Source organism: Phascolarctos cinereus, unplaced genomic scaffold, assembly GCF_003287225.1.
Source record: "Phascolarctos cinereus isolate Bilbo 61053 unplaced genomic scaffold, phaCin_HiC Scaffold_726;HRSCAF=1367, whole genome shotgun sequence".
Classification (NCBI taxonomy): domain Eukaryota; kingdom Metazoa; phylum Chordata; class Mammalia; order Diprotodontia; family Phascolarctidae; genus Phascolarctos; species Phascolarctos cinereus.
This window is the reverse complement of record NW_027556098.1, coordinates 359630761-359757965: the sequence shown is the minus strand read 5'-3', so window position 1 is coordinate 359757965 and position 127205 is coordinate 359630761. Positions and strand designations below refer to the sequence as shown.

Here is a 127205-nt window from a genome sequence, read left to right as displayed (position 1 = left end):
GGATTTATGATTTTCATATCAATCAATAACTGTTTACATTTGTTGGAACTCTCCTATTTCCCACGGATCTGAGAGCCAATGTGCTGCAGCCTAAAGCCATCCATCACATCTCTTGACATGCTCACAATCCCTGTTTCCTGAAACAGCCAAATGAACTGAACCATAAAACTTCTAGAGAGGTGAGAAAACTGGAGAATAGGGTGGGCAGGGAACTTTTAGGAGGGGGTATTGATTAAGATTAGGGGGTGGGGTGAATAGATAAGGGAGGGACTTTGCATCAGTTCATATAGGTCTTGTTTTCCTAAAAACCTCTCTGCAGTGAAATTTCCTATAACAAAATAGTATTCCATCACAATCATATACAACACCCTTTTCAGCCATTCCTCAATTGAGGGCATCCCCTCAATTTCTAATTCTTTGCTATCACAAAAAGAGCTGCTATAAATATTTTTGTACATGTAGGTCCTTTTCCTTTTTCTTTGATCTCTTTGGAATACTGACCTAGTAGTGGCATTACTGGGTCAAAGGGCAAGCATAGTGTTATAGCCTTTTAGGCATACTTCCAAATTGTTCTCTAGAATGGTTGGACCAGTTAACTACCCCACCAACAATTCATTAGTGAACCTATTTTCCCCATTCCCTCTAACATTTGTCTTTCTGATAGATGTGAGGTGGTACCTCAAAGGTTTTTTTTTTTTAAATTTGCATTTCTCAATAGTGATTTAGAGCACTTTTTCCTAGACTATAGATAGCTTTGATTTCTTTTTCTACAAATTGTCTGTTTATATCTTTTGACCATTTATTAATTGGAGAATGGCTGTTTTATAAATTTGATTTAGTTCTATACTCAGTATATATTTGAGAAATAAGGCCTTTATCAGAGAAACTTGCTGTAAATTTTTTTTGATATTACTTTGTTGTCTAAGATACCTTTTAGCAAAAGTAGTTTCCCTGATTATCTCTTTAAATTAAATCTATTTTTGCTTTTGCTTTGTCTGAGATTATAATTGGTACCTCTGCCTTTTTTTTTTTTACTTCACCAAGGGCATATTAGATTCTGCTACAGCCCTTTATTTTAATTCTATGTGTCATTCTGTTGTTGGATTCTGGTTTCTAATCCATTCTGCTGTCTGCTTCTGTTTTATGGGTGAGCTCATCCCATTTACATTGACAGTTATGGTTACTAACTATGCATTTCCTTCTCTCCCATTATCTTCTTTTTTTCCCCTTTTCTCTCTTTTTATCCTGTCCCTCCTCAAAAGTCTATTTTGTTTCTAACCATTGTCTCCTTTAATCCATCCTCCCCTTTATCATTCTTCTTTCTCTTATCCCCTTCTCTTATTTCCCTATTGGGTAAGTGACAATTCTATAAACAGCTAAATGTGTGTGTGTGTATTCTTCTCTCTTTGACCAAATCCAGTGAGAATGAAGTTTAAGCATTGCCTGCCACTGTCCCCCCACAATTTTCCCTTCCATTGTAAAAACTCTTCTTTGCACACCTCTTTTATGTGAGAAAACTACCCTCCATTTTATCTCTCCCTTCTCCTTTTCCTAAGTGTCTCCCTCTTTCTCATCCCTTCATTTTTTTTGGACATCACTCCAACATAATTGACTCACACTCATGCCTTCTATCTATGTAAAGTCCTTTTAACTGTCCCAATAAAAATAAATTTCCTGGGAGTTACAGGCATCATGTTCCCACATAAGAATGTAAACAATTTCATTTTATTGAGTCCATTATGATTACTCTTTCGTGTTTACCTTTTTGTGCTTCTCTTGAGTCTTGTGTTCAAATGTCAATCTTTCTATTCAGCTCTGATCTTTTCAGCAGGAATGCTTGAAAATCCTCTATTTCATTAAATATCAATTTTTACTCCTAATGGATTACACTCAGTTTTGCAGTATAGGCTATTCTTGGTTGTAATCCCAGCTCCTTTGTCTTTCAGAATATAATATTCCAAGCCCTCTCCTCCTTTAATGTGGAAGCTGCTAAATCTTGTGTGATCCTGACTGTGGCTCCATGATATTTGAACTGCTTCTTTCTGGCTCCTTAAATTATTTTCTCTTTGACCAGGGAGCTCTGGAATTTGGTTATGTTATTCTGCAAGTTTTTATTTTGGGATCTCTTTCAGGTGATAAGCAATAGATTCTTTCATTTCTATTTTACCCTCTGTATCTAAGATACTGAGGCAGTTATTCTTAATAATTTCTTGAAATATGATGTCTAGGCTCTTTCTTTTATCATGGCTTTTACGTAATTCTTAAATTACATCTTCTTGATCTATTTTCCAGTTTTTCTGATTAGATATTTCACAATTTCTTCAGTTTTTTTCTGTTATTTTCATTATGTCATTTATTATGACTTCATTTTATTGTTTCTTGATGTCTATGGAATCATTAGTTTCCAGTTGCCCAATTCTAATTTTTAAAGACTTGTTTTCTTCAGTGAGATTTTGTACCTTTTTTCCCTTATTTGGCCAAATTTGCTTTTTAAGGAATTCTTTTTTTTCAGTGAATTTTTGTGTCTCTTTGACCACTAGGTCAATTTCATTTTTTAAGATATTATTTTCTTTAGTATATTTTTGTGTGTGCCTCTTTTACCAAGCCATTAATTCTCTTCTCAAAATTTTCTTGCATCACTCTCATTTCTTTTCCTAATTTTCCCTTTACCACTCTTATCTCTTCCTTTAACTCTTCTAGAAATTCTTATTGGACTTGACTGCAATTAGCATTTTTCTTTGAGGCGTTTTTTGGTAGCTGTTTTCATATCATTGTTATGTCTTAATCTTTCCTGCTACCAGAAAAGCCTTTTATGGTCAAATTCTTGTTGTTGTTGTTGTTGTTTGTTCATTTGCCAGCCTATTTCTTGACTTTGAACTTTATATTAAAGTGGAGATCTACTCATTTAGGGGTAGGGAAATACTGTCCCAAGCTTTATGCTTTTTGGTGCTGCCATTTTCAGAGCTAGTTCTTGTTGGGGGGAGGGGAATCCTGTAAGCTTTTGGTACTTTCAAGATAGTATGATACTGGGAGAGATAATGATCACTGCTCTCCTGGTCTGTGTTATGGTTTTTACCAAGGAAGGGCCCCTTGTCCCTGCTGCTACCTGTGCTAGCACTTCTTTTTGCCTTGGAACTCTGACTGGGGACCCTGCTCCCTTATGACTGACCCCCAGTGCCTCCCTCCACCCTGGAACTGCATATGGGCAATAGAGTTGCCAATCAACACCAGCTATACACAATGCCAGCAAATGGTCCTTTGTAATCTCTTTCTAACCAGTTGCCCAACTCCCTTATGGTCTCTGGGCTGAGAGCTCCACCCCATGTGAGGGCTCATGATAAGCATCCACTCTAGTGTCAAAGACTTTTCCTGATGACCTCTTAAGTTTTCTAGGCCAGAAGAATGTCTCACCCCCAACTTTTTGTTGGCTCTACTGCTCCAAAATTTAATTTGAGGTACTATTTTAAAGTTGTTTGGAGGGGAATGTTGGGAGGGTTCAGTTGAGTGGCTACCCCTAATCTGTCCTCTTGACTTTACCCTCAAAGCTCTTAAGTCTTTCAAGGTTGTCTTTACACTGCTATTACTATAAAAAATTATTACTGGTCTTGCTTTTTAAATTGTACATTAGTTCATATAAAACTTCCCATATTTTTCTAAAACCAGAGAGGATGAGGTGTTATAGTGGATATAAAACAATGGCCTGGAATAAGAAGGCTTGATTTCAAATCCCTCCTCAGAAACTTACTAGGTGTGTGACCCTGGGCAAATCATTTAACCTCTGTCTGCCTTAGTTTTCTCAACTGTAAAATGGGGATAATAATAGTACCTATCTCCCAGGATTGTTACAAGAATCAAATGAGATTATATTTTTAAAGCGCTAAGCACTGTTCCTGGTACATGACAGATGCTTAACAAATGCTTCTTTTCTTCCTTCCCTCTCTTTTGTAATTTTAAAAGGACAATAATATTCCATTACATTAATCTACCATAACACATTTGGTCATTCCTTTTTTTTTTCATTTAGTCATTTCTTGATGGACATCTCCCTAATTTACACTTCTTTGCTACAACAAAAAATGCTGCTATAAATGTTTTTGTACATATGAGTCTTTTCCTGCTTCCTTTTATCCCTTTGGCATATGTGCCTAGTAGTGGTGTTGCTAGGTCACAGGGTATGCATAGTTAAATGCCTTTAGGGATATAATTTCAAATAGTTTTCCAGAATGGATATACCAATTCACATCTCCACCAATACTGCATATTAATATGCCTGTTTTCCCATCACACTTTAAACAATTGTCATTTTGCATTTTTTGTCACCTCCAATTGGATGTACCTCTAAGATTTCACCTCACACACAATAAATTGGTAAAGAAATAGTCAATGTTGGAGGAATGAGACATGGTAAGTACATTAATACAGTGTTTGTGAAACTATGAACGGGTCCAATTGTCCTGGAAAGCAATTTTGAAAATTAAGTTAATAAAGGGACTAAAACGTCCGTACATTTTGATCCAGAGATTTTAGTCTAAAGTAAATACTCCAAAGAGGTAAATGACAAAAATAAAGGTTCCACATATATAAAAATATTTATGGTAGCACTTTTTGTTGTATCAAAGAACTGGAAACAAACAGGTGTTCATAAATTAGGCAATTTCTAGAAGAATATGGTATATGAATATAATGGAATATTATTGTGTTGAAAAAAAGACAATAAATGCAATGAATTCAAAGAATCATGAAAAGCCTTATACGATCTGATACAAAAAGAAGTAAGTGGAATCAGGGAAAAAAACACAATAACAATTTAAATGGAAAAAATAAAGAACAGAACAATTGAAACTAAAGCTGTAAAATTATGATGAACAAGTTTGGCCCCAAAGAAGAGATATGAAAAGACATCTCTCCCCTGCTACTTTACAGAAATGGAGGTCTATGGGTAAAGAATACTGCATATAATGTCAGCTTTTTATAATATATTTCTTCTAGTTTTGCAGAACTTTCTCTTCTTTCTTACTCTTTTTAAAGATTTTTTTTATTATTATAAAGGATGGTTTTTTGGACAGGATGGAAAGAAGAATAAAAATAGGAATAGGGATGGGACCTGTTATTTCAATCTTCTAGGGAATTCCCAGGAGAGGAAACTCCCTCCACCAATGCAGGTCAGCATCTTCTCTTCTTCCAATAAAGTTGCCTAGAGCATTAAAAGGAGAGGTGTTTGCTCCAGGTCACACAGCCAATATGGGTCATAAATGGAATTTGAACTCACGTTTCCTGTTTTTGAGCCGTATCTCTATCCACTAATGCCAGTGGAAATTGTAGGTGACATAAAAACAAAAGATATGGGGAGGGGGTTCAGGGAAGATGGGGGAATAGGTTAGAAAATTCCAAGCTCTTCAGATTTCCTCCACAAACAAGACAAAATAGTGCCTCAGGGTGAATGTAGAGAGGCAATAATAAATAAGAGTTGGGGCAGAGCAGTGGTCCTCCTGGGACAACTGGAGATCTGAGGAAAGACCCGAGGGATGGAGGTTTGGCCTGAGTGAAGTGCAAACACCACCAGGGTATCTCCACTGAAACAACAAACAGGAATCCCAGGGGCAGCTGAGTTGGGAGGTAACCTCAGTCACAACCACAGAAATTCTCACCTCACAGAGACTATGTGTGTGGGGGGCAGGTCAGACATCTGAGCAGGGGGAGATTGGAGGACCCTTTGCTGCTGAGGGATGCCAGGCCCAGCTGTGCTGCAAAGAAATGTCCTGGGCTGCAGCTGAAGGTGAGAAGGAACCAATACATGCCAGGTGAGTGCAGAAGCAGTGGGGTGGATGCTGCAGGCTGTGGGCACTTACAGGAGAGCTGAGTTACTGGTTTTGGTTCTAGGCCAGAGGGGAGAACTGAAGGTTATAGGCACTGGAGGGTCCTCAGGGAGCAAGAACATTTCTGGCATAGTGTGGCTGGAGAACCTAGCTTTGTCTTGGAGGGGGAAAGCAGTGCTGAGGTTGGGCCCTAGACAGAGCTCAGAAAATAGCAGTCAGAAGGACCTGAGGCCAGAGGCACCATCCCCCCACACCCTAGGACTAGAGATGACTATAATAACAAACTACTAAAAAAAAGTTTTAAAATCCAAAACAAAAATGAGTAAGCAAACCTGAAAGAACCCAACCATAGACAGCTACATTGTAGATAGAAAAGACCTGGGTTCATTTTCAGAGGAGGATACTGCAGCAAAAAAGCCTCTCCTAACCCAAAGAGTAATGTCAAATGGTCACATGCTCAAAAAGAGTTCTTTGGAAGAACTTAAAAAGGACTTTAAAAATCAAATAAGAGAGATTGAGGAAAAATTAGGAAAAAAAATAAGAACCATCCAAGAAAAACAAGAAAATTATAAAAAGAAAGTCAATAAATTAGAAAAAGAGATTCAGAATCTTAAGGAAGAAAACTCCTTGAAAACTAGAACTGGGCAAAGGGAAGCAAATGATGTAAGATACCAAGAAATAATAAAACAAAATAAAAAGAATTTTTAAAAAGAAGAAAACATGAAACGTCTCACAAGAAAAACAACCTATCTGGAGAATGGATCAAGAAGAGAAAACATAAGAATAATCAGACTACCTGAAAGCTATGATAAAAAAAGAATCTTGATACAATTTTACAATAAATAATTAAAGAAAATTGCCCCCAAAGTTTTAGAACAAGAGAGGAAAGTAGAAATAGAAAAAATCCACTGATCACCAGCTGAAAGAGATCCCAGGATGAAAACCCACAGGAATATCATAGCCAAATTCCAAAAACCCCAGGTTATGGAGAAAATTTTACAAGCAACAAGAAAAAAAAATAATTCAAATACTGCAGAACCACAGTTAGAATTACACAAAACCTAGCAGCTACTACACTAAAGGATCATGGTTCTTGGAACACCATATATCAAAGAGCAAAAGAACTGGAGTTAGAGCCAAAAATAACTTACCCCCCCAAATTAAATATAATCCTGAACAAAAAAAAGGATATTCAATGAACTGACAGACTTTCAAATTTTTGTCACAAAAAGACCAGTACTTAATAAAAAATTTGACATATAAGACCTAGGAGAAATATGAGGTAAACTCAAAGACCAATTACAAGGGATTCAATAAGGACAAACTGTTTACTTTTTATACACAGAAGTGTAAACTGCATTCTTAAGACTATCATTAGTAATTGGGTAGTTTAAAAGAAAGATTGGGGATGAGCTGAGTATGATGTAGTGATTCTAAAAAGCAAAATTGTGTAGGAAAAGGAAAAAAGAGCAATTACTTATACAAATGAGGTGTGAGAGGAAGAACTGATACAGAGGAATCAGGTGGAAGTGGAGGTGGAGGACTAGTAGTGTTGGAACCCTACTCTCATCAGATCTGGGTTGAAGAAGGAACAACATATATATCTAGGAGGCATAAAAGTCTTCTAAATTTATAAAGAAATAAGAGGTTGAGGGAACAGGATAAGGGTGTGGTTTAGAAGGGTGTGTAGATTAAGATTTAGGAGAGTGAGGGGAGAAGAAAAGGGAGGAACCCTTAGAGGAGAAGGTAGAACAAGGAAAAGGAGGGCTAGGGGAGAGGATAAGGGAGAGATTCTTTAGAAGGGTGTGGAATAGAGAGGTAGTGGTTAGAAGTAAACCAGAGGAGGGATAGGGTAAAAAGAGAGGCTGAGAAGGATACTAGTGAGGGAAAATAGGATGGAGGGAAATATACAAATAGTAATAGTAACTTTGAATGTGAATGGGATGAATTCACCCATAGAATATAAATGGATAGCAGAATGGACCACAAATCAGAATCCAACAATATGCTGCTTACAAGAAACACATTTAAAAATGAGAGATGCACACACAGTTAAACTAAAGGGCTGGAGTAGAATATATTATGCCTCAGCTGATGCAAAAAAAGCAGGGGTAGCAATGGTGATATTAAACAAAGTCAAAGCTAAAACAGATTTAATTAAAAGAGATAAACAGGGAAACTACATTATGATAAAAGGTACTATAGATAAAGAAGCAATATCAGTGCTAAACTTACATGCACCAAATACCATAGCATCTAAATTTTTAAAGGAAAAGTTAAATGAATTACAGATGGAAGTAGTACTATAATAGTGTGGGACTTTAATCTTCCCCTCTCTGAACTAAACAAATCTGACCAAAAAATAAATAAGAAAGAAGTTGAGGAAGTGAATAGAATTTGAGATAAACTAGATATGATAAATATCTCAGCAGTACATTTTACCTTTACAAAGACTGATGACACATTAGGGCACAAAATTTTATTGCTAAAAGCAGAAATATTAAGTGCTTCCTTTACAGATCACAATGAATAAAAAATTATGTTTAATAAGGGGCCATGGAAACATAGGAGGAAAACTAATTGGAAACTAAACAATCTAATCTTAAAGAATGTATGGGTTAAAAAACAAATAATAGAAAACAATCAGTAATTACACTAAATAAAATGACAATAATGAAACAACATCAAAACCTATGGGATACAGCAAAAGCAGTAATCAGAGGAAAATTTATATCTTTATGTGCTTGTACCAATAAAAAAAGAGAAAGAGCAGACCAATGAACTGGGTATGCAATTTAAAAAACTAGAAAAAGAACAAATTAGAAAACCCCAATTAAGCACAAAATTGAAAATGCTAAAAATTAAAGGTGAAATTAATAAAATTTAGTGTAAGAAAACCACTGAATTAGGAAATAAGGCTAGGAGTTGGTATTGTGAAAAAATCAATAAAATACGTAAATTATTGGTTAATATGATTTTTTTAAAAAGAGAGAAGTAAATCAAATCACTAAAATCAAAAATTAAAATGGTAAATATACCACTAAAGAAGATGAAATCAAAGTAATTATGAATTATTTTGTCCAATTATATGCCAATAAATTTAAGAACTTAAGTGAAATGGAAATATATTTATAAAATACAAATTGCCTAGGTTAGCAGAAGAGGAAATGGCGTATCTATATAGACCTATGTTAGAAAGAGAAATTAAACAGGCCATAAATGAGCTTCCTAAGAAAAAAGTACCAGGACCAGACACATTTACAAGTGAATTCTATCAAACATTTAGAGACCAACTAATTCCAATTTTAAATAAATTATTTGAAATAATAGGCAAAGAAAGAGTCCTACCAAACTCTTTTTATGAAACAAATATGATATTGATACCTAAAACAGGAAAAGTAAAAACAGAGAAAGAAAATTATAGACCAATTTCATTAATGAATATGGATGCAAAAATCCTAAATAAAATATTAGCTTAAAAAAGGGAAAAAAAGATTATCAACAAATTTGGTTTTTTTTAAGTTAGTTGAATTGAATTTTACAAAAGGAAAAAATAGTTCTAGAAAAGTAAGATGACTTGCTTGAGGTCTCAAGGCTAGTACTCAAGATTGACACAGATAATAGGACTCAAGCATTCTTTATGTTGTGTCAACAAACTTATTTTTAAAAATATTTTGATAACTGTTTTTGATGTAATTGGGTTTTTAAGCCTGTATGTTTTATTTTATTCATTTAAAATGTGATTTTGAGGAGGGAGCCATATTCTTCAGCAAGCTGTGAAAGGGATAGATGATACAAAAAATTTATAAACTCCTGTGCCAAAATTAAAAAAGGTTTTGCACAGACAAAACCAATGCAGCTGAAATTCAAATAGAGGCAGGTAAATGGGGGAAAAAACCCTTCACAGCAAGTTTCTCTGATAAGGGTCTCATTTGTAAAATATACAATTATCCCTTCTACATCATAGGGCTTAGGTGCACGGTATGGTGCTCCTGTGATCTGGAAAATCCGTATAAAATTTTTTTCTCTTTCTTTTGTACCAGAGAAGAAGTCTGAATTTTTCTTTTTCTCTTATGGGGTGTTTACAATATTTTATTGTAAAATTTGGGTTAAGTATTTAGTCATAGGCTCTGTGTCATCTGCTGGTTTTCAAGTGTTGTCTGCAGCTTCCACAAAACTCCTAAAAAAATTTCTATTTAATTTCTTATGCCAACCTATGATATGTTGAAACTGTGATGAGGAAAGTTGAGATGTGTAAGGGGTAACTGTATAGGAAATGGGACTTAAATTTATAAGAACAAGAACCATCCAAATGATATAAATAGTTTTTAGAAGAAGGAATCCAAGCTACACATAGCCATATGAAAAAAAATGCTCTAAATCATTAGTAATTGAAGAAATATAAATTAAAATGATTCCTAGGTACAACTTCACATTCTTCAGCTTGGCAAAGTTGACAAAAAAAAAAAAGGAAAATAATGAATTCTGGAGGGACTGTGGGAGAAGTTACATTAATGCATTGCTGGAACTGTGAATTAGTTCAGCCATTTCTGGAAGGCAATTTGGAACTATTAAACTGTGCACACACTTTTTTCAGTGATAGTGCTGCTAGACCTATACCTCAAAGAGATCAAAGCAAGAGGAAAAGGACATGTATGTACAAAAATATTTATAGCTGCTCTTTTTGTGGTGGCAAAGAATTAGAAACTGAGGGGGTACCCATTAATTGGGGAATGACTGAACAAGTTATAGTATATGGATGTGATAGAATATTATCACGCTAGGAGAAAGGATGAAGGGAAGATTTCAGAGAAATCTGGGCAAACTTGTGTGAAATACCCAAATTAACTATGAAGGAAGGTGCTATCTTCATCCAGAGAAAGAACTGATAAATAGAAGTATGTATATAGTATGGAGATTTTATATATATACATATATATGCATATGCACATATATATGCATATGTATGTGTGTGTATGTGGGTGTATTTGTGTCTAGTAGTAGCCATCTCTAAGGCGGGGGGGGGGTTGGGAGAAGGTAGGGAAAAAGAAGAAAGTTATATGATAGCTTTATTATATATTCAAAATGAAAAGCAAGTTGTACATAATACATTTGCAGTGACTAGTGCAAAAAAAAAAGACTTGTATGAGCTGATGCAGAGTGAATATAATAACAACAATATTGTAAATACAAACAACTCTGAAAGACTTAAGAACTCTGATCAACGCAATGACCAAATGTAATTTCAGAGGACCCATAATGAAACATGCTACCCACCTCCAGTTAGAAAGATAATGGATTCAAAGTACAGACTGAGACCTTTTCTGGTGGGGAAAAGGTGTGGGGACATGGTCAATTCAGGAATTTGCTTTCCTTAACTATAATGATACACATTTGTAATGGGTTTCTCAGTGGGGCTAGAGAGGAGCAGAAAGTGGAAAGTTGGAGGGAGAGAAAGCAGACCTGATAATAAAATAAAATAAAATAAAGGACTCCTGGATGAGATGCAGTGCTCTCTGCCACAGCAAAGAACCCTATGCCAGTTGTCACCATTCATAATATATGATGCCTTACCCTTCCCTTTCTACCTGTCTGAATTCTTTACTGGTCAAAGCTTACCTCTTATCCCATTTCTTCCATGAGGCCTAACCTGATTACTCTATCCCACAGAGATTTCACACTCCCCTGAAGTCTTTTATCCACAAGTGTGTTGGAGCCAGCTCGAGCCAGAGCTGAATGTGAAATGTGTAATGTGAACATTTACACTGCAGAATGGCATATGCTTCAAATCAGGGCTTGATTTATTGCTTTGTTCATCGTCCAGATTTAATAAAATGACAGAGAAAATGGTAATGACATAGATTAAACTTAAAAGTGTGGCCTGCATACATTTGCTGCCCCACCCCTATCTGTCGTTAAGCATTTACCAACATTTATCTGTTCAGTTTGTCTCCTTGATAAGCCCCACTAGCAGCATCCAGATTTCAACTAAAGCTTTTGAGAATTGTCCTTAAGGGGCTTTTCATTGATTCTAAGTGTTCATAAAACATAAGAGCTGGAAGGGAATTCAGAGATTTGCTTGATCTCAGATGAAGAAACTGAATCCCAGGGAAGTTAAATGACTTACCCAGGACTCTTTCCATAAAGCCTTGTTGCCTCCTTCACAGGTTTATATATGTGTATTGAATATATGTTTGTATGCAGATGTTGTGGTGTGAATATGTTCATGAAGTCTATGCCTTTTTTCTCTCTCTCTCTCTCTTCTCTCCCCTCCCATACCTGTTCTTCCCCTAACCCTGTGTACCCTAATTGGAAATTCCCACCTAGATTACAAGTTTCTTGTGGGCAAGAACCACCTGATACTGCTTTTTTATTCTTCATTCTAACACAACTAACATTTATCCAGTAATCAACACATATCTGTTGAGTAACATGTGCATTCACAGACATATAAACACTCACCGAGATATACCTTGTCACACTGATGCCAGGCTTTGTATTTTCCTATTCTCCAGGAAAATCTCTCTCTTTATTCAGTAACGTTTTTTATTATAATGAATCCACCGTTTCCACCCTACCTCCAGAATAACCCAATTAAAAACACTTTACTGAGAATTCCTGTTTGTTTTTTTTTTCTTGCAGAGTAATTAAACAACCACCAAGGGCTGGGACTGACTTTAATTAAAACACTGGTGAAGGGTTTTTAAGACATACAAGGCCGGGATTCACTCCTCTCCTGCTCAAAAATTCACTGCTAAACTGTTTGTCCCTCCAAACTGAAAGCAATCTTCTCTCCCTGCCTCCTCCCCTCCCGCGAAATGACACTCTGCCATACATTCCAAAGGATTCTTCTAGGGGGCCAAGTCGGGATTTGAGGTGTGACTCTAATTTCCCAGACTTCCAAGTAGTTTGTAGCAGAAGATGTCCACCTTCTCCACTATGAAGAAGAGAGTCACAGCCAGTGGAGAGCCCCCGCTGATCTCTCATCTCACAGCAGAACTTGGAAAAGACCCTTTCTACTTTAAAAAATTATTTTAAATAAATGTTATTGATATCTTTTCTTATATTCATCTCCAGCATTTCCCATGTATCTTTACCCCTGTTCCAGTAGTTTTTTCAATTAATAATTTTTAAAATGGGGAAAATATCAGCAGAACGAATCAACATCCAAAGATAGATATCATTTTCAGTGTTCCACATTCAGTGCCACCCCTACTTCTGCAAAAGAGCAGGGAGAGTTGGTTTTTCAAAATTCTTTGGAGTCAAGCTTGGTTATAATTTCACAGCACTCAGTTTCCATAGTTTTGGTTTTTTGATCCTTCTATTTTTATCGTAGTGATTGTGTATATTGTTTTTCTGGTTCTGTTTACTTCACCCTGAATCAGTTTTTATGTCTTCCCATGCTTTTCTGTATTCATTACCTTCACCATTTCTTAAAACACAGTGTGATGAGAGAATTTCTGGCTCAATTTTATTATTCCCATTTACTTAAGATGAGTAAGTCACATAACTAACTAGGGTCTGCAAAATCAAGCCGAAGTATTAACTTTAGCTCTGGTGTAAATGGTCAGTTTGCAAATTCTGGTATATCCCAAGTGATTAGCATCTTGTTTGACCTGATACAGATTTTCTCCTTCTGCCTTTGTTCCTCGTTATGTAAATCATTACCTTTACCTTCTGCTTTCTATAAAATTCCATTGTACCCATCCTGCTTATAATCTGTCTATAACCAAAATCTAGCTTAAAACTTCTGTTCAAGGCTCACTGATATAGGTATATAGGGAGTTGATGCTCTGAGCATATAATAAACTGTTTTCCCCTATATCTCTGCATCATTGATGGTTTTGATATTACATTATATTCATGGACTACAAATTATTTAGCCATTCACCACTGGATGGGCACCTGCTTTCTTTATAATTCTTTGCCAATACAAAAAGTGATGATATTTTGAGGTATAAGTTGCCTTTATTTTATCATTTAGCTCCCTGAAATATGTACCTAGGAGTGGGATCTCAGAAGGCATAGATGTTTTAGTCACTTTATTTAAATAATTCCATGCATTTCATGTTAGGCCAGTTCATGACACCAACAGTCCTTTAGTACACCCATTTTGGAAAGATACTTTTACCAAAAAAATTTAGTCAAATATTTACATTGTTGTTAAACCTTCCTTCTTTTTCTTTTCTTTCTTTCTTGTGAGGCAATTGGGGTTAAGTGTCTTGCCCAGGGTCACGCAGGTAGTGTCAAGCGTCTAAGGTTGGATTTGAACTCAGGTCCTCCTGACTCCAAGGCAGGAGCTATTTCCACTGCACCACCTAGCTGCCCCTCCTTTCCTTCTTTTTCAAAGAGGACCAGTGACATCACAGGTGACGTCTTGATTTTCTGTGAATTGGATTTAATCAAGGCAGAGTTGCACAAAGTCATTAGCCTCACTCTCTCTTCCTGAGTCATCGAAGTCCAGGGGCAAGAGAAGAGTCAAGATGACTAGCAATGGCCTGAGATGCGGGGATGACCTTGTCATCTTTAATGTCAGACCAAACTCTAAGCACTCCCATGAGACATTCTTTTCTCAGTTTCCTCATCTATAATATTAAGAAATGAAGCAGCCTTCCCCCGCATCATCAATTATCAATGGTATTCAATCTCTGCTCCCTATGGAAAATAAAGTTCCCCATGAGATTCCTTTGATCTTCCTATTTAATTCAGCTCAATTCAACAAGTATTTCAAAGTGCCTACTACGTGATTGGTGCTGGGATACACAGACAAAAACCAAACAGTACCTGCCCTCAAGGAGCTTACACTCTAAAGAGGGAGACAATACGTGCACAGAGAAGTAAAACAAATGTAAGGAAGAAAGTATTTGATTAGTGGTTAGACTAGGTGTCTCACATCTTCATCCAGCTTTAAATACATGATTTAGATTCAGAATCTCCCAAGTTCCTTGTATTCTCACTCACTAAAATTACCTTGTACTTACTTTGCATATATTTTGTATCTCTACATTGTTGTTGTTCCTCCTTTTTTGAAGACCAGTGACATCACAAATAAGTGAGGTCTTTACTTGTGAGTGAATTAGATTTAATTGATGCAGAGCTGTGCAAATTGTCAGCCTTACTCTCTCTTCCAGAGTCATTGAAGTCCAGGGGCAAGACAAAAGTCAGGACAATCACTTGGGATGCAGTGGATGACCTTGGCGTCTCTGATATTTCACCAAGTTCTAAGCCCTCCACAGCACTTGCTTCAGCCACCTTCGTGGTCACTGTGCACCTGTTGTTGACTAAGATCGACTGTAAGCACCTTGAGGGTGAGTACTGTTTTATTTTTATTTGTATCCCCAGAGCCTAGTACTGTGCCTGGCCCATAGTAGGCAGCATAGATATGGCAATAGGGTGTGCTCTATGTGTGTCCCACTCCTCGGGAGATAACAGATCTCAAAGCTGAGGCTCAGAGTTAGAAAGGTTTCCCAGTAATATGATGGGGTAAGGCCTCTAGTTCTTTCTAATTTTTTTTTTTTAGGCAATTGGGGTTGAGTGACTTGCCCAGGGTTACACAGCTAGTAAGTGTCAAGTGTTTGGTCTGAGGATGGATTTAAACTCAGGTCCTCCTGACTTCAGGGCCGGTGCTCTATCCACTGCACCACCTAGCTGCCCCTCTAGGTCTTTCTAGAAGAGCCTAGCAGTGCTACATAGCCAAAGATTTTCAAAAGATCGCAGATCTAAAGCTGGAAGGTGCTGTCAAGTCCAATTCCTTTGTCTTATATATGAGGACCAGAGTCTCAGATAAATGAAGTGACCTGCCCAAGGTCAACAACCAGGAAGTACATACTAAAGGGGGTGGTTGAACCCAGGTCTTCTGACCTGGAGGCAAAGTCTCTAACCACAATGCCATGGTCAACTTCAGCTGAAAGGCAGAAACTATGGTGAAACAGAAAGCAACCAGTCTACAGAGAGCAAGCCCAATGAGACCAAGGGAGCAACACTTTCCTGTGTGAGGAGCATCTCAGGAACATCAGGAGAAGGTCTCAGGGGTGCTGGAAGTTGCCCCTCCACTTAGGTTCCCCTCATAAGGGCCCCATTTCTATATATGCTTGCTCACCCCATTAATGGTGTATATTTTTATGGTAGATGCTCCCAAAGTTTATTGATGAGAAGAGGAATGCTGTACATTGAACAAGAATTGGCTTCATTAGTTAATTACAAGAATTTGATTGAAGAATTTAAAACTTAAACATCTGGTAAGGGATGTACTGTTCTCTAGGATAGGAAGATGAAGAAATTCTAATCTGGTTTGACCAATTTTGGTAAGTTCATTAATTGGTTAAAGATAAAGATCACGCAAATTGGCTGTATTTTTATGTATTCCTGGTTATCACTACAACTAAAATTTGGTATTTTTTGTCTTGTTTTATAAGTTTTTATTTTTAGGATAAAGTTGTGTTGTACATTTTTTAAATTTTAGTTAAATTTTATTTACTTTAGCTTTATAAATAAAAAGAATCTCCTTTATGATTGAGTATTCAATGAACATTTGCTTTTTAAATTAAAAAAAAATTGTTCCTGTGTGTGTACCTTAATGAAATGTTTTATGCAATATGGTAGGTCCTTTTGAAATTCTGGCTGAATGGTTTATAACCTCATTTTATGACTTCCCTGAATATATCATTTTGTGGAGTTAGTACTAGCCACTGGGGAAATCAGGAAGGACATTATGTAGCAGATGACACTTGAGCTGGGCTTGGAGGGAGATAAGGACTCCCAGAGGCTGCAATGAGGAGGTACAGTTTTCCAGATATGGGGTACCACCCACACAAAGTCATGGAGGCAGGAGATGGAATGCCCTATCATAATGTAAGCCAATTTGCCTGGAACCTAAAAGTTCATAGAACTCGAGAGTTATTTGAAATCTATCTGGGAAGGTAGGCTGGAGTCAGATTATGAAGGGCTTTAAATGCCGATAAAGGAGTTAGTATTTTATCCTAGAGGCAACAAGGAACAGAGCTTCTGAAGTTAAAGAACGGTTGAAGATATGTGAGAGGCTGGTGAATCAACTTTTCAGCATTGTAAAGGACAGGGATGAATCATTCTGGTACTTAAAGTATGGCAGAAGGTTATAGGAAAAGCAGTTTATATTCTAACAATGCTTCTAAGAGTATTTCCTTTTTTTTCCCCCTGGTCCCATTTCTCCATATTTCTCTATCTTTGTGTCCATTTGTCTCTCTGTCTCTCTTTCCTTCTGCTCTCTCTTTTCCTCTTCTCTTTCCTTCTGCTGTCTCTTTTCCCTTCTCATTTCCTCCCATTTTTCTTTCCCTTTTTTTCTGACTCTCCACCCTTCTCCATATTTTTTCTTACTTCCCTCTCATTCTCTGACCATCATATGAAATAAAATGGTTTAGTGGCAATGGCATCAGACTGGGAGTCAGGAATACTCAGGTTCAAATCCTGACTCAGGTGGTAATTATATGATAGTGAGCAGGTAACTTATCCTTTTAGTTCCTTAGTTTTCTCTTCTGTCAAATGAAGATGATAGCTTTTAAAATTCCTTCCAGCTCTAAATCTGCTACCCTTTATTTATTGAATAAAGATTTGTTTAACCCAGGTTTTCCTTTAAAAGCAGTTGTTGAAAAATGAGATGAAAAATATGCATTTCTTGCCCTCCTTTATATAAGTGGTTGACTATGGATATGGAGTGTTGCATATGCTACTGTTAGCTTTGGCTAATGGGTTGGTTCATTTTGCTGAGCTGATTTTTTTCCTCTCTCTTTTTCAAACTTTGTTACAAGGAATGGCTTCCTGGGGAGGGAAGTATATACTAAAAATGAAGGTGATGTAAAAACAAAAAGAGCAATCCAATTTTTAAAAATGAGAGCAGTGAAGTTGAGTGGCTTATATTTCTCTAAGTAAAAAATAGGAAAAATTTCTCTTTAGTCACTTTTAGGGGATTTCTTTCAGTGAGCTTGTTGCCTTGTTTACAAAAAAAAAAATCCCCTCTCCCACCATTGCTTTTAGAGTTCATCCTTCCCTGGTGGTGGGAGGTGGAGAAGGAAAGAGACAGAAATTCTCTTTTACTGCATGAGGCAGGGCCCCAATGCAGGGGCTTTGAAGTCAGCTTCTAGTTCTTACCCCTCCTCCACCTTCTGCCCTGGCTCAGCTCTGTATTATCTGCATGACATCTTAGCAAGCCTCTTCCATAGAGAAGCTGACCTTCTGTGTCAGGGCTCATCTGGATTTACTTTCTGCCTGAAGGAGCTGGAGAAAGGAGTGGGAAATCAATTTCTCTTCACCCAGAAGGGTTAGTTTTCAATAACTTTTAAAGGAGATAGATGGACAGACAGACAGAATGGTGATAGAAAGAGATAATCAGGAAGAAAGAGAGGTAGACAAAGAGGAAGAAAAAAGAGGGAGACAGAGGGAGAAACAGAGAGAAGAAAAGGAGAGCAGATTAAGAAGAGGAAGAGAAAAAAGGAAAGACAGACAGAACAGAAGTGGGAGAAAAGAAAGTCAGAGAGCAGACTAGGATGAAGACTGAAGGATAGAGGAGAGAGGGACGCAGACAGACAGGGGGCGGGGCAGCGGCGGGAAAGAGGCGCTGTCTTCTAGAAGGCTGAGGCACGTTCTTGTAGCTCAATCTACCAGCCTGGCTCTCCTATTCCTGCTCGCTCCCTCTTCTCTTTTCCAGGATGTGCGGAGGAGACTGCAATACGGGGTGGGGGTCGGGAAACGGCCGCCATGGTCAGACCCCCTTGTCAAGGCCATTGAGGTCTTCGACAACCCTCCTCACACACACCAAGCGCGCACACACAAACACACATACACAGCCCCCCATACACACACACACACACACGCACACACCTCCGTCCCTGCAGGCGGCTCGGGGCCAGCGGGGCAGCGCGGACATTCGGGAAAGGCCCGCCTCCGGGTCTGCACCTGGAGAAACGGTGGGTGCCAGGGGCGGGAGCCGGGAAGAGGTCCCTGGATCTATGGGATGGTGACCTGAGGGCGCCGGGCTCCAGGGAGGCCAGATGGTCGTCCCTTGCTGGCCCAGAGGGCCCAATTCTTTTTTGTAGTTTAGCGGATGGGCTGCGGCCGCAGATGGAACCCTGGAAGGCTACAGGTTCAGTTCTGCAGTGGACAGCACCTGGACAGAGCTTTTTCTGCCGGGGAAGGTGACTATCTCAGTTAGGCCCAAAGTAGGTTTGGCTACTTGAATTACCCGGATAATACCTGCCTGGCCACGTAGACTTACGCTCTGACCTAAGTCTGCCCCCTTAATTTGCTCATATTTTGCTCCAGAGCCTGGCCCTAGGGCTACTGCTGCTTGATCTGTGATAGCTCATTAGCACCAGGGCTCTAGCGCAGCTACGCCCAATTTGCATATATCTGCGTATATCTACATACACCTGCGTTTCTCCCCTTCTCGGTCCATTCACATTTTTTTCTCCTTGAATTTTTCTAAGAAAGTCAAATTCCTTGGAAAATCTCTCTCATCCCTACCCTCAGGTGTAGGGTTGGGCTGTGAGCCCCTTAATTCCCCTGCCCTACCCGGTTTAATACCCTGCACCTGATGGAAGGACCGACTAAGATCCCTCACATGCCAATTCTGTCTGGGTCTAGAGGTACCAAGACTAGGTCACTGGGGGCTATGGGTCGGGGGTCACTGTGAACTAGGGCTGCGGCGTGAGGCTTCAGCTGCTGTTTGAGGGGGGAGGGGGGACTGCTAAGGTAAAAGAGAGTTGGAATGAAGAGTAGAGGAGGAGTGGGGTTAGGAATAGGCTATTTCGGTAAAGTGGAACTGTTGGACGGGCCTCTTGAGGTATTCATTTTGGCAAACACTGATTAAGCACCTACTAAGTGCCAGCTAAAAGGCTCCCTTTACCAATTTCCCTAGGGCTGAAGGAAATGAGAGTGGGGAATGGAAGTGCGTAATCTTCCACAGAGTTATGAAGATGTGGAGGAGGGAGTCTGGGAGGAAGGTTGAAAGTTCAGACAATCAATCTCCAGCAACCTAAAAGAGGTTCCCAGGGCCTTGTTCTCCTCAGGGTCACTGCCCTTCCCAATATCCCCCTCTGCCTTCCCATTCAACTTCCAAGGGTAGAACCCAAAGAACTAATTCCATTCCTTATTCCTGGGCCTTCCCCCAGTTCTCTGAGGGTAATATTGAGTCAGGCCTCCTTAGGGATTTCCTCTTTGGCTTTCAGGCCTGGAGGTCCCTAGAGATCATCTTTAAAAAAAAAAAAAGCTAGTATTTATCTGTATCCCTGCCTCTGCCTAGGCTTCCTTTGGGAGATAGTTCTGCCCACCAGGGAACAACTCCCTCCTGATTTCCTTACTCTCCACCCCCAGCACACAGGGACACAACTTTATATGAGAAAACTGTCATGTACATCTGCTAGTACATAGTAGACCCACTTAGTTCCCCACACAAACACCACATAGATAAATTACTATTAGATTCTAAATTCTTTGAAGGGAAAACCCCACCAGATATTCCCTCCCTAGCTTCCTAATCCCATAGTGAGGATTAAGTAAATATTTGATGAATAAAATAAGATATGAACCAAGAGAGGCTGCCATAGCCTAGTAGGTAGAGAACTAACTGGCCAGATAGCCAGGAAGACCTGGCTACAGTCCTTCCTCTCCTTGACAGATACTGGCTGTGTGACCCTAGGCAAGTCATTTAACCTCTAAGTGTTCTAGGCAACTCTCCATGACTATAAATTGCAGATAGGGTACTTACCTTAGTAGAGGAACTTCCCATTGAAGTCACAGGTTCCATCTCTATTCCTACGTACCTAGAGATATGTACTTGAATAGACACAAATATATAGAGTGTGCATTAGGATAAGTACAATAGGAAACTTGTCAGGTCACAATGAGAGATGCTTTTTAAAAAATATTTTAATATATTTTGCTTTGACACAGATGATATATGCCAACAAATATTTGCTATACATAACACATGCCCTAAAACACTTGAACAAAGCTGCCTTAAAGAGTAACTCTTCCACCAAGTCACTTCCTAGTTCTGTAATTTGTTGTCCCCCCTTCCCCACACTTTTCAATAGAAAGAAAGGACTTGTACTTTAGCTTTAATAATTTGGCACCAACATTGAAGATGAGGAAACCTGTTCTTTTGAAAAAATATTTTATAGTTACAGAGCATGTCAGTTAGCTCATTTGATCTCTGTCATTGTCATATGGAAGTAAGTAGGACCTATATTATTACTGTCATCTTCCAAATGAGGAAAACAAGGCCCATACAGGTGCAGAGTTCTGTCCTTGACCACATGACTATGGTCTGTTTTTTTAAAAAAAATTATTATCTATTGTTTTTATAATATGGACTCTTTTTTTAATGACGGTTTAAAAAAAGTAGTGAGGTTTAAATATAGAAAATCCTCCCTACACTTTTTTTTTCTAATTAGTTAGGGCCTAATTTTGTAAGGTTAACCTCCTGGTGAAGGCTCCAGCAGACAGTCACAAACAGGGGGCGCAATTTCCAAACTTTGCCGAGTGTGTGCACTGGCTCTGCCGACGTTCCACACAAACACAATTCACAGGCATGCACACTGCCCCTTCTACATCCTCTAATTAGGGCTCCTGTGGCCTAGGTTGGGGAGAAGAATGGTTTGAAGCTTATCCTGTCCAAGATTTCCCCGTCCTCTCCGTTACACATCATACACGCCCGCACTGGGTTAATGCTGACCACATAGACAACCTTCGCTCAAGGTCAAGGACTGATTTTCTCTCTCTCTCTCTGTTTTGCTGCTTAACTGTAGAGCGAAAAGATACAAATAATTTCAGGCTCCCTCCACCAAATACAAACACAGCACCAGTCCCAGCCAGGCCAGCTAGTCCTCTCTCCCTCGGAAGGGCTTAGCTGATACAGGTTCCTGAACTCCCTTTAGAGAGGAGTCTGGTAAGAGCTGTAGCTGTTAAGGGAAATGAGAGGCGGGAGAGGGACAAGAATAAGAGAGAAGACGGATTCTCCACAGATTCTGCAGCCCCTGTGTCCTCCCCAGGTGGAGCTGTGACGCCAAGGCCTATGAAGAAAAACCAAATGTGGTGCGCCCCCCCCCCCACTCCGCCCCAATGAAACGGGCCGCGGCTACTATCGAGTCAGAGAAGAGGCTCAGAGCCCAAATGGGTTGGGGTCCAAATAGACCGCGGGTTACCAGTCACAGTTCAAATCTACAACACCTGGATGCACGCTAGAAAAGGCACTTTGAGAAAAGCCAAAGCCTCACGAGACTCTCTCCAGTTCCCTCCTTGATGATAACCTCGAGAGTGGACGAGAGGTCCGTAGCCCTGAGACAGGGAAAGTTTTACCCCGGGGTTCCGGGCACTCAGCACCCACGGAGGTCCTTCCAGGTCTGGGTCCCTGCTAGAGAGGTTTCCCTTGGGGTGGAAGATCTAAGCTTCCTCCTATTCCCCAGTATGGGCTTACGAGTGTGGGTCTGTCCCCCTCTCTGTAGATACCCCATCTTTGCATCTTCACCCCACGGGCTGTACCGGGTGCCTCACCCTGCTCGTTCAGGGGATCTCGGGTCCCTAAGAGGCGATTCTCCCACGCGTGAACACGTGCGGATCTTCGCTTCGTAGGACCACGCCCCCTGCGCCTACTGCTCCGCAGGGATTGGTGGGGAACCCTTCCCCCTCCCGCGGCCCTAGCCCCGCCTCATTCCCTCCAGAGCTCCACCTCCCAGAGAAGAAGCCCCGCCTTCCTTGGATGTAGATTGGCTGAGTCCCACGGACTGCGTTTGCTGTTTGGCCCCGGCAGGTGACGGTCTCAGATGCGTCCCCGCCCCCTGCCTGGGCCGGGGTCCGGAGAGCGGCTCCGTGGGGCGGGGGCCAGGACTGGGGCTAGGGATACGGCCGGGGCTGGGCCAGGGGCTGGAGCCAGGGCCAGGGCTGGAGCTGGGGTCCGGGCGGCCGCATTGACATCTCTGTCAGCTGGACCATGGAGATTGGCGCTTGCCCGAGCCCCCAGCGCCTGCTTATCTGCCTGCAGCCGCTCTTCCTCTCGCTCCTTTTGGGGCCCAGCCGGCCTGTCACCGCCGAGGAGGGTAAGTCTGGGACCCGAAGCCAGGGGGCTAGAGAGCTACAGGGGTCAGTGGTCGGCGTTGAGGAGCCAGGGCCCAGAGGGCTGGAGGGTCTGGAGCGGGGGGAGCCAGAGAGTCAGGAGAGGCTACGGAGATCGGGGGGTGTGCGTAGACAGGGCCAAAGACTAGTAAGGTAGAGAGACTGAGGGGAGGAGGGAAGTCCGAGAAACCAAAAAGGGATGGAGCCACGGGATGATAGGGCTAGTTGGGGGGGGGAGGGTGTATTGGGAGGCGGGGCATTTTGTGGTACTTGGAGAAAAGATGTTCCGAGACACTGAGGGAGGAGTGTCTGGAAGACTAGAGGGGGTTTCCAAGACTTGGGGAGATGTCCAAGAACTGCAGATGGGGAGGAATATTGGGGGTCCTGGATGCTGAAGAGAACTTCCAAAAGACTAGAGAGGTGTCTGAGAAAAGAGGATATTGCGGGATGTATAAGGGAGACCTTTGCGAGGGAGATAGAGGACAAGGAAGAGATAAGGATGGTGGGTAGATCTCAGATTGGCTAAGGGGCTGAGGAGATGGGAAAACGTGGGAAATGAGGAAGACCAGGAGTGGGTGAGATAGACCAAAAGGCCAGAAAATCAAGAAGACAAGCAAGAGCCCGAGTCGCTGTCCATGGTACTGCCAACCTCAGCCGATTCTCTGGTCAGAATAGGGCGGACCCAAGGGCTGGGCTCCTCCCTCTGTTGGCTGTAGCTGGGCCGAGACACACGTCTGGAAGCAAAGACTGTTCTGGGGGCCGCTCCCCACCCCTGGCTTTAGTTGGCTACCCTAGGGCAGCTGTCTGTCATAGTAACTCTGGCTCTGGGCGACTTCTCAGATGCTGCCTTATTAGCAGAGGGGCTGATCAATGTCCTCATACCTTCCCCAGGAGAAAGCCATCAGGTGTTTAAGAGGGCTACCCCTCTGAAGTTCGAAGCCATTTCCCTTCTTTCTCTAAGCTTACGTGAAGGACGTGAGAAAAGATAGCTAGAGAAAATGTAGAGAGGGCTTAATCCTTCCCCTATCTGAGGATTTAGACATGGAGTGTAAGGGGATAGTCTGAGTTTAGACTGGCAGAGAGATACCTTGGAAACTCATTTGAGGGTCTACTTTGACAAAAAAAAATGGATTCAAATCCCAGCTCTCTTACTACCTACATGCCCTTCCTTATTCAAGTCACTCTCTCCACTTCGTCAGTACTTCATATGTAAGGAGATAAGATTGTACCACTGAAGTCCCAGAGAACTTCCAATATTACGTATCATGATACAATCTTCCCCTACCACTGGAATGCCAGGTGAAGAGGGGAGCACGGCAGAGATTGGGAATATTTCTGGAGAGGGAGCTGGGTTTTGTTGACCTGGACATTCCCCTCCATTTAGCATCTCTATCTATAAAGAGACACCTTTTCTACCATGCTAGTCAAACTTAAAGGCAGGAGCTAGGCCAGATGCCTATAGGATTCTGCTATACCAGTCCCTATAATATCCCTCTGGCTTACAAAGATCATACAATCTAAGGAGTCAGAGTTATCCCAAGAGACTTCTAAGGGTTTCTGATCCTCTTTTTAGATGAATCAGCTTAAAGTCTCTACACAGAGATTCAAAATGTTCACTCCTCACTCCAGCCATTGGCATTCCTCCTCAGGGATCTAGGGGTATAGAAGGAGCCCTGATTTATCCCACTGCACTCCTTAATCCTGTTTGGGACATCTCCACCCCTCCCACTGCACTAACATTTTTCACTCCCTCTTTCTAGTTGTCCTTCTGGATTCCAAGGAATCCCAAGCTGAGCTAGGCTGGACTGCACTACCCAGTAATGGGGTGAGTCTTTCCTTCTCTTTCCTGCTCCTTGAGTGGTAAGGGTAGAAATGGGAGTGGTGAGTCCTTCCACCTCCACATGGGCTGAAGTCAGAGTCCTCTTTAGTGATAGATCCTTAGGCAGCTCTGGGGCTGCAGCCCTTCTCTCTCCAGATTATGGTTACACACAGCCAATTGGGAGTCTTGGCTCCTCTGGCCAATTAGCCAGTCCAAGAAGCCAGCTGCTCTCCTCTGGGAGTAGCTGACAATAACTGCCTTGCCTTCTCTTTTCCACCCCTTTGAAGGACACAGTCCATCCAGTCTGTCTGTTGTGGGCCTCAGAATTCTAGACACCAAGGTTCTGGGCTCAAGAGTTCCGAGCTTCCAGGGCCCAGTTGGTGTGAGATCTATACTGCAATGCAGCTGCTGTCACTGCAGCTCAAGTGCAGTTTGGTCACCAGGAAGCTGGTATCAGCCACCTGCTCTACAGATGTCTGATTATCTGTCAGTGTACTGATAGGGGTGGGGAAGAAGACCATAGGTTACCAAGGGGACAAGGTTAGATTAAGAGCCTCAGCTGGAGAGTCATTGACATCTGGTTTCTGTAGCCAACTGTTGGAAGGTGCAGTCTGGGGACAAATAAAGGTGCTCCATTTTACCTCAGTTTCCCCATTTGTAAAATGATTATCCGTAGCAAATGTTTACTGCCATGTTCTCTCACCCCACTACCCAACATGTTTTATCAGGACAAATCATCTTCTGCTGTATGCTCATGGCATGTAGATTTATTTAATATGAAACTGAATGAAAAATTATTATATAGGCAAATCTTAAATGGAAGTCCTTACAGTGTGTATCAAAAACAAAGAGATATGACTATTGGGTAATTCCTTTTACTACTTCCTTCCACAACAGAAATTATCAACAATCCCAGCTTGGTTAGACTGTATAGGCTGTTATCACCACTGGGCATCATGTAGTGGAAAAGGGTACCAGATTTGGAATCAGAGAATCTGGGCACTGATACTACCAGGGTGATCTTGGACAAGTCACTTTTCTCTCTTCAGGCCTTGCTTTCCTCATGTGTAAAATGAGGGAGTTAACTACGTAGTGGCTAAGGTACCTGCCAGATCTAACATGATCTGACTCTATAAAATATGGTTTCTCTATAGGCATTGGTGTTGGACAGTGCCTTGCACAAAACAGGCCCTCAGTAAATATCTGTTGATTGATTGAGTCAGTGTCCTTCCCATTGACCAGCCTCAACCAATTAACAAAGATTTATAGGAAGTCTGCTACATGTAAGGCACTGTCCAACGCTGATACCTCTGGTAAGTCATGGAGAGCTCCCAGGGTCACAGACCCAAGTGTCAGAGACGGGTTTCTATCTCTGCACTCTATCCACCATAACACATTACTTCTATCAATAGTAATACCAAAATAGCTCAAATCCCTACAGTGTTTAAAATTGTACAGTACTCATTCATTTTCCTATTTCATGCTCATAAAAGTCCTACGAAGGAAGCGGGGGGTGGGGGGACTTGGAATCAGGGAACAATGGATTAAAATCCTGCCTCTGAAACTTACCATGTCTGAGATTCTGGACAAACTCAATAATAATAGCTTACATTAACATATTGCTTTTAAGATTTTCCAAGCATTTTACATACATTGTCTCTTTTTATCTCTCACAGCAACCCTGTGAGGTAAAAGCTATTATCACCTCCACTTTACAGATGAGGAAACAGCAGACAAAAGAGGTTGAGTGACTTCCTCTACTTCACTAAGCTAGTGTCTAAGAAAAGATTTGAGCAGAAGTTTTTCTAACTCCAAGTCTAGTAGTCTATACACTAACTTCTATGAATGTCAGATAATTCCCTAGTACTTCTTTAATAAGTAGTAGATAGGTTTTGGTGGAGAGAATTTACACACCAGGAGTTCCCTGAAGCTATCACAGATCACATATATTTGTATGGAAAGACTTGGACCTAAGTCCTTTCATGGAGTAGCCTTGGCCTGAGCTTGTGGATGCTATGGCAGGTGACTACCTTCTAAGAGAAAGCCCCAAAGGCTCTGGAGTGTTTGATCATCCAAGGACAGAGGATTTCGATCAGACTAGTCTAATTTAATGCCTTAATTTTACAGATGATGAAACTGAGGACAAGTGAGGGAAAGTTTGTTAGAGGTTCATAGGGTTTAGAATTTGAAGGAACCTCATTTTACACAATAGAACCAGAGGGAAATGGACTTGCCCAAGGCTGCATTATATGTCAAAGGCAGTGTCAAGGCTCGATCCATAAAATCAGAATGTTAGAGCTTGTAAGGAAGCTTAGAAATCATCTAGTGTACTCCTCAAGAAGATCAAGTTCAAATCCTAGTAACTGTGTGACCTTGGACAAGTCGTTTAACCTCGGTCTCAGTTTCTTGAAATGTAATATGGGAATTATAATAGCACCTACCTCCCAAGATTGCTGGATGGAGCGTATAAAATAAAATTTATAAAGCACCTAGCACAGTGCCTGGCACTTGGTAGGCACTCTGTAAATGCTACTTCTTGTTGTTGTTATAATTTTAGATGTGAGGAAACTGAGATTCCTGGAAGTTAAGTGATTTGTCCAAGATCACACAGCTAGTAAGTGGGGAGTCAGAATTTGAACCCATATTTTCTAGCTGTGAGCATCCAGTGCTCTGTCTGCGGTACTACATACCACCCTGTGCAAAACAGGCAGCCTTCTTCTCCTGCTGGACACTCATCTGCCCTTCTCCCCCCTGCCCCTTTCTGCAGTGGGAAGAAATCAGTGGAGTGGATGAGAACGACCGACCAATCCGAACCTACCAGGTGTGCAACGTGCTGGAACCCAACCAGAACAACTGGCTGCAAACAGGCTGGATTGGGCGGCGTGGTGGGCAGCGGATTTTCATCGAGCTCAAGTTCACACTTCGGGACTGTAGCAGTATCCCAGGGGTGGCAGGATCTTGCAAGGAGACCTTCAACCTCTACTACACTGAGGCAGAAGCGGAGGCTGGGGCAGGAGTAGAGGGGGAGGGAAAGGGCGGGGCTGGTCTAGGTGGAAGCCTGAGCGAGAGCCGCCAGCGCAAGGTGGCTACCATCGCAGCAGATGAGAGCTTCACCCAGGGTGATCTGGGCGAGCGGAAGATGAAGCTCAACGTGGAGGTGAGGGAAATCGGGCCACTGAGCAGGGACGGCTTCCACTTGGCCTTCCAAGATGTGGGCGCCTGCGTGGCACTGGTCTCCGTGCGAGTGTATTACAAGCAGTGCCTGGCCACAGTGCAGAACCTGGCAGCCTTCCCAGACACTGTGGCGGAGGCTGCCTTCTCGTCGCTGGTGGAGGTCACTGGCACGTGTGTGGCCCATTCAGAGGGGGAGCCCGGCCGCCCTCCCCCCTCGAATGCACTGCAGTGCCGACGGGGAGTGGCTCGTGCCTGTCGGCAGGTGTAGCTGCAGCGCTGGCTTCCAAGAGCGGGAGGAGTCCTGTGAAGGTAAGTGGACGTTCTACTGAGCTTTGGCAACACTTTGTAGACATGACCTCATTCAAGTCTCAACACCACCCAGTGGCAATAGGAAAACCAGGGCTTGTTATTCTTGTTTGACAGATGAAGAAACCGAAACTCAGAGGGGAAGTGACTTGCCCTCTGTCCGGATTCAAACGAAGCAGGGTATTAGACTGCCTCTGATAACAGCAATAATAACAGCTTACATTTGCATAGCATTGTTCAAAGCACAACAGCCCAGTGAAGTAGAGAACTCCCCATTTTACAGATTTGAAGGGTGAGAATTTAAATGACTTGCCCAAAGTCACAAAGTAACTGAGCTGCCGTTTGAACTCAGGTCCTCTGAGTATGTATCTAGTGTTCTTACACCCATTGACTCAGATGGATGAGGAAGGGCTTTAATGAAGTGAAAGGGAAGGTTACTTGGTCTACACTAGATAGGAGTCCTTTTGGAAAGGTGAATGTGAAATCTTTGTGAGGGTACAGTCAGAGCGGGAAGTCTGATTTCCCAGGGTGGGATTCCTCTTCAGAGCCTGGTGCAGACCCATTCCCATTTCCATGAGGAGTAGGGGTCCTGGTAGACTGTCTAGGAGCTTATATCACTGTTGATTCCTCCTTCTCCCCTAACCACTTCAGGAAAAAAAGCAAATAGTGAAGTTCCCCCATTGCCTTACCAAGGTCCAGGATAAAGTCCCATTAGCCTTGAGGAAAGCCCAACTTGCATATGGGCCCATGGGAAGACAAGAAGGAGCCCAAGTCTATGGTGAGCGCAAGGGCAGGCAGATTTGGGGGGTATCATATCTTAGGCACTGCTTTGATCATGTCACTCTGTTTGATAGCCTTCATTGGCCTCCTACAGCTCACTTAGTCTGGCATTTTTCCTCTACTATTTGATGTCACCCAACTCATCTTTGTTTATCTTCTACTGTTCTCCAGCATGCAAAGTACACTCCAGCCAGACTAAATTACTGTACAGATCTCATACTTTCCCACCTCTGTGGCTTTGGTCACAATATTCCCCGAGTCTTCTCCCATCTCCTTCCCAACATTATCTCAATCTGTTGCCATCCTACTTCAAAGCCCAACTCAAATACAACTTCATCCCAGAAGCCTTCCCTGATTCCTTCAGTCAACACTTCCTTTTCAGTCTTCACAGAGTACTTTGTATGTTTGATTCGTATTAAATCACATAGCTATCTGAGTATACATCATATCCACCTGCTAGACTGTGAGCTCCATGGAGGCAAGAATTATGTTTTGTTCATCTTTGTATCCCTTTCTCTGTGCCCAATACAGTGCATTGGATATAATAGTTAATTAATAAATTTTTGTTGAGTTGAATTGAGATCCCTCTCTCCATCTCCCTCTAATTTCTAGGGATTCCATCCCCAAACTGGCTCATCAGTTCCAAGTCTTGGCACCCACATCTGAATCTACCCTTCCACACTGCCAATGGTTTCCTCTGAATTCCTGCCCCTGTCCTATATCTTGAGGAACCTTAGGCCTTGTTGTATGCAAGGCTCGGATGGGTTGAGCATTCAGACTGCAGTTCTATGTGCTTGAAGGGATTGCAGACTATAAGGAAAGGGACCAACCCAGGGAAGGAGGGACAAATTGAGGGAGGGTTGGAGAAGGAGGGACAGAGACTCAGTTTTTCTGGCCCCTTTGGTCTGTGATAGGGCCCAGAAAAAAGCTATGAAGATTTGATAGCCTCAGAAAGACTGAGCTGCCATTCTTCCATATATCAACAAATGATCAACCATTGATTTAGAAATCAAATGTACTTTAGAGATCATCTTCTCTAATACTCCTTATTTCAAAGATGGAAGGGAAGAGCCTTGGCCAAGGTCACAAAGCTGTCAGTTTTGGGTGAGCTAGAAAAGTCCTATCAAAAGACTGTGTCTGCTGTCCAAGAACCATTCCTATCTCAGTGTGGAGGGACTTCTTCCCCAGGGCAGGTAGGATTGGCCACCATTTTTTTGTGTATATATGCATGCCTGTAGTTGTGACCTTATATTGGTGAAGGGACTTCTCAAAGTGATGACTCCTGGATCTCAACAGATAGTGAAGGAGACTACCCCATCAGCTTTTCTGTCTGCTCCACCTTACTTCTGATTTGGACTCCAGCTAGGCATCTGGTTCTGATTCTCTCTCTCTAGCCCCAGCCCCTGGGCCTAGTCCCAGCCTCTAATTTCTAATGTCATGGGTTTTAAATAATGAACATTATTGAAGGGAAAATATTTGAGGTCATTTATAGACATAATTAAATTCCTTCCCCACTCTCCAGGAGAAATCGGGCCATTAGCTGTCCTCTCTGGAGGACCCAGACTGTATGCTCAAAGAGAGACAATGAGGGACTTCCCTTCCACACTGGCCTACAAATGAGGGAAGACTTAAGAGAGTGGCCACTCCAGGGGACCAGCCTTGGGAAGGGAGGACAGCTGTCAGACCTTCCCCGATGCTGCCTGGCCCTGAGCCCACTCAGACTCCTTAAACCTCATAAGAGAGCCCAGGTCCCATGTGGAAGGGAAATGTCTGGCCCAATTGTGCCATCGAAAGTTAAAGGAAATAAAGAAGTAGCCTTTCATGAGGCTATAAGACAGAGAGAGGGGGTGGAGAAAATGAAGGGCGTTTGCTTCTGAAAGATGCTTGTTAATCATAAGCCTAACCTGGAGTTGAACAGTAGTCAGTGATAGTTGGTGATAGTGATGGATAGCAATGATCACTGATGCTGGCAGTTATGGTGGGCAATGGACAGTGAAGAAGAGCAATGTGTAATGATACTGAATGGGTGATGATGATGATGGTGAATGACGGTCAATGATAGTGGGTGATATAGGTAATCATGGCCAGCAATGACCACAATGATGACAGCAATGATAAGAAATTGTTAGTTGGTCATGGTAGGTAATGATCAATAATAGTGGGTGATGTTCAGTGGTGGTAAACAGTGGTTATAAGTGTGAGGATAGTGGGTAATAGTGATTTTACTTTTCTTTTTACCTTTATCTCTTAGCAAAGTCCTTGGCACATAGTAAGTGCTTAATATATGTTTGTTGATAGCCAACTAGAATTTATTCAGTGCTTTAAGATTTGCAAAGTGCTTCACACATCTCATCTCATTTGATTTTTGCAACAACTCTCAGAGGTAGATGCTATTATTATCCCAATTTTGCTGATAAGGAAACTGAAACAGATAGGGGTGAGTGACTTGCCCAGGGCCACACAACTAATAAGTTCCTGAGGCCAGATTTTAATTCAAGCCTTCTTGACTCCAGGTCCTGTGCTTTATCCAATGTGCCAGCAAGCTTGTGACTGTTGACTGACAGACTGATGGTAACAGTAGGTGATGGTTAGTGATGGTTGGTGATGAATAATAGGCAGTGACAGTCCCTCTCTCCTACAGTCTCAATGGTTTTTGGTTTCACATGGTCTGCTCTCAGATGCTGGAGCAACTTTCTGTGTATGAGAAACAGGGCAGATAAGTCTTGATGGACACAAGAGTGAATCTTAGAAAAAGAATTCTTCAGTCATGGCAGGAATTGTGTGTATTCTTGGAGCTTTAGAATCTTGAGAGCAGTGATCCACACATAATAAGTGCTTGTTAAATTGAATTGTTGAATTCACACTCAGACAGCTTGGATTATCATAAAATTGGAAGAGACCTCAGAGTTCATCTAAGTCAGGGGTTCTCAAAGTATGGCCCATGGACCCCCAAGAGGCCCTGAAACCCTTTTGGGGGATCTAGGAAGTCAACATTTTCCCCCATAATAGCACTAAGATATTATTTACTTATTAAAATACTCCTCCCTTTTCCAACTACAAACATACATGAGAAACTGGAGTTTTTCATATACTTCAACCAAAACAACATATCATAACAGTTTGAATGCAAAATTAGACTCCAGCTGCCTTCTATTAAGCCAGACACTAAAGAAATCTGCAAAAATATGCAAAACAATTTTTCACTATTATTTGTTTTAGAAAAAAATTTCATAAAAATATTTTGTTCACGTTAACATGTAATGGCTTATTATTATTTTAAATGAATTAATAATTATTTTGAAAATTAATCCATTTTAATTTCTAATAAAACATCAATAGTTATAACCCATATAAACAAAAGTTCTTTGACATCCTAAATAATTTTAAGAGTATGAAGGGGTCCTGAGTCCAACAAATTTGAGAACTGATGATCTAGGCTAACCTCTCACCAAATTCAGGAATTCCTTCTATTACAGGGTGTCTTAACATTTTTTTGTTAGACTCTTTGGTGTATAGGATAACATTTCTAGATTTTAAAAAATGCATAGAATTACAAAGGAAATCAATTCAGCTGAAATTCATTCATCAAAATATGAAAAGAAAAGGTCTGAGTTCATGGACCTCTGGTTAAGACCTCCTGGAAGTATGTGCCTGACATTTGTTATTCCACCTTTGTTTGGATACATACAATGACAGGTTGCTCACTGCCTATTATGGTAACCCATTCTACATTTGGACAGCTCTGTTCAGGTCAACAAATCAATGAGCATTTATTAAGCACCTGCTATGTGTTGGCCACTATTCTAAGCACTATTGATACAAAGAAAGACAAAACAAACAAACAAACCAAAAACCAAAACCCAAGTCCCTCCTCTTGAGGAGCTCACAGTCTAACAGGGAAGACAACGTGGAAGCAACTAGCTGTATGTGTATGTGTATGTATATATGTATATATACATACATACATATATACATATATATATACATATATATACATATATATATATATATATATATAGAGAGAGAGAGAGAGAGAGAGAGAGAGAGATAAAATGTAGATAATCTCAGAGAAAAGACACTAACATTAAGGGAGATAGAGAAAAGCTTCTTGTAGCAGGTAGCATTTTAGCTGAATCCTGAAGGAAGTCAAGGAAACCAGGAGATGTAGGTGAAGGAGGAGAACATTCCAGGGTTAGGGGACAGCCAGTGAAAATGCTGAGCCAGAAGTCCAGGGTCACTAGATCTTAGAGTATATGAGAAGAGGGGTAGAGGGAAGGAGGGTTTAAGAAGACTGGAAAGGTAGAAAGGGGCTAGGTGTTAAGGGGCCTTAAAAATTCCAAAAGAGGATTTTATATTTGATCCAGGAAGTCATAGGGAGCCACTGAAGTATATTTAGTCAGAGAGTGACCTGCACCTTAGGGTGATCAGTTTGATAGCTGAGAAGGTGGACTGGAGTGGAAACACTCCGGGCAGAGAGACCAATCATCAGATGGGTGGATTTTTGGTTAAGTTTTTTAATGTTGAGCTGAAATTGTCCTCCCTGTATCTTTTACCCCTTGGCTAAAGTGGATTAATATAAGGGCAAAATGAACCCCAAATGTCTACTGTATATGCCAAGTTGCACTGTAATTAAGAACTCCTTGTTACTGGGAGGGGATAAGGGAAGGCTTCTGACTTAATTACTCATACAGAACGCTCCAGCTTTTCTTCATTCACCTCAATCCATTGATCCTCTAGGATTTCTGTCCTCTAGGGCCACACACAAAAAGGCCTTGAACCCTGGACCTCAGCTTTAAGATCTAATCTATCCAGCCCCTTCCAGGCAGGCCATGACCACTTCAGAACTTTGGAAATATTGCCATAGGTTATGTTGGCCCGTGACTCCAGAATTCAGACTCTCTTCCCCTACCTCAGCCCCACCCCTGCCCAGTTACCAAAGGAGGAGTGGCCAGTGTCCTGATGTGGCTTTCAGCATAAGTGACATTATGACATTTTCTTGGGATTACGGCCTTTGTCTTGATCTTCCCCTTTCCTGGCTAGTGCCTCTCAGTGTCTGGTTTCATTTGCCCTTTCTTTCTCTATGCTTTTGTCTGAAGTTGTATGTAGGAAACTAAAGGGGGCCCCAAGTCTCTGAATGCCCCCAACTAGGGACAGGGAGTAGACTGAGGACAGAGCTGGAAGATGTCCCCTAGTCTAAGACTTCTGCATTATTTTTATTCTCTACCTTCAGATCCAAACCTTGGGGCATGAGGCCTGGAAATTAGAGGCTTATGGAAGGCACTTTAATGAAATAATCATCCCCATTAAGCAGCACTTTAAGTTTTACAAATTTCATTCTTCCCCAAAAACCTAAGGAGTAGGTAATGCTCATGTTATTTATTATTCTCATTTTCTTGGTAAGGGAAGTGACCCAGAAAGCTTAAATTACTTTCCCAGGATCACAGAAACAACAAATATTGGAGCCCAAGTCTCTTATCTCTAAGTCAGACAAGGTCATAGATGATACATCCTTCCCAGAGCATATATGTTTGTCTTCAGGAAAACAAGCCTTGTCCCATGATCAACTGTCCTGAGAGAGTGCCCCTCAAATTTCCCTTTCATTTCCCTCATTTTTAGTTCTAAGAGCAATCTGTAATCACAAATAACTGTACTTGTGAAGTTTCTCATTGCTAAATGAGAAGCAACTCTCTAGAACTTATCTACTAAGTCATAGATGGGTTTGGTGGAGGATTTGTATCTATAAAGCTTCTGATTGACAGATGGAGGAGAGAATTGTACTTATTAAGCCTCTCATTGCTACATGAGAGTTAACTTCCTAGAATTTATCCACTAAGTCTGGGACCTGTGGGTAGATTTCAGGGAGTTTATGAACTTGTATGGAAAAAAATCCCACATCTTTATTTTCATTAACTTTTGGTTTATTTTGTAATCTTATGTATTTTATTTTATGCATTTAAAAACATTATTCAAAGAAGGAGGTTATAGGTTTTACTAGATAACCACAAAAGTCCATAGCATAAAAAAAGCTTAAGACTCCCTGTACTAAGTTATAGATTGGTGAGGTAAAGGCATTTGTACCTACAAAGCCTCTCACTGCTAAAAGAGAGAGGGAGTTATGCTTGTAAAGCCTCTCATTGCTACTGTCAAAATATTTTGGAGATGTCCTGTTTCCCAGAGCTAAGGCCCAGCAAGCAGGCTGTGTTCTGAGCTTGGCATAACAATAATCTTGTGCTCAGGATGATATCACCCTCTGGCAAAGTGTATTGCTTGGACCAGCACCAGGTATTCACTAAGGGATTTAGCTGCCTTTATTTCCCAGAACCATTCATTGAATATTCACAATCCCTGTTCCTTGTCACTGGCAGGTACAGCACTCATGTTCCCATCACAGAACTCTGGTTCTGTGCCCTGAAGGGTGGGCATGACCCACAGGGCCTATAGGAACAGTAACTCAAGACCTAAAAATGATTATGTCATGGTCCAGCCTAGGATGTGTACAAGACCTGCCTTTAGTCCAGCATGTTAAGACCTCCTTCTTAGAAGGGGGGTTTCCATATGCATATGCCATTTTCCTCACTCTGAAATTAATTAAACTTCTGTCTTGTGACTCTTCCATCTCTGGCCTACTCTATTTGCTTGGTTCAGGCCACTCATAGATTAGAGGCCGGTTCTGGTCCAGTTGACATTATATAGGAGGCAAATCTGTAAGTCTTATTTATTAGCCCCAATCTCTTAATTAATTGAATTAGATTAAAAATATTTATTATGAGTGGCTAAGGCATATGCCCCTATTCTCATAAAACTCATAGTCAGTTTTGAGGGATAAGAGGAAAAAAGCAGAAAATGATGATAACCAATATTACACTATTAGTTTATTAAAAATTTGTAAAAGTACCATTGTAGCACAAGTGTTTGGACATAGACTGGTACGGAGGACAGACAGTGAAAGCATTCAGAGCCATGAGATGGAATGTCTTGTTCAAGGAACAGCAAGACTGGTGTCATTGGATTACAGACTACATGGAGGGAAGTAAGGTGTAAGAAGACTGGTAAGGTAGGAAGGAATTAGGTTATGAAGGACATTGAAAGTCTAACAGAAGATTTCATATTTGATCCTGGAGGTAATAAGGAGTAATAAACAAAACCCAAATTTGTTGAATGAAAGGGGAGTGATATAGTCAGACTTTGCACTTTAGAAAGATAATTTGACAGCTAAGTGTAAAATACATTAGAGAGGGGAAAAAACCTGAGGCAGGAAGACTGACCAGTAGGCTACTGAAATAGTACAGGTAGGCAGTGATGAGAGCCTGCACCAGTGTGGTTGTTATGTCAGAGGAGAAAAGAAGAGGTATTATATTATATATCTCTATCTATATGTGTGTGTACATATATAACATATTATATTGTATTATACTATGATATATTACAAATAATGTATATGCAATAGTATACATATATGTGTGCATATATTACATTATATATTACATAATATAACATGTCATATTATATTACATTATATATGTGTATGTATGTATGTGTAACAAGGGTAGAAGTGGCAGAATTTGACCACTGATTGGATGGAGGGGGGTGATAAGACAGAGTGAAGAGTAGAGTACCAAGGTTGGAAGTTTGGGTGATGGGGAGAATAATGGTACCCTCAGCAGTAATAGGGAAGTTAGGAAGAGTGGAAAGTTTTTTTGGGGGGTGGAGAATAATGAGTTAAATTTTAGACATATTGTATTTAAGATATCTACAGGAAATCCAATTAAAAATGTCTAAAAGGCAGTTGGAGATGCAAGACTGCATGACAGCAGAGAGGTTAAGTTTACACAGGTAGATCTGAGAGTCATCTGCATAGAGAGGATGCTTGAAATGGCAGCTGATGAGATCACCAAGTGAAACAGTGTGGAGGAAGAGAAAAGGGCACAGGAAAGAGATTTGGGGGAGCAAGTCTAATTCTTAGTCCTAGATCTTGCCCATTAAGGGCACACTGCCTTTCCAAGGTTGAGAATTGGCAGCCCATTACCTATTATTTTCTGTGCTCAGTCTTGAAAGCAGAGACTAGGGACCCCTTTGATTGATGAGTGACATCACATAAGTCATCCTGTCCAGTCCTCTGCTTGTAAGACAGGATGATCCCTTCCCCCACTCAGGTCAGCTAACCAGTCAGCCAAAGACTTCTGCTGCTTGGAAAATCCTTAGTTATCTCTGTTCACCAGATCTTATGCCCTTGATAGAAAATAGTTCTTATGGTCGGATTTGTCTCTCTTTCATTGCAGCAACAGTTTTCTTGCCATGCCATCCTTATTAAACTAGTAACACCAGCTCACATTTCTACAACACTAAGCTCTTCACATACATTACCTCATTTGATACTGTTAATAACTTCGTGAGTCAACCAGTGAAAGTATAACTACCCCCATTTTACAGATGAGGAAGCTGAGGATCATAGAGGGAGAGTGACTTGTCTCAGATGAGCAGTTAACAAGTGGCAGAGCTGAGACCTCAACTCATTCTTCTAGCATTCTTTCTACTGTAATGGAGATGTGTGGGGAAGAACCTTTTTGGGGGAGAGTTGGGGGGAATGGGACACCCTGGGAAGATTAGCTGTGGCTCTTAGAGGAAGATCAGAGATCCCAGGTCTCTAAAATCCTCCTGGCTTCTTCCTAGGAATTCTGAAAACGCTTGTCATTTATGGCATATAACAACCAGGCCATAGTGGGAAGAAGAGGGTCTTAAAGTACCTACTAAACAGGAAGGCTGTAGGGGAGATCTAAATATGTGTCTGGCCACAGCCACCCCCAATCCAGAGCCCTGTCAGAGCCAGGCAAGAAAGCTGTCTTAGGGCCCTTTTGGGTGGTGGTGGAGACGAAGAGAAGGAAAGGGATTGGGTCTGTCCTTAAATTTTCGATCTCAAGGGAGAGCGTTTCTAACTCTCACCTGTCCCAGATTTGTGCCCACCCTCTCCCCACCCCGCTCCCAGACTGGGTCCGCCTTTCCACGAGCCTCTCGCCCCTGACTGTCGCCTCTCTCCACAGCCTGCCCCCCTGGATTTTACAAGGTGTCCCCGCGGAGGCCACTGTGCTCCCCGTGCCCCGAGCATAGCAGCGCTCTGGCCAACGCGTCCACGCTCTGCGTCTGCCAGGACAGCTATTCCCGCTCCCCAGCGGACCCACCCTCAGCCTCCTGCACCCGTGAGTCACCCGGGGCGGGGGTGGGCCTAGTGATGCCCTCAGACCTGTCAGGCAGTGCTGAACTCCGGTCCTTAACTTCCGAGACACATCTTCGAGCCCTCGCAGAACCCCACTCCTCCCGCCCCCCGCTACTCAATCGCAGCCCCATCCCATCGTCCACCTAATCTGATGCACTGCGCCTCTTCCCAGGTCCAGTACCATTTCCCGTGGCTCCTCAGTTCCAGTTTTCAAACTCCATAGTCTTTCTAATGTATAAGTAGGCAAAATATGAGGTGGCGAATTCACGACTTTAAGCCACATTCTCTGTGAATGTTAGCGGAAAAAACAAGATTCCCCCCCCCTCATAGCCCAATAGCCCAATAGCACTCCTTTTCTATCAGCGTGACCTCGGTCAAGTCACTTCCCTTGCAGTTCTCAGTTTCTCTCATCTGTAAAATGAGTTGGGTCCTTGGAGCCTCTTCCAAATCTAAATCTCTGGTCCTTGGACTACCTTACCAGAAAAGACTATGTGGCCTTCCCACTGTCAGTTCGTGACCTTATGGACTCTCCTCCGTCAGTGGCCTATTCCAGATTCTATAGACTTATTCCCTGCCTCAAACCCTGACCCTCGAAGTCCCTCCCCTCCCTGCTCCATCCCAGGACCACATTCTGCGCTGCCCAGGCCAGATGCGCCAACCAGACGCGGTCTTACTGCCCCCGCTCCCCACCCCAGGTCCTCCGTCTGCCCCGAGGGATCTGGTCTACAGGCTGAGCCGCTCCACCCTGTTGCTGCGCTGGAGTCCCCCGGAGGACTCTGGCGGCCGTTCTGACATCACTTACACCGTCCTATGCCAGCGCTGCGGCGAGGATGGCCCGGGCGTGGGGCAGGGGCAGGGGTTTGGCCTGGGCCCCGGGGGCACCTGTGAGTCCTGCGGGCCCAGCGTGAGTTTCGTGCCGCGCCAGACCGGACTGCGAGAGAGGACAGTCACCTTGCTCAACCTGCTCCCGCACTCCCACTACACCATCCGGGTGGCAGCGCTCAACGGCGTCTCCGGCCTGGGCGCTGTGGGGACCACTTACGCCCAGGTCATCGTGTCCACGGGTCTGGCGGGTAAGGCCCCAGGCTTACCCCATCTGTTCTTCCAGGCCCATCCGAATCCCCAGGCTGAAGGCCCTAGGGTGGATTAGATTCCCCTTACCCTCTACTCCCCCTTTGAGGCAGGGAGGGAGGATGGAAGCTAGCCCTCTACCTTGGAGAGGTAACCTCTAAGCAGGGATGCCTCTGCTCCAAGCGGTAGGGGAAGGGAAATTCCTGTCTCCTCTGCTCAGCTGCCTCCCCACTCTCTGGTTCCCCAAGACCACAATTTCGTTGTTGTTGTTGTCCCTCCCCCCCCTCCCCCCCCAGGTGTTGCTCAAATACATCTATATATAGAAAGTTGCACATAACAGTCAAAAAGACAAAAGCAAAACAGTTCCTGCCCTTAAGAAGTTTATATCAGTGGATGTACACATATTGGCATAGACAAAATATCTACAAGATGGCTACATGGTGATTTTCTGGGAAGGACACTGGCAGGGCAGGGAAGTGGCTTAGGAAAAGTTTCATGCACAAGATGGAACATGAGCTCAGTCTTGCAAGAAACTGGGAATTATAAGAGTGAAAGTGAGGTGAAAGTACACTCAAGGCACAAGGCCCAACCAGTGTAAAATCATGGAGGTGAGAAACGGAGTGGCTTTTAGGAGGAACAGGGAACAGTAAGAAGGCCCATTCACCTGAACCATAGATTGTTTGAAGTGGGGTAAGGTGGAAAAAGGCTGGAAAGATATGTTATGGCCAGATTATGAAAGGCTTTACATGCTAAAACAAAGGAGTTTATTTTTGCTCCTAGAGGTAACAGGGAGCCACTGAAGTTTATTGAGTAGGGGAGTGACATGTTCAGACCTGTGCTTCAAAAAATAAGACACCCCTCCACACACACATTCAATCAGAATGTACTCTGATACTTGGTGACTGCCACACAAAGGAGGAACAGATATGGAGTAGTGATAAATAGATCAGAAAGCATAGGTCAGAAAAAAGCCAGGAGAGAGGCCAGAAACTGCATAGAAACTCATACCTTTACCTCTAGAAAGCTTTAAAAAAGGCAGAGAACACCACCCCTCCCCCCAAAAAAATCACAAAATGAGACTGGTTATCTCTTAACAGAAAAGACTGTTCATTGATGTGTCATTGTGGAATCAGATGTCTTGTGTTCAGTCAGACCATCAACTTATAATAAAGATCAGAATTAGTAAAAAGAAAAAAAAACCTAGAAGAAGAAGAATGAGAAAAAGACAACATTCAATAGAGACAATTCAATCCTGACCTATTTAAACAAGTAGCTAGTCATTTACCCTCTGTCAGTCTCAGTTTACTCATCTGTAAAATGGGGATAATAATAGTACCCATCTCATACTGTTGTTGTGAGGGTCAAATGAGATGATGTATGTTAAATGCTTCATACTGTTATTATGAAAAATGGACAACAGACAGCAAAAATTCATCAATGCTGATTATAATAATTACATATACCTTAACTTAAGTAAGTTAGTTGCCATAACAAGGAAACCAAAGGAGCCTAATGCCCACCTGTCAGCAAACATTTGACTAAACTGCAAGGCAACTGGTTTAGAACATCAACTCATTTGTGAAATGGTAAAAATAATGGATGGTTCTGAATAGTATTGCCTCATAAAAAGAGAAAAGCAGTGGAGTATAGAACCAGTTTAAAGAAAGCTTAGCAAGAGAGGCAGCTAAGCAAAATCATTCCAAGGGAAACATCACCCTCATGATGTCGTTGGTCTTCTTTGAGAATGAAGGACCACCCCCCCCCCACAACAATAACAATAAAAATGGCATTTAACAAGTAAAAAGAGGTTAACAAACAGAAGAAAAATGGATGAGCTATAAAGATTTTTTTAATATCAAACTATTTTTGCTATAAAGGGTGGTAGAAGACAGAATTCTTAACATCACATTCAGGATGTTCTTATAGGGAAGGCAGAAATAGAACTATAAAAAGATGGCAAAGAAGCTAGGTTGGAGCAAGTGGTAATAGAGCAGGTATGTGCTGGAGGTGACAACTGTGAGAGCACTGAGGTACCCGTTCATAATGTAGCTAAAGAAGGGCCAGTGCCAAAGAGGTGTGTGTGGGCGGGTAAATTTCAGACCTTATTAATACCAAAAATGGTTGAAAGATGTAGAGAATGAGATCACACTGTACTTACTCTTCATTGATTATGAAAAAGCATTTGATTTGGTAGAGCAAAACCTCACCTTAAGAGAGCTCTTCTAACAAGATATCTTTCATCAAACATTCAAGACTCCATAGAAAATATAATAAGAGAAATAACCTTTTCCAAAGACCCACTGGTCATAAACATCAGATGACACATGAAATGGGGAGCTCGATGTTTGCTGAAGGTATTTGCCACCATGATTGAAAAGATCTAGCCAAAAAAAAGAATTTCATGTGAATGTTGAGGTCCTCCAGATGTTCCTGTTTGTAGATGACATTGTGTTAGTGATGTCAAGTCCCAGCGCCTGAAAGCTATCCTCAAACACCCAGAAGAGATTATATTGATCATCCATACAGGAAAGACCAAGTGGATGAAGAACCTATTGTCTAAGTTATGAATGCAATTAGATGGATACTCTATAGAATTTGCCAAACAGTATGTTTATCTTGTATAGATAATACAAATGGTTAATTAGAATTAAATAGGAGGAGAGCAAGCTGGATTACTTTTAGAAAAGTACAAAGTTCTTTTAATGACTCCAGGCTTCTCCTGGAAATTAAGTCACATCTCTTTAATACCAAAATTCTACTGGTATTTATTGAATATCTGTGAGACATGCATCAAAATACTTTTGGGAAAACTGACAACGAATATTACACAGCAGGCAATAAAGAGGCACTTCGTGTGTAATAAATAGGCTCTAGTATAGACAATGAGGAACTTTGAAGAACAGGAGTAATAGATCTTATCAGGGAAATGTATGATTAGAAAAGATGGCCTAGTCATTTGATGATAGCAAGGAATAACAGCTGCACAGCCAGAGTGCTTCATTGATTTCTTATTATGTTGAGAGAAATTAAGGAAGGCCTCCAGTATGTTGGTGAATTTTGGGGAACAAAATTTTGAGGGTACAAAATACCCCATAAAATCCTACTCTGATGCCTCAATATGATATGGGGGTGACCTTGTGTTCTTCAAGGCTATTCCAACAAATACTGGAAGGGCTTCAATTATATCCCTAGAAACAGAATGACTCTATTTTTTGAGGACCAGCCTATCTACCCATGAAGAGGAACCTGATGATGAAACTTGTTTGACCATGGCAACCCATGAGACAGAAAAATCAAAAATGGCCCTTGGTCCCGTTGTACCACCATCCCCTTCACCTTCTGCAATAATGATGGCAGAGTTGTGGGAAAGAGTTCTAAGACTAATACATGTTTGAGACTGCCGGCAATCTTTAATTTGACTGTCGATACTCTAAATGAGAGATCCGATGACCAAGGAATAGACATAGTGTGATAGGAGTTGGAGCCTAACAATTTTGGCATTCCTACTATGAACAAACTTAGACCAAAGACAGTAAATGAAAGAATGGCTCACAAATGCCCCTTTGCGAGGCAGAGAAAAGTATTGGTGGCATGGTTTTATCATATGCCCCAAAGTAATAAGAAATATTTCAAGGGACATATGGTCATTGCATATTTCAGCATGAATAGTAACTATTTGGAAAAAATACCATGAAAATAACTGTAGCTTTTGTGTCATCAGTTGTTGAGGATGAAGTGATAGAGAAATTCTATGATACTTAACAATGTGAGTGCAAAGGTGAGAACAGATGAGAATGGAAAGAATTATATGGGAAAGCATGATTCAGCAGAAAGAAATGAGAAAGGCCCAATACATGTAGATTATACAGAAGCCTCATGACTTTATGTCATGAATATTTTTCTTTTTTTTTCTTTTTTTGCTGAGGCAATTGGGGTTAAGTGACTTGCCCAGGGTCACACAGCTAGTGTTAATCTGTCTGAGGCCGGATTAGAACTCAGGTCCTTCTGACTCCAAGGCCAGAGCTATATCCGCTGCACCACCTAGCTGCCCCCATGAATATTTTTAATAAAATAATTTGTAGGCATAAGGCATGATGAATGCCAAAAAAAGTAAATTGAATGCATTTTAACAGATAGTATAAGACTTATGGATGTGGGAGTTGTCCCTGAGCCAATTCTCTGTGCATTGTCAGACCATCAACTACTTAGAGATAAGATTAGAATTTACAGGAAACAAGAAGAAAGAATAGTAATGAGAAGAGGATATGGCATATAACTAAGACGATTTAATACCAAATTATTTAAACAAGTTGTGGAAACTGAAGAGTGGGAAATGGACAACAGACATGACATCAACCCCAACTATAATACTACCAAAGTTAATGTAAATTAATCAATTAAATTTGCCAATGTAAATTAATTGCTACAACAAGGAGACCAAAAGAGTATGGAAAGCACCCCAAAAACATTTGACTTACTTGCCTGTTGGAGAATAAAAGTTGCCAAGGATAATACTAGGTCAAAATATAAGCTCATCTTTAAAATCTTACAAGGGAGGATGATAGACAGTTATAAGAAGTATCATCTTTTAAAGCAAAGGGAAGCAGTGGAATGTAAACCCAATCTAAAGCAAGCTTGATGAGTAACCAACAAAGCAAAGACTTATCAAAGGCATTCAAAGATGAAAAAGAAAGTTGACTGCAAACAAAAAAAATAGAAAAATTATTACTACCAACTTTTCTTCATCCAGGATAGTGGAGCCATTCATTTGGACCCTAACATCATAGTCACTGAAGTGCTTACAGAGGATGAAGAATGACACTAAAGAGAACAAAGATCAGAAAAGCAGCTGGACTGGATTAAGTATATATAGCTAAGATCCATATAGGGAACCAATTTACAAGGTGTCTAAATGAGGGAAAGATACCAAAGGCAGGGAAAAACTCACAGATCTTAGTGATCCCAAAAAAAGATTACTGAGAAAATATGAACAACTGCCCATCTATAATGCCTATGCTCCCTTCTATAAAAAAAACCTTTATGAGGGTCGTCTATGTACAAATTGAGAGCATCCTTGATGAGGGTATTAGTAGAGAACAAGCTACCTTTTGCAAATAATATTCAACAATGGACTATATTGTTATCATCTCACAGCTAAACAAAAGATGTAGAAAATATGAGATCCCATTATGCTTATTGTTTGTTGACTACAAAAAAGAATTCGACTCAGTTGAACAAAACATTTCCTTATAGGCTCTTTTACAACAAAGTAGTGCAGTGGATAGAGTGCCAGGCCTGTAATCAAGAAGATCTGAGTTGGAATCTGGCTTTAGACAGTAGCTGTATGACCCTGGCCAAGTCACTTAACCCTGTTTGCCTCAGTTTCCTCATCTTTAAAATGAGCCAGAAAAAGAAATGGTAAACCACTGCAGTATCTTTGCTAAGAAAACCCCAAATGGGGTCACAGAGAGTCAGACATGACTGAAATGACTGAAAAACAAAAAGTCTCCCATCCACATTATCAAGATCATTTAATATTCCAAAGAAGCTATAATAACCAATATAACCCTGTTCAAAGATCTCTGAAGGTAAATACCAAACGAGACATGTGTGAGTGTCTCACAGGGTCAGCACTGACATGCTATGGTCTACATGGTCAGAAGAAACTCTTGAATCGATAAGATCATGGATCCAGTTGAGAATTTTAAATATGGGCAAGAGTCACACAGTACAGTTCAGGAATGGCTGGGCTTTGATTTACATCATTCCAAATCAACAAAATCACAGATTTATTTGAATCATTGAGAAAACATAGATAATACAATAATGCTCACCAAAGGTATTTGCCACTGTGATAAAGAATATACAGCAGAAAGTCCAGGTAGAAGAGGGATTCCCTGTGCATGATGAAATGCTCCAGATGCTGCTGTTTGCTTATGACATTATACTGATTACATCAAACCCCAAGACATTGTAGGACTTCCTAAAAGAGATAAGTAATCATTCAAAGGAACTTGGCCTGACCATCCATACAGAAAAGACCAAATGGATGAAGAATGTGATTATTCAGATTTCAACATGTATCTTAATGGACATTCTGTAGAGCTTGTCCAATACTATATCTCTATCTCTATATCTCTCTATATATCTATCAGCTGGCTATCCAGCTAGCTATGTCTGGGACAGATAGTAGAGATGGGCAATAAACTGGGCCTAGAATTGGAAAAATAGAGGATGGAAGGGTGGATTGTTTTGGAGAAGTCATAAAACACTGTTCTGACCCCAAGCTTCCCATAATAGCAAAGGCACTTCTTTTCAATATAAATATTATACTAGTGTTGCTATACAGCAGTAAGACCTGGAACACCACTGCTTCTGTAGAACTAAAGGTGAGCATCCCGCAGAAGGCAAGGCAAAGATGAATGGTTGGTGTGAGCATCTAGCCAGAGAGGAATCCTATAGAATAGCAAGAGTCAAGGATGTCCTTCAAAAAATATGCAACAGAGAGAATATGGGCCAGTCACATGGGATAAGCAAAGGATAACAGATGTTCCATAAGTAACCTCAGACATCAGAAGAAAGTGAGGAAGGCCTTCAATGCATTGGTTGGACTCCTTGTGGTGAACCTTTGAAAGGACATGTATGAATGTCTCATGGGAAAGGCATGGATAGGCTATGGTCTGTGTGATCGGTGTGGTTGGAAGTAACTCCCAAATCGATAAGATCATGGATCTAGTTGAGAATCTTAAATATGGGTAAGAGGGACACAAGATAGTCAAGAATGACTGAGTTTTTATTTGCATCATTGGAGGGAACTTCAGAATTAATGAGGTCACAGATCTATTTGAGTCTTTGAGAATACATCTCCACATAGAAACTGATTTTACTGAGGTCTGCAGATTCCAGACTTGCCATTAACTATATTTAGCCATTTCCATTCTGATTTAATTAAGGGCCCCATCAATTTCTGGTCCTTTTTTCCTCCTAAGCCCCTAGTCTGGGCTAAAGACTGAGCTCAACTACTCACTGAGTGAGGCCAGGGCAGCTTGGGGTTGGTACCATCACTAGGTATATAGGTGGGTGTGATGGGGTTGGAGGGGAAGGATTATTCAGAGACTGACCTACTGCTCAGTCTTTTCAGATGAGTGCCCCTCAACCCTCCTCTCCAGATTTTGCCTGCTGCATCTAACTCTGCCATTCTCCCACAAGCAGCTGCCAACATTTCAGTACCCCCTACACGGCATACGCTCAGCCACTAGCAGTTGTTCATCCACCTTCCCCAGGCACTGTCATACCCCATATCCCTCTTCATCTTCCAGTATCCAGTGGAGTGACTGAGATCCATCCAGACCGAGTGGAACCCAAGAGTGTCTCCCTGTCCTGGGAAGAGCCAGGGTTCCCAGGGACCCTAGGAGCAAACAACACTGAGTATGAAATTCAGTACTTTGAGAAGGTAAGTCCAGGGCCTTCCTGGTTGTCCCTAAGGCACCTTTTTTAGGGTGGGTACAGGGTGAGGGGAGTGCCTCGGTTCTTTCTGTTCATAAGTTTAGGGTTCCTGGGCAGTCTAACGTCCTGTGGCCAGGCTTCCCTAGATGGGAGAAGCAGAGGTTAGAAGCAATTATAGGAAAACTAGAAGATTAGATGCTCCCTGAGAAAAAGACTGTGTTCTTTTTCACCTTTGGATGTCTAGCACTAGTACAGGGCCTCATACATAACAGGTACCTAATAAATATTTGTTGAATTGTGTTGAATTATTTGGAGAGGATTCAAGATCATGTCACAGCTACTGAAGGAAATGGGAATATTTAGCTTCGTGATGAGAAGATTTTCAGGATTGGAAGAGTAGGAGAACTGGTTTCAAATATATTCAGGGCTTGGTGGAAAGGCAGGAGACCACTAGGGCAGAATGTTGTATACATTGTCATTGTATCAGGTATTTTTTCTGAATTACTTTTGTTGTTGTTATGGAATAGGGTTCAGTTCTGGGAAGCAGAGAGAAGGAATGGGCTGTTTTCAGAAATGACTGTGATATAAAATCAAAAGTCATTTTTTAAAAGTCACATACATATAGTCCATAGGTCTAACATGGAAAGGAGACATTAGATTTCTGTGGGGCCCCAGAGGGAAGAAATAGGAAAAATGAAGGGAAGCTGAAAGAGAGGCAGATTTCAGCTCAATAGAAGGAAAGCCTTTTAAACAACTAGACCTGTTCAAAGTGTAATGGGCTGCCTTGGGAGGTGTCCAGCCATCATCCACCCCTTGAGGTCTTTAAGCAGAGGACTGATGGCCTCTTGTTGGAGACGCTGAAGTGGGGTTCAGATAGATTAGATGGACTCTGATTCGGTGGCATTACAACGATCACCTGAAATTAAGGAGGTAACTGCCTTCCTTCTCCACTTTACTTGACTTGAAAATGCCTAATAGGCTATCAGTGGGCTTCCCTGAGAAATTCTCTCTGGTGGTCAGCTCCCTGCCAAAAGTCTAAACCCTTTATACCATCACCAGGTTTAACTTCAACAACAATGCACAGTCCCATAGGGAAGGGGGGAGGGAAACTGAAGGAGATACTTCTGACTCTAGGACTCCAAAATATTTGTGATTTTGCAGATCCTAACCCTTTCACCCCTTAGGAAGGCATAAAGAGTTATTTTGGCCAAAAAAGATCATTCCTGGTGTCCAACCTTTTGTTCTAAGGCTCTGGATGGGGTTCTCTCTTGCATTTGGGGTCTCTACCCTTTCCACCAGAAGCATATGGATAGAAAAATAGGAGAAAGGCTTGCCTTGGATGCAGAGACTTAGTTGTACCTAAATGTGTATGAGAGTGAGGGAGGGGAGGGACCAAAGAGGGGAAATTGGGTTTTTGTCTTTAATCCTCAATTGGAATAACAATAGTTTTTATTGTTGCTATCATCTCCATGTGTAGACCTGAAGTGGGTACTTTCCCTCATCCTGTGGCCTCCCTGCCACCACTTTTGTTAGCAGGATGTCCTCAGCTCCAAAACCATCTCCTTCCTCCTTTTCTTCAAGAAAAAATTATTTTCATTAATGCCTTTATTTTTTACACACATTTATTTTCAAATATATCTTTCCCCTGACCCTATCAGTGAGTCTTTTCCCCTTGTAATACAGATTTTAAAATAAAGAAAAAAATATAGTTCATCAAAACCCAATCAATGCGTTGGCTACATCTGACAATAGGTTCTAGGTTCTACCCCCATTATCCCCTAACTCTGCAAAGAAGCCTCCATCTCTTTCTAAGGAGATGAAGACCTGTCATCTTATTGGACAGCTGAAGGGATCTCCTGGACATCAGGCTACTCTTCCTCCCTTTCCCCCTTACCCAGGGCCAGAGGGAACAGACCTATGCCACCGTCCGGACAGGAGCACCTGCTGTCACAGTCAATAACCTGAAGCCAGCAACACTCTATGTCTTCCAAATCCGAGCAGCCTCACCTTCCCTCTCCCCAGAAGTTGGAAACTTCACTCCCAGCATAGAAGTAGAAACTTTAGTGGAGAGTAAGTGTTGGGGGACTGGGGAGAAAGGAGGGGGAGAGTCCCCAAGGGAGAAGAGAGATGGAAGACTCTGGGAGGGAGGGGCAGGGGAGGGAGTAGGTCCCTCTGAGGGGCAAGAAACTCCAAGTGCTGAACGTGGTCTGGGGTCCTCCCTCGGATAATGACCGCATCCAGCTCCCTACCCACTGCCCAATCCCTCCTTTTCCATCAAAGCTGGCTCAGGCTCTAGGAAACAGAACCCTGCGGTGGTTGCTGTGATAGTCTCTGTAGCTGCCCTCCTCATCCTTGGCTTCGGGCTCAGTTCTCTGGCTATTTGGAAGAGGTAAGTGGCCTAGAAACCCTCCTAAAAATACATGTTTCCTTCCAGCCTGGTTCCTGGGGCCTGATGTCCCTGGGATGGGAGGGCTAGAGACTCGGGTTCACTCCATCTACCCCACAGCACATACAGACGCACATAAACAAGGACCTCTACCTACCTAGATACAGAGGTTGAGATGCAATGCTTACCATGGTGGAGAGTCCAGAGATCTGGGTTCTAGTTTCTGCTCTTGTTCTAACTCAATGTTGTCCTTGGGCAAATCTCTTCCTCTCTCTTGGCCTGTTTTCTTATCTGTAAAATGAGGGGGTGGGCTTCAGAATCTCTCTCAACTTTCACATTCTCTGGTTCTTTGTATGAGCAGTGCCCAAGATCCCTGCTGGCATTCTGTGTCTTTGCATGTACATTTACATATGTACATGTACTTGTGTACATGTGCTCACCATACCCAGTTAAGCATGTTGTTCGTGCTCACATGGACTTGCATACATAGACACACAGATCCAGGAATGCAAGAACAGATCCATGTGCCATCCATCCCTTCCCCCTTCATCCCCTCCACTCCCTGAGAAGGATGAGATTTGGCTGCTTAAATCGCTAACAGCCTGCAGGCCTCAGCAGGAACAGGGAGGGTAGACCCAGTCTTCCTGGGCTACTGCTCATAGTGATTAGGATTCGCTTCAGAGGGCCACAGGCCCCCAAGGGAAATGAGCTCCCGGTGCCTGGGCAAGCCTTGGAACTAATCCTGAAAATAAATGTGATGGGAGGCTCTCCAGGGCCAGAGACCCACAGTGGAAAGAGCCCTGGGCTAACAGGCAGGATACCTCACTTGGCATTTTGGCCCATCCTCTTGATCTGGTCACTTGTCACAGTGAGAACTTGGGACTCGGATGGTCCCTCCCAGCTTTGCCATTTAAGAGGCTGTGGGTATGGGACAGGGGGAGGACGTGGGAAGCTAGGGATCGAGGAAGATGCTAAGTCCTGTTGCAGTTTAAAGCAGAAAAACAGAATTAGGGATCTCACCAAGAGAATAGGAATTCTGCCTTGAATCCCTGACTCCTGGTTTACAAAGCTGAGTTAGGGAGGGCACAACAGCGAAAGAGGTGGGAGGAAGGTGGAATTAACACAAGAAAGGAGAGAACGGGAGAAGGGTTCCTAATCAAAACTGAGATTATTGGGTGCTATTGCCTGGAGAGGGGGGAGTATAGACAAGGAAAAAAAATGACCCAGCCTCAGGGGCGGAAGCTCCTTGAATGGATTCAGCAGAAGGGACTGTCCAAGAGAACAGTGACTGATTCTTTTTTGGTTTTGCATACCCATCAGCCAGGACTGGCACCCTGTAGGCACTCAAAACCTTGATGAATTGAGAGTAGGAGTTGTACCAACAACCCTTGTCAGCTAGGCTGACAGTCCAAAGCCCTAAGCTTTTGCTGAGCTTCTGTGGTTGTATGTGATGTGGTATCCCTGGTGGACAGCGCCTCAATCCAGGCATGGAGCCTCACTCTTCTCTCTGAAGCTGTTTGGATTAGGGGGCGGCTAGAAAAGCCAGCACTTCAAAGGAACCTGCTGCAGCTTCTCCCACTATGTGCATGTGTGTGTGTGTGCATGCATGCATGTGTGCGTGTGTGCATGCTCGTTGCTGTGCATGTGTGCATACATGCATGTATGTGAGGGGGAGGAAGGCCCAGGGGGAAAACAGCATTCTTCTGGAGGCTGGGGGAGACTGGGACAGCTGGAATGAACGTGCTGATGATGCCTAGGGAAATCTCTGAAGCTGATAATTATGCCAATTTCAAAGCCACTTGGCCAGATTCTGAGCTTCCCCCACCCCACTCTCCCCAGTCCTACCATCAGAGCTGGGGTGGGGGGGAGGGAACAGAGAGGGTTGCTGAGGCTGCCTTAGTCAGACAGACACTGCAGCCTAACGGCTTATAATTGGGAATGTTCCCAAATCAGAGCAAGATTAAACAGCCCCAAATGGGGAGAGTGTCTCACAACCAGGAAGACTCAGGAAATCATTTGAAGTGGAAAAGCAAGAAAAACATGAACACACAGAAGAGAGATAGCTGGAGGTAGAGGGGAGCACATATAGACATCACCTGAAGCATTTTGGAAACTGGATGGGGGGCTGGGTAAAGTGTTTAACAGATTAGGCCCTTGCTCATCAAGGGCTTTCGGATAGAGCAACATAGACAGGGGAAAAGATTTTCCATCTCAACTCGGGAAACATTTATTAAGCAGCTACTAAAGGCAAGGTACTCTATTCCTCATTTCTTAAGCTCTCAACCCCATCTTCACCCTCTCCAACTCAGGAGGTTTTCACTGGAACACCTTCATACGCACCTCAAAACTGCCCTATCTTCTCATCTTTTCCCTCCTGTCTTAGAGAAAGAGGTGTGATGTGTGCTTTTGATCCCATCCCCTCCTGCCTCCTCTGGGACCTTATTCCATCCATCAGTGAGTCAGTCAGGGAATCAGAAGGTCAGAACTGGAAGGGGTCTTTTTGATCAACACTTCATTTTACAGACAAGGAAAGGGAAGTGACTTCTGCAGGGTCACACAGATAGCAAGTAGCTGAACTGGGACTCTAGTTTTCTACTACAGCATGAAGTCTCTCCATCCTTCCATCAACCTCCTCTCCTTGGTGGATTCCTTCCCCTCTGCCCACAAATGGACTTAGTTCTCCCCTTCTGAAATAGCTAAATCATTTTCGCCTCCTTGAGGTGCCATCTCTATCCCTTCACCTCTACACTCCAAGAATACATGTGTCTGCTTCCACTTCCTCTTTGTTTGCTCTGACCTCAAACCCTTGTAATCTGGATTCTCTCCACACCACTCCCCTGAAACGACTTGTAGAAGGTATAGGATCTTAGAGCTGGGAGGGACTTCATAAGGCTTCTAGAGCAACCCTTTTATTTTACAGATGAGAAAACTGAGGCCCAGACAAGCCAAGAGACTTAGTCAATAAACATTTATTAAATGCCTACTAGGTACCAGGCACAAACACAAAGAGGCAAGAGATAGACCCTGTCTTCAAGGAGCTCACAATCTAATGTGGGAAATAACAAACAAGCTACATCCAGGATAAAGAGGAAATTAGAGAGGGAATGCACTAGAATTAAGAAGGGTTAGGAAAGGTTTCCTGTAGAAGATGAGATTCTAGTTGGGACTTGAAGGGTGCCAGGGAAGCCAGTAGGCACAGATGAGGAGGAAGAGCATTCCAGCAATGGGAGAGAGCCATAAAGATGGGACAGCTGGTTGGCATAGTGGCACAGAGCCTTGGCCCTGGAGTCAGGAGGACCTGAATTCAAATCCAGCCTCAGACACTTGACACCTACCAGCTATGTGACCCTAGGCAAGTCACTTAACCCCAACTACCTCTGAAAGAGAGTAAGAAAAAAAGAAAATACCCAGATCCAAGAGATGAAGTGTTATGTTCATGGAAAAGAAATGAAGCCATTGTCACTGAATCTAAGAGTACATGGCAGGAGGTAACATAAAAGAAGATGAAATGTAGGAGGGGGCTTTGAACTCCAAACAGGAATTTGTATTTGCTCCTTGAGACAACAGGAAATCATTGGAGTTTGTTGAGTAAGGTTGAGGGGTAGGGGAGGGTGACATGGTTGGATCTACAAGTTAGGAAAATCACTGTAAGTGAATGAATGGAGGATGGATTAGAGTGCAGAGAGACCTGAGGCAGGCAGACCCACCAGCAGCTATTGCAATAGGGGGATGATGACCTTCACCAGAGAGGTGACAGTGTCAAAGGAGAGAAGGGAACATATTCAAGAGATGTTGCAAAAGCAAAATGGATAGGCCTTGGCAACAGCTTGAATGTGGAGGGGGTGGGGCAGAGAAATAGTAAGGAGTCAAGGATGATGTCCAGGTTGTGAGCCTGAGGGACTGGGAGGATGGGGTTGCCCTCTACAGTAATAGGGAAGGGAGGAGTGAGGGAAGATTTAGGGGAAAGGATAAAGTGTTTGGTTTTGGACATGTTGAGTTTAAGGTGTCTACTAGATATCTAGTTTGAGATGTCTGAAAGGCAGTTGGAGATGTGAGATCGAAGGTCACCAGGGAGGTTAGGCCAGTATAGGTAGCTTTGAAAATCATCAGCATAGAGATGGTAATTAAATCCACAGAAGCTGATTAGATCAACAAGTGAATATAGAGGGAGAAGAGAAGAGAGCTCAGGACAAAACCCCATGGGACACCTATGGTTAGAGGGTGAGATATGGATGAGGATCCAGCAAAGGAGGCTCAGAAGGAGTAGTCAGACGACTAGGAGGATAACCAGGAGAAACGGTGTTCCAAAATCCTAGAGAGAAGAGAGTATCAGGGAGAGGAAAGTGATCAACAGTATCAAGGGCTGTAGAGGGGTCAAGGAGAATGAGGATTGAGAAGAGGCAACTAAGGGAGCATTAGTAACTCTGGAGGGAGCAGTTCTGCTGGAATGATAAAGTCAGAAGCCAGATTGTTAAGGGATAAGAAGACAGTGAGAGGAGAGAAAGTGGAAGCACCTGTTATAGATGGCCTGGGAGGAGTTTAGCTACAATGGGCAGAAGAGATACAGGACTCTAGTTGGTGGGGACTCAGAGTCAGCAGGTAGGAACGGGTCCAATTAGAATATCTGATGCCTCTATAGCCAGGGCCTTTGCAGTGTACAATTACGCCACTTGCCCCATTGCTAAATCCAGGACCTTTTCTCAGTCCTCATCATCCATCCTACAGCATTTGACATCAATCATGCTGATGTTGATTATGTCAGTTCTATGACACCAGTGGTCTGGCTATCTTTCTACCTCTGAAACCCCCTTTCTCTGCCCCCTTATCTGATTCAGTTTTGGTTACCTGTTCTCTCCATGGGATCTTGCCTAAAAGTCTATCCTCAGTCCTCTTTCTTTCTTAGTATCCCTCAGAAATCTTTTTATAGAATCAGCTCTGAAGTTAAACATTCACTGTGTGCCTTTTGAACTCAGGACCTGTGTCTGCTGCACCCTGGGAGAGATATAAAATTTAAATAAGATGGGGTCTCTGCCCTAATGGAGCTTACAGTCTAGAAGGGTAATAAGACAACAATGAAATGATATAGAAGAATGCAGCCAGGTGAGAAATGAAGATATGGCTGACCTGGGCACTGTCCTTAAATGGAGGTTCTTGGAGGAATCCTCCACTTTCCAATCAGAGGGAAGGAGGGGCAGAAAGTACTGGCTCAGGGACAGCTAGGACAGAGCTCCGGCCTTGGAGTCAGTAGGACTCTTGACACTAGCTGTGTGGCCCTGGGCAAGTCACTTAACCGTGATTGTCTCACCAAAAAGAAAAAAGAAAAAGAGGGGAAAAAAAGTACTGGCTCAGGATGTTTAAGGACTCCAGTGATCTTTCAGAGGACACTGACAAGGTATGAGGTGTAGTTCCAGGGCTTCAGGTATAAAATAAGACTCCCAAGTCACCTTTCTTGAGCCAATCTCTCATTTCTGCCGGTGGTATCCCCATTCTCCCTATTCATTCAGGCTTACAACCTCATAATCCACTCATCTGACTCCTTTCTGGCTTCTCCCTCTACACCCAATCGGTCACCAGGTACCATCTAGTAATACCCTATCCATCCTTGCTGTTACTGTCCTGGGCCCAAGAATTCATCTCCTCTTCCTCTTCAATACATTTTGTATCAAATGCTACCAGGTCCTTTCCCTTCCCCCGCCCTCTCCCCACCCCCCCACACACACTGAAGCTAGTGTAAGGAACTTTTGGTGAAAAAAAAAATTCCATCTCCCAAAGAGGAGGAGGAGGAAGAAGAGGAGGGGTAGATAGAGTTCTAAACTTGGAGTCAGGAAGACTTGAATTTGAATCCTTCTTTAGGTACTTACTAGACAGTTACTTAACCTCTCTGATCATCAATTTCCTCATCTGTAAAATGGGAATATTCTCTCCAAGGTTGCTATAAGGGTCAAAAGCACTGTATAAATGTTAGCTGTTATTATTATCATTACCTGTTCTCCAAATTAGTCTTAGATGGTTGTCTGGGGCCATTGACAGGTCAAGTGACTTGCCTAGGCTCACAAAGTTAGCATTTCTCAGAGGTAAGACTTGAATCCAGTTCTTCTTGATCCCCAGGATTCTCTATCCACTATCCCATGGCTGCCTCTGGATCAATCTTTTTAAAATGCCATTTTTCCTATCATCTGTGCTTCCCTCCTCCCCTAGGGGTTCTCCATTGCCTATAGGATAAAAACCCAAACTCCTCAGCCATCCATAGCAGCTAGGTGACACAGGGGATAGATCTCTGGATCTGAAGTGAGGAAAACCTTAGTTCAAATGCAGCCTCAGATATTCATTAGTGGTGTGAACCCAGACAAATCACTTAACTTCTGTCTGACTCAGTTTCCTCAACTGTAAAATAGGAATAATATCAGTACCTACCCCCCAGGGTGGTTGTTAAGATAAAATAAGATATTTGTAAAGCACCTGGCATATAGTAGGTGCCTTAATAAATGTTTGTTTTCTTCCTTTTCACATAAGCTTGCCTCTGCACATGAGATCTGTGCATCTCATTGATGGAGAGATTTCTTCATTGTGGATTGTAATCCATCCACTCCTGTTCCTCCTTGGTGACTCTCTTGGTCCCGGTCTCGTCCATATCCTAATTCACATCTTCCACAGAAGGGCACTGTCCAGCTTGCTGAAGGCCTCCATCTAACGTCTTTACTTTCATTGGCTCCAATGGAGTGTGTGAACTGTTTATAGGTGATCTTTCATGCTCATTATATGAGTGGCCCACATCTCCTAGGAAATTTAGGAAAACTCTTTGCATATAACAAGGCAGAACCAATTGAATTTCCAACAAACTGGAGAAGGAGGAACATTGTGTTCTTTGTCCCTTTCCAGGATGACATTCCATTCTTGTTTTGCTGGTCTGAATTTGCTTTATTCCATATTGGGCAGCTGAGGGGTACATTGCTGGACTTAGAGTTAGGAATACCTGAATCACATCCAGCCTTAGATATCTGGACAAACCACATGTGTTCTTTCAGCCTCAGTTTCCTCATCTGTAAAATGAGGGCTCACTGGCTCTCAGTCTATAAAATGTTGGTCTCAATGGCCCCCAAGATCCTTTTTAACTCTAAATCTCTGATTCTATTGATGCCATTTTTTCCATATTCCCTTGAATGCTTCACATTTTAACAAATTTTATGGCATCATGGCATTGACCAAGTACTCTTTAAGGGTCCCTCTGGCTCTCGAATTCTGTGGATTAGTTCTAGGTTCCCTTCTAGTTTTTTTCATTCTCTGTTCCCAAGTCCGTTCTAACTCTGATGTTCTATGTTCTAAGGTCCCTTCCAACTCTGACATTCCCTGTTATTGAGTCTCTTCTGGTTCTTCCATTCTCTGTTCTTAGGTCCCTTCCAACTCTAATATCCTATGTTCTAAGATTCCTTGTAGCTTTCATGTTCTATGTTCTGAGGTCTCTCTGACCTGAGACATTTTATATGCTAAAGCATTGGCCTCCAAGACCCCTAGAGAGTCTTGACATACTCTTAAGGGGGAGTGACCTGATCAATCAATGAGAAGATGGAGAATTGGTTGTTCCTAGCCCTCCATATAACAGCCAAATTGTGGAGTTTGTCTCTAACACAACTGTATCTGCCCTTAGCCCTCAATTGACCCCTCCTATAATTGTGCAAGCTCCCAACATTCCCACTTCTTTGCCAAATATCATTTGCTCAAGCCAGTTATAACCTGCCCATTACCTGACACCCCCCCACACACAGCAGCAGCTGCACAGAGCTACTAGCTTTCAGATCACTTAATGGCCCCAGCAGGTGCCACTAAGAGGGTGGGTTTTGTTCTCCCAGGCAGTGACCAGTTTTTTAAGAGCTTGAAGCCCCAAATTTTCATTTTCAGTGGATCAAGCGAGTTTCACAGGATGAGCAGTCGTGGGTGGATGACTACTGATCTCAGATCACATTACATTATATTTTCCCCCAAACCTATCCTTCTTCCAGGCTTCCCTCTTTCTGTTGAAGGCACCACAATCTTTCCAGTCATCTCGGTTCTCAACCTTGGTGCCATCATCAATTCTTCACTCTGCTTCACCCATGTAGCCAATGGATTGCCAAATCATGCTGTTTCTGGCTCTGCAACATCTCTTGAAGATATTCCTTTCTCTCTATTTCCATGGCCACCACCCTAGCTCAAATCATCACCTCTCGCATCACAATAGCTTTCTATTCAGGCTCCCTCCTCAAGGCTCGTCTCTCTCTCAGTCATCTTCCAAAAAGCTCCTGAAGTGATTTTCCTAAAGCAAAAATCTGATCACGTCCACTCGCTCCCAATAAACTCTCATGGCTCTCCATTGTTTCCAGGATCAAATATTATTTTATCTTTATCTCATCCTTTAAAAATTTATATGTTTAGGTTTTATAATGTACATAAATATTAGTAAGTAATATTTGTGTATATTATTATGTGTTGAGAAGCAATGTGGTGATTGGCAATTGGAGAGAGGGAATTGGATTCTGGAAGACATGGGTTCACTCATTTTTTATTGATATGATCCAGGGTAAGTCCTTTACCAGCTCCATATGCTTTAGAGACAGCTAGGTGGTACAGTGGTTAGAACACTGGACCTGGAGTCAGGATAGACCTGAGTTCAAATCTAGCTTCAGATACTTAATGCCTGTGTGATTCTGGGTATTTAACTTCAGTTTCCTCATCTGTGAAAGGGAGACAATAATAGCACCTACCTTCAGGGTTGTTGTAAAGATCAAATAAGATAATATTTATAAAGTGCTTTGCAAACCTTGAAGTTCTATATTAATTCTAGGTATCATTATTATTATTATTAGTTTTCCCATCTGTTACATGAGAGAGTTGGATTCATGTAGCTTCAAAGTTCCTTCCGGCTCTAAATCTGTGACCTATAATTTATAAATAAATAAGTATGCAAATAAGGAGTGCACGCTCTGTTGTTGTTTTTGTTTTTAACTGATGGGGGTGAGTATAATAAAAAAAGTTTGGAGATCATTCTTCTAAGGTCCCTTCTGGCCCTGACATTCTAAGTCTCAAAGTAACAGGCAGATATATGTGGACTGCTGGGATGACTGGAAGAGTGTGTGTGTGTGTGTGTGTGTGTGTGTGTGTGTGTGTGTGTGTGTGTGTGTGTGTGTGTGAGGAGTCCCATCTAGGGCTTGGCCAGTGCTTGGGGGTGCTGCCCCTCCTTAGTGCTTCCTACTCTGTTTCTCAGGCACTGTGGATATGGAAAAGGCCTTGGAGATCGCAATGATGAGGAGCTCTACTTCCACTGTGAGTCTGGGACACCCCCTTTGCTCTCCTTCACTGACCAGCACCATCTCCTCTCCCTAGTCACCATCAGAGGGCCAGAAGCTTGTGCGGGGAGGGGATTCCCTCCCGGGCTTGGATGCAGAGATGTCATCCCACTCCTACCCCTATCCTGATGCTACTTCCTGAGCAGCAGCTTCTCTCCTAAAGATATATCTATCTTTTGTCCCCCACACCAGTTAAGGTCCCAACGAGGAAGACGTATATTGACCTAGAAAACTGTGCTGATCCTATGCAGGCTTTGCACCTGTTTGCCAAAGAGCTGGACAGCTCCAGTGTGTCTGTCCATAGCATCATAGGCACAGGTAAGTGTCTCTCCCCCACTTCCCTGGCCCCAGCCTGGGTCAGCACACACACAAACACACATACATGTATGCACGCACACACACATGGTGATACAGCTGACTGGGCCAGGCACCTTGATTTTTCATTTCCATGGAAACACTGGCCAGATCTTCTCCAGGCTAGCTGGGTGACCAAAGCCAGACTCTTTTTCTTCCAGAGCCCTTTCCTGAGAGAAGGTCTGTCTGTCCCAGGCTGCCTCCCTTTTCTGGTCATTCTTGGTGCTTGGTTCCTGTAAGAACAGCAGCTCTAGATTATCTATGTGTGAATTTAGTTCAACAAAAGATTTTTAAAAATAATCATTTTTGTCCTTATATCCCTTTTATTTCTCAATATGCTTCTCCCTAATCTCCCACCCAGAGATACAACCCTTATAATGACAAAAAAAAATGTGGAAAAAGCAATAAACTAGCCAATACATCAACCACGTCTGGGATCACATGCCCTGTTCCGCATTTATAGTCCCCATTTCTGCAAAGAAGAGAGGGAGGTACATTCTTTTTTTATTTCCTCAGGGGCTTAGCTTGGTCATTATAATTATGCATTGTTGAGTTTTATTTTTTTTTCAACAACCATCGTTTGAGGAGTATTTAATAAATTTGTGTTGAATTGAATTATAATAACACCATTTAAAATCCAGATGCTTAAGCATTTACGTAACATGGTTGGTTACAAAGCACTTAACATTCATCATAGCATGTATTTGCTACAACAAACATGCACGTGCTGTGTTCATAACACAGTGCTAAGATCTATGGGAAATATGACATTTAGCTAAGATGTGCTTCCTGCCCTCAGAGCACTTCTTGTTTATTAGGAAGATGACACAAGCACGTATAACTATAACAGTATTTATTACTCAATAAATGCTCTAAATAAATGCACACAAAGAAAAGAGAAAAGGGGATTGCTAGCCCGTGTCCCAACTCATCCTTTCTTTACTGTGTGTGTAGTCAAAGAACACAGACTTTACATAGTCTGATGAGGCATGTGCCATTCCATGTCCTATCTCCACACCTTTGCACCAGCTGTGTCCCATGCCTGGCATGCACTCCCTCTTCACCTCTGACTCTTAGAATCTCTAGTTTACTTTAAAGCTTAGCTCAAGTGCCATCTCCTAAAGGAGGTTTTTTTTCTATCCCCACCCCCTCCACCCCAGTTGCTAGTGCCTCATTCCCCTCCCCGATTACCTTGTATTTATTTTGTAAAGACAACATGACATGGAGGGCCATCTTGGAGTAAGCAAGATCTGAGGTCAAGTCTTACCTCTTTCACATACTGGCTGTGTGACCTGTGGCTGTGTGGCCTTGGGCAAGCAACTTAACCTCTCAGTGTCCCAACTAATTCTCTAAAATTCTAAATTGCAGAACAGACATAGATCTGCATTGATCTGGAGTCAGAAAGCCTTATCTTCTGAAGTTCAAATCCAGCCTCAGGCATTTACTAGCTGGGTGACCCTGTGCAAATCACTAAATCCTGTTTGCCTCAGTTTCCTTATCTGTAAAATGAGCTAGAGAAGGAAATGGCAAACCACTCTAGTATCTTTGCCAAGAAAACCCCAAACGGGGTCATGAGGAGTTAGGCACAACTGAACATGACTGGACAATAACATGTGTGTATATATTGCTATTTACCTCACTGGGCTGGTGTGAAGAAAACACTTCTTTGTAAGTCTTCATTTGTTTTAGAAATGGGAAACCGTTTGACGATCATGTTGATCATCATGGTGACTGTTCCCCGGGGCTCGCCCAGGCGTGGGCTCGGCTGCTCTGCGGTAGGGTTGGGGTGGGGGAGGGGAGGGGTGGCAGAGACGAGTGGCCCCTTCCCCTCCTGCTCCATGGGGCTGGCTGCTGAGCTGTCCTATTCCCCCAGGGCAGTTTGGAGACCTGTGCAGCGGCTGCCTGAGGCTGCCAGGTGGACGGGACCTCCTGGTGGCTGTGCACACCCTGCGGGACGGCGCTTCGGAAAAGCAGAAGCTCCGCTTCCTGGCCGCAGCCTGTGCTCTGGGTCAGTTTGACCACTCCAATATCGTCCGGCTGGAAGGCGTCGTCACTCGGGGCAAGTCACATCTCTCGGACCTGCGGGCTGAGAGAGGTCCAATCTCCATCGTCTGAAAAAGAAATCCTCAGTCCTTTCCTCATCCATTCCAGCTCCCCCTGTCCCCAGGGGCTCCAACTGCTCCCTTCCTTTTTATTACTTAATATTTTATAATTTATCATCACCTCACCCACAGATGGAGCTGTAACTAAGGCAGGACAATGAGTTTTGTCTCATGGTGATGAAACCTTAAGGGATATAGTTCTTTCACTGGGTAGCTGAAACCCAGCCCCTGCTTTCGGTGCAAGCCTTGCCTCCGCACTCAACCCATCCACCAACAAATTGGTTTTAAATCCAGTGTTTTGGGGGCAGGTAGGTGGCACAGTGCATGCAGCCCTGGCCCTGGAGTCAAGAGGACCTGAGTTCAAATCTGGCCTCACGCACATAATACTTCCTAGCTGTGTGACTCTGGGCGAGTCCCTTAACCCCAATTGCCTCACTGAAAAAAATGAAAAAATGTAGTGTTTTGAAATCAAAAGAGCTGGGTTTGAATCCCATACTGCCACTGAGTCTATATGTGACACTGGACAAGTCACTTGTCCCTCTGGGGATTATTTCCTCATCTGTAAAATGAGATGACTAGACTTGTGGATTTCTAATAACCTCTTCCAATTCAAAATCTTAAGAGTTGAAGTGTGGTAGCCACATTTGCTATGCTGAGGCTCCTTCCTTGTCTAAAAGCCTACAATCCTCTAAGCAAGGCAGGTTCTCTCCCACACCCATCCCTCACCCATCCCATCCTAGCAAACCCTGACTCTTTCAGACTTGAAGACACCTACAGAGTTCCTGGGTTCCTTCCCCCCTTTCTTCTCCTACAGGTTCCCCAACTCTACATTCTTTGTTCCTGTCCTTGCTGGGGCAGAGGTGAATCCCAGGGACATTGTCCAAGGGCCCTGATCCCTGCTCAGACTGGGGATTGAACCTGAAGCTTGGGGAGGTGGGAGTGGACAAGGGAGCCCCATGTGAACACACTGTGGTTAAACACGTGCTTCTGCCTTCTTTGCCTGGTTCTAGGGATCACCATGATGATTGTCACAGAGTACATGGGCAATGGGGCCTTGGATGACTTCCTCAGGGTGAGTACTTCACCCTCCCTTCACAGCTTCAGAGGTTGGGGTGGGGGATCAGAATTAGGGATGAAGATTCTGGAGTTCTCAGGTTCTGGCCCAAGACCTGATATGTTAGACTCGTGATGTGCTAGCCTGCCACTTTCTAGCTAGACAAGTCATTTCATTTCTATGACCTTGAGCTTCCTCACCTATAAAATGGGTATAAAATTACTTATATTCCCTATCTTGAAATGTTGTCGTGAGGAAAGTGTTTTATGAATCTAAATATTCGATGAAAATGTTGATGATCATGGCCATGATCAATATTATCATAAGTGTTTGACCCTAGGTTTTTTTTTTCCACTAACCCTATTGGTCTACATACTTCCTTGGCAATCATGAGAAGGTGAAGGCCAGGAAGGCTGTTACCCCCTCCTCGCCCCAGTAACACAGTGAGTTGGGCTGGGAGCCCATGGGGAAGAAAGGGAAGGAAGGAATACAAGAGCTCTACAAAGAAAAAGGATTTCTTCAAGTTTAAGAGTGGGGCCTGGATTTCTCGGGAGAATTTCTGCAGTAGGATTTCTGCATCCCCTCCTTTTCCTGCTTCCCCAGAGATATGATGGGCAGCTGACTGTGAGCCAGCTGCTGGGGCTGCTGCCTGGGGTGGCATCGGGAATGCGATACCTGTCTGAAATGGGCTATGTCCACCGTGGCTTGGCTGCCCGTCATGTACTGGTCAGCAGCAGCCTTGACTGCAAGATCTCAGGCTTTGGGCAGGGCCCACAGGACCAGGCTGAAGCTGTCTACACTACCTTGGTGAGGCATACTCTCTTCCTTTTCCATACCTGGTCAGTCTCTCCCCACCTATACCCAGAGGCATGGCCCTACCCTGGGTGTGTTTCTGGTTGGCTCACCTTGGGGGTCAGCATAAGGGGCCTTCTTCAGGTATGGATTTCCAAGGGGTGGGGGGAGAGGGAGAGGAGAAGGTACCAGCCATGATGAATCTCCCTGGAGAGAAGGACAGAGGTTTGTTTGGGGGTGGAGGACATCTCGGTAAAGGTAAGGGGAGTACAGCAGTAGAGAAACCTTGGATGGCGATGGCAGGGGGAGGGGGAAACAAAGAGTCTATGCCTTCAATTGAGTCTCTATGCCCGGTCCTGCAGAGTGGCCGGAGCCCAGTTCTATGGGCTGCCCCTGAGACGGTCCAGTTGGGCCAGTTCACCTCATCCAGTGATGTGTGGAGCTTTGGAATCCTCATGTGGGAGGTGATGGCATTTGGAGAGCGGCCCTACTGGGACATGTCCAGCCAAGATGTGAGTGGTCCCTGGTCCAGGATTGGGGTGGGGGTGGGGGTGTAAAAACTCAGTAGCTCAGACAGGCTCCCCTGCCCACTGATGTTCTGCCTTGAGACCTTCTGGTCCCTGCTCTGAGACCCTTTGCTTCCCACCTCTGGATCCTGCCCTGGGACTCTCTACCTACCCCATCCCTGCCTCCCCCCCCAAGTACCTACCCCAGGCCAGGGTCTCCTTAGGCTGAGTATACAAGGTTAGGGAGGAATGGGCACTTGAAGTCTTTTCCTTCTCTTTTGTTGTCTTTGGCTCTGTCCTCTGCTCTCAAACATGGCCTGCCATCCACACAATGTTGTGGGTCCAGGTGATCAAGGCCATTGAGGACGGCTTCCGGCTCCCGGCTCCCCGGAGCTGCCCTTCCTCGCTGCATCAGCTCATGCTCCATTGTTGGAGGAAGGACCCCAGGGAGCGACCTAGGTTCACACAGATCCATAGTATCCTGTGCAAGATGGCAGAAGACCCACAGACTCCCCCAAGTGCCACCCTCACCTGCCCCAGATATGTCCCAGACAACCTCACCTGTCCTCGATATATCCCTGACATCCTCACTCTCACCTGTCCCAGGTATGTACCCCAAATTTCCATTACTTGTACCAGGCATGTCCCAACTACTGCCAATCACATTCCTGATACCTTGGCACTGGCTATGCCTTGATGCCCCCAATAATGCCACATACATCCTGATATCTTCATAGGTGCCAGAAACAACCAGTCCATCCCCCTATCTGTCCCAAGCATGCCCCCTGATATGCTCACCAATACCGCGTATAACCCTGGTGTTTTTACCTATGCCAAGCATATCCCTGACTCCCCATTTGTTCCAGGTGGCTCTCGTAGTTTCATCTGCCTATTTCCTCTGGTCCCCTGGCCCACTGCTTCCTTGTGTTATTATACTTTTTCCACCTTCCCTTCCTTCAGTTCTGTGGATGAATGGCTGGAGGCCCTGAACTTGGACCAATACAAGGATCGGTTTGCTGCTGCTGGTTATGACTGCCTGGAGTCTGTGGCCATGATGAATCTTGAGTGAGTCCTGGGAAGCAGGAGAAAGGGTGATGAGATACAGGCTCTGGCCTTGGGGGTATGTGTAGCATTTTAGGGGCTCCCTACTCTAGTGCTGTCTTTGTTCTAAGGACCTTATATTCTGTCCAGAGTTGCAGGGGTGGCTATCTGAGTCCCTCCCTCACATGTACTCCATTCTCTTGGGTGGGCCCTATCCCTGACCCAGGGGTCAGACTTGGCAAGGAGGGAAGAAGACTTAAGGGGCAATGTGGTAGGAGAATCTCCAGGGGAGGAAGGAGCTGAGGATGGGTAGGGAAGGGAGGAGAGTTCAGAAAGAGGAGAGAGAGAGGATGGTAGAATGTCTTCTCCCTCCAGAGCAGGTCCTGACTCTCTTTTGTCCACAGTGACTTGTTCAGTCTGGGAATCTTCCCTCGTGCACATCGAGATATCCTCCTGAGTGGGATTCGAATGCTCCGGGCACGAGTTATTGAACTGCAGGGACAAGGGGTTCAAGTGTGAGCTGGATTCCCCTTTTCTCTCCTGTTGGTGAGGCCCAAGGATGCTGGCTATTCTGCCCTGCCCAATTCCCCACTCAGCCCTGTTCTCTGGCAGGGCTTCAGATGATCTGGATACCATAGATGGCCTGGAGGTTGGTGGCCTCCTTGGGCTTCTGATATCTTTTCTGACCTCAAGCCACCAGATGCTAAGCTTGTAGCCCTGTGGATCCCAGGGTACAGAGCCTGCCTGGAGAAGTAGAGCAGGTATGGTGGCCTGGGGCCAGTGACTCTCCTACCCAGTCCCAGCCTGTTCTGTTCCCTTAGCAGTTTCCTGTCCCTACCTCCAAACTCCCTATCCCCTAATCTCCACAAATCAATCTTAATTCCCAAACCTGTGGGACCCTCAGCCTGTGAAAGAGGATGAGGGGCTCTGGGAAGTACACATGGTGAGCATTCTCAATTCTGCTCTGCTCCCAATTCATCCATTTTTCTTTTCCACACACATGGGATTTTGTTCCCCTTTGGGACTGGACTCTAGGGACTGAGGAAGTAGGTAGCTGGAGCTTTGGAAGGGGACATTTGCTTCTATGGTCCTACCTAGTCCTAGGAGTGTGGGCCAGACAAGGATCCTCCCATGGTCCCCCTCCCCTCCCTACCCCCAGCTCTGCTGAAGCCTAAACAGGAAGCATGAGAGGAGGGCAGGTGGGCACTGGTGAGCAGCCCGAAAGCCTTGGGGTTCAGCTAGCTAACCTGACAGTCAGCCTTAGAGACCCCAATCTCAGGTGCTTATAGAGACACATCTCTGTCTGTCTTCTGTTCATCTGTTCCTCTCTGGGGTCTTGTCAGAACTATCACCTCTTCAGGGCCATGTCATCTACTCCCCATATCATCCATCCCCCTGACTCCCAGACCAATGAGAATCTGTCCTGTTTTAAAGATATCACTGCCTCCTTGGAAGTTCAACAGATCTAGCTTCAATCTTTGTTGCTGCCAGTTCCTTTTCACTGTGGAGTCAGAGAGGAGCCCCCCTTCTGAGTAATTCACCCCAAATCTGCCACACCCCTGCTGCCAACCTGGGGGGAGGAGGGAGACAAATGGGTCTCATTTTTAATTCCTTCATAAACTTGCAGGCGTTTTGTCTTTTTCCCCTGTACCTGGCCCCAGGTAAGAACTTGGAGCTGCTTTCTCTGTTCTCAGCACATAAAAGCCCTATTCTCCAGCCTCCAGGGAGTATGGGGAAGAGAATCATAGAATGTCAGACCTAGAAGAGAGCTGAGGTAACCTAGTTCCAACCTTCCCATTTTATGGATGGAGAAAGTGAGTTTCAGAGAAGGAAAGCAGCTTGCTCAAAGTTGCTGAGTCGTTATGAGAACTGGCACTACAACCAAGCTTGCTTGACTCTTAGGGTGTTTCCCATTTCACCAGGCTGCCTCCTAGAAAACCGTTTAATGTTTTTTTCTTTCTCCCTATGACTTTAACTCCCCTCTGATATAGTGGCCCAGAGGGGTGAAGTCTGGGAAGTCCTCTTAGAATAGGGGGTAGCTGAGCTGGGCTTTGAAGGATGAGTCTATAGAGAGAGCCAGGAGGTAGGGCACCCCTGGATAGGAGTGACATTGGTGGTTTGCAATTCAATGCATGAGTGGGGTAGGCTGGGCAGGAGGGAAGATAGGTGGGCTGGGCAGAAGTCCAGGAAGCCGGGAAGAGGGCAGAGTTAGTCCTGATTGGTCTGTATTGGATCAGGTACAGACCAACAGATTTCCAAGGGTCAGTAGTTTGGAGCCTACAGCAAGGAAGAAGGGTCTACACCAAGAGAAAAAATGTCCCCCACCCGCCCACTCCCAGTCACATTACTTCCCCAAGGCTAAACATCTCTGACTTTTCTGTGGAGGATATCTCTCTGTGCAGATAGGAGCTATTGGGGTCGACTGGACCTAACTTTTTCTCCCCAGGAGTGTGATCCTTAGCTCCAGCTAGTTAGCTGACTTCTGACTTTTGGACTGTAGCCTATGACATCTAAGCATGGGCTAAAAGAACTAGTGATGTTTAACTGTGGGGATGGGGATGATAGCCTGTCTTAGAATATCTAACAGGCTGTCACAGGGAAGAGGCACTGGGCTGGGTCTGCTTAGCCCCAGATGACTAGAAGTGGTACGGGGAAGCTACAGGGAGCCAATTTCCTGACCATCAGAGCTGTCCCAAGGTGGAATGGACTTGGGGTCGGGGTGCTGGAGTCTGATTTGGGGAGAGTTGTTATAAAGACATTCCTATAAAGAAATGGTGGTAGGAAACACCCTCTGTCCCCCTGGAGCTCCCTCCCGAGCTCTGAGACTCTGTGATGATAACCCCAGTTATACATGGTATTACCCCCCCATTCTATACAGATCTATTTTTATATGAAAGTTGTTAATTTCACCACAGTGTAAGCCAATGGGGCGGAGGGGGTGGGGCGTGATGGGGTGGGGAGTTCTTTGTGATTTGATTTCTTTGGTTAATTTTGGAGATGTTTTGTATTTATGGGGTCCTGTCTGCTACATGCAATAATAAAGACATATGGACACCTGGACTGTGAAATAAAGGGGTACTGTGTGGTCAGCTGTGGAAGTGATGATGGGCCAGAAGGATGCACACAGCCTCCGGGCTATTAAAGAGAACCCCGGCAGGGTGGAAGTTTTATTATTGCATTTTTAAAGGGACTGGAAGCATCATCCAAGATCTTTGACTCTTAGGGACAATGACTGGAGAGGTGGGTGGAGATGAGGAGGAATTCTACCTGATTCAATTCACTAAACAGCTGAGGTGGCAATCTGACCAGCTAGGGCGCCTCTTTTCGGTAGAGATGGGGTAAAAGCTTTTCCCCTGAAATCCCTCCCTAGATCTCGGCCGCCCTGAGGCATCTTTTTGCCCTCTCTGAGCCTTTGCAGAGCTCAGGAAGGTGTGTTAGCAATGCAAAGGCTTGGGTTCAGAAATCAGACACAGACAATGCCCTCTTCCCAGATACTTGACTGCTGTCTTCCCCTCTCCCCAGGACACATCTAAGTTTGATGGTTGAATTGGGGAATAAAGAGATGAAAGGGTCAGAGTTCTTTTGGAGATGAAACTATCAAAGAACAGAAGGCTCTATGTATCTGTGCTGTTTACTCCATGGGGGGGGTGGGAATCAGACCCTCCTCATATACTCAGGTTGTGCCCGTCAATCCATCCTCACTTCATTCAATGCCGTAGGCTGGACCAAGATCTCCGGAGAATGAGAAGGGACTTCCTTACATGGGAGGAATCCCTCCCACGCTGCACGTCTTTGGTCCCCCTCAGACCAGAACACAGACCATTCCTGTTAGTTGGGACTGGGGGGGGTAAAGAAGGGGTCAGCTAGGCAGTGGGGTCCAGGCAGGCATCACATCTCTAGCGCCAAAGTGCAGGGGGCAGAGACCCAGGGTCCCGTCTTGGTGGGGCAGAGAGTAGGGGGAGAAAATACTGCAGTTGATTCCGCTATCGTGGATGCATCAGCAAGCATTTATTAAGTGCATACTATGTCCCAAAGGCTGTGCTGAGCACCAGTGCCTCTGCTAATCTGGGGGCTGCTGGTGCCAATGCTGGCCTCCTTGTCCAGATCTTCCCCTAAATCCTCTGCCTGAGGATCCACTCTGCCTGCTGGCGGCCTTTCTCTACTTCTCAGATGTCAGTGCAGCACTCTCTGTTCCTGTTACCCCTTCCTTTCATAACATCACCACTGTCCCCATTAGTGACCCCTTCACTCTCGCTGTATAGCTGGACCACTTCCTTTACTCGTCACACAGTTCCTTTTGTTTGCTTTCGGTTTGGGTCTGTGACTTCAAAAATGTGGGACACTCCCTCCTCTCATTTGTCAGAAACTTGTAGTCTTTGAAAGCCTATTAGAGGGCTGAAAGGTGAAGTGATTTGGCCCAGAGTGACCAGAGATTTCAGAGACAGGGCTTGTACCTGGTCTTCCCAATACTAAGGTGGGCCTTCTATCCCTCATGACTAGTGACCTCCTAGCCTTAATGTCTCCTATGGCACTTCTTCTATGTAAGCCCCTTTGTTACAAGATGCTTGCCCCCATACGAGTCTTTCCATCCTGTGGTTGGGAGTCCATCTGAGAACATGGAGTTATATGATTCACAGCATTACTAGGAGAACCTACTAAGAGAATCCTGGGCCTTGGTTGGCAGAGTGAAGGATCCTGTTTATAAGAGGAGAGAAAGAATTTGGGAGGAGGAGGAAGGGTAGGCAACAAGCCTTTGCCTTATATAAACCCAGGCCAAATGGAAAATGGGGCTGTAGCTACTTAATACTAAAATAATGAAAACTCTCCTGATAACACTTTAAGATATCCCACAACCCAGTGAGGTAGGCAGGCAGTTCAAATATGATTCATGAAGCAATTAATCATTAATCGGTATAGTGGAAACGGATTTGGACTTGGGGTCAGGAGGAACTTAGGTTCAAACTTAGTTCCAACACTTATTAGCCACGTGACCACTGGCAAGACACTGAATATCTCTGGGCCTGTCTCCTCATCTGTAAAATAATTCTTTTAAGTGCTATGTAAATGCAAGGTATTATTATCCTCATTTTGTATATGAGAAAACTGAGGCCGAGAAGGGAACAGACCAACCCAAGCTCACACAACTAGTAAATGTTAACTCACATGTTTGAATCTGGGTATCCTGATTTCAACAGCTAGTTGGCACAGTGGATAGAATGCCAGGTGTGGAGTTAGGAAGATATGAGTTCAAATACAGCCTTAGGTACTTACTAGCTGCGTGACTCTGGGCAAGTCACTTAACCCTGTTTGCCTCAGTTTCCTCATCTCTAAAATGAGCTGGAGAAGGAAATGGCAAACCACTATAGTATCTGAACCAAGAAAACCAAGTTCAGTGGTTTCCACAACACGATGCTGCATCAAAAGGTTAAAGATTTCCACTTGGTGGACAGCAGGAGAGCTAAAAGGGATGCTGAACAGCTTTCTCGCATGACCTATCCCCATCCTCCTACCGTATTACATATGTTCTCAGGTCTGAACCTCCAGGGGAGGAGGTTCTGCCTTTGGGCGAGGATACCTTTGGTGACTGGCTTCTGGGGACCAGCATATCAGGTATTACCTATATTAGGTATAGTGGCAGGTGAAAAAATTTATTAAATTTTATAAGCATGCAAGCAACAGAGGCCCAGAAAGGTTAAATGACCTAAGGTCATACAAGTAGTAAGCAAGAGAAATGGAATTTAACACCAGATCTCTTGATTGGAAAATTCATCCTTTTTTTTGGGGGGGGGGTGAGGCAATTGGGGTTAAGTGACTTGCCCAGAGTTACACAGCTAGGCTGGATTTGAACCCAGGGCCAGTGCTCTATCCATGGCACCATCTAACTGCCCCCCTTTTTTCTTATATATAATGGTTGCTTTTGTCAGTTATGGAAGGGCTAGTGTGTTTTTCATTAGAAGTGGGGCCATAATGCAGGGAATTCATGCAAAATAAGGCATCATTCCACTTCTCAAGCACCTGCAACAGGAACCCTCATTACTTAAACAACGTAGCCCATCTTAGCCTCTGATTGCTAGCAAGTTTGTCCTTAAACCAAGCTGAAATCTGTCTTCCTGGCCCTAATTTCTTTTCCTCACACCAATACTTCATATATTTCCCCTCTCCCTCCAGTCTTCTCTTGGCTAAGCATCCCCAGTTCCTTTACCCAATCTATTCCATAAACATCCCTTTATTACACTAATCACTGTCTAACTCCTTCCTAAAATACACTAGAAACTGACCACCAAATATTGGAAGTTTGCTGCAAGAGAAGTGCCCAGGGTTTTCATTCTAGTGGAAATAACTGAACAATAACGTCAAAGCTGTTACAAGCCCTTCACCTTATGTATGCCAGTTTTTAGGAGGAAGACAAACATCTGTAAGTCCAAATTTCGGTTTGAGGGATTCCACCCGCCAGAGTTTGACCACCGGCTGTTTGGGCAGCTGGCATCAAAGCAGATGGGAGCTCCTGTAGGTACACCAGAGACGGCCTGATTCACAACGTGCACAGGTTGGAGCCTCTTCATCAAAGGCCCCAAATACCAGCCTAAGGATTTTAGTGGGTTTTTTTTCTGTAGACACTGAAGGTTTCTGAGGAGTGTACCAAGAGTGTGGATCTGTCAGCATGGACAGGATGGGGTGATGTTGGGGTCATAGAAACCAGTTAGTTGGGAGACTTTTACAATAGTCAGGTTAAGAAATGAGGGCATTACCTAGGATGATTACAGTGGAAATAGGGGAGAGGTGCAAAAGATACAGTGCAAAGATAGAATCAGCAGGACTTGGTAACTCATCTGTGCTTTATATCCTGATGCATTTACCATAAATATAGGTTTTATAGCTCTTATTGTCTTATCATCCTACTAGGTGGCCCAGTGAAGAGAGCCTTGGGCCTGGAGTCAGGAAGTTTAAATTTGGTTCTCAAACACTTAATAGCTAAGTGACTCTGGGCAAGTCACTTAACTACTCTTTTCCTCAGTTTTCTTAACTGTAAAATGAAGATACAAACAGCACATACTTTGCAAAGTTATTGAAATAAAATGAGATGTGTAAATAATTTATCAAAAAAGATATTTATATCTATACATGGAACTACACATAGTTATTACATGCTACAAATATGCTCGATGAGTGGCCTTTGCTGAAAGACCTCCACAGAGAGGGAATCCACCACCTTTCCAAGCGCTCAGCTCTCAAACCCCAATTTGCCACTTTGCTTTTTCTACTCACTGCTCCTGATTTAGTCCTCTGGGATTGAACAGAGGAAGGCTAATCCTTCCCTTCCATGACAGTCCTTCAGATCCTTGAAGACACCTAGCATGTTCCACCTCGGTCTCTTCTTCTCCAGACTAAACATCCTCAGTTTCCTCAACTAACCTCAGATGACCTCAGCACCACCCTTTTTGTTATCCCGGGACACTCAATTTGTTAATATCCTTAAATAGGCACCATTACAGCTTAATACTTCTAAGGTCCAGAACAGAACAAAATATCCCAAATGAGGTTTGGAGAGAGTGGAATAGGGAGAAACAACCCCCCTGTTCCAGGAAGCTGAGCCCAGGACTACTTCAGCTTTTTTGGCTAATGCATCACACTACTGACTATTGAGTTTGTGATCCACTAAAATGCTAAGGTCTTTTTTAGAATAATTGCCACCCATGTCTCTTATAATTTCAAAATTGACTTTTTGTACCCAAATGTAAGAATTTGCCTTTATTCCTATTGAATTTCTTTTTTTATTAGGATCGATCCAAAGTTCTAGTCTAGCTTGTCACACAGTGTATTAGTATCCCTCCTAGCTTAGCAACATCTTCAAATTTGATGGGCGTACTATCTAGGCTTTTTAAAAAAATCTAAATCATTGATAAAAATGTTAAAGAGCCCACAGCCTTGGAGTACTCCTCTAGAGACCTTTTGCCATGTTGACACTGAACTATTAACAATTACCCAGTCCTGCCTTCACTTAAATATTGTATTTTCACCAACCCCTAAAACACAAGCCTACAAAAACAATAAAAATGTTGCTTTTGTTTTTATATCACATTTGGGTCTGAATACATTTTTTTCCCACTCCCTTACCCAGTAACAGAATCTTTATCTTATAATAGAGCTAGAAAGGCGGAAAAAAAGTATTTCATTGAAATACTTTTCAACTGCCTGATTGGTCAGAAAATATATACAAAAGTCCATAGTCTTCTGCCTTTGTAGTAAAGAAATGCTTTTCTTTTTTTGTCTAGGCAATGGGGTTAAGTGACTTGCCTGGGGTCACACAGCTAGTAAGTGTTGAGTGTCTGAGGCTGGATTTGAACTCAGGTCCTCCTGACTCCAGAGCCGGTGCTCTATCCACTGCACCACCTAGCTGTCCCCTCTATCCATATTTCAAAGTGACCTTTTATATATAAAGAGAACAAGCCAGTCAGAACACATTGGATACAGAGTAAACTAGTAATGCTTGTTTGTAATGTACCAAGATCCCAAGTAAGTACCACATCCAAGAGGGCAAGGTGGGAAAACATGATTAGGAGCCATGGCCGGTGGGCAACTTAAGTGAGACCCACTCAGGTATAGGTGGAGAACCCTGCTGAAGGACTGGCTCCAGTCTGGCAATCAGCCTAGGACACCTCTGGACTAGGCAGCTTGGGGCAGAGCCAACACCACTTGGGGTCAAATCCTGGCTCTGACACATAATGGTTTTCTGACCCTGGACAAGTATCCTACTTTCTCAGAAATACTTTGACAACTCTAAGACTCAGGATGCTGAGGGGCTGACCTGCAGTGGTAGAGGGAGCTTTCTCACCAGGGACCTTTAGGTTTAGTCCCCATCCCTATTAGGACTTAACACCCCTCTGCCTTATATTAGAATTCTCTTTTTTTATGTCCCTTGCTGGACCTAGGAAAGACCATGACCTAATTTTCTATCCCCTACATCTACAATCTATGTAGATAGAAGGTACTCAAAGAATGTTTGTGGAATGGAACCAGTTGAGAAATCTGAGACATACCCTACATTAAAGGGGCCTTCTCCTTCTATTACTCAGTAAGCCATCCCTTGTAACAAGGAATAAAAAAGTTCAACAAAATTAACCAACAGATCAACTAGATCTGACAAAATATCTAACATACCACACCCTTAGCCCCCCAACCCCCACCTTTTATCTCCTCTGTGAGCCTAAGATTGGTCATTATACATAGTGTAATGACCAGATTCCCTTACATCTTTGAATTCATGTCCATTGTTTCATTTAGTGTGGTAATAGTCCAGTGAAGTACAATTTGCTTAGCCATGCTCCAAATGATAGGCATCTACTATTTCCAGTTCTTTGCTACTACAAAAAGTGCTATGCATATATGGGGTATATGTACAATAGTATACTAGACTTCAAAGTTGAAAAGTATGAACATTTTGCTCACTCTTTTAAAAAAATAATTCCAAATTGTTTTTCAGAATTGTTAGTCTACGGGACTCCTGGTTAAGACAGAAAAATGTCCAAGGCCCTCAGGGGTTTTGTTCTCACAGTTATACTAGCAAAGATTATAGCTTTCACTTAACCTTGTTTGCCTCAGTTTCCTCATCTGTAAAATGAGCTGAAGGAAATGGCAAACAACTCCAGTATATTTGCCAAGAAAATCCCAAATGGGGTCACAAAGGGTCAGACACGACTGAAAAACAACAAATATTATAAAGGGTACTGGACTGTCAATGATCAATATATCTAAAAAAGAAACAACAGTAAGTTTCATCAGAAAGCCCAAGATTAAAAGGCAGCAGAAGCCTGTGGGCATCAGGAGAAAGATCTTGCCAGCGAAGCAGCCATGAAGACAGGCAAACACATTACAAGCCTGGCCTTGGCACAAAGTCCCAAACCAGGAACTAAGGCTGGAGATAAAAGGAAACAAAAGACATCAAATGCAATGAAGGAATACTGTGGGTCAGGACACATGCAAGAGAAAAGCCCGGAAGAAAGTAATTCTCCGACAAGTATGAGCAAAGCCTCAAAGGGATTTTACCACAAGGTTTTACCACTTGGTGGTTAGAAGAAATAAGGTTTGTTTTTTCTAATGAAATAAGTCGCTCAACAAGCATTTACTAGGTGCTTACTATGTGCAAGGCACTGTGCTAATTAATGGGGATACATAGAAAGGCACAAAGCCCCTAGCCTCAAGGGAGGCTCACATTCTAATGGGAGACAACATACAAGATATATACATTGTAAATCGGTAGTAATTTCAGAAGAAAGGCACTATGAGCCTGCAAAGAAGGAGAGAGGGGAATGACAGACAACCAGTGAGAAGGCATGGAATTGGAAGATGTTTGAAGACTAGAGACTGACAGGGCAGCTAGGTGGTGCAGTGGATAGAGCACCGGTCCTGAAGTCAGGAGGACCTGAGTCCAAATCCGGCTTCAGACCAAACACTTGACACGTACTAGCTGTGTGACCCTGGGCAAGTCACTTAACCCCAACTGCCTAAAAACCAAAAATTTTTTGTATGTGTGTATACACACACACACACACACACACACACACAGTAAATGTTTGCTTAAAAAACTCCCCCAGTTACTTTCCATTTACCCACATAAACCAGGTGACGTCCCGCTCTTGGAACAAGCCTGGTCATTGCCTGCAGGCTGAGTTCTGACCTCTTCCTGGTTCTGCCCCGCTCCTCACATCACTGCAGTTCTAAGTGGTATGATTGCTCTCTTGGCTCTGCTCTCTTGCAGCACCTGGCACACAGTAGGTACTTGATATTCCTTTCCTTCCTCTGCCTTGCTTATCCCACTGCGCCATATTCCACGAGCACCTAGTGTTTCCAGGCTCTGGATGCTACTGATTGCCAGCCGTGCGCTTTCTCTCTTGTTCTCTCCTCCTTGGGATTCGCTTCTAGTCACGCACTGCACTGGACCCCCCGTTTGCTCCCTCAGCATTCTGGTCTATTTTCCTGCAGGATTTTTCCTTTGTAGGTCACTCTCTTCTTTTTGTTGTTGTTGTCCTTTTGCTGAGTCTGTCAGCTTGAAAGGGTGCCACAGCAAATGCTCTCTCCTCCAGAAACCTACCCTGCCCCTCAGTGGGGAAGGGCATTGCCTTGACTTGATCTATCACTTACACCAGCAGCTGCAGTACCAGATCAGTACAGGCCCTCCCCTTATTGGGCAAGCTGAAGGCAGACACCATGTCTTATTTAGATTTGGTATTTTTCCCAGAGCTTGGCAGAACAGCCACTTTATATTTGTTGACTGCCTAAAAGAACAACAAGATGAAGTAAGCAAAGTAAGAGACAACACTGAAGCCTGGGAAAATGAGAACAGTGGCGCTCTCGCCAAAGATGGGAAGCCAGGATGAGGGAAGGGGGGCAGGAGAAAAGGTAATGGTTCTTTTTGTAGATGATAACAATGAGAAGATGCCATGGCCCCAAACGGAGACGTGATGAACACTGCACCAGGGTGATGAGACGGGCAGTGCCAGCTTACAACAGGGCCCCTCAATTCTCCCCAGCATCTGAGAACATGGCAGATCTCCATCTGGTCATCCTGGACACCCGTCAGTGCAGTGGCCTCCACAAAAGTCCTTCATCTACTTGAGAAGGCCTGAGATCTTCTTCCAGCTCCTTTAATATTTAATGAACACAGACAACACTTGGGAGGCCTATATGTCACATCAAACAGCACCATACACACTGGAAAACAGTTGCTTCCAGTGCCAACACACACTACATAAATCCACATGTGTACACTGTCTGGAAGTAGCCAGCTGAGGATCACGTGTGCCCACACTGCTGGAGCATTCAAAATGGGAAATCTGCTGGGAAAAAACACCTAACACAGAGCCAGAGAAGCAACATGTGTTCTTGTTTCCCTCCCCCAGGGTGGCTAACCTAGAGGCCCCTGGTGTTGCCCTCCCAACACCTGCAAAAGGAGAAAACCATTCCAGAGTTGGGAGCTAGCAATATCCACATTAGGCTTCTGCAAAGACGCAGGGGCGCTCACAGTGGACTGCACAGCTGCTGAAGGGGGCAGGGCTTGTCCCCGCCCAGCTGCATCTTTAACTCCAAGAGAGGGCTCTGGTACCCAGGTCGCCATCTGGGTGAGGCCTAGGCTCAGCCAACAAACAATCCCCAAGCTTACTCTAGACTGTGTCACTCTCAGAGAGCCAGGATTAGTGACTATTAAAACTTATTTATTGAAGATAGGTACAAGCAAAGAATTCCCAACACATTTGGTCAGAAGAAAGGAGAAAGAAGAGAGACACAAGGGCTGCTGCTGCTGTGGTCGTTAGGAGGGAGCTGCAGCTGCTACAGTTTCTCATCTTTCGCAGCCACAGTCCTGTTTTTGTGGCACACGGTACCACTGCCCTAGGTCCCCAAAGCTTTCTGACAAAAACTTGCAGTCCCAAAAATGAACAAAACAGTGGAACCGGTGGCAAGCTGGAGGGCTTCCCAATGGCCAATCCTTCCACACTTGCTTCCACTGCAAAGTTTAGCTGCTCAGCCCCAGTGGGGGGCATGTGGGTAACACCCAAGGCAAGTAAGAAGAAGCCTCTGGGATCCCCGGAGTCCAGATGCTGAGCCACAGCAGGACACAGGGCTTAGCGAGGAGCGGTGGCAGCATGGCTTTAGAGATCCCATTGCTACAATAGCCCTTGCGGGAGGTTGACCAGCTGGCTTGGTGTGTGGAGAGGCTGTAGCCATAGCAGTCTTCCTTAACTTTTTGCCCTGAGGGTTTGGTAGAAGGGGGATGAGAAGAAAGGCATGTGTATTTCCATGATCTCTACTATCCCACCAGTCAAAAGGTCAGTCAATACCTTTATAAAAACTTTGGACCCAAATAAACAAGCCTGAAGAAATCCTTTGGAGATGGTGAAGTTGTACTTGGTAAGTTTCTGTCACGACTGGCTTGAGCTTCTTGAAGAGCGTCAGCTGCTTCATTTTTGGGTCTGTAAGCTACTACAAATCTGAGCAAGTCGATTCTAAAAGGAAAGTGACACATGAATTGGCTAGAGAAGATAGGCATCTTTTTTATATTTAGGACATGGGCATTTTGAGGCCACAAATCCTCATGCCCTTGAGGGGCAAATCACAACCTCTCTAAGGCCTCCTCACAGATATTATTCCCTAATACTAGTGGGAAAGGTGCCAAGTACTTGGAGAATGCCTGCCATGCCCCTGTACCCCATCACATCCATGGTCTATCCCCTGGCTCAGCTTTCCAGCTGTCAGGTCACCTCTGGAGCCAGTGAATCTCCCCCCCTACCCCAAAAGCAGGCTCCTTCACCAGGCTTTGAAGGCTTCTCCAGGCCTGGGTCTACTGGGACAACCTTCTCCCACAACTCAGAGCTTGGGGGCTTCACTCAGACACTCTGACAGATGCTTCTAAGCATAACCAGAAACCTAAGATCAAGGGAAAACATTTGGTGAGAGTAACCTTCCTTGACGTCCAAAATGGCCACACGTCAATGAAACGGAGTTAAGTGGACTTACAGACAACTTCTTAATGTTTCCCAAGGCCTCTGGATCCAGATGAGCCAAATCCACTTTTTGTAAATCACCGGCCACTAAGCGCATGCTCTGTACAAAGGAAAAGGGGTTGTTAATCTGAGGAGTTCACCTCCAGAAGACCAGGCTCGAGCACCACCTTCTACATGAAGCTTTTCTTGATTCCCCCAACTCCTAGTGTCCTCTCCTCCCCAAATTTGGTATTCAACTATTCTGATTCTATTCTCTTTGTATTTCTTCTGTATATGTAGACATGCACTTGTTCGTCTTCGCCATTAGAATATAATGAATAGAAAGTTTTCTTGGAGGTGGGATAGTTAAGACAGTACGTTGAGAGGAAGCAGTACAGCCTAGCTCCTCACTAAACATCCTCCACAAAGAACTAGAAAACGCACCAGACTGAATTCTGATTGGGAAAGAAAAAAAAAAGTCAGTGAGTCCTTTTTCCAGCCCAGGGTGGCTTAGGGAGACAAGATAGAAGCCAGCAGACACCTGAGGTGGGGTCTGGCATGGAGAATTCCAGTGCGCTGAGACAGCACCAGGGAGAAAGGGCTCCCAGGCACCCCTAAACTAGCACAGGAATGGGTAGCCTCTGGCAGGGCAGCTCTGCTGCCTGCTACCCCGTTCCAATCACAGATCCAGGGTGGGACGAACAGTCTGATGTATGGGCCTCAGCTGTGTACTAAGCATGGAACAAATTCTGAATCACACAGCAGCTGTGTGGTTCTGACCCCAGGAGCAGAGTGGGGCTCAGTTCTAGCCTGCAGGCCAGTGTGGAAGCCTACAGTAGAATAACCAGGGCAGGAGGCCCAGACCAAATGGGAATTGGCAGTTCAGTTGCTCTGAATCTGCAGAATCTTCTATCAGACTAATAGTAACTGAACTGAGCAAAAGTCTAGAGAAACTCCCAACCAGGAACAAGGCAAAAGATCTCAAATCTGGGTCAGGAACTTGCAGAGCTCCGACCAGAAGGGTAATGAACAGATTTTTCCCTGGGTCACATCACTTTAGAAGCAATGAAAGCAGTAAAAGGCCAGAAGAGGAAAGAAGCTCAGACCAGACATTGCCCCTGGAAGTACACAGAGACTCAGCATCACGTTCAAAGTCTAGAAGCTAGATGGGAGAATGAGCAAACAATAAAAGGAACCCACCAAAAAGAGCTATCATGGAGACAGGAAGTTCAAGCCACAAACACAGAAAAGAATGTCTTGAAAACATCTACAAGCAAAGCCTCAAAGAAAAATCGAACTTAGGCACAAGTCCAACAAGAATTATTAGTTAAAGCAAGAATTTTTAAAAAGCGTTAAATAATTTAAAAAACCAAATGAGAATGATAGGGAAGAAACATAGGAAAAGAGAATTAACAGCTTAGAAAAAGTGGCACAAAACCTCACTGAAGAAAATAACTCCCTGAAAATTAGAATTGACCAAATGGAAGCTGATGACTCCATGAGACATCAAGAAATACTAAAACAAAGTCAGAAGACTGAAGAGTTAATTTGAAGATCACTGGGCTACTTGAAAGCCATGAACAAAAAGAGCCTAGTCATCATGTTTCAAGAAATCAATGAAGAATATTATCCAGATATCTTAGAACCAGAGGATAAGGAAGAAATGGAAAGAATCCACTTGTCATCCCTTGAAAGAAGACAATGAGGAATGTTTGTGTCATTCTTTGTTACCTGTATTCCAGCACTGAGCACAGTGCTAAGCACACAGTATGTGTTTATTGTCTAAGAAAAGAGGATGTTCTGATAACCCTGGGCCAAGAAGTTGGCCAAGCTGGAGCAGCTGCTGGAAAGCAGGCAGGGCATTTGCTAGGAGAAGAGAGCCCAACACAGGGGTGACGAACCTGCAGGCTTGAGGCCACATGTCTAGGTCCTTGGGTACAGCCTTTTGACTGAGTCCAAGTTTTACAGAACAAATCCTTTTATTAAGGGGAATTGTTCTGTGAAGTTTGGGTTCAATCAAAGGGCTGCACTCGAAGACCTAGAGGGCAGCAGGTTCCCCACCCTTGGCCTAGCCTATGCTGCTCTACAGTGGCCTGTCTGCTTCAAGGTGAACTTAGATTTGTTGACTTTCCAATGAGAAAAGACCTTTTGGGACACACCCTTTTCTATTTCAGAATATGTACATCTATAGTTCATCACTGCAGTTAAAGAGAGCTGAGCTTAACTCTGTTTCGGGGTTTTAGTCTAATAGGCATGATGTAAAGCTCACCTTTTCAACCTGCTAATACCTAAGGCTGTGATTTGTACATCTTAAGCTGCATATCAAGCATGTAAATAAACACAGAGGTGGGCAGTTTTCAAGTCGTAGAAGTACTTCTGTAGTAATGGCACCCTTAGACTGAGGAAACAGACTAAGCAGGAGATGCAGCTGAGAGCAGAGATCAAGACACATACAGGAAAGATGTCTCTGGGGATAGGTATAATGGTCCCAGAAGACCCAGAATGGCCCCAACTCCCTCTCTCATAAACACTGCTCTCTTTTACCTCTCCTCCGCCCACTGGCACGGTGAGAAAGACCTCATTGCTATCAGCCAGGGGGCTGCCGTTCACAGAGATGTTGTAAATCCGCTCTCTAGCTGCTGGGGTACGTAGGCCTGGGGTCTTGAAGATCCTGTAAAAGCCAGAAAGTTTTTGTGAAATCTGCCCACTACACTGAATTAAAGCAAGAATTATGAGCACTTCTGCCCCAATCCTAGCTCAAGCTGCAGTTCTGAAATCACTTACATTTTTTTCCTTCCAAACCACTCACTTCTAAGAGAAGGGTAAAGTTCCAATTTAGAAAAATTCTGAGTAGAATATGACTAAACACAACTTGCCTGGGAGAAAAAGGCTGTAATTACTAAACATGCAACTAGAAAAATAAATTCTCATCCATATAATTTTCAGCTCCATGAAACCTGGTTGCTAAAAAGAAGAAAAAAAAAACCAAAATCACCAGAAATAGAACACGGTCATTTCATTTAGAAGAGCAGCTAAATGCTTCCATAAGTTGTTCAACTGTCACAGCAGAGATTATTTGGGGATTACATTATCACAGGATCTCTGGAATCTAACATTTTCAAGATGAAGGAGATTATTACAAAAGAAAAAGTCAAACATTATTAAAATGTTGCAACTCATTTCTTTAAAACCTCTGCATTAGAATCAGCAAGGGCCAAAAGGGTTAGTATATGGGTTTCCCTGCTAATGTCAGAGGCATTACTCACTCTAACTTATGCCTAGAGTGAATAAAATAGCTCATCCTTGTAATGCTATTGATGATAATGCCAACTGTTCTAAGGAGAGTAATAATAATAATGAACAGCTAACATTTACATAGCACCTGCTATGTGGCAGGCACAGTGCTAAGTGCTTTACATTTATTACATTTACATATCTCATTTGTTCCTCACAACCCTGGAAGTAGATGCTTTTATTATCATCTAAATTTTGCAGATGAGGAAACTGAGGCAGTCACTGGTTAAGAGACTTGCCCAGGGTAACACATCTAGGCCAAGTCACAGGGCAGATTTGAACTCAGATTTTCTCCAAGCCCAGTGCTATTTCCATTGCTGCTAAGTGAATGCTGAGTGAAGAAGGCAGCAAAGTCCATGTCTCCTTTACCCTCTAAAGAAACTTTGGAGACTAGAGGATTAGGTACATTTTGCAAATGTCTGCTCTCCGGTGACTAGGGTTAAATATTTGGGCCACCACTGAATTTCAAGTAGTTTTAAAACCCTTACCTGGAATCAAACCTGGGTGTCACACCTGGAGTTGGTCCTAACATGGAGAAATCAGATCTGCCCATGGCTGGAGTAACAAGACTACTTTGGTTTGACCTATATTTATCAAAGTAAGAAATTTTGCCATGAGAGAGAATCTTAATCTGCTTGAATAAAACACCATTTTCAATGATTCTAATCATGTTGTCAGGCCAGCTTCCCAAATACGTTCACTATATCACTGGCAAATATCCGGTTAACCTTCAGCAGTTACCACCCCATGCTAGAATACTGGTAGAGGAATGATCTTTTTGAAAAACCATCCTCTAGGTCATAACTATTTCCAGAAATTTATTTTCTACCTCTCCCATTTGGAATCTATGGACTAGCACACAGTACAGTGGGGGGATTAAAGCATTCCAACATTCTCTACTACAGTATAAGGGAATTTCTGGGAATGAATTATATAGTCTCATGTTATTAAGTTAGATAGACACAGATTTAAAGCCTTTAACACTAACTGCCAAAATTTTTTTTCTTTACTCCATCCTAAAGACTACAGTGTGAACAAGATATCAGTATTCCTGGCAAGATTTGAAAAATAAGTTACAATGGAAGTTAAAAGCCTCCATTGGACAGCAACGCATATAACTTATCACAGAATAAGTAACCACCTAAAAAGAAACTGTTATTAAAGAATTATGCATTTACAAAAATGATCATTTGTTGCATATGCTTCACCTGCTGCCTACTAAATCCTAGGTAGGCCTCTCTAGTCTAAGCCTAGTCCTGAATCTCCCTCTTTTTCTCTTTTTCTGATCTATGTATGTATTCTTACTGTTCTGTTGTTATAGACCCCTTCTCAAAATAATATTCTTAAATGCATAAAATAAAACATATAGCATTATAAAGGAAACTAATTAAAGAAAGGTGTAATTTTTTCCCCATTCAAGTTCCTGGGCCTCTTGAAATCTCTCCATGGACCCAGTTGGTTAAGAACCCTTAGCTTCTAAGACCCTTAGAAATTAAGCTTAGTCTTCCCAGTCCTGCCTATCCTACGCTCCAGTCCAAAGCAAGACCAGTGGTTAGACTGACTATTCTCGGCCCCTTTTACATGTGACCTTTCTAGACCGCAACTACCTAGCCTAAGTCACAGGAGGAAGAGAGTCTAATTTCCCGGTTGCCTGGGGAACAATTTGTCACAGATCCCTACTGTAGAATAGTCTCTGCCTGAGTCAGAGGGGCTCGGACCTTCTGCATGTCTACATTCCAAATGAAAAGATGCAAAGACTTTAAGGTCTCCAACCCTACACCCCCCCCCCACAACAAGCCCCCCTCCACATTGCCTTTTGTTTCTGCCGTTTGCTCGCACTGACTGAGCCCTCTTCTTGGTCGTTGGGCACTTCTTTGCCTGAGAGAGAAACAAATAAGATTCAACTTAACACATGGAAAGGAAAAAAAGACCTGAAAAGAAGTCTGGGGGAAAAAATTAAGCTCAAATACAAAGAGTCCTCCTTGACATGCAGTGACCAACTCCTAGAATCACAGGACCACATCAACTCATATGCCACACAATTTGAGAGTTGGGGCACCAGTGGCCAAAAAGGAAGCCTTGCTTATACTACAAGTGGCTGCCCAGCCTCTGCTTGTAGACCCCCATGGAGGAGAAGCCCACTGTCTCCAGACAGCTCATTCCACTTCTGCGCTGTTCTAACTGCAAAACACTTGGCATGACATTGTGTCAAACTTGCCTCTTTGTTGTTTTCACCTATGGCTGCTGGTTCACCTCTCTGGGCCCAAAAGGAAACTAATCCTTCTTCCACACAGAAACACAGAATGTCAGAGCCAGAAGAGACCTTCGGCAACACCTAGTCTAGCTCACTCATTATTTTTATAAATAGGGAAAACTTAGGCCAAGACAAGGGATTTGAGTTGCCTAAGGTTACCTTGCCAGGCGGGCTCAGAACCCAAGTAAGACAGTATAAAGATGGGACATCAGAACCACAGGGAGAATCGGTTCCTTATGTCTTTTTCTAAGGTCGAAAAAAAAATGGAAGCTGTTGTTGGAGACAGTCTGGCTTCTTCTTTCCAAATCTCTCAGTTGACTTATGTGAATAAAAGCTCCAGAAGGTTAAGATGTGAGGAAACACAACTCTGCAATCTTCCCTCCATGGTCCAGCTCTGCTCACCTCACCTAAGCAGTCTCAAATCAAAGTCATGACTTCCTTAGAGATTTCATCTGCCCGAAAATTTGACTGGAGATCTGTACTTTGATTACCCTATCTGCGTCATTGATTAGCTTTTGGTAGAAAGCCAAAGACGACTCTCAATACAATCAGGCACTGGCACTGGACCCCCCAAGGATCCAATCCTTACCTTTGTAGTCTGAGGATTAATATTTTCAGCTTCTTCTTCTTTAATCATCTCGGCCACTTTTGCTGCTTTCTTTGCTGTAAGGAACATTTAAAATAGACTGATGACTCCAGAAGGAATTAACTTATTTAACCCAATTGCTGGTCACTCAAAATGATGAAACACAACCTGCCTTTTGGGGCCATTTTAAATAATGACAGCAGCTTACACATTACAAAAATCCTTGGCCATGTTACCTACTCCACAGGCAACCTTCCTGGCTGTCTCTGGAATCACACCTCCATTTTGCAGAGTTTTGCAACTTGCCTGAGGTTACACAGTTAATAAATGGCAGAGCTATACCCAACTTTTCTGTTTCTGATTATCTATATTAAAGTAACCTAACAGCAGGCAACTTACTGATTGGCCAATATTTTGTTTCAATTAGTAAGTATATCATCTCTTTCAAGAACCAGTGCTTGTTCTGTTCCACCAAGCTGCCTCTTGGTCAGACCTGGGCCAAGATTATTTTAAAAAGATTATTTTGGCAGCTATGTAGAGGGTGGGTTGAAGAGGAGAGACCCCAGAAGTGGGGAGCTCAATTAGGAGCTAACTACTACCATTGTTCAGGCAAGAGGTGATGACAGCCTGAACCCTAAGTTCCATTTTGCACACACGGAATTTAAGGTGCCAGTGGGACATCCAGGAAGAATCACAGCCTCAGAAGTGGAAGGGACTCCGGCAGTTCTGTGGTTCAGCCAAGACCTCTACCTGACAAGTGATCATCCAGCCTTTATTTAAAATCTGTCCAGTTTTGTGGAAACCACCATCTCCTGTTATTTTATGTTTGGACAATTCTAATTGTTTGGGGGGCTTTTCCTTACATTGAGCCTAGCATAGAGGTAAAAAGGAGTTGATGAAGCTGTGTTCAAGATATAGACAAGGAATGAACACACACACACACACACACACACACACACACACACACATATTTATGAGTCATCTGGAAAGAAATGATATTTGAATTCTTGGGAACTGATAAGATCTCCAAGAGGGCACATGTAAAGAGAAAGTAGCTTATGACTGAATACTGGTGAATACTCACAGCAAAGGACCAGGAAACGTGTGAGTGATTCCACAAAGGTGACTGAGGAGCAGTCATATGGGTAGGAGAACTAGGAGAGAGGAGTGCAATAAACAAAAAGGTAGAAAATGCCAAAGGCAGGGTTATTAGTTGCAGAAAGGTCAAAGAGGATAGGGACTAAAAAAAGACCAATGGATTTTATCGGTTAAGAAAAGATTCCTAGAGAGAGTTGTTTTAGGAAAATTGTGAGAACAAAAGCCAAATTACAAGGGATTGAGAAGAGCTACCAACCTTTGACAGCTTTCAAGGGTGTCTGAATAGCTTCAACTGTCAGCTTATTTATCTCTGTGATATCCAGGTCAGCCTGAAAGAAAGTAGCCAGAAAACACCAGAGGCATCAATGTACATGATTAATGAGAAACAGCAGATGATGAATGTGTTCTCCTTCTTGCCTCTCTGCCACCTTGCCCTTTGAATGAAATGTCATCACCCAGAGATAGAATGTCGAGTTTGCTATTGCCCTGTTAGAGGACAATGTCACTCAGTGATCACTCAGTACCTGTGAATATGGCTAATAACAATCCTTTCAACATTGAGCACAAAAACCAGGCAGGGTAGTATAAAAACTGTGCCTTTAATTAAAACTGGTTTACAGCCATGGGGCTTAACATATTACCTGGGGCTAATGCCACCTTGGTGGCTAGATAAGATATCTAACAGCTAAATTATACACACATATACACACACACATACCCACACCCCCCACATATGGGCAACTCCAGGAAGGCCACTCTACAGCAGGCACTGAGCTACATGCTAGTGATATAAAGACAAAAATGAAAGTCCCTGCCCTCAAGGAGCTTAAATTCTACTTAATTCAATAAGCATATATAAGATACTATGTTGCATATTGAGGATATTAATGGGAAAATAAAAGGCAGTCTTTGCCTTCATGAAGGTTACATTCTTCCAAGCTTTATTGCTAGATTAGAAGTTGTTTCTTCCTTATTTTTATAAACTCTAAGAATTTACAAAGGAGCTTCCCAACAGTGTTTTTATTTGAAAATGCAAAAGGTTAGATGAACTCTGAGGCGCATGACTGAGTACTTTATCTGGCCAAGGCAAAATGTCCTGCTTTGCTAAGCATCCCAAGCTTTCCCACAACAATTTGCTAAGTACATCTATCTGAACAAATGGTTATAAAAGTACTGAAGGCAGCAGAGATTTTAGAAGCTATAAACTAAACATGCTGGATGTTATTTTCCCTCTTGTTCCAACCACCTCTAAAATTTAAGATTATCTCCCTTTCCTTTAGCCTATCCTTTTTCTTTAAATGATTTTCCACCGTCATGTGAAAGAACTATGGTTCCTCTGTCTTTTCTGTCCTCAACCTTCTTAGAGTAGAAGGAAGTAGTCCACATCACAGGGACTTTAAATGGCATCGATCCCTTCTCTTTTACCTAGAGGGCTATCTCTAACAAAAAGAATTTTAAATAAAAGCAGTTCAGCAAAATCAATCACTACAGCAAGCCCAACAATACAGGTGCCATTTCATACCCATGGTCCTTCTGCAAAGAGGGGAGAAAGGCACATCCTCGTTTTTCTTCCGTGACAAGTTTGGTCATTATTATACAACAGTTAGTTTCCAATTCTGTTGTTGCTCTTTTCATGTACATGACTATAGTTGGTGTACCTTCCCTATTTTCAGCAAAAGCACTCACTATCCTTCTTCAATCTCCCAGGATCTTAAACTTGGGTGAACTGAATCCTATTCTCCAAACTCTGCCTTATTCCATGTATGCCTTGAGTTGTTAAAACTTGCTATTTCTCCCTCCAAAACATCTCTCAGATCTGACTTCTCTTTCTTCATAGCCTGTTACTACTTAGCTCAGGTCCTCATCACCTCTGGCCTAGATTACTGCAACAGCCTTCTAGGGTGGCCTCTCTGCCTCAAGTCTCAGATCTGACAATGTGACTCTACTCCTCAATCAACTCCAGTGGCTCCCTATTTCCTCTTGCATTAAATTCCTCCATTTAGCTTTGAAAGCTCTTCACAACCTGGCCCCGATCTCATTCTATAATCCAGACCAACTAGCCTTTTTCTCTGTTCCTCCTGTACCACACTCCATCTCTATCACTGTGCCTTTTCCTTGGTTATCCCCACCCCAATGTCTGGAATGAACTTCTTCCCTCCCTCTCTTTCCTCCGGAGGAGCTCAAAAACCTTTCCTGACACCCTCTCTGAAGTGTTTTTCCCTCCCTCCCTGGCATTTTAACTACTCTGTATCTTTTCTTTATCTTTCTTTTGTATGTAGCTCTGTACTTGTCATCTTCCCCATTAGAATAGAAGTTCTTTTTGATTAGATGTTTTTAATTCTTTGTATTTGCATCCCCAGAGCCTAGTACAAAGTTTAGCACAACACAGACATTTAACAAATGCTTCTTAATTGAGCAAAGGTTTCCAAGCTTCTGCTTACTTCACTTTATATCAATTCATATAAATTTTGTGATTTCTTCACATTGTTCTTAAGGTGCAATAATTTTCCTTCCTGTACAACCATGGGCATCTAATTTGACTCCAGTTTACTTGTTTCTGATACATATTTTAGTATAAATGGGGCCTGTCTATATTTATCTATCCATCCACAGACCCATCAATCCACCTCTAGCAACGCATTCCTGTGGCTTCCTATGGCCTGCAAGATAAAATGTCTTAAAATCTTCTGGCTTTTAAGCCCTTCATAACCTTGCCCCTTCCTACTTTTCCAAGTCTTCTTACACCTTACCCTCTTCCACATGCTCCATGAACAATGATTCTGGCATCCTTGCTGTTCCTGGCACAAGACACTCCATCTCTGACTCCATAAATTTTCACTGACTCTCGTCCAAGCCTAGAATTCTCTCTCTCCTCACCTCTGTCACCTGACTTCCTTCAAGTCTCAGCAAAAATACCACCTGAGAAATCTTTTCTGATCCGCCTTAATCTTAGTGCCTTTCCTCTGAGATTATCTCCAATTTATTCTGTCTATATAGTGTTACTTGTAAATAGTTGTTTCCCTGCTGTCTCCCCTAATAAAATTATGAGATCCTTGAGTTCAAGGACTGCCTTTTGCCTTTCTTTTTATCTACAATGCCTTAGCATAGTGACTGGCATATAATAGATGTTTTAAAAAAAATTATTTGTTTTAATCCGCCAAGATCTGCCTTCTCACTCACTGTCTAGAAGAGAACACACAAAAAATAACCTATTATAAACCTGTATAGTCGATTGAAACAAATGTCCACAATCCCCTTACCTACCCCGCCCTCCCCTCCAAACCCCAGATTTGTCCCATTCTGAATTCTGAGTCTTTCCCCTCTACCAGGAGGTGGGTAGCATGGTTCGTCATTAGTCCTCTAGAATCCTGGGTGGCTATTACACTGATAGAAGTTCACAATGATATGCCAAAACTTGTTCATCCATCTCCAATTTATGGGCACCGCCTCAGATTCCCATTCTCTGCCACCTGAAAAAGAGCTATAGTTGTGTACATCCTTTGAGTTTGTTTTGCCTAGGACTGATCCCTCCCTTAATCGATCCTCCGTCTAATTTCCCTTTTTCCTATTTTCTCATTGAGTAAAATGGCTGCGCGCACGTGCGTGTGTGAGTGTGTGTAGAGAATGAGATTCACATGCCGGCCACTCTCCCTACTTGTTTGTATAGATATCTTTGTATAGATATCTACTTGTGCACTTTGATTATGAGGTAATTTTCCCTAACCTTCCTTTTGCTTCTCCCTGCAGTATATTCTTCTTTCCCTCTTTATTCTTTTCTTGAGAATATCAAGACTACTTCAACTACTCTAGAGACTTGTCTAATTGGACTCCCTCTATGAACTCTGAAGATAACAGGGTTCAGAAGGGTCACATGCATCATCTCCCCATATATGAATGAAAAGTTTATCCTCATTTAGTCCTTTATCATTGTCTGTTCATGTTTACCTTTTTATGCTTCCCTTCACACCTTTGAGTTTCCCTGCAGCTCTGGTCTTTTCATCAGGAATGTTTAGAAGTCCTCTATTTCATTAAAAGGTACATTTCCTCCCCTGTAGTATTATGTTTAGTTTTGCTAGATAAACTGTGCTTGACTGTAAGACCATTTCCTTTGCCTTCTGGAATATTATATTGCAAGTTCTCTGCTCCTTTATACTGGGGACTGCTAAATTGTGTGTGATCCTGACTCTGAAGCCTTAGGTATTTGAATTCTTTCTTTCTGGCTTCTTTGTAGTATTTTTTCTTTGACCTGGAAGCCCTGGATTTTGGATATGATATTCCTGGGAGTTTTCTTGTCGGGGTTTCTTTCAGAAGGTGACTAGTAGATTCTTTCTTTTTCTACTTTGCCCTCTGGTTCTAAGAGATTTGTGCAGTTTTCAAGATATCTTAAAATCGGATACCTAGATTCTGGTTTTGGTCATAGCTTTCAGGTGGCCCAATGATTCTTAAATTTTTTCCTCCTTGATATTTTCTAGGTCAGTTGTTTTTGCTATGAGAGTCTTTACATTTTCTTTCTTTTTTTTGCCATTTGACTTTGATTTAATATTTCATGTTGCCTCATTAAATCATTGCTCTTTATTTGGTCCATTTGAATTTTCAGGGAGTTTGTCACTTGGGCAAGGATTTTTACCTCTCTTTCCAATACTTCTCTGGCTGTCATTGCTTTTCCAGTTTTTTCCTCAAGTGCTCTCATTCTGTTTATAAAAACCTTATTTAACACTTGCTCCATCTCTTCCAGGAATTCTAGTTGAGTTTTTGCCCAGTCTCTGTTTTCCTAAGGCAGCGCTTGTAGATGTTTTGGAGTCATGCGCTGCTTCTACGTCTGTATCCTGAACATACCTGCCACCATAACAGCTCATTATGTTTTCCTTCTTTTGTTGTTTGTCCATTCTTCCAGCCTACTTCCTGACGTTGGATATGATGTAGGAGTTGGCTCTCTGTAGCGCTACTGGAGGGATGTTCTGGGCTGCTCCTGCTGCTGCTTTCTTGCGGGTATTGAGTGTGGTGTTCTTCCAGCATCTCAGGGCCAGGATGGTGACTTGGAAGCTTCCAGTGCTCCCCAACTGGTCTGATCCAGGGCAAACTCTGATTTCTGCCCCCCACCCCCACCCCCCTACTCTGAGCTCTGCAACTTCCTGACCTAGGTTTCGAACTGTGCAAGAGCAGAATGCTGCTGGACTCCACCTTGGGAGGCTAGCCAGAAAGTGCTGTTGGTTTAAAATGGCAGAATCGTAGGACCCCTCTCCCCTCCCATTTTGGTCTGGGTTTCTTGCTTTGGTTATTCCTCTGTAGGCTAGTCCAGATGCAGGAAGTGAGACCCTGATTTGTCACTGAGATCTGAGATCCCTTCTTTCTCTGGGCCTCTCCACACTGTACAAAGGTCCCCTTCTCACTCCATCTTGGATAGTGGTCAACAAAGCTGTCAGTTGGCACCTGTCTCCATTGTAGTGCCCCAGTGTGGGTCTCAGGGTCCCCCATTATGGGTCTGGGATCTCTTTATGCTGGCGTGCAGCCTCTCCCTGGGTACCGGAGTGCTGTTTGTTTTGTGCTCCTGCCCTGACCCTGCCTTCAGTGTCTTCTCCCTATTTATGCTGACCCGGGCCAGATAAAAAACTCACTGTGACTTTTCCTGGATTTCTCCACCAGGATTCAGTCTGGTGCATTTTACAAATCTGTTTGGAGGAGTTGTGGACAAGAATTCAACTGCACTGCATCCTTCTACTCTGCCATTTTGGCTCTACCCCCTAGAACAGGTGCTTAATACAACAGGGGCTATCGACTTGACTATCTTTGACCTCTTTGGCACATATGCCTAGCAGTAGGATCTATGGGTCAAAGTGTATGGACATTAATCACTTAAAAAAAAAAGACAATTCCCATGAACTTATAAAGCTAAAATGAATTGAAATCTGGTCATAACCAAGAAAATTTATGTGCTGCTCTTCAAAGCAACAGGCCAAGATATATACTACAATTCATTTACCTTATTAAGAATTAGTTGCAATTTGCTCATTGCATTCTGATAAACACGAATCCTTCTACTTCCCAGCTCTCTCATTACAGTAATAGAAAACACAAAAACTAGAGGCCTGTGGGCTCCTTGCTACTCCTTAGACTCATCTTTTGTACAATGACCTCACCCCTCTCCCACCACATCTCCCTCCAAACCTCACATCTAAATCACTTCAGTTTGCTGCTGGAAGAAGGTGGATCTCTTTTTGGTTGCCAAACCACTTTTACATTGCTATGTTTAGGAAAGTTCTGTTTTATATGTCGAAGCCCTTTGTGCTGTTCAAGATCTGGCTCTTCCTCTTAACTATGTGATTTCAAGCCTCCAGGTTCCTCAACTATAAAATGGGGACAGTAACCCTTGTGTCTCCTAGAAGGGCTACGATGATCATATGAGGTAATGCGTGCAGAGCACTTGGTACACAAGTGGTGAAGCACAGACGCCCCACAGTATGAGCATTTGTCAGCGACCCTGCTTCCTTCCAGGCCTCCTCCTGGTTCTTAGTCCTTTTCAATCCAACTGGATGTACTTCCCATCAATGGAGACTTTAAGCAAAGGCTGGATAAACGTTTGTCAGGAATGTCACACAGACAGAGAGGGCACCATAGCTTTTGGAATAGACTGGACTAGATGACCTGAAATCCCTTTCAATTTGAAAACTCCGAGTATGTGACAACCCACAGCAGAGAATCACGGTTTCAATCATTCTATCGTTAGCAAAGTCCAATGGTTAAGAATTGAAACAAATTACGTGTTTTATCCCAAGGCCTATGCAATAAAGATGAGTGCAATAAAGATAAATCAATTTAAAAATAAATCTGGGTTTGAGATTACCTAATCCCACTGGAGAACTCAAGAGCAGGCACTACAAAGGGAACAGGAAGCAGGACAAGCCATCACACTTAGGAGTTTATCAGAAGAGACAACAACCCTGAAGCAAATGAACACAGTAGCTCAATGCTCAATAAACCCATGAACTAATAGGGGAAGAATTCCTTATTCAACAAAACTTCTGGGAAGACTAAAAACTAATTTGGCAGAAAATAGGTTTAAAATTAGCATTTTATATCACAATAAGAGCCAGATGGACATACAATCTAAAAATAAGAGGCCACATTATTTAAAAAAAAAAAGGCTGGAGAATGCAAGGAGATATCTTTTACAATTATGGCCGGGGGGAACTTTGTAGGCAGACAAATAAGAGAGAAAACAAGAAAAAACAGACAATCCTGATTACATAATTTTCACAGGAACAAAGAATAAAGTATAAGAGAAGCCCGATAGTAGGAGAAAAAAACCTTTATATCAAGCACCTCTGATAAAATTGCCATATACCCAAGATACAAATTGCTAATAAGATGCAAGTGAAAATAACCCCAAGGTTTTACCTCATGCTCATCAAGCTGGTAATGATACAAAACAAAAATAATCAATGCTAGAGGGTTATGAGAAGTCAAGCACACTAATTTACTATTGGTAGGAAACAGCATTTTTCAACTTATAGAAAACAACTTGAAATAAGAGGAAAATTACTTAACTATTCATACTTTCTGACCCCAGCAATCCCTGTACTAGACATATAATGATAAAAGATCAAAGACAGAGAAAGTCTAGTATGTTTCACAATATTCATAGAAACACTTTTTGTGGCAGCAAGAATCAGACACAGGGAATGAATAACCAGACAAAATGTGGCTTTTTGGGGGAAGACTGGGTTTTGCCAACTTGAGCTGGTTGCAGGTGCAGCAGCCACTCACTGGCCCAATACCACTGCAGACTGGCATGGTAGTTTTGACCCATTCTGTTTCTAATCTATCAGTTCAGCCCTCAGGCAGTCTGGTCGGCCTCTGTTCCAAGGGGCTCAACATATTGGTGCTGGCTTCAGTGCAGACACCTGACTGGCCTTAGCCTTCCTGCAGTTCAGTAATCCCAGGCATAAGCAACACATTGGCCTCAGCTTTGATAGCGGGGACCACACTCATGGCATCACCACAACTCGCCCAAACTGTGCCACATAAGTGTAACAGAATATTATCACACCATTAAGAAATATCAGGATTCCAAAAAAATGGGAAGACTTTTTGCCAACTGATGCAGTGTAAAGTAAGCAGAACTAAATAAATAGCACATATGGCTACAATAACATATTAAAAGATATTAAATTTCAAATTAAATGCAGTAACCAACCTTGGATCCAAGGTACCAGGGATGAAACACATTCCCTCCTCTCAGCAGAGAGGTAAAAGCATAGAATGTTGTACATGCTGTCAAAATAGTCTGTTTTCCTTTGTTACATGGGAGTTTATGGAAGGTAGTTGTTATGAAGTAAAAGACAAAAACCACCAATAAAACAAACAAGGCCTACCAGAACAGAAGAATCCCTGAGGAGCCCAGAGATGCTTCTGTCTTTACTGGTTGTACCTACATAATGTCCTCTTCACAAGAACACTGCCTTGGGCAGAATAGTTCAACAAATATTCCTGGATTTGATAAAGACAGAAACTTCCACAAAAATCAAAGGAGACAAATCACTTACTGTTGCTGCTTCTTCCAGGGCCTGTTTGCTTCCTCCTAGAGCTACAAAAAGAATATTCCTCTTTAGCAACTAACACATGTGGATAATCATTTATTCAACAACAGAAGCATCTTGGGAAGATTCTACCTAATGTTGTAGCTTAATGTAGTAGCTTCACAAAGAAACTAAGTATTTAGAAAAAGTTGGGAGATTAAGGTAAGTAGTTAATAAATAAGGCCCACTGGGTTTTAAAACAGAGGACTGCTAGTAATCTGTATACTTCTTTGCAAGTTGTGATTTCTCATTAACTAGCAATCATTTCAAAATGCTGCTGACAGTGCTTTAGCAAGACCTTTCTATAATGGCTACAACCACTATCACTTTACATTCTATATTGTGTCAGAGGTTTCAAAGATTCTGACAAACTTGTAAAACTAGCACAAACAGCACCAGCAGTTCTCTAAGCTCAGAGAGCCTGAGCTACTACGTGAGCCTCAAAATGCTTCTACACTTCAGTTAACAGCTAGGAGAGGTGCAACATCTTACCAAAATATTCAAGCCAATTCATTTCTCTAAGAGCCTTGGGAAGCCGGAGGATTTCAATGTTGTAAAGATTGTCTACTTCTTTGACGAGGTTCTGGGCATCTGACTGTATTTGCTTCGATCTAATTTGTACTGTAAGAAGGGGTTAAAAAAAACAACAAAATATGAACAGATCATTTTACATAAAACTGAACAGCAATTGAAAGCCTTAATAATTTTTCGTACTTTAGAAATGAACCTTTCTGCCATTTTCAAACTACCTGGTAATAACCCTATCCCCAACCCCAGCAAAGCTGACAACTCCTAGTTTCTGAGACATGATCAAAGATGCCCCTTCTAGCTCTGGATTCCAAGTTTTCCTGTCGTCCATGGATTTGTCTTACAGAGGTATACATCTTTCAATAAAGTGGCTCTACAGCATCCCAGTCAGTTGCCTCACCTCAGGCAGGGCGGTCCCTAGGGTTAAAGGGAAGAGGACCAATAGGAGACACCATGTGAAGGGGTTGTCTGAAACTGTTCAGCCACTCAGAAGTGTCAGTGTAAACGGTAGGAGTTTATGTTCATGCAGCACTTTCCCCACAATAAAGGAGGAAAGGGAGGTAGCCAGGACAAGTATCGCTGTCCTATTTTAGAAAGGAGAAAGCAGAGGTTTTGAAAGGTAATACGGTCAAGACCCCACGGCAGGTTAGTGGTAAAAGCCTGAACTGAAACAGATTCTAAACTCCTGTCTCGTGTTCTTCCTGTGACACTGCCCTTTTATTGTACAAAAAAGGTTCATGTCAGCAGTCATCTTTGATCCTTTTCCTAGCAAAGACTAATGGCAGAATTTCAGAAACGATGGGGATCATTTAGGGTGGGGAAACCAGAAGCCTTGAGACCACATTGGGCCTTTGAATACTTTTCAATACTCATTGAAAAAAACAGGGGTGTAGCTGATAACAATGAACGTAGCCTTACAATTGAATCAAGTGATTCTGATTTTTTGAGGATTTTGTGCGATAACTTTTTGTAAACCACCACAACAGCAACTGTAATAGAATTACATTAAATCTAACCAAACTGCCTTGCTGTTTAAAGTGGGCCTCGTGCATTCTAAGAGCCACGTAGCTGACAGACAGCCTCCCTAGAGTAACCGACGACAAACGTTCAGCTGGGTGACCAAACGCAATGGAACACAAAAGCACTACAGCTAAACATCAAGTTCTTCAGTTAATAACAAGCGTGAGGAAAAAGCGGCATTAAACCCTGCCTAACTCAAAGGACGTCCAGGCAAGGTTTGGTACATCAGAAGCTCTCAGGGCTGAATAAAGCCTACACGCACTTTCCAAAAAGAAGCCCCTGAACAATCTCAGAATCTACAGGGGACTCCTTCTATTTGGCCTTTGCACAAAATATCTTCCATGGCATTGGCAAATAACTTGTGGGGACCACTAACAATTAACATTTCTACTGCCCTTATTGTTTGCAAAGTGCTTTACATTTGATCCTTCACAAAGGTATTACTATCCTCAGTTCACAGATGAGGAAACTGAGGTTCAGAGTTGTTAAAAGACTTGTGTGTGGTCACACAGCTATCAACTGCTGGCGTGGGCACCCAAACACAGAGTCCTGACTCCTGAGTCTAACATCGATCATGGGTTTGGGTGTCGTCCTGTTTTATGCCTTTTAAAATATTGAAAGAAGTTCATCAAGCAAAGCTATCTTTGTGGTTTCATCTCCCTAGCAATCTTGGACTATGGCATAGGTGTGGGAGCTATCTTGTTGGAAACTTTCTAACAAAAACCATGACTACTTGAAAGACAGTAGTCTAATTACCCAGATGGGAAAAAAAAACCACTAAGTGTATACAGAATGCACATTGTTTCAATTATGATGTGAAGTTGGATGGACAGCACATATATCTTGAGTATAAAACTACCAAGGAGACTGGATCCTATTACATTTGGGAAACTATGTAGCATTTTCAACAACCCTAAACTGTTTACCTCTTGTCAAAGCCCATCTTTTTAATATTAATATTCTCCCAGTGATATTACACAGCTAACAAAATTAAACACCATGATTTCTGAAAAACCAAAACTGCAGATGAGCCAACAGAAAGATACACAGAGTAAGTATAAGTAGAGTACAAGCAGTTGTGAAGATCAAATGAGATAATGTATGTAATGTGCTTTGCAAACTTTATTATGATTATGTTATCAATGACAACTCACCCTTGAAAACGTTGTAAAATACAGAACAAGAAAATATTTGAAAAGAAAAGGAGGTAGATTAACTATGTAACTAGAGGGATACTGGATGGATAGCCTGAGTGTTACACTGGTATTCAAGAAACATTAAAGGAACTAGAAAAAAGACCCCAACATAAGGAGTAGATCCTGTATCAAGGGTTTGTGGAAGGATATGGGCAAGAGTAACAGCACATTAAATGTTGAAGTAAATGTGAATGAATATAGCATTTTTGTTTCTGTAACTCTGTACTTTGGGGAAATCATTTTTTACATCATTTCTATAATTGCCACTCTCATAGCTAATGGATAGATGGATGTTCCTTGGAATGATTTTTAGCCTTCTAGTTTTCCAGAGCAGAAACAAAGGCTGGAGGATAAGAGATTTGCCGAAGTCGAATGACAAGTTAGTGGCAACGCCAAGAAAACAACAAAGAACTTTTGTGCCCCAGTCCAGGTTTCTCCCCTTTCTTAAACTTCAAAGAACATTCTGTACTGCTTTTTATACACTTCCATCAACTAACAGGTATTTACTAAGCATTTATCGTTATGCCAGGAACTCCACTAAGGCTGAGGATACAAGGAATGGCAAAAACAAACAAAGAAAAAACCATCTTCGAGGAGCTTAATTGTATATGCAAGGTATAATACTGCATCTTTGTCACACATCTACTACTACACATGGAGCTAGGATCACATCTTGCTGAGTTTTCTCAGTGTCCTGCAGAGAACAGGCACCTCAAAAAAGTTCCTCAAATAGCTTATATCTCCACACAGCTGCCAAACTGATTCTACTTAAGGAAAGGTCTGACCACACCAGTCCCGTATTCAAACTCCAACACCTCTCCGATTGAATACAGGCTGTCCCAAAAGTCTTAATACACATTTTAAGCTTTAAAGCTTAAAGACATTGATAAAGCTTTAAAAGTGCCCTAAGACTTTTGGGACACACCATATAAGCTCTTCTGCTCGGCAGTTAAAGTCCTTCACAATCTGATCCAACCGACCTTTCCAGCTGTATTATAAATCACTTCCCTTCCCATACCGAATTAGCCTTCTCCCATTTTCATGACTTGGCATTAGCAACTCCCCATATCTGGAATGCAGCAGAATTCCTAGTGTTCTTCGAAATTCAGTTAAACGAACGTCTTTTCTGATTCTTCGAGCCCTCCTTCCTTCCAATGTCCTTCCCCACCAAATTACCTTGTATTTATTTTGCTTGTACTTACTCGTCGCAGGAAGTGGGGGGCTTTGGGTCTTGGGGAAGGGCTCCGATCAGTTCCCAAGGATACCAATATGATATTAGCATACAGTCATCGCCCTCTCCCCCGAAAGAAAATAAGCTCTAGGAGGGCAAGGGCAGTTCTGCTTTTGTCAGCGTATCCCCAGCGTCCTAGCAGAGGGCTAGGAAGTAGTAGTGCGGAAGGATACTTTCAAACACCTGCTCCGCCCTCCGAAAAGGCGCCGGTAAATATCCGGTGGGGGCAGATTCTACTTCTCCCTCTCCCCCGTCGACGCGTTCCGCGGTTACCCTGGGCAACGCGAGAGCAGGAGCCTCCCCCCCTTCCGCCCCGGCCTCGCTCCCACCTTCTCCGAGGGCGCACCTAGTAGGCTCCATTTGTATCCCTCCTCCAGGCCCCAGGCCGAGCCTCGGGGCCCGTAGAGTTACCTTCACGGTCGAAGTCCTTGAGGAAGGAGGCGAGTTTTCTGCCCCGCACCGCGCTCTTCTTGGTCGTCCGGCTCGAGGCCTTCTTCGACGGAGCCATGGTGCCGACGCGGAGAAGATGCCGCGCGATCCGGCAGACCGGGGCGGCGGCGCCGCGTGAGGCGGAGAGGACCCCGGAGAGGTCAGCCCCGCAGATTGTGCTCCCGCGCCCGACTAAAGGCCCACTGTTCCGGTCTGGCCCCTTACAGCAGAGAAGAACGAGGTGCCAAAGAAGTGGTCAATGACCAAACCGGGTCCACCCACCGGTCTCCGGAATGTTAAATGGAGTCGCTGCCTCGGCCAGCGGATTCAAACTCAACCGCCGCTTGATAGCCAATAAGAAGTCCCACTCCCGAGCGGGCGCGAGGGGCTCTCGGAAGAGCCAATCATCAGGCGCTTCCACAATCGGACCAGCCAATCCGCGGGCAAGACTACAACACCCAGGAGGTTTGGCGGCCAGGGTCACGTGTTTTCTGTGCCTGTAAACTAAGCTGGTTCCTTTTGCTCGTTTCTATCCGTTGGTAGCCTCTTTCGGTCATGCGCATTGGTGAACAGGAAGCTCGGAGGAGAAGGTAAGGCAAGTTGGTGGCGTCCCTCAGGCTCCTGGGGTGTTGGAAATGGCAGAGAGGATCTAGGGGGTGGGTTGGGGGTTGCTGAGGTAGGGAGAGAGACTGTCCACCTTCCTGGGCGGCCAGGATCAGAGATCGTCCCCTTCCGACCTCAGCGTTTGACGGATGGGGAAGCTGAGGCCCAGAGACCAGGAGGTACCGTGACTCATTGGCAGAGCCAGGCCTTCCGACCCCAAGTCCCGTCTGATTTGGGCTATGCTGTGGGCACAGTGGAAAACGGGCAAGATAGGAGGTCAGGGGACCTGATTGGAGTCAGCCTTTGGTCCCTTCACCCCTCTAAGCCTCAGTTTCCCCAACTGTAAAATGAAATTAACAATAGTTGTCTTTATCTACTGGTTTGTGAGGTTCAAGTGATGAATGTACCGTGCTATTTGTATATTTGTGTCATTGACCTGGGGATCTCCCAGTGCAGAAACTCCTTCCACCAGTACAGGCCTGCAACAGTTCTGTATTTTATTCATTTTAAGTTTAAGTTAAGTTTATGTGACTTGACAGTGGCCATACAGCCAGTCAAGTAAGTGTCAGAAGCAGAACCTGAGCCCTAGTCTGCCTGACTCCCAAGCAAGACGTCTGTGGGGTCACGACACTATATAAACATCAATTAGTAGTATGTTAACGTTAACTCATGCTCTTAGCGTCTTGACCGCTTGACTTCCATCCAGGCTGCCTGACTGCTTACGTCCATCTCAAGAGCAGTTGAGTTTTAACGGTAACCCTCCTGTTAGGGATTCTGTCAGGATAGGAAGGACACACAAACACTCGCTATTTTCCATTCCCTTACTTTGTTGTCACCTACCTAGAAAATTTGGGGAAAGGTACTCCCAGCATGCTGAGGATACGTTTTTCCCATGCAGACACATACAGTTCAAAATGTTATAGACAGAAGTTTTATTAAAAGAGGCAAACAAAATAGTTACACTGCAGTGAGTACCTATTAGTCCTAAAGATGCCTGTAAAGCATTAGTCACAACTCCAAATATGAGAATTCTTATGTAGAGGCTTCCTGCCACATCCTTTTAAGACAGGGGAATGACATCCTCCCTCTTCCCCTTCCAACTTCCCGTTCTTTGTGGATCAAATGAAGTATTTGTAAAGTGTTTAACACAGTGCTTATTAAAAGCGTATTCCCTTCCCTTCGTAGTAGAATTTCCTGGTCTCTCAGGCCTTGCCAGGGCCAGTCCCTAGAGTTCTCCATTCTTTCATTGCTATCTTCCAGAAGTGAACAGGAGAAGAGGATCATAGAGCTGGAAGGGACTTTAAAGGCTGAGGGGACAAAGCCCCTCATTTCACAGATGACAAAAGCAATGGCCTGCCCACCTGCTAACTACAGGTCCTTCAGTCTGAGACTGAATTCTTTTCTCCAAGCCAAGCATTTTGTCCCCTATGCCAAGTAGTTGCTACCAGGAGAATTTTTTTTGTCTCTGGTGTGTGCTAAAGGGCTTTTCACAGAACGTAGGAACAGTGAATAGCAGCTTAAGGTCTAGGCCCATGGACACCTGAGGACTATTAGGATTGTCTGTTGCCCTTAGCTTTAGTGACTAGACCTCTGTCTTGTAAAAGGCAATGTGTCATAGTGGCTAGAGTTCTGGATTTGGAGTCAGGAAGATCTGGGTTCAGGGCTAGATTCTGACACTTATTAGCTGTGTGATCCATAAGCAAGTCACTTCACCTTTCTCAGCCTCAGTTTACTCCTCTGTAAAATGAGGATAATAGCACCTCACAGGGTTGTTGAATGAGGGTCAAATGAGGTTATATATGTTAAAGGTTTGACAGACTTTAAGGTGTTAAAAATATCAGGTATTTCAGAAGATGTAGAAGAGGTGTAAGTTTAGGCCTTCCTCAGGGGCATTGTTTTTCCCTAGTCCAAGTAGCCCTAGTGGTCCCCTTTGGTGACGGGCATTTGGAGATGAGATCTCAAAGATGATCTTGTCCAACATCTAGCCTCTGTACAATATCTCCCCTAAAGTAATAATCCAGCCTTTGTTTGAAAGACCTGTAGTAAGGAGGAGCTGTGGCCATCCATTCTATTTTGGGACAGCTCTTGTTGTTAGGAAGTTTTTCTTTACATCTAGATGAAATGATTCCCTGCAATTCTGTCCCTTCCTGTCCCCTCCCTCCCCCCATCCTCATCCCCCGTGCCTCAAACTCTGCCATCTTTGGCCAGGCAGAAACAGAAAGGTTCTAGTCTTTCTTCCAAATGATAAAACCCTTCATATTTTTGAAGACACCTACCGTGCTTTCCCCCAAGTCTTCTCTTTCAGGCTAAACCTCTCAGTTCCTTTAACTAATCCTCATGTAGCATTAACTTCAAACTCTCCACTCTGGTTGCCTTTCTCTAATGCTTTCCAGAGTTTGTTGGTGCCCTTCTTTCTACAGTGTGACACCTGGAACCAAATCTAATATTCCAGGTATGGTCTGACCAGGCCAGAATACAGTGAGCCTCTCAAATCCTTTTTTTTTTAAGGTTTTGGGTATCTTAATGCAGCCTAAGTTTAGCTTTTTTAGTGACCACATAAGCATTTTTCACTCTTGATGCCAAGTGAACCTGCAACCAAGTAAAATTCCTAGATCTTTTTTCACAAAGCTATTATAAAGTTGATTTTTTTTAAACCAAAGGATAAGACTTTTTATGTATCACTTAAATTTCATTATATGGAGCTCAGCCAGTTCTTGCCTGTCCTTTGTTGATCCAGATTCCAGTTCTATCATATAGTGGTTTAGCAGTCCCCTTCAGCTTTCTTTTTTATCTCCAAGGTTTATAGGTATTTCTATATATGCCTAAATGCACATCATTAGTAAACATGTTAAAGCCACATGGGGCCAGGGACAGAAAGCTGTGGCCCTATAAGATGACATCAGGCCTTGATTTATGCTCTTTAGGTCTGGCCATGAATTCACCCCTCTTCAAATTTATCTGGCTGTACCATCATTTGATTCACTTCTCTATCTTGGCCAAAAGGATAGCATAAGAGAAATGCTTTGCTATAAATCTAAGCAAACTATATCTCCAGCATTCCCCTAAAATGTGGTTCTGAGACTGAACCAGCAGACTAGCCCATCAAACTCTCACATCCCTTCTTGGATGTCGTTTATGTCTTGGACCTCAAGCAGCACAGTACCCAACTGTAGACCACGTGAGGTTCCCGAAGGGAGACAGATCATGAGCTTGTCACTGTAAAGTAGCAGAGACATGCATTGCATAGAAAAAGGAGGACAGATAGCCGGAGCCCCTGCAGCCTGAACCTTTCCAGGCTTTTTGGATCTTTATCTGTAATCTTCATCCTCATTTTTATGCCCTGAACTGAACTCGGAAGAGTTTGGCCAGGCATCTAAGCGTAGCATACTGGCACTGGAGGTTCTGCAAAGCTGGCTTTAATACCTCTTGTATTGAGGTGCTTATCCTCTCAGTGGCCACATCCTGCTGAGCTTCTCAGCCCCAAACTTGTTACTGGCATGCGTCAGCTGTCATTTGGGTTCCATAAAATCTGTTTCGTACCAGTTCTAGAGATTGTTATAGAGCCAGGAAAGTTCTCTTAGCACTTGATTAAATAGACTTTGGATAGCACTAATTGCCTTTGTATACCTTGCATGGAGTCTCATATTGGGCAACAAAACTTACTGTTAATAAGTTCCAGTTTCTGCCACTCGATTAATAGTTGTTTGACTTGTGGTTAGCTAGATGCAATTCTCAGGCAGGCATATCTTGGAGATATTAGTAACATCTACTTCACAGGGTTCTTGTTAGGATCAAATGAGGTAATATTTGCCAAGTACTTTGCAAACTTTAAAGCACTAAGTATTAGCTATTCTTCTTCTTCTTCTTCTTCTTCTTCTTATTATTATTATTATTATAGTCCCAAATGTGACTATATTCCTGGTGCTAGGCTCTTCTCTAAACCACCTTATGTAATGTTTCTTCTGTGACCTTCCTAATAGTCTATTCCAGTTATATACCTCATTTGCTCAAAAACCTTTCTTTGACTCTTGTCTACTAAAGAGAGTATAGGCTCTGCATCGTGGCATTAGAAGTTCCACAAGACAGGCTCCAGCTTCTGAAACTCCTACCCTGCTTGCTCTTTATCCACTCCTTCCCCCACCTCCCAAGACTGGCCTATCCTGCATTCTCTAGGATCATCTTGACCTTTGCCATCTCCTTGCTCATGCAGACCCAGTTGCCCAAATGGACCCTCTTTCTTTCAGTCTGTTGCTTAACTCTGGGTATCACATCTTCCATGATTCCTTCCTTGATGCCTCTTCCCTCCCCAATAAAGTGATCTCTGCCTCCTTACATTTCTAATAGCACTTTGCCTGGATATCCTCCTTAATCTGTACTTATCTCTCTCTTTTTTCATGATGATCTGACTGTAAACTTCTTAAGAGCAGGACCTGGGTTGTATCTGTCTTTCTATCCTCACTTAGCCTGGTGTCTTGCATGTAATAGATCAGGCCTGCACAACATGTGGTATGTTGTGCTGGCCTGACAAGGGTAATAGGCCTCTTAATCACTTCTTCTTAAAGGGCTAGTGAGCCCTATTAGCTCTGTCTGAGAACAATCTTGAGGCTTGAGGATGAACTGAGCCATAGTTGTATCCTCTGCATTTCTCTTGGGTCGCAAATGGCCAACAGCCAAATGTTGTGAAGGCCTGTAATAGAAGCTTAATAAATGTGTGTTGAATTGAATGGTTCTGTAGTTGAGGCTTGCTAATAGTTGATTGGTTTTAGATGCAGAAAAGATGTCTCCAAGGGAGGCTTTGCCCGCTGTGCAGGAGGTTCTGAAGAAGGTTTTCCGTGTGGTGGAGCACCAGCATGGGCTCTGGAGGAGTACTCTGAGTGACTGCTCACCCCTCCTGACCTCCCTTAGCAATCTGGCAGAGCAGCTACAGGCCAGTCAGAATGTGCAGCTGGAAGAGACCCCACTCCGGGCTTTCCCTGACCTGAAAGACCGCTTGAGACGAAAACTGCTGGCTGCTGGGGACGCCATCTTGGACCAGTTGGGAGAGAAGCTGTAAGAGATGCCATGACATGTTTCTCGTGCAGAAAAAGAATTTAATGTTTGGTATTTGTAAACAGCCAGTTTGATCTCCAACCAAGGGGTCTTTTTTCTTTTCACAGCTTAACATGGATGAGTTTGGAGACATGTATTCTGTGTCCTTCCTTTGCTCATGTTCTCCAGGTCCCTTTGTCCTAGAACTTAGTGACCCAAAGCATGAGGTTTAATGTAAGGAGCAGGGTGGTACAGTGGAAAGAACACTGGATTTAGAGTCAAGACCTGAGTTGAAATGCCACTTACTAGCACTGTGATGATGGGCAAATCTCTTCATCTCTCTGGACCTCAGTTTCCTCATCTGTAAAATGAAAGGATTGGACTAGATGATCTCTAAGCTCCCTTTCAGCTCTAAAGCTGTGATACATATTAAGACAAAAACATTTGTTAGAAGGCCTCAAGAGCAAAAGAACTTTTTAGGAAGGGTGTTGATAAGAAATCTCATGAAATTCTTTTTTTGTGGGGGAGGCAATTAGGGTTAGATGACTTGCCCAGGATCACACATCTAGTAAGTGTCTGAGGGCAGATTTGAACTCAGGTCCTTTTGACTCCGGGGCTTGCGTTCTATCTACTGCACTACCTAGCCCATGAAATTCTTAATGTGTGTCATAGACACTTTGAATTGGAAGGAACCTTAGAGGTCATTTAGTTTAGCCCTTATCCGCAGAATGATCTCTCTGTGATATTCCTGAGAAGTGATCATGCAACCTCTACTTGGAGACATCTCATGCTGGGGATGTGCCAGAGGCCACCCATTCTACTGACCAGTCCTCACACTAGAGACTTTTACCTTCAAACTTGGAAATAAAGTTTGCCCCTGTCACCTCTAGAGCTGCCCTGTAGGGCCAAATAGAATAGGTGTGATCCTTCAGATCATTAAAGTCAATGATCACAGTGCCTCCTTCCTCACACCACCAAATCTTCTCCATGTTAAAAATCCTTCAGCTGGTCTTGACATTACATGATTTCCAGTCACCTCACGCTCCAGCTTGCTCTCTCAAAATGTGACCAGAAAAAAAAAATTTAAAAAAATATGGCCAGAAAAAAGAAATTAAAAAATAAAATTAAAAAATGTGGCCAGAAATAATGGGACCCACTTCTCACTAATTCATAGCCTTTGTTTACCTCAAGTGGCTATGTGGGTTGCTGGGAGTATGCAGTACATCTTTGCAATGCTGTTTTAGCACCATTTTCTTTTCCTGCAGAACCAGCCTCCTCCAGGTGCGAGATACAGTCAGCAGCCATGTGGAACAAGTGTTTGAGCTGTATGAGCAGAAAGCAGATGAACTAGGCCTTGATGTAGTCTTGCAGCCTTCAGCTGATAGCCCTTCATTGGCTGATATGCTGGCATGGTTACAGGACATTGACAGGCATTTTCGAAATTCGTATCCTTCACACAAATATCACTGGGGAGGATGGTAGCCTCTTTGAGGAAACCCCACATGCCTTCAGCTTACAAATAGTTGTTTTGGTCCATATAATCACAGGATTTCAGAGTGGATATGGACCCTCTTGGCAGAGGTCTAGTTTACTCCACACTGGAAAAAGAATCTCTAGAAATCTGCTAAATGGTCATCCTATTTTTGCTCGAAGATGTCCGGTGAGAATGAAACTGCTTCCTCCCTGAGGCTTCCCATTTCACTTTGGGGCAGCTTTACTTGTTCGAAGTCTCTCCTGACATCAGGCCTTTTGGGGCTAAGCACGAGCATAATCCATCTTCTGTACTTCCCACCTCTTTCCTGTGGGTGTTCTCTTCTTCAGGCTAAACTTTCCTCACTCCTTCAGGCAGTCCTCAAATGGCATGAACTGGAAGCCCCTCACCATGCTGGTTGCTGTCCTATGGAAATTCCGTCTCATGTCCTCCTTAAAACGTGGTGTCTAGAACTGAATGCGATACTCTAGATTTGTTCTGACCCATCACCTCTTTGTTTCTAGAGGAGGTAACGCCTTGCTTGATGCAGCCCAAGATTGCATTAGCTCTTTTGACTGCCGTGTCACACTGAAAACTCCAGTTGTTTGCAGTCCACTAGAAGGCCCAGATGTTTCTCAGACAAACTGCTGTCTGTGCCTTCCTCATCCTGTATTTGGGAAACTGCTTTTTATTTTTTTAACCTAAATTTAAGACTTTGTATTTATCTCCATTAAATTTTACCTTATTAGATTTAGCCCACGTTCTCAGGACCTTCTTGGCCCTTGATTATGTCAATCAGAATGTTAGCTATCTCTCCCACCTATGTGTCATAGGTGTGATAAGGCTGCCATCTTTTCCCTATATAAGTCAGTGATAAAAATGTCAGACAGCACAGATCCCTAGGGCACTTCTCTAGAGACCTTCCAAGTTTCCCATGAATGAGTAATGATTATTCTCTGGTCTATCTAGTCAGCCACATCTGAATATTTAACTACACCATTGTTTAATCCACATCTCTTTCTTTTCCACAGAATATGGTTGAGAGTTATCAGATTTGTTGCTGAAATCTAGGCACACTTGTCTATGTGACACCTTTGATCTGTCAGTTTCTAGTCAATCAGAAAAGAGATAAAGTTAACGCTAAAGTCTGCAGAAGTTGTTAGCACTTGCCCCATGACCCTGATTGGGCCAGTTTTAGACCAAAAACAAAGAGTGCTCCCTTGGCTAGATGTTCACTACCCATTTATTTAATGAGGTATTTTAGGATTTTTCCAGGAATCAGAATCAAGCTTGACAGCCTCTATTCTTTTCCCTTTTTTGAAAATCAAGACACGTAGGCTTTCCTAGGCCTGGGACATACTTACTGTTCTCTCTCACCTTTCTGAGATCACTGATGTCCACCACAGATGTAGTTCATCTGTCTCAGCAGCTAGACCCTCTCCTAATATCTCCATATCTTTGTTATCAGCTCACTCTTAGCCACTTTTGTGGCTTGTCCTTGCCAGTCCACAGGTCATTCTTCTTGGCAGAGAAAACAAGTAAAATAAACATCAGGCACCTTTTGTTGTCAGTTGTCCTCTTATCTACCTGGAGCAATGGTCCTATCCATCCGTGATGATCTTTCTTCCCCCTGGTAGACCTGGATAGGATAAAAGAATATATTGGTGGTCCTTAACATTCCTCTCTTGGTGTTTGGGTGAAATGTAATGATGTTTGTCCTCTTTGTCAATTTACATTTGAAGTCAGGGGTTAAGTATCAGCAATGTCCAAGATACCCACTAGGGTATTTATATACAGTGCCATCATATATTTACTCTTTTGCCTCATCCAGAAGTATTGTTAGCTGTTTCTCATCTCTCTCCTCCCATTCCTAGCTAAACTTCTTGAAAATCAGTATACACACCCAGTAGTTCCAATTTGTCACTACTCATTCTCCCAGCTCCTTACAGTATAATTTCTTCCCTAGTACTCTACCATATTGCTCTTTTAGAGGTTACCAGGAGCCCCTTAATCACCATTTTTCATCTCTCACCCTTTTTGACCTCTGTAGCATTTGCCAATGTTGACCACTCTTTTCTTCTGGATCCCTCCCGTTCCCATAGCTTCAGAGACACCAAGCTCTCCTGCTTTTCCTGTATCTGTAACCACTTCCTCTCTTCCACATCTTTCTAATCCTTAAGGTGAGCACTTTGTCCCAAATTCTGGCTTTGAACCTCTTTTCTCTTTTCTTTTCCCTTAATGATTTCCTATACCTCCTCCACTTGCTCTGTCACTCTGTTCAGGCCTGACCTCTCACCTGAGTGACAGAGCCATCGCCTATAAGATAATCTCCTTCTGCTTATCCCACCAGCACCTCAACATATCCATAATGGAAATTCTAATCCTGCCCTCAGAATCATCCCCTTTTCCCCGTTTTTCTTGATGGCACAAAGCCTGCTTCTAGTCCCCCAGGCAAAATTCTTGGCGTCATCTCTGACTCTTCTTTCACCTCCCCACATTGAAGAATTGGCATGCCTGAAATGCCCCCTCCCTTCTCACTTCTGCCTCTGAGAATCCTTAGCTTCCTTTGTGGCTTAACTCAGGTATAGCCCACTCATCCCTCCCCCTTCTCCCTACCACACCCCCTCCAACCATTGGAAACCCTTTTGTGATCCCCTAACTGGTCATGCTCTCTTTCTCCCTCTTGTGTCAAATTTTATTTTATTTATCTGTTTAAACATTGTATTCAAGTTCCTTGAGGTCAGATTGTTTTTCATTTTGTCGTTATATATCCATGCACTGTGCCTTGCACATAGTAGGTACTTAATAAATGCAGGTTGAATGAATGGATAATTCATTCCTATTAGTTCTGCCTCTGAAATGTCATCTTGAATTCCAGTGCTACACTCCTATTGTTATTTTTAAGGAAACCACTAGCTGCCTAGACTATTGTAATAGCCCCGTAATGGCTCTTCCCCCTTCCACTCCCTTGTCCTTCAGTTCCTCATCCCAGGCCAGGCTAATTTTCCTTATATATTGATGTAATCCTGTCATGCCTCTGCTCAAAACCCTTCAGTGGCTCCCTATTGACTGCTGAGTGAAATCTATTTGTATCTTGGTGTTCAAGGCCTTACCTAATATGGAGCATAGTATTTTTTCCTTGTCTTACCTCTTACTGCTCCCACCTATGTGTGTTATTGCAGTCAAGCTAACTCACTGTCCATCATACCTACTGCATATGTGGCTGCTGTGGTGCCTTGGTTCCCATCACTGCAATGCCCCCCCCATTCCTTACCTCCCCTCAAACTTGGCCTCTTGAAATCCTACCTATCCTTGAAGCACATTTCAGAACCTCTTCATAAGCTTTTCCTTTCCCCCTCGGTGACTAATAACATTTCCCTCCTTGATGTACCAGCAATACTCTTTGCACCAGTCTTATTACACTAATGCAGGGGTGGGGAACCTACAGCCTCGAGGTCACGTGTGGCCTTCTAGGTCCTCGGGTGCAGCCTTTTGACTGCAAGGGGATTTGTTCTGTGAAGTTTGGATTCAGTCAGAGGGTCACACTTGAGGACCTAGAGGGCCACATGTGTCCTTGAGGCCATAGGTTCTCCACCTCTGCACTAATGTATTGGGGTTTTTTGGTAGTTATTTATTTATGTATTAATCCCCCTATTTGATTGGGAGCTACATGAAGGCAGGGATTGTGTTTCACATGATCTTGATACCTCTCTTAACATCTTACATAGCGCTCTGCATATAGAAAGCACTTAAATATTTGTTAAAGTTGAGCATGTTTATCTCACTCTTGGGAGTCCTTAACCTCTATAAAGTTACCTGGAAAGGAAGTACCTCCTCTCCCAGATCCAGTGGGGGAATTTGCCAAACATCCAAACCCTGCCCCAAGCCTGGGTTCAGATCTCAGAGAATGGCCAAGACCTCGTACAAGGTATTTGTGCCCATTTCAGACCTCCTACACACACCCGTGCGCCTTGGGGTCATTAAAAAGAAGGGTTAACATGTGCATTGTGTCTGCAGGATGTCGAATGTATGTGGTCACACACGATGGACGTCACACACGTTTCTGGTTTTGGTTTTTTGTTTTTGAGGCAATCAGCGTTAAGTGACTTGCCCAGGGTCACAGCTAGTTAGTATCTGAGGCCAGATTTGAACTCAGGTCCTCCTGACTCCAGGGCTGGTGCTCTATCCACTGCACCACCAAGCTGCCCCCACACACGTGTTTCTGACTTCACATCTAGAACAGTGGCGTGCTTGGTCAGAACCTGCTCCTTTGTCTAATTCTCTTGATGTTGCCAACTCTTCCCTAGTTACTACTAGGTTTGACACATCAGTCATTTTTCACTTGACTTTTCCCTCATTCCCCCCGATGTCCAAGTTCAGTTAATCCTAGCTTTGAAGCATCTCCCTTAGCATTTCAGTCCCCCATAGTCTCTTATCTGAAGTGCTGTGGTAGCCTCAACAGTAGTAATTGTTGCTTCCAATCTCTCCCCTCTAAGCCTTTCTTAGTACTGCTGCCAGATAGACTTTCTAATGTACAGCTCCAATCATGTCACTCTCCTCTTCTAAAGTCTTAAGTGTCTCCTCATTGCTTCCAGGAATGGGCTGAATTCTTTAGTCACACAACCAGTATTAGAGTAACAATGGTCAAGTCACTTCATCTGTATAATGGGGATAATGATACCTCTACCTGTGTGCCTCTCCCATTGTTGTGAGATTCATATGAAATGGTGTATGTAAAGTGCTTTTGCACACTGTCTAAATGTCAGCTATTATAGTTGGGTTTTGCTGAAACTGATAATTGCTATTCTAGGGAGCCTAGGGATGTAGAATACCCCCAAGAATTTTAAACAAAACAGGAAATCAGGCCTATTTTAATATGGAGGAAATATGGGTCCAGTGCACAAAGGTGCGTTTATTTTTAGTTAAAATAAAAATAAAATATTACTAGAATCAAATTTATTTCAGAGCAACCATTAATCACATTGGATTGCATGAAATATCAGGGTTTTCTGAACATTATTTGGAAAGTGCTTATCTTAGCTTGACATTCAGGTCCTAAGGAATTTAGCTACAAACTACCTTTTGAGTCTTCTGTTACTTCCCTGTACAAATTCAACACTGTAGTCACTTTGTTCTATCTTGTCATACTGTCCCCATGTGTGGAATCGTTCCCCTCCTATTAAAATCCTTCCTAGGTTAGGTGCTACCTCTTCCTTGAAGCCTCCTCTGATTCTTCTACCTCTTTTCCCCTCTTCTGCTCCTCTCTGCCAGTTTTCAGTGATCTCTCCCTCTTTTAAACTGTTATATAATATTTTGTACATCTTAGGTACTTAGCATATTTTAAGTTATATTATGTTTTATATATGTGTGTGTATATATATATGTATATTTGTCCACTTTTTTAGTTTAATTTATTTTTTTTGTTACATTTTAAGTTCTGAACTATATCCTTCTCTCTCTACCCCACACTACATTTGACATAGATTTATAAAATATATGTAAAACCATGCTGTGTATACTTCTGTTTATCAGTGTTTTTTTTTCTGGAGGTGGATAGCATGTTCCTTCATAGGTCCTTTGTAGTTGATTTGAGTACTTATACTCAGAGTAATTTGGTCATTGACAATTATTCTTCGAACAATATTGTTGTTACATTCTCTTGGTTCTGTTCATTTTACTTGTCATTATTTCATTCAAGTCTTTCCGTGTTTTTCTAAAGTCATTGAGCTCATCATTTTTTATAGCGCAGTGGTATTTCATCACAATCATATACCACAACTTGTTTAGCCATTCTCCAATTGACTGGGCATCCCATCAGTTTCCAGTTCTTTGCCACCACAAAGAGAGCTGCTATAAATATTTTGGAACGTATAGGTTCTTTTCCTTTTTCCCTGATCACCTTGGAAAACAGACCTAATAGTGGTGTTGCTGGGTCGAAGGGTATACACGGTTTCATAATTCTTTGGGCATAATTTCACATTGCTTCCAAAATGGTTTTGGATCGATTCACAGTTCCACCAACAGTGTATTAATGTCCCAGTTTTTCCATATCCTCTCCAATATTTGTCATTTTCCTCTTCTGTCATTTTAGCCAGTCTGATAAGTGTGAGATGATATCTCAAAATTGTTTTAATTTGCATTTCTCTAAAAATGATTTAGAGCATTTTTATATGATTATATATAGTTTTGATTTCATCGAAAAACAGCCTTTTTAGATCCTTTGACCACTTAACATTTGGGGAACGACTCATATTCTTATAGATTTGACAAAGTTCTCTATATGTTTGAGATATGAGATCTTTACCCAAGAAACTGTATATACTTTGTTCTTTTCACCTACTAGATCATAAGCTCCTTTGGGGTAAGGACTATGTTTTACTTGTATCCCTGAGGCCAAGCACAGAGCTTAATTGTATAAATAAAAAATTTTCTCTCTTCCTTCCCCAGATATCCTGCTGAATGTATCTTTTTTCCTGGAGACTTAAGGCAGGTGTGTTTCTATCTACAAAACAAAGAAAGTAAAGTCCAGCTTTATTTCTCCTGCCACTTTAGAATAAATGTGGACATACTCTGGTATTTGGAATGCAAATTTCTAGAACACAGTTATTTCGTAGAGTATTGGGGCTCCATGTTTCTGAGCCCAAGGAATTTGTATTCCATATTATGTCTACATGCCCAGGAAGGAAAATCAGGTTGGTAGTGACAGAAGAAGTAGTCAGGGACTGCCGGAGGATGTTGGAGGAGCTGGAGTAACCACTGAAGAGGGGGACTATAAGGAAGACAGACAAAGAGTGTCAAAGAGCCAGTGCCATGCCGTGCTTTTGTCACCCAAAGCGTTTGCCCCATTTGCTGTGCCTTTACCTTTGGGAGGATACATTTACTTTTATCAGACCTTGAAGGAAATGTGATGAACAAGTTTGTCTGACTGAAGAAAAAAAATTATATTTAAAGCTCTACTTTTCTGAGGTTTTGGGGACAAAAATAAAAATGACAAAACTCAGCACTGGTGGAGTTGTGGAGAAATAAAGATGCGCATGCTTTGCTAGTGGAATTGTAAACTGGTGAGACCTTGTGGAACAGACTGACGGCAGGCTCTGAGTTCTAACTGTGCCATGTGCTGTGTTCGTAGTCTATGATCCAGTAATTCCCTTTCTGGGGATCTTACCCTGAAAAGCATATCAAAAAGATGTCCCAACAGTTAGAAACCTGTTCTGTTACTGCAATCCAATCCTATAATTCAATGAAGAACTGTAAATAGGAGGGCTAGTGACTATGAAAGTCATAGGAAAAGACTGATATAAAATAATGAGAAATGGAAGAACCAGAATCCGGATTAAGTAACAAGAAGAAAGTAAGCCCTTGGATAAGCCCTCTTCTCCTTTGAACTCTCTCCACGCCTAGAATTTTATTACAAGAATATTTCCGTGGAGAAGTTCAGTATGCACACTGTGACTATACAAAGGATAATGTGTGTGCAGATCTACTGACGGGGATAGAGAGAGGCTTGAACTTTTAAGTTGTTACAGAAATTTGTATAGTGAAGTTCATTTTAAAATTCATGTTTAATTGGTTCTGTTACTCTCCCAATTTATTTAACGTTTTCCCCAGGTTGTTGTTTCCAAACTGTACCACAAGGGGGTGGCAACGTGGCATAAATTACTTCTGAATTTCTTTTGGGGATTATTGTAGGGTCATGAAGCCATTAGAACAAGAAGAAAATCTAGGGATCACCTAGTCCAAACTCATCATTTGACAGAGGAAGAAGGAAACGTAGAGGAGGGGGAAGAGACTTGACTAAGGCCATGCACTTTTTCAGCGGCGGGGTGGAGAACCCCAAACCCCGGTTGCTTGGCCCCCAGACCAGAGCTTTTCTTCTGTTTCTCTGTAGCCCTGTGTCTGCCTGGGTAATGAGTACTTACAGATAGAGATCCTGCAGCAGGCCATTGTGGTCTTATTGATTGGTGAGAGGAGGGGAGAGAAGAGATTATCCCCTGAGGTGGTCACTGATGATATGAATAACCTCATGCTTTCTGGCCTCATCCATCCCTTCCTGGCACTTCCCTTTTCTCTTGGCCTGGTCTCCTAAATCGGGGAGACAATATGTCATGGGTGTAAAGCCTTCCAATGGAGAATGTGTTCTGGCTCTCGATTTTGTTTGGGATAAATAAATAGTTTTAATAGCTAATGTTTTTGTGGTGATTTATGGTTACAAAGTGCTTACACATCCATTATCTCATTGCATCTCTCGCATACTCCATGAGGTTGGGATATTATTACCAACTTACGGATGAGAAAATTGAGCCTCAAAGGGGCGTGAAAAGAGCTTGCTCAGAGACACATGATGGAACCTCACAATGGAGGCAACATAACTTTGTGGGAAAAGACTGTTGAACCTTGGTGCTGCCACGATGAGCTATGTGACATTGGACAAGGTTTGCACAAGACGGTCTCTGAGGTGTCTTCCGGCTCTCACACTTCTGTGACCCTTCCAGTGTAACTTATAGGTGGGAATGAAGCAAGCTCTTGATTACCCTTCTTTTCCTTTGAACTTTCTCCATTTCTAGAGATTGGCTACAAGGTTTCCATTGAGAAGACGAGGAAGCACTTGTCCCGAGTGAATGAACCTATTTAGGTCTTAGCTTGGCCTTGGGAGAAGAGGAGCCAAGGTTAGTGTGTTCAGGAGAGAAAGACCCATTTTTACTACTGCTCAAGGCCATTTACATCCTTCCCTTTATCCCTGTCCCAAGGAAGGAGACCAGAACTTCCCTGGGTCCTAAACCTATTTCCTTAGCTGGTCCCTGGGCTGATCAGGGCCTTACTCAGGCAATAGCAGCAGTCTTGTCCGTTATCCTCCCATCTCACTCCTTTGCCAAGACGGTTGGAATGAAGCAGGGCTGCCTGCCAGAGCCTTACCCTTCTGCCTTCTGTGCCAGGTGCAAGGAGCAAACAAGTGCTTCTAGAGGAATTTCAGGGAGGTGACCCAATTCCAGCTCCCTCTCCCTCTCGTTCCTGAAAGGCTCTGACTCACTGGCTCCTTGCTTATGAGCAGCGGATCTGTTGCTCTCTGAATTGACAGCACAGATGAGCCAAGGAGACCTAACACGTAGGAGAGACTTTTAGGAGACTAACGTTGAAAGAAATTAGCTAGTTCCCTCATTGTACAGGGGAAGAAACTGAGGCACAGAGGTTGCTGAAGGCAGCTGACTAATAATTGGGTGATTTTCAGCTTGAAGAATTCAGAGTACTAGAGGAGACAAGTTACTGAGTCTAGTCCCATGCCCAATGTTTAACCTCTTCTGCCACAATCCTAGCAAGTTAGTAATCAAGGCTCTAAGAAGTTCTTAAATACTTGCCATGGGTCATGGACCCTTTGGGCAGTCTACAATGATGGAAAACTCACCGTTTTTCAACATAGGCCTTGTTAAATAGCTTTGATGGGAAATTCATCTCTTCTCCCACTCCTCTAGGTTCTCAATTCTACCTTCTGGGGCCAAGCAGAACACTAACCTTTCTTCCAGGGGTCAGCCCTCCAGGCAGCAGAGGACAATAACCTCAGGCTTTGTACAGACCAACTCTCACTGTAAAATTCCACGGTGGTCCATTTTACAAATAATCTCAGAGCCCTACCTTGGAACAACAAGCAGTTTCATCTGTTTGGCCAGCTGGTACTTTGTCATGCAGAGAAGATAAAAAAAAAAATAAGTGGCCTTGGGAATGATGGTTGGCTAGAGCAAAGGCAGCTTTTCAGAAAGAAACTAGCTAGCCTTGGTCCCCTTCCTTTTCTCTGTGTCTGCTTAGCTCCTTTTCCCACACTCAGGCCACTTCTCTTACCTGCTCACTTTAAATTGTGGGAAACACCTGCCAATTGCAAAGAAACAGCAAGGTACAGCGAAAAGAGTGCCACACTTAGATTCAGTGGACATGGGCTCAGATCACGTCTCAGACACTAGCTGTATGGTGAGTGACCAATCACTTCTGAGCTTTAGTTTCCTCATTTGTAAAATGGGAACGATGATGACAAGTCTTGTACTGTCTATCTCATAGGATAGTGGTAAGAAAAGACCTTTGTTTAAAGTTCTATGAAACAGTGAATTATGACTCACTCGAATTCAACTGCTGTTTATTTTTTACTGCAAACATTTCTGCACTTGGAAGCGAAGTGCGTGAACTGAGATAGCAGGAAGGTAGGAGCAGCTACTAGCAAGCCTAAGGAGGGCACCAGTCTCTTTCCTACTGTGGGGCTAGCTATAGGCAGCCTGTCAAAGTAGGGTGAGCCAGAACTTTTGGGCTGATGCTAAGTTGTCCCACTATACAGGGGTGGTTGAGTTTATGTGTGGTGAAGGGTGAGCAGCAGAGTCAACCAAGACCTCAGTGTCAGGGGTGTGCTTTGTTGCTGTTCGGTCTAGTCTGACTTTGTGACCCCAATTTTGGGGTTTCCATGGCAAAGATACTGGAGTAGTTTGCCATTTCCTTCTCCAGCTTATTTTATAGATGAGGAACGGAGGCAAACAGGGCGAAGTGACTTGGTCGCACAGCTACTAAGTATCTGAAGCCAGATTTGAACTCAGAAAGATGAGTCTTCCTGATTTCAGGCCCCACCACCTAGCTGCCCCTAAGAGTGTGCTGATAAGTGTTTAACAACCAGCTGTAGGCTGGAGGATGTATGCACAACATGCTTTTAAGTTTAATCGGCATTAACATTTCTCTATCACTTTCTTAAGTCTAGAGGGTCCACAAAATGTGAAATTGAACTCTATTTTGTAACATTTGCCAGTGTTGCACTGAAAATTTAACAGCTGGCTCTCGGCCATTTCAAACTGACTCCAGCATACCCTAACTCTAGTCTGACCCGTACCCGAACAAAAATTCATTGTAGAACCATCCCCAGGAATTATTCATCCAGTCTTTGCTTGAAGACATGTGGGTAGACATCTACTTCCTGACACAGCCCATTCCGCTTTTGGAGAGAGTTCTCCTTCATAGCAAGTTCCTCGTGTTCAAGCAAAATCTGGCCCTCTGCAACCTCTACCCATTGCTCTGTCCTCAGAGGACAAGTAGAACGATTCTACATGACACCGCTTTAAATACTTACAGGTTCACAATCTTGAGAGGTAGAAAAGACCAGGAGATCATCTAACTTAGAGGCTCTTAACCTTTTTTTTTTCCCATGGGACCCTTGGGCAGTCTGGTGAAGCCTTTGGACCGCTTTTCAGAATCATGTTTTTAAGTTCATAAAATACATAAGATTACAAAGGGGACCAACTATATTAAAATATAGTTATCAAATTTGTTTAAAAAAATAAGTTTATGGACCCCAGGCTAAGAAACCTTGACCTAGCCTGTTTTACAGATAAGAAAACAGGACCAGAGGAGAAGTAACTTGTTGAACTTCATACACTTAGTAGGTAGCCAAGCTAAGGTCTGAACTCCCAGGTTCTACTTGAAGACAGCTATAGGCCCTCACCCTAATCTTTGCCTCCCACCCCCAAGTCTTCTTTTCTTCAGGCTAAACATTCTCAGTTCCTTCAACTAATATTTCTATGGCCTGATATTCAAGCATGTCACCATCCAGGTAAACTTACTCTGATGTTTATCAATGCCCTTAAATGTGGCACTGAGAACTCAGCAGAGTATTCCAGATGTGGTCTGACCAAGGCAGAGTACAGCAGGATTATCACCTTTTTTCTGGGCCCTGTCTTCTGAGCCTTTCTCTATTCTTTTGGGTCAGTGTATTTCTGAAGTCCTGGGACCCTGATACTAAAAGTAGAGCACCATACTGGGCAATGGGGGAAATACAAGCATTAAGTAAGCTTCTACCCTGAAGAAGCTTCCAGTCTAGCAGGGGAGCTGAGACACCATGCACATACCACTAATAATTTGCATTTTTCTAACACTTATAAGTTACATAACCCAGGAACACTGAAAGATAAATGATGTATTATCATCCCCATTTTACAGCTTCCAAAACTGAGGATCTGCCCAGGCGTGCACAGCTCACAAGTGTTGAAACCTGAACTCGGGACTTGTGAGTCCAAGTTTAGCAATCCTTTGGTTATACCACACTGTCTTTGTCTCAAATACGGGTTAGCTTTATGTTCCTGGCTTTATGTTCTCAAACTCCATGTGCCCAGCCTAATAAACCCCACTACTCCATCTAACATTTATAGGCAACAGCTGATTTTTATCAGCCAGTTTGTTCTTTCATATAAGCAGAGTTTTATGAGGGTCTTTTGAGCTGGCTTATAATGTGATGAAATGTCTGCAAAACTCTACCATAAATCCAGGGAAGCTGCCAAGGGCAGGATGTGATTTTGCAGGCACATTTTCCCCAGCTGGAAGGCCCTGTCCCTTTGCCGAGTTTTCAGTTTTGCACTTGTCTCTTTAGACTTGCACAGGCTCTTCGACAACTCGCGGCTTCTTTAAAGGCAACTGAGAAGTGAGGGGTAGGAAAAATGGACCAAAAAGCTAATCTGTGCTAAAAATGATCCTGGACAGATGTGCCTCACTGAAAGCTCCTTTTGATGCAGGCTGCTGTAACAGAGACATCAGCCCGAATGGCCACATGAACTCTGAAGGGAGGACAGTGCCAACTCAGCAAATTATTAATCTTTTCATTATTTGGGTTGAGTTGTCACTCTTCACACTTGCCTAAGGCCTTCATCGTCTTTCATTAGTTTGGTAAATTAAGAAGCAACTCTTAAGGACCTCTCCCCAGATGTCTTCCAAACTTGACATCTTTTTCCAACATCTGGATCCTCCTCAGCAAGGAGACAGGGTTTGAACAGCCTCCAAATGAGGTGAGGCCCAGGTGCTTTTTGTACAGGCCAAAGCGAATGAATGGTTTCCAAAACATCTAAGAAGCTGAGTGCTAACCATATACGCCAGAGAATTTTCCCCCAAACATGGCAGCACCTTCTCTATTTTTGCCAATAAGCCATTAGGCCCAGCTTGGCTGGGCTTCCACGAGTCAAAGGATCAAAGGATTTTCAGGCCAGAAGTAGCCTTAAGAGATCTAGTCCAGTCCCCTCATTTCACAGATGAAGAAAGTGAGCCCGTGTCTTCTAACTCCCAATCCGGTGTTCAGCCTCTCCATCCTTCATTCCCTTTTCCTCAACCACACACAGCACGATATTGCCCTTGGTCCTAGAGACTTATGCAGTCTATCCCCGTCCCCTCCCCAGACTTTTATTCTGTTTCCTTTGGGACTCTTTCCTCTTGCCTTCCTGTTCTCCAACTCCCCAGGATCTGGAGATGAACCTATGAATGGAATGCATTTTGCCTGTCAGCTATGAGGCCTGCCCAGCTCCCCAAAGGCTTCCTCTTTCCCAATCCTCTGGTTACAGCACATCCCTTCCGCTCACCCTGCATGATGATGATGGTGCTTGGAAAGGAGAAAATGCCAACATCTGCCTTGTGCAATCGTGTCCAATTTGACAGCCCTGTCAAGTATGCCCCTGGGGCTCACTCCCATCACCTCCTGGAAGAGACAAAAAGAGTTTATTAACACACTCAGCTCTTAAGCCTTGAAGAGCTTGAGGGAATCCTGTGATCAGGGATTTCTCCATGAGGGGGGTCCAGCTCCCCTGATCCTCTTCCTACTAATGGAATCGAGATGAGTGTGACTGAAATAGAGCCGATGCCTGGGGCAAGCACTGGAACAACTGTGGTCAGAAGAGCCCTCCAAATGCCAGACTGGATACACGGTCAGTACGTATCAACAATGCAGTAAGCATTCTTCAGTGTTTCCTATGGGCACAACTGTGGGGGAATTACAGAATTTCAGGGTTGGAAGGGATTAGAGAAGTTGGAGAAGCTACTCTGATTTGTCCCTAAACAAAAATCCCTTCTACCACTGTTGATAGCAACGGATCATCTAGGCTTTAGTTGAAGACCTCTAGAGAGGGAAGAAGCACTCACTAGATAGAGTCTACTCTACTTTTGGTTAGAAAGTAGGAATCAATAAAATTTCCCCATCCCAACAAACCAAGGGGCAATGCTCAGCTTTCTCTGTTCATCTCCCACCATTTCATATCCCAGCTGTCATGGGAATGTGCCTGGTGTTATCTGGCTCTTTCCTGCCAGTACCCACATCCAGGGAACACAAGAGCCTCTGGGGGGAATAAGAGGAAGAGGAAGCCCTGAGGTTTGCAGAGGAGGGTGTCATGATCCCTGTGGGAATCTGGATCTGAATCTGTGTTCCTCGAAGCTGAGTATGCCAGAGCATTCAGAACATCAGGGCACAGGGTTTGTGACTAGGGTTTGTTAGAAGGGAGGGAAACAGAAAATCCGAAGTCTTTGACTGAGGCAAAGGAGCTCTGATAAAATTCCTTTTCCTACTTCTGAGAAAATAGCTCTCTCTAAGGAGTAGAGAAGGTGATAATGGGCAGAGCTGGACTCAGTGGACAATCAGTGGAGAATAATGGGAGAATCTGAAATGGTCCACCAACAGCAGCCTGGACAAGTATTGAAAGGGTACTTATCATCTGCTGTGAGGTGAAGGGCTACCTAATGTTGTAGATACACCACAAGCAGAGGAGAGACCACAATGGCCTTCACTGGAGTCATGGATTGTAGGAGCCCTACTCACTATAGGCCATAAGAGACTAGGACTTTATTGGATGCTGGTCACTGGTTAGGAGCTCCGGTACAAGTTTATTTGCTGTCTCTGACTTTGTAATAAACCTGCTCATTCTTTAAAGCCTTGTGAGCCAGTGAGCTTGTAAGGGGAATTGGTGACCACATCTTGAGAAGTGTGAAAGTCTCAGATTACTGATGTAAGAACGAGCAAGTCACAGAAGTGTACCTGGGCCCTTTATGTCCAGAGAGAGTCACTGGCACAATGTTTCCATTTACATGAAGTTGAAATGTCACTCATAACTTTCAATTGTTGCTGCTGGTTCTACCATGCAGAACAAATTAACCTCTCTCCCACATGATAGATCTTCAAATACTTGCAGACCTCCCTACCCCTCAGTCTTCCTTTCTCTAGGATAAACATCCCCAGTCCCTTCCACCAAGCTTTATGTCATGACCTTAAGTCTCTTTACCATATTGGTGGTTGTTCTATAGACACTCTCCAGTTTACTGATGTCCTTCCTCACATGTGGTGCCTCGTCACTCAACACACTTCTCCAGCTATATTCTGACCAGGGCGGAGAACAGCAGAACGATCACCTCTCGTTTTCTAAATAGGAGGCATGTTGTTTTCTTGTTTTTGTTTTTGTTTTGGAGGCAATTGGGGTTAAGTGACTTGCCCCAGGTCACACAGCTAGTAGGTGTCAAGTGTCTGGTCTGAGGCCAGATTTGAACTCAGGTCCTCCTGACTCCAGGGCTAGTGCTCTATCCACTTCTGTCCCCTAGCTGCCCCTGGGGCATCTGGTTTTGGCTGCTATTTTGCACCTTGCATTGTATTTTTCTAAAATTCCCCAACATTTTTCACATCCATTCTTGTGTAGCCATGACTCCTCTTATCTTATACTTGTGAAATGTATTTTTTGAATCCAGCTATAGCACTTGATATATCTTTACCAAATTTCATCATATTAGATTCAGTCCATCGTCCTCACCTGTCAAAATAGTTTTAAATCCTGGGTCATCCAGCATGTTAACTATCCACCTTAGGTTTATGTCACCTGCAAATTTGAAAAGCCCACCATCAGTGCCTTCATTAATAAAAATGGTGAACACAGCAGCACTAGGGACAGATCCCCATCCAGGATAAAGACCTGATCCTTGCTTTTAAGAAGCTCGTGGTATGGTAGGGGAGCTAAGACAAAGGTATTTTAATGCAAAATAGAATATAAATGCCATTTGAGTGGTACAGCGTCCTTTTTTAGTTCAGAAGGAAAGATTGATCCCTTGCAGCTATAGGGTTCAGGGAAGACTTCACTATCTTTTTTTGTTTTTTTTTTCTTTTGGTGAGGCAATGAGGTTAAGTGACTTGCCCAGAGTCACACAGCTAGTGAGTATTATGTGTCTGAGGCCGGATTTGAACTCAGATCCTCCTGAATCCGAGGCCAGTTCTCTATCCTCTGCACCACCTATCTGCCTCCAGGGAAGACTTCACAAAAGAGGAAACATCTGTTCTGGGCTTTGAATGATGGGAAACATTTCAACAGGTAGAAATGGATTGAGGGCAAGGAGAATGGGTATAAAGAGCTTCCTGACATTGGGGCAAGTGCAGACGAAGGCACGGAGGTGAGATGAGTTTGAGGAATAGCTAGCAGTTTTACTGGAGGGTAGAGTGTGGGGGGCAGGGAGAAAGGAGGGCAATGAGAGAGAAGACTGGAGAGCTAGGCTACCACCAAATCATGGAGGGTTTTGAATGACAAGATGAGGATTTTAGCAATGGGGAGCCATGGAAGGTTTCAGAGCAGAGGCTAACTAGATTGGAGGTACACATTTCCTGTTTTCTGATGAAAGCTCCTCCTGAACCTGAAACCCAGATCCCTGGATTTCTGCTCAGCTTTCTTCCAGGGAGATGGAACTTAGAAGCAAATACCCCTGCCTGGGGCCTTGGACAGAGCTTCAGATTTAAACCATCTGGGGACAGGATGGCAATGCCGAAAGCACATATCTCCTGCCCAGGTTTCTGCTGAATTTCAGTGTTTGGGCCCTCATTCTCTAACAAGAGGAAATGCTCATAGGATGTAGATTTAGAGCTTGAAAAGGTCAGAGAGGTCATTTTTCTGCCATCCTCCAGATGAGGAAACTGAGGTCCAGAGAAGGGCCACGATCTGCCTGTGTTCACGCCAGTAACAAATGACCAAACTGGTATTTGAACCCAAGTCATCTGACTTCAGGTTCAGTGCTCATCAGTCATAGATTTTGAGCTGGCAGGGACCTTAAGAGTCCTCAAGTTCCACCCCCTCATTTTGCAGGTAAAAACAAACAAGCTCATGCTCAAAGTTAAGTAACTTTTCTGGTCACATAAGAGATAAGAGGCAGAACTGGGGTTTGAATCCAGGCCCGCCGATCGCGAATTCAGTATTCTTTCCACTGCTGACAATTCCAGGAACTTTAGAGTGGGAAGGGTCGCCAGAAGGCATCTTTTCCTCCCTCCTCTGCCCTCCTCCAGAGCAGTAATCTCCTTTACCAGCATCCTCACCAAGTGACTGTGTGGAGTGCATTTGGAGCCCTCCGGTGACTCCAGGCAGCTCACTGTCCTTACAGGCAGCCCAGTTCACTTGTGGAGAGCTCGGAGCATGATAACTTGTTTTTCCTGATATCGAGCTGATTTGAGGCTGCTGTCACTGTTGTCTCTAGTCTGCTACCTGCTTCCTGGAAGCTTCTCTCCGACACTGCTGGTCACTCTGGAGGAAGCAGACTGAAAGGGTCTTGATTAAGCAGGAAGGGAAGGACCCCAGCCCTCCCTCCTTCCCTTGGGTCACACCCTTCTTGGGGTCCTTGGGGACTGAGCTGTACGCTCTGCACACACGAGAGGAAGCAGCAGCCTGGGCCAAAGCGGAGGACGGTGACGACAGCCTTGGGCCCAGCCCAGTCACCACATTAGAGGGCTCCACCTTTGTTCTCAGCACCCCCTGCACTACCTCCCGACTCCTGGCCTGTCCTCACTCTGTTAAGACTCATCCCGATTTGGAGGCAGAACTAAGGTCTTGTCCTGGCTCTTCATTGACTTGACTCTTGGTCTGACCTTGGTCAAGCTACTTGCCTGTCCTCTCTAAAATGAAGAGGTCGAGCCAATCTCTAATGTCTCTTCCAATACCCAAGTCCTATCTCTGCACCTCCATCACTACCACCATCTCCCCCCCACCCCCACCCCCGACCTCTTTTGCCAACACCTGGTTAGGTCTGCCTGGGCCACAGATGAAGCGTCCGTGGCCTATTACAGACCCCCAGTGACTTTCTTTTTTTGCAGACGGAGGGTCTGTCCAGTCCAGCTCCATATGACACATCTCTGTGGTCACCTTGATGCCATTGTCAGAGCAATATTTGCTGCCCATACTCAGTGGAGAACATTTGCCCGGGGGACCCTGAGGTGTGTCATTTCCTGGGAAACACTTTGGCTGCACTTCAGAGGCCTGGCCAAACGGATATGAGCTGCTTGCTCTCCTTAACCCACCCCCACCTTCCACCTCAGCAGTCCTACCACAATCCCAGACTCTGGGCTGGCTGGGAGTCAGAACTCCAGGCCAGAGAGCTCCAGATCCTCCCCCTACCCCATCCCACCCTGATGAGCTGCAGTATCCCCACTTTGTCCCCAAACATTCACCAGCACCATGCCCCCCTGAACATCCCAGGATCCAGAGCTCTCAGGGCAATGAGGCAAGGATGGGGGTGGGCAGGGACCTGGTGGAAAGAATACCAGGTACAAAAGCCCTCACTGATGTGTTTGGGAGAACAACCACCCACAGCTGTGCATCCAAGGGCTCCTTGGATCCAGCCTGGCAATGACTGAAGGACGTTCTCTCCACGGCACTGAGATGTTCATTATGAAGGGCGGGTCTTAATGCCTCCAACCTGGGGGCCTCCAGCAGCCCTGTAGCTCCCCTCCCCATGGGGGTGGGCTGAGTAGAGCTAGAAACAGCTGTCCAACTCCAGGGAGGCACTCGGCCGGTGGCTCGTACTCTCTAGTCAGTGCCTGGTGTGACCTGTCATGTCTGCCTTCTTCTGAATGCCTCTAGTACTTGGTCTGCATCTCTCTTATGCACTTAATCATGTTCTGTATGATACTGTAGTTATCTGAATGATAGATAATGGGATTTACTGTGGCAAGGAGCCTTAAAGAATATCTACTCTGGTCTGATCCCCTTATTTTACAGAGGGAAAAAAAACCTCAAAATCTAAAGGAGGCTTAGGAGGAGGGAAGAGGTATGCTCAAGGTCACAAAAATATTCAGTGGCAGAGCCTGGATTCAAACCCACATCTGCTGACTCCAAATCCAGATCATTTCCCACTAAACCTTATTTCTATAAAAATGGCTCATCGTCCTTCCCCAGGGTGGAAACCACATAGAGCTCAAAGCCTCCAAGGCACCAGCCATGACGTTCTGCACATTATAGGTGATTCATTCATTCATTCAATAAGCATTTATTAAACTACTACTGTGTGCACTGTGCAACAGTAGGTACCAAGGAGACAGAGACAAAAAAGGAACAATCCCTCCCTTCAGGGACCTTACACTCTATTGGGAGGAAACAATATGAGTAAAGAAAAGGAAATACTATATATATGTGTGTGTATATATGTGTGTGTGTGTGTATGTATGTGTATGTATATGTATATATTATGTGTGTGTACACACATGTGGTATTAATACAAAGAGAAGCAATGTGACATTGTGGATAGAACTGACTTTAGAAAGACATGGGTTCAAGTCTTACCTCTGATGCATATTGACTGTGTGATCTTGGACAAGTCATTTAACCTCTTGGTGCCTCCCCCCCCCCCAACAACTCTCTGAGGAAAATGCTGACCTGCATTTGTAGGAGGACTTCCTTTTTGGAAGTTTGCTACATCTAGAAATCACAAATGCCACCCTATCCCATGCCAGATATAGAGTGACTTCTGATTAATAAATGTTTATTAAGATAAATTAGCTTTAGAATGTTAAAAATTGTTTTTACATTCAACTAGGAAATAAGCTATACAGGCAAAGGGGTATAGAAATCTATCCTGCCCTACAGGAAAATAGAAGGGGAAGGGGATGGGGGGGGATGATAGAAGGGAGGGCAGATTGGGGGAAGGGGTATTCAGAATTCATGTCATCTTGCAGTAGGAGGAGGGGAGAGATGGGGAGAAAATTTGGAACTCAAAATCTTGTGGAAGTGAATGTTGAAAACTAAAAATAAATTAATTAGTTAATAAAAAGAGAGATAAATTAGCTTTAGCCTGACTAAATTCTATCTCAAATGGGGGCCAAATGGGCTTTATAGGCTAGCCTGCGAATCTAACCACAATTTCTAATCTTGGTTCTATGGGAAAGCATGCTCTGTGGTATGCAGCCAACATTGAGAAGAGAGGGGGATGACATTGAGGACGTATGTTCCCCTCCCCACTTTGGGTTTATTGAGGAAGGAACATGGTACCTCAGGGAAGACTTTTATTTCGTTTTGGTTAAGTGTATTGATATATTGTTTTGACATAACAGCTACTTGCCAGCAAACAGCCAGTCCCTAAAAAACAGTTAGTTTAGTGATAATTAGCAGAAAGGACAGATGTAATCTTTAACTTTGACAATATGTTAGCTGATATTAACTGTTTCTTGTACAAGGAATTCTTTTCTGGTCCCAGAGAACTTGTCCTGACCTAGCATAGGCCAGTTTTTCCTGAGTTTCCAAGTTAGGCGTTCGTATGTCTTCCTCTCATATACCCCAACCCAGGGGTGGGGAACCTGCAGCCCCTTTAACTGAATCCAGACTTCACAGAACAAATCCTAGGGCTGCATTTGAGGACCTGGAAGGCCACATGTGGCCTCGAGGCTGCAGGTTCCCCACCCCTGCCCCCACCTCTTCCTTGGACAATAGTCCTGCTTTTCAGATGCTTTCTGTACATCTCTACCTGGCTGACCCACTGAAACCTCAAACTCACCTTCCAAACTGAGCCCATCTTCCTCCTGCACAGAGCCATACTTAGCAATTTTGGCTCCTGGGGCAACTGCTGCTAAGGACCCAAAATACATCCTTAAATCACCTTTATGAGGTATTATTTGAAAATAATGCAAGAAGTAATTAAGACAAATTCAGTTAAATGGGAAGGAGAAAATGTTATTACAATAGCTTAGGAGATATAATCTCAGAGTTGGTAAGGACTTTCAACTCTGTCTAGTCCAACCCATGGGACTCAGGGTCCTATACTCTTTCTTTTCTACCACAGAGGCCTGAGTAAGGCTGCTTCCTATGTCAATCAATCAACAAACATTTATTAAGTGCCTACTATGTGCCAGGCACTGTAGGAGGTGCTGGGTTTAAAAAAGTCAAAAGTGAAATAGTTCTTCCCTTCAAAGAGCATATACTCTGGGATTATTACTTTCCTCCATGGAGCAAAAGGTTGGTTACTTGTGGAAAGAAGGGTGGGAGAGAGGCTTGTATGCCTAGAAGGGAAGGAAGGAAGAAGGAAGAGAAGGAGAAAAGAAGAAATCCTTGGTTAGGAACAGAGACAAAGTGTGCTGGGTGTTTCTTGTGTGTGTGTGTGTGTGTGTGTGTGTGTGTGTGTGTGTGTGTGTGTATGTAATTTCATTAAATATTTCCCAATTACATATACATTTTTTACATTAATTTTTGAAAATGCTGAGTTCCAGAATCTCTCCCTCCCTCCTGCCCCTACTCTGTCCATTGAGAAGGCAAGCAATATGATATTGATCATACATGTGAAGTCATACAAAACATATTTCCATGTTGTTATTTGTCCTTCATTCCCGAAGAGGACCGATGACATCAGGAAGGTGATGACATAAATTACAAGTGAATTGGATTTAAGTGAGGCAGGGCTGTGCAGAGGCACCAGCCTCACTCTCTCCTCCAGAGATATGTGGGTCCTGTGGCCAGATAGAGAGCAGGATGACTGGAGATGGCCCTGGATGAAATGGGACAATGTGGCCTTTTTAAGCTAAGGTCTTTCCCAGGTCTCAGTTTGTCTGAGGCAAATTCCATATTAGCCATGTTGTAAAAGAAGACACACACACACACACACACACACACACACACACACACACATCAAGAAAAATAAAGTAAAAAAAGTATACATTCAGAGTTCATCAATTCTCTCTCTGGAAATGGATAGCATTTATTGTCATGGGGCCTTTGGAATTGTCTTAGATTATTGTCTTAATCAAAGTAGCTAAGTCTTTCACACCTGATCATCTTTACCATAATTGCTATGACTGTGTACAGTGTTCGCCTGGCTCTGCTTATTTCACTTTGCATCAGTTCTTATAATTCTTCCCAGGTTTTTCTGAAACCATCCTGCTTGTCATTTCTTTATATGTGCTGGGCCAAAGGAAGTAAATGGGCTGGAGTGTGTTGTCCAGGCAGCAGCCAGGAGCCCAAGCCTCTTCTTCCCTGACTCAGAGTTCATGCTCCCCTCATTTTCTGCTCTATTGAGTACCTGTGTGAAATTTTTGTACCCTGAAATCTAGCATCCTGAAACAAAGCCCCCATCACCTTACGCTAGCTGTGGTTCTGTTCCCAGTCCTGCT

General features: G+C 43.3%; 3 protein-coding genes across 4 annotated transcripts; 2 read left to right on the top strand and 1 right to left on the bottom strand.

Moving 5' to 3' along the window:
- Positions 1-22626: 22626 nt before the first annotated feature.
- On the top strand, positions 22627-67320 carry EPHA10 (EPH receptor A10). Its single transcript, XM_020983624.2, is given in 18 exon segments — positions 22627-22882; positions 24659-24723; positions 27485-28099; positions 28101-28200; positions 38016-38171; positions 38884-39261; positions 46579-46712; positions 48604-48775; positions 48986-49094; positions 58330-58388; positions 58604-58729; positions 60639-60824; positions 61878-61939; positions 62525-62728; positions 63076-63225; positions 63566-63825; positions 64180-64284; positions 64665-67320. Coding segments are annotated over 18 exon segments (3102 nt in total). The 5' UTR covers positions 22627-22776; the 3' UTR covers positions 64780-67320.
- A 9128-nt stretch (positions 67321-76448) lies between these two features.
- CDCA8 (cell division cycle associated 8) lies at positions 76449-98309 on the bottom strand. 2 transcript variants are annotated; one of them, XR_002323885.2, is made up of 11 exons: positions 97930-98309; positions 94036-94164; positions 93511-93551; positions 85224-85296; positions 83873-83946; positions 82843-82907; positions 81518-81613; positions 80280-80406; positions 77770-77856; positions 77094-77258; positions 76449-77004 (listed from the first exon to the last, which is right to left on the bottom strand). XR_002323885.2 is itself a non-coding variant. In XM_020983626.2 (10 exons), the coding sequence occupies exons 1-10, from the start codon at positions 98024-98026 to the stop codon at positions 77214-77216; spliced, it is 834 nt and encodes a 277-aa protein (XP_020839285.1). In that variant the 5' UTR covers positions 98027-98309; the 3' UTR covers positions 76449-77213. The 2 variants fall into 2 exon arrangements, 1 of the variants encoding a protein (XP_020839285.1); XM_020983626.2 differs by having other exon boundaries at positions 76449-77258.
- A 109-nt stretch (positions 98310-98418) lies between these two features.
- Positions 98419-113234, top strand: AIRIM (AFG2 interacting ribosome maturation factor). The gene is made up of 5 exons (XM_078145459.1): positions 98419-98537; positions 103317-103599; positions 104844-105023; positions 108862-108977; positions 111497-113234. Exons 2-5 carry the CDS (start codon positions 103328-103330, stop codon positions 111532-111534), a joined length of 606 nt encoding a protein of 201 aa, XP_078001585.1. The 5' UTR covers positions 98419-98537; positions 103317-103327; the 3' UTR covers positions 111535-113234.
- Positions 113235-127205: the final 13971 nt, after the last annotated feature.

Bases quoted from the DNA above. Each gene is read 5' to 3' on its own strand.
- CDCA8 (XM_020983626.2), bottom strand. From the start codon at position 98,026: ATGGCTCCGTCGAAGAAGGCCTCGAGCCGGACGACCAAGAAGAGCGCG. The intron at 81,614-82,842 runs GCAATGTGGAGG...TGATAAATATAG, and splicing joins GCAAACGGCAGAAACAAAAG to GTCAAACCAAAGTAGTCTTG. The intron at 77,259-77,769 runs GTAAGTCCACTT...CTTTCCTTTTAG, and splicing joins GAAACATTAAGAAGTTGTCT to AATCGACTTGCTCAGATTTG.
- AIRIM (XM_078145459.1), top strand. From the start codon at position 103,328: ATGTCTCCAAGGGAGGCTTTGCCCGCTGTGCAGGAGGTTCTGAAGAAG. The intron at 103,600-104,843 runs GTAAGAGATGCC...CTTTTCCTGCAG, and splicing joins GACCAGTTGGGAGAGAAGCT to AACCAGCCTCCTCCAGGTGC. The intron at 105,024-108,861 runs GTATCCTTCACA...ACCTCTATAAAG, and splicing joins GACAGGCATTTTCGAAATTC to TTACCTGGAAAGGAAGTACC.